Genomic DNA, 144179 nt, shown 5'->3' on the forward strand with positions numbered 1-144179 from the left:
TTCTATCCGTGCCGGGTTGAGCGTCGAGCTAGTCACTCGGCCTCGTAAAAAACGAGGGTCAAGTCAGGAATGTTCATATCGTGACCCGGTTAATCTGAAAGGAGACCAATCCTGACACTATGCGCCAGACAAGAATGGCTGACTGTCTGGTGCGACACGCTAGGAAGGAAACAGCGGTACCTTATAGTATATAGTTGAGATTTCTGTTTATAGATTTTGGGCAGGTAGGGCTCGTCAGCCTTGGATGGCAGTCACCTAAGAGAAGGGAAACTCTGATTTTAAACCTCCGCTGCCTTGTGGCCATACCCATCCATGGGAAAGGCTACGGCAGTAAACCCCAAGGAAGAAATCCGGAGCCGGGGTCCCTAAGGCAGTTTGACATTGTTTACAACTTCACTCCGGCAACCTCTGCGACAACATTGGTGCCAAGCTGTATTGGCAATTGCCCTTCCCTTGGACTACATCGGTGACGTGGAGAGGGGAACCCGCTGTGAATTTTTCTTCAAATCTTCCCACCCAGGCTTACTCCCTGGAGAGGACACAGTCCACCAGAGTTGCAAACCCATGATCCCCTGGGATCGACGATTGCCCACTACTACTAGTTGAGATGCACCCTCTGTTGAGTTGGAGTTACAGCTAAGCAGGTTGTGTATTTAATATTTCAATAATATTTGAGTAATCTTGCATATATGTATTGCTTGATTTAACGTTCTTGTTCATTTAAATATTCCATTACAGTTTATGTGTATAAACTCGTGAATTGCATATGTCATCATGCTACCTTGTGATACATGCGCACCTCTCTTAAAGTACACAGGATGTTAGACCGGCGTTTCAGATGCTGTGTCTTCCTTTGAATTAGTTTAATGTTTTGAAGTTGCAAAACATAACTCTAACCACTCTGGCTTTCCTCTGCTAGTTCAAATACCACAAAACTCCAGTGACATGGGTTCATTCGTGACCTCCAATGTTCTCTGCTTGGAATTCTTGTCAGGGAGGGGAGCTAAAGACAAGAGAGGCATACTGTAGGTTTAAGGTCAGAGGTGAGATATTTAAAAAGGATATATGAACAAATTCTTCACGCAAAGTTTGGAATGAACTTTGAGAAATAGTCAATGAAACAGACACATTAGCAACGTCCAAGCGCTGTCTAGATAAGTACATGGATACGAGATGTTTAGAGGGCTATGGGTCAAACATGGGCAAATGGGACTAGCTCACTGGGCAACATAGTCATTTAGGCCGACAGGCCCATTTCCATACTGTATGCCAAAAAGACCATGAGATTATAGGACATAGGAACAGAATTAGTCCATTCTGCCCATTGAGTCTAACCTAGCCCTCCATCATGGCTGATTTATTATCCTTCTCCCCGTAGCCTTTGATGCCCTGATTAATCAAGAACCTATCAACCTCCACATTATGTATATGCAAAGACTTGGACTGCACAGCCTTCTGTGGCAAAAAAAAATCCATAGATTCACCACCCTCTGGCTAAAGAAATGTTTCCACATTCTGTTCTAAGTGGACATCCCTCAATTCTGAGGCTGTGGCCTTTGGTTCTAGGCTGTTCCACTACAGGAAACATCCTTGCCACATCCACACTCTCCAGAACCTTGAATATCTGATAGATTTCGATTAGATCCGCCCTCATTCTTCTAAGCTGCAGCAAGTACAGGTCTAGAGCCATCAAATGTTTCTCAAATATTAACCCTTTCATTCCTGGGATAATTGTCATGAATCTCCACTGGACTCTCTCCAATGTCGTCACATCCTTTCTTAAATATAGGGTCCAAAGCTGCTTATAATACTCCAAGTGGGGCCTCACCAATATCTTATAACAGTGGTCCCTAACCACCGGGCCGTGGACCGGTATCAGGCCGCAAAGCATGTGCTACTGGGCCGCAAGAAAACAATATGATTTGGCGATATGAAACGATATGAGTCAGCTGTACCTTTCCTCATTCCCTGTCACGCACTGTTGAACTTGAACATAGGGTTGCCAGCTGTCCCGTATCAGCTGGGACATCCCGTATATTGGGCTAAATTGGTTTGTCCCATGCGGGACTGCCATTGTCCTGTATTTCCCCCGCTAATGTAGAGCGTTCCTATGAAACCTTTCGTGCCGAAATGGCGTAAAGCGAAGAAGCAATTACCATTAATTTATATGCGAAAATTTTTTGAGCGTTCCCAGACCAACAAAAACCTTCCAAATCATACCAAATAACATATAAAACCTAAAATAACACTAACATATAGTAAAAGCAGGAATGATATGATAAATACATAGCCTATATAAAGTAGAAATAATGTATGTACAGTGTAGTTTCACTTAACAGAATCGGGAAGCTTAAGTCAAAACCGATTCTTAGAAAAAAATCAGCACGTACACGCAAGTGTACATCACGTATGTACACGTCACGCATGCGCACACAGGTGCCCGCGCAAGGCTTCATGGTCATGGTAGTCTTTCTCGGGGTAAACACCAGTGTCCCATATTTGACTGCTACTTTTGTCCCTTATTTGGGAGTGAGAAAGTTGGCAACCCTACTTGAACTCCCCCACCCCCACCCCGTCGGCCGGTCCGCAAGAATATTGTCAATATTAAACCGGTCCACAGTGCGAAAAAGGTTGGGGACCCCTGAATTACAAAGCCTCAACATTACCCCTTGCTTTTGTATTCTAGTCCTCTCAAAATGAATGCTAACGTTGCATTTGAATTCCTCACCATCTACTCAACCTGAAATGTAACCTTTAGGGAATCCTGCAAGAGGCCTCCGAAGTCCCTTTGTATCTCTGATTTTTGAATTTCCTCCCCATTTACAAAATAGTGCACACCTTTATTCCTTCTGCCAAAGTGCATGACCATACACGTCCCTACATTATGTTCCATCAACCATTCTTTGCCTATTCCCCCAATCTGTCTAAATTCTTCTGCAGACATTCTGCCACATAACCTGCCCTTCCACTGATCTTCATATTGTCCGCAAATTTGGTCAAACAGCCATCAATTCCTTCATCCATATCATTGACATGCAATGAGAAAAAAAACAGTCCCAACACTGACTTCTGCCACACACCACCAGTCACCAGCAACCAGTCAGAAAAGGTTCCATTTATTCCCAATCTTTGCATCCTGCCAATCACCTGATGCTCTATCGATACTAGTTACTCTCCTGTAATACCATAGGCTCTTGTTTAGCAGCCTCATGTGCAGCACCTTGTCAAAAACCTTCTGAAAATCCAAATAAGTAATATCCATTGACTCTGCTTTGTCCATCCTGTTTGTTATTTCCTCAAAGAATTCTAACAGATTTGTCAGGCAAGATCTTCCCCTCATGGAAACCATGTTGCCTATTTTATCATGTGCCTCCAAATATGCCAAAACCTCATGCTTAATAATAGATTCTAACATCTTTCCAACAACTGAAGTCAGGCTAGCTGGCCTATAATTTCCTTTTTTCTGTCTTGTTCCCTTCTTGAAGAGTGGAGTGACATTTGCAATTTTCCAGTCCTCAGGCACCATTCCAGAATCTAGTGATTCTTGAAAGATCATTACTAATGCCTCTACAATATCTGCAGCCACTTCTTTCAGAACCCTGGGGTGTAGTCCATCTGGTCCAAGTGACTTTTTAGCTTCCCAAGCACTGTCTCCATAGTAGTAGCAACTGCACTCACTTCTTACCCCTGACATTCTTGCATTTCTGGCATTCTGCTAATGCCTTCCACAATGAAGACTGATGCAAAATACTTAATAAGCTCCTCCACCATTTCTTTGTCCCCTATTACTACCTCTCCAACAGTCCTATATCCACTCTCATCTCTCATTTACAAAAACTTACTGTGTCCTTTTTTATATTATTGGCTAACTTGAAGTCATATTTATCTTGACTCTCTTTATGTCTTTTGTAGTTGCCTTCTGTTGGTTTTTAAAAACTTCCTAATCCTCTGCCTTCCCACTATTCCCATTAATCCTTTTGCTTTAATGCTGTCTTTGACTTCCCTTATCAGCTATGATATTATTCTCCCTTATTCTCCCTCTAGAATACTTCTTCATCTTTTGCATGTATCTTTCTTGTGCCTTTCCAATTTCCCCTAAGAACGCCAACCATTGTCGTTCTGCCATCATCCCTGCTAGTGTTCCCTTCCAATTAACTTTGGCCTGCTCCTCTCTTATGTCTCTGTAATTCCCTTTACTCCACTGTGATAGAGATACATCCAGTTTTAGCTTCTTCTCAAACTGCAGGGTGAACTCTATCATATCATGATCACTACCTCCCAAGGGTTCTTTATTTTAAGCTTCCTAATCAAACCTGGGTCATTGCATAACAACCGATCCAGACTTCTCATTCTCCTAGAGGGCTCAACTACAAGCTGCTCTAAAAGAACTGTTTCTTAGGAATTCTACAAATTCCCTATCTTAGGAACCAGCACCAACTGGATTTTCCCAATCTACCTGCATGTTGAAATCTCCCATGATTATCACAACATTATCCTTTTTACATGCCTTTTCTATCTCCATTTGTAATTTGCAGCCCATATTCTGGCTACTGTTCGGAGGCATGTATATAACACCCATATGGGTCTTTTTACCCTTGCCGTTTCTTAACTCTACCCACAAGGATTCTATATCTTATGATCCTCTTACCTACATCTTACATCTTCTTTCTAAGGATTGGATTTCATTTTTTACCAGTAGAGCCATCCTACTCCCTCTGCCTCCCTGCTGTTCTTTCAATACAATATGTATCCTTAGATCCTTAAGTTCCCAACTATGATCTTCTTTCAGACGTGAATCAGAGATGCCCACAACATGATACCTACCATTCTCTAACTGTGCTACCAGATCATCTACCTTATTGTGTATTATGCGTGTATTCAAATATAATGCTTTCAGTCCTGTATTCATCACCCTTTTTGATTTTGGCCCTGTTACACTTTAACTCATCCCACTGACTACAACTTTGCCCTAACATCTGCCTGTCTTCCCTTGCAATCTCTCTACACACTGCATCTACTTGTATACCGACTGCCCTATCCTTGGCTCTATTACTCCAGTTTGCATTCCCCGCTGAATTAGTTTAAACCCTTCCCAAAAGCTCTAACAATCTTTCCTGCAAGGACACTTGTCCCCCTCGGGTTCATATGTAACCCATTCCTTTTGTACTGGTCATTCCTTCTCCAGAAGCGATCCCAATAATCCAGGAATCTGAAACCCTGCCTCTGCACCAATTTTTCAGCCACACATTCATTTGCCAAATCATTCTGTTTTTACCCTCAGTGGCACATGGCATAGGCAGCAATCCAGAGATTACTACCCTGGAGGTCCTGAACTTCAGCTATTGCCTAACTCCCTATATTCTCTCTCAAGGACCTGCTAATATATACTATGACTTCTGCTGTTCACCCTCCCCCTTTAGAATGCCGTGGACCTGATCCAGGACTTCTCTGACCAAGGCTCCTGGGAGGCAAAATATCATCCAGGTATCTTTTTTATGTCCACAGTATCTGCTTTCTGCTCCTTTAATTATGGAATCCCCTATCACTACAGCAGTCCTCCTCTCCCCTCTTCCCTTCTGAGCTACAGAGCTAGAGACTAGGTTGCTGTGGCTGGTAGATTGCCCCCTACAATAGTATCCAAAGTGGTATAATTATTATTGAGGGGAATGACCACAAGGGTACTCTGCATAGGCTGTCTGTCCCCTTTCCTCTCTTGACAGTCAATCAAGTACTTGCCTTTTAGAGCTTAGGCTGACTACCTCCCTGTAGCTCTTACCTATCACCTTCTCATTTTCCTGTATGAGCTGAAGGTCATCAAGCTGCCACTCCAGTTCCTTAGCCCAGTCTCTAAGGAGCTGCAGCTCAATTCACTTTGTACAAAAGTAGTTATCAGGGAGACTAGGGATCTCCCATATTTCCCGTCTATCACACAAGGAATATATCACTACCTCTGGAATCATTCTTAGTGCACTAGCTATGTGTTAACAGAGAAAAAAACCTTGCTAGAAACTTCCTTACTTACTTAGAACCTCTTCCTGTGCCTGGGGCCAAGCCTGTTCTTGCCTTAGCCTGTTGAGCCAAAGCTGGACTGCTCTAACTATGCCCCACTCCAACAATGTCCATTCCAACAATAACTGCTCCACCTACACTTTACTTTTTATTGGCACCGTGCTGATTGCCACCTGTTGAGAAAAAAAGCCGAAAGCACCCGAACTGCATCTTTTAAAATCTCGCGCTGCATGACCAACTAACAACCTAGAAACATAGAAACATAGAAAATAGGTGCAGGAGTAGGCCATTCAGCCCTTCGAGCCTGCACCGCCATTCAGTATGATCATGGCTGATCATCCAACTCAGAACCCTGTACCAGCCTTCCCTCCATACCCCCTGATCCCTTTAGCCACAAGGGCCATATCTAACTCCCTCTTAAATATAGCCAATGAACTGGCCTCAACTGTTTCCTGTGGCAGAGAATTCCACAGATTCACCACTCTCTGTGTGAAGAAGTTTTTCCTAATCTCGGTCCTAAAAGGCTTCCCCTCTATCCTCAAATTGTGACCCCTCGTTTTGGACTTCCCTAACATCAGTAACAATCTTCCTGCATCTAGCCTGTCCAATCCCTTTAGGATTTTATACGTTTCAATAAGATCCCCCCTCAATCTTCTAAATTCCAACGAGTATAAGCCTAGTCGATCCCGTCTTTCCTCCTATGAAAGTCCTGCCATCCCAGGAATCAACCTAGTGAACCTTCTTTGTACTCCCTCTATGGCAAAAATGTCTTTCCTCAGATTAGGGGACCAAAACTGCACACAATACTCCAGGTGTGGTCTCACCAAAGCCTTGTACAACTGCAGTAGTACCTTCCTGCTCCTGTACTCGAATCCTCTTGCTATAAATGCCAGCATACCATTCGCCTTTTTCACCGCCTGCTGTACCTGCATGCCCACTTTCAATGACTGGTGTATAATGACACCCTGGTCTCGTTGCACCTCCCCTTTTCCTAATCAGCCACCATTCAGATAATAATCTGTTTTCCTGTTTTTGCCACCAAAGTGGATAACTTCACATTTATCCACATTAAACTGCATCTGCCATGAATATGCCCACTCACCTAACCTATCCAAGTCAGCCTGCATCCTCTTAGCATCCTCCTCACAGCTAACACTGCCACCCAGATTCGTGTCATCCGCAAACTTGGAGATGCATCCTCCTTGCACCGACTGCCGCTCACCGAGAATAAAATATGGGTTGGCAAGTGAAATGGCTGCTGCAAATTATTCCAAGGATAATTGGCCAGTGAGAAAATTGAGAGAGAGAGATGGTTATTAATGTGTGATAATAAACTACAGGGAAAATTATTGGGGGAGTGAGATTGGTTGAATTGCTCAATGGACCAAATGGCTACCTCCTATGTCATGAGAAAATATGCCATTACATTACACGTTTGTGAATTTGGTCACCATATGGTCATACAGTAGAGAAACAGGCCCTTTGGTCCAACAGGTTTATGCTGACCAAGATACCCCAACCAAGCTGGTCCCATTTACTAACTTCTGGCCCATAACCTTCTCAAACTTTCCAATCCGTACTTGTCCAACTCTCTTTTAAAGGTTGTTATTCTATCTGCCTATACCACTTCCTCTGATAGTTTATTCCACATGCATGCCAGCTTTGTGCAAAAATTAAGTTACTCCTTGATCTACCTATTAAATCCTTCCCATCACCTACAGTAAATACCCTCGTTCCTCATTTTTCAACCCTGCTAAAAAAGACTGAATACATTCATACTATGCCCCTCCTGATTTTATACATCTTTATAAGATCACCTCTCGGTCTCCTAGACAAATTCTAGTTTGTCCAACCTCTCCTTCTAATTCAGTCCCTCAAGTCAGGGCAAGTTCTTGTAAATCTTTTCTGCATACTTTCCAGCTTATCTTTCCTATGGTGGATCTAGCAAAACTGAGCAGTGTCCTGTACAATCTCACCAAGACCTTCCAACTATTGCACTCAGTGCCCTGGCCAATGAAGGCCAGCATGTCAAAGGCCACCTTTAATAGGTTCAATAGGTTCAATTTAATGTCAGAGAAATGTATACAATATACATCCTGAAATTCTTTTTCTTCACAAACATCTACGAAAACAGAGGAGTGCCCCAAAGAATGAATGACAATTAAATGTTAGAATCCCGAAGCCCCCCCAGTACACCCTCCCATGCATAAACAGCAGCAAAGCGACGACCCCCTTCCCCCACGAGCAAAAAAGCATCTGCACCCCCCACCGAGCACTCAAGCATGCAGCAAATCATCAATAAAGTCACAGACTTGCAGCACCACAAAGACTACTCATTCAGCTGGTAATTCGACATACCACAGGCTCTCCCTCTCTCCATAATAAGGGAAAAAGAGGTGTCCCGTTTCACAGTGAGAGGGGAAATATAACAAAACAACTCGCCGATTTATGATGTTAGAAGTCTGTTGTGTTGCTTTTTCCGAGCTCTGTGCCCTGGTCCCTGGTCCCTGGGCACACAGCCAGCAGCCAGCTTGCTGCTTACGATCTTCCATGTACTCCCACGACACACCAGTTTTCTGCGGTGGCACTGACCTCGAATCAGCCCGCCTCCAGAGCCATGAAAATCCGGCACCCTGAGGACGTGCTTGTCTTCCAGGCTGCAGCCTTGGCGTATTGAAAAACTGCTGGTCGTGAGGTCCTGAGAGCGGGTCCCATTCCCACAAAGAACCGAAGTCAGCGTGTAACTCCAAGTCAGGGTCTTTAAAAGAACCCTGAAAAGGGAAAAATAAAGATATTAAAGATAGAAATAGAGCTGTTTCCCAAGATGCAAGCAAAGGATCGCCATTCGGCACCATCATCCTAAGCTCTGCCCTATTCACCACTCTGTCTACTGTGCTTCTACTTCATGGAACTAAGTATGTGAATTTTAAGGTCCATCTTTTCTACAACATTCCCCAGAGCTCCACCATTCACTGTGCAAGACCTACCTTGATTTCACATTCCAAAATGCAACACCTTGCCCTTATCTGAATTAAACTCCATTTTCCATTCCTCACACACTCACTCAGCTGATCATGACCCCCCCCCCCGGGAATTTTTTGATAACCTTCTTCACTGTCTATTATGCCACCTATTTTTATGTCATCTGTAAATTTAATAATTCTGCCCTGCATATTCTTTACAAAGTGTTGATATAGATGACAAAAAAAGCATCAAATTCAGAAATTGGCACTGAAAGAGAAGAGACAAGATGCCTTTGTGTGGAGTTGCTAAATTGTGATGGAATTTTTGAAGCAGAGGGTGCTTAACAGGAGAAAATGGGCGCTGCTTTATAAGTGGCCCTTCTGTTCTGGTGTGAATATGTCGACCTACCACAGCTTTGCATATTGTGGAATTACGTTTTGAAGTTTCCAAACTGTCATTACTTTGAAGCAAGTTTAATTCCTCAAACAAAAGTGGTCATTTTTCCCATCAGTGGAGCACACTGAGCCTCTTATGAAATGAATTGCTTGTATTCGCACCAGATCGTGTGGATAGCATTACTGTGTTTAATAATGAGCCAAGTGCACATACGTAATGTGATATAATTGCAAACATTTACTATTTTAACTACAAACGTTTGTATTAATTTATGCTTCTGCACACTACAGCAAGAAGATCAATTATTTTCTCCAATTTTTGAGCAGAATGTAAATCAGCCATTTGTTCACCATTCCTTCTCTTCATTGCCTCTGCCAATTGATTAACAGGCGTCAGCATTTATAACAGAATGTTTCACTGGGTCTTGTTCTACTATGTACAATGGCCGACAATGAAACGAAGCGTTAGTGATTTGTGAAGGAAAATCCCTAGAAGGCATCAGTGGTATTACCATGCTTCATAGTTCTGTGACAGAAGGAGCTTTTGTTCTTGGTGTTAGCATCGTGTAGCTTGCTGAAGTTGCCCATAAACAGTGACACTCTGAAAATAAAGGACAGAGTAGCTTGAAGAGCCATAAACTTGTACAGAAATGAGACAGCTGGTGGATGGGAACTGGGGGAACACAATGGACTTCAAGTCCAAAGAATTCATGGTTTAAAAGCTTAGAGGCACTCTGCAAGGTAAGAGGATCTATTTCCAACTGGTCCATGAAAATCAAGGTGCCTCTAATCCTGTTTCACTTACCTGATTTCAGTTCATATCCCATGAAACCCTTCTTTTTCATTTACACGTCCAATTTCCTTTTAAATGTGGTTAATGTACACTGTACCTACTTCAACCACTTCCTCTGGCAGTTCCTTCCATATATTAATCACCATTTGAGTGGAAAAAGTTTCCAGTCACATTTCTACTAAACAACTTCACCCTCTAGTCCTCTAGTTCTTGATTTCCCAAACCTGAGATAAAAACTGAGCACATTCATCCTATCTATGCCCCTCACGATTTTAAACAGCTCTATAAGATCACCCTTTGTCCTCTTATGCCCCACTGACTCAAGTACAAGCCAGTTCAAACTTTCTCTATAACTCAGTCCCTCAAGTCTATTCCAATGTTGAATCGGTATTAGAGGGCAAAACTTTAGCTTCCAAGTTTCACAGGTGCTGGGGATTTCATTGTCAATCCATTGGCTTAAAGAGTGGGGACTTGTATACACTGCAATTTAAAAAGATGAGAGGGGATATGATTGAAACATATAAGATTATTAAGGGATTGGACACGCTAGAGGCAGGAAACATGCTCCCGATGTTGGGGGAGTCCAGAACCAGAGGCCACATAAGGGGTAGGCCATCTAGAATGGAGTTGAGGAAAAACTTCTTCACCCAGAGAGTTGTGGATCTGTGGAATGCTCTGCCCCAGAAGGCAGTGGTGGCCAATTCTCTGGATGCTTTCAAGAAAGAGTTAGATACAGCTCTTAATGATAGCGGAGTCAAGGGATATGGGGAGAAGGCAGGAACGGGGTACTGATTGTGGATGATCAGCCATGATCACAGTGAATGGCGGTGCTGGCTCGAAGGGCTGAATGGCCTACTCCTGCACCTATTGTCCATTGTCTATTGTCTATTGAATAAAAAGAGCACTTCTAGCAATTCTGCCAGATATGCAGATGATGCCCAGCAGGCTGGAAATGGGAAATGCAGTAGTACAAGCTGCACTTCTTGCTAAACTGGTTGAGGCCCACAGCTTTGATTATACTGAAAGTGAATGGTCAGAGAACACAGATGGTGTAGGTCAGTGGTCCCCAACCTCCGGGCCGTGGACCCATACATTTGATCTGGGCCAACATTTATGTGCCGGACGGCACCTAATTAATTAGCTTGTCTATTTCGGCTTTTTTTCTTAAAGGTGTGCTGGGTGCGTCCCGACTACCGCTGCACCACTGCATCCTTCGAGGCAGTGTATCAGTCCGCGGCCCGGAGGTGGGGACCACTAGTGTAGGTTACGTAGGATCGAGACAGGGAGAAATTCCTTCTCTTTCTTTTTAAACCTTTTTATTAAATTAGTACACAAAAAGTAGACCATGTAGACACTAATACACTATTGCAATATAAATTTGCAAGAGATATTAATACACAAAAAAAAAGTTAGTACAAACAGTGCAGTTTAGATATAAAATAACAAGGTAATATAATAGTATGCAAACAACAGGAATTCTGCAGATGCTGGAAAGTCAAGCAACATACATCAAAGTTGCTGGTGAACGCAGCAGGCCAAGCAGCATCTATAAAGAGAAGAAAAAACCCAAAAAAAAAACCCCAAAAAAACCCACCGTACAACTAATCTAAAAAGCAAAGCAAAGCAATGGGCTAACTAGGTATCAAGGAGACTTAAACAACTTAAAACAATCACGCCCTCAAACCCGACCTCCATTAGAAACAGTTAAAAAAGCAAGAAGGGAATGTAAATATGGGCAAAGAGAAAAAAAAATTACATTAAATGAAAATGTTGGATAAATGGTCTCCAGGTCTGTTCAAATTTAACTGAAGTATCATAAAGATTACTTCTAATTTTCTCCAAATTTAAACATAGTATCGTCTGAGAAAAGCAAAAGAACATTGTTGGGGCATTAATCTCCTTCCAATGTCGTAAAATACATCTTTTAGCCATTAAAGTAAGAAATACAATCATTCTACAGGCAGAAGGGGAAAGATTACTGGAAATTTTAGGTAATCCAAAGATAGCGGAAATAGGATGGGGCGAAATATCTATATTCAATATCTTTGAAATAATATTAAAAATGTCTTTCCAAAAAGTTTCCAAAGTAGGACAGGACCAAAACATATGAGTTAAGGAGGATATCTCCCCATGACATCTGTCACAAAGAGGGTTAATATGAGAATAAAAATGAGCTAATTTATCTTTAGACAAATGTGCTCTATGAACAACTTTAAATAGAATTAGGGAATGTTTGGAACAGATAGAGGAAGTATTGACTAGTTGTAAAAATATGCGCCCAGTCATCCGCCGGAATAATAAAGCCCAATTCCTTTTCCCAATCTGACCTAATCTTATCGAGTGGAGCTTTCCTAAGTTTCATGGTAGTATTATAAATAATAGCCGTTACACCTTTCTGACACGGGTTAAAGTTAATTATAGTATCTAAAATATATGTAAGAGGTAACGTCGGAAAGGAAGAGAGTATAGTAGTTAGGAAATTAAGAAATTCCTTCTCTCAGTGGTTGGAGAACCTTTGGCATACTTTTTGCTAGATAGCCATGTAAACTCCGGAGGTGCTCATTCAGTAAAGGGATTGATATGTTCCTGAGGATTAAATGAATCAAGGGGAAGTGGGGATGGTGCAGCAAAATGGTGCTGATGAGGAAGATCAGCCGTGATTGTGATGAACGGCCAAGCAGGTTCATTAGTAAGATACACTAATTCTTATGGTGATATGATGTGAATTGGCAATTGTGTGTAAGTGAAATTTAAAGCCAGGTGGGTGGGATTTAAGTTGGTGTCACAGAGTTTTGGAAGAGCTTTTTTAGTGATTGAGAGGATAAAGAGCCTAGAACCTGGTGACTAACAATGAAAAAAGAAGCAAGGAAGAGCATAATGTCAATGATTGGGTTGCTCAGCTGTTGATCACTGAAGTGGTGTTGCCCAACCTTGTGTCTAGTATAACTGTGGTTGCGTTAATACCATTCTCACTTCCCCACCCCCAACCACAGCTTGTGAGCTCAGGTCATGCTGTATGGACATGTGAAATCTAGGCCAGAACTGTGGTACTGTGGGAGTGCAATCCTATCTAAGTTTAATCTAACCCTGTAGGTGAATACTACAGATTTGTACCACAACAAGAACAGAGGAGTCATCCCTGATATCTTGAACAATATAAAGCACCTATTTAGTAGTGCTGAAATTATTTTTTGTTTTCTTTATCAGACCTTGTTGTGCACTGAACTGGCATCACAAATATTCTACATCTAAAGGCATATATAGATGTTAAAATATAGATGTTAAATAATTCAAGGTTTATGGAATGTCTGGGATTTGTGGTACACTCCTTGTAAGCAGAACAATGCTGGGATTGGAGTTTTTGGTCCTGCGCATTGAGTCAGGTTTGAGTATCATACACTGATACTACAATTCATGTTGAACTGAGCATTTCCACTTTGTTAAATTTATTTCTTACCACATGAGTGCTTTCACCCCCAAAATTACCACTATTTCCAAGTACTCGTTTTAATTATAAGAACAAATTTCGAGCGTGATGTTTAGTGCGAAAATAATTACTTTGAATTAATACAGAACCTAGTTTTCTGCTTCTTGTGCCAAAAAAACTCAGTGACCATGAGAATATTGTGCAATAAAAGGTTAAAATTACTATATATCTGTCAGATCAAGCGGTGTTTCCAGTATGGCTCTTGAATAATCATAAAACAGATTATAATAGTTCTCAGTGGTTAATTATGCTATTTGTGAAGTTTCTAATTGTTCCTCGACAATCTTGTTTCCTCCCACATCCCAGAGGCGTTTCAATTGGTCATCACAAAATATTAGAGCGTTTGGGTGAGCAGAACTGATATATGAGTGTGAAAATATGTTAACAGGAAGTAAATGGAGGAATGAGACCTAACTACGAGCTACCATAGAGTCAAGGAGCCAAATCGTCTCCATAGAGAAAAGATTGAAGGTGGTGTTTCCAATCAGTGTAAAAGTGTCTATCCAAATTGGCAAGGCTAGAAGCAGCCAATGGAGCACTGCATTTCATGTTTAAACACAGTTTTGCTGAAACTGTAACTAATTAGAACTCTGAGCTACTTCACCTCTGACCTATTGTACACTCTCAGCTTTCTTTACCCAGCTGTTGGTGGCTATGTAATTGAAATTGTGCCAGAGAGAGAAATAGTGCAGGAGCAAGCCATTCAGTCTACCAAGACTATGCTAATCACTCCACACAAACCATTTCATTCTCCCTCTCCTTTCCCATCAACTTTCCTCTCATCTCTATGCCATAAGCAATTTATAGTGGCCAAGTAACCTACCAATCCACATGTTTTCTTGGTTGTAGGAGAGTGAGGCACCCAGATGAAATCCACAAGGTGCAGCGAGAACATGCCTAATCCACACAGAGAGCACTGGAGATGAAGATTGAACCCCGGTTTCTGGAACTGTGAGGCACCACATCTACCAGCCAAGTTTGGAATCTTCCTTCTCAACCTTCTCTTGTTATCTCTATTGCTTCTCATTTTAAAACACTAACTAAAACTTACCCTTTGATCAAACATCAGACCTTTATTTTAATATAACACTTATAGTCTGTTTTTACTTGATTAAGCTACTCTGGGACATTTCATGCAGTAAATACACTAGAAATGCGTATTATTGATCATTGAACTGTGTATGATATGGGTAAGAATGATGCTAATTTATTTCTTCTGTGCTCTGATATTATCATCAGTTTGCTTTCAAAGTAGTTGTAAAGCTGTATATTATTACCATTATCCCCCAAAAGATATATTCTACATTGTATTAAGGACTTTACACAGCTTATGGTGCTTATATATGCACATAAAATACACACACTAGTTCATCATTAGGCAGATGGAGGATTCAATTTAGATAAACCAACAAAAGTCACAATATTGAGAGAGTTTATTGCTTGTAATGCATTTACATAACTACTGTCACATGTTCAGGAAATCCCAGAATGCCACTCTCAATCTCTGCTTCCCACTTGAACCGCCATGTGGAATTTCTTGTGCAGGTGCCAAGGGCTTCCACCAACTCAGAAGTCTATTGCAACATGGCAGGTTTCAGACATTACAACTTGTAATTTGGTGAGTGTGCTCTCACGATTTTAACTGTCATATATTTTGTCCAGTCCACAAAGTCAGGCCATCTTCATCTTGCCCTTTCAGCATAAAAGACATTCCTTTTTCGCTTTGTGTGCATTTCTAACCTCACCTTAATTATACTGATGATATAATTATACTGCTGATATGTTGCCCAATTACAACAGTTTTCACATTTTTATCACTCCCAGGGAAAAGTAGCTTCAACTGAGTTCACTGTACATGTTATTAGTATCTATCTTATCATTTGTATTGTGAATTTAGTCTAATCCAGAAGTAGAAACTCCTTCTCCATTTTAAACATATCAAACTTCTCATTATCTTAAAGACCCATTGATTCACTCCTCCCTGAGCTGCTAGATATTTTATATTGCTTGATGCTGGTCTCATTGTGAATTGTTTTTGAACTTCCTCATTGTGAAATCTGTATCTGTGAACAGTACTTTATGTGAGATCTAACCAATGCACAGTCAACATCTCTCACTTTGAATTCTATTCCTGGTAGTTCTCCAGTTCTTGGGTTGCATCTGTATGTCCTCATTAACCCTGTGCCCATTAGTGAGCTTTGTATCAGTTCCTCCAGATCCTTTTTGCACCATTACCCCATTTGGAATCTTACTTTCCATGAAGTCAGCAATTAAGCCGTGCAGCATCAGTGAGGATTGCACTTTATCCAATTACAGAAAACTACTGTAATCACTCATCATCCCATGCTTACTGACCTATTTTGGGTTCTGCTACAGCAAGGATTGGGCTATAAATGTCCTTTCTCCCTACTCAGCTTTTCCTCTCTTTTTGCACTTTTCTCTATGAAGACCATTTGGCTCCTTGGCTCTATGGTAGCTCGCAGTTTAGTCTCGTTCCCCCATTTACTTCCTGTTAACCTATTCTCACACTCACACATCAGTTCTGCTCACACAAACACACTCTAATATTTTGTGAAGACCAGTGGAAACGCCTCTGGGATGTGGGAGGATGCAAGATTGTCAAGGAAGAATTAGAAACTTCACAGATAGCAGTATATGATGGGACTGATTCTGGGTAACTGGAATTGTGAGGAACCTTCCCCTATCAGTGTTGACCAGAATCTCCCTCCATCAACAAGACTGGCAATTTCAATGTTCCCCCAAAATGACACTGGTTACCTATTTTCTGCATTTGTTAGGCTGTCCATGAGCAACATACTTCTAGTTTGAATATATCTATTTCATATTGGTAATAGAGTATTAGCAGTAGAGGATTATAATGGCCTCTTTGTCAATAATCATAAATCCTTTTCAGTATTTGCAGCCAATCGTTAGCCTGTGTTGTTTCCAAAACAATTTATCTGTTTCTTTCTCTCTCTTTCTCTTTCTCCTTCTCTCTCTCTCATTCACTTTCTCCCCCACTTGTTCTGAATGTCACTCTCTCCCTCTCTATTTAGTACACACACGCACACACACACACATACAAATTAGGCAATATTTCAATGGAAAACTACAGGAAAATAATGTCAGTTCTGAAATAAAAACAGGCAATTTTCAATATACTGTAGATAGAGCAGGGAGGAAGATAAATCACCTTTTGCACATTTGATACTTGTAAATTGAGGTCTTAAATTGGGGCTTTGCTAGTCAGAAAAGCTACGTAAACAATTGAGATTGCTGTTTTATTGTCTCATTAACCTTAAACTTTAAGCCCCACTGAAAGCTCCTAGGAAACGTCATTCTTAGACGATAAAACAGTCACATTTATCTGGTCTATAAATACAGAGTAATGATGGTGTTTTTGTAAAATATGTACATAGTGTTAATGTATAAATGATAGGGAAGCCAAGCAAATCAAGATGAACAGGGGGTTATTTATACACCTGCTATACCAAAAGTCTTTGTGAAGGTACATTATAAAGTGCTTGCAGAGTACGGAAATTTCCATTTCTTCCCCAAATAATGGGGTTGGATTATTGTGAATTACTTCTGGTGGCACAGTGAATCTGCTGATTTTCAGTTTTAACAGTTCACTATTGCGAACTGACGCCTGGTTGCCACCTTCTTCCCAATAGTCGTGGAAATTTCCATCGCTTTTGTTACAATCGGCTGGGTGCTAATCAAGGGCAAGATACTGAGGCTGAAAAATGAGAGGTCTAATTACTTTTGAATTTATTAATTTAGTGATTTTTTTTGCCTTTATCTTTGAAAAGGTATTCATTGAAATTTTGTGTTTTCCCAATGGACCCTTATTGGGAAATCAAATGGTCAAGGAAAACCAGTAAGCCTGTGTCCATCTCACAGTAGAGAATTGTGATAACTATCATTTCATGGAATGCTCCTCTCTTGCTCAGACCATCACCAACACCTGCCCCACCCTATCAAACACAGCCATGCCTCCTCCAGGGGAGAAGGTAAAATTATCTTCATAGACTAATTTTGCAGAAACACACCACTGAAATTCTCCCCCGCTATTCATAGGTGAGATAATGAAAGTAATCATTTAGTACCTCACCTAACTTTTTGTTATGCTGTGATACATTCACAATCTCTACAATACCTTGCAGTTATACAGTACAAAATCAGCTCTTTGCCCACAGCTGAGATCCATGCTGATTATCTTTTATACCAATCGCATTTTTAAAAATTCCAGCACATTCCCATATTTTACGGTTGTTTCCAAGAGTACTTGATACTCATTCATACAGCTCACACTTGCTCTGGTCTCTTAAACGCAGTAAGCAGCTTGATTTCGTATCTGAACCCACGTTTGTATAATTGGGTGTGTCCATCTGCTTCCTCTGACCATTTTACATAATTAGTCTACCATCTGATTTTTTTCCCTATTATTATAAAAGGTTAAGTCGATTCTCAGCCAGTCCATTTCCAGGACTACAAATCGCTCTGTTCTAAGTCTAGCTTGTAACTCTATGAAAGTTTGGACCAGGAGTTCCCAACCTTTTTTATGCCACGGACCAATAATATTAAGCAAGGGGTCCGTGCACCCCAGGTTGGGAATCTCTGATTTAGACCATGCATCAATATATTCCGCAGGGATTGATCCTTCCATGATTCCCTTGTCCACTCATCCTTCCCCATTAGCCTCCCTCCCAGCACTTATCCCTGCAAGCAGCCAAAATGCTACACTCGCCCCTTCACATCCTCACTCCCCTCCATTTCGGATCCCGAACAGTCCTTCCATGTGAGGTGACACTTCACCAGTGAATCTGCTGGGGTCAGCTACTGTGCCCAGTGCTCCCGATGCAGCCCCCTCTACATTGGTGAGACCCGTCGTAAATTGGGGGACTGCATTGTCAAGCACCGCTGCTCCATCTGCCAAACTTCTCAATGGCCAAACATTTTAATTCTGATTCCCATTCCCGTTCTGACTTATCAGTCCATGGCCTCCTCCTGTGCCATGATGAGGCCACCCTCAAGGTGGAGAAGCAACACCTTATATTCCTCTTATATAGCCTCTAACCTGACGGCATGAATATCAATTTCTCCTTCTGGTTAAAAAAAATTATTCTCCTCCCCTTTTCTTCTATTCCCCTCTCACCTGTCTATCACATCCCCCTGGTGACATTGTGCTCCTTCCCTTTCTCCTTTGGTCCACTCTCCTCCCCTATCATATTCCTTTCTTTCTAGCCCTTCATGTCCCCCACCCAACTAGCTTCACCTGTCACCTTCTGACTATCCTCCTTTCCCTCCACCCACCTTTTTATTCTGGTGTTTTCCCCCTTCCTTTCCAGTCCTGAAGGAGGGTCTTGGCCTGAAACGTCAACTATTTATTCATTTCCATAGATGCTGCCTGACCTGCTAAGTTCCTCCAGCATTTTGTGAGTATGTGGCTATCAATAGGCAATGTTTCTCAGCATCGTCTCAAACGTATCAACGTACTTCATTCTGCATGCAAAATGGATACAGTACTTCAGATGAGATCAAACCAGCATCTTCTAGAGGAATGATGTTCTTGTAAAAGATGAACATTTGACCTCACAATCAGCCTTGTCATGGTTTTGCACCATATTGCCTGTCTGCACTGCACATTCTCTGTAACAATAGCACAATATTTTGCATTCTGATTTAGTTCTCCCTTGAACTACCTTAAAGTACTTGCGTTTTGAAATTATCTGTATGGGTGGCTTGCAAAACTAAGCTTTTCCCTGTATCTTGGTACATGTGACAATAATAATAATAATAAACTAATTTCTTTGTGTTGAATTAACCCTGGTGCTCCAGCAGTAAAATGGCATCATTGGCTGCAGATGTTTCAGGCACTCATCTGCTGAATTATTTTTGCATGTTTTCCCAGTCAGCACAGTGGTGCTGCTAATGGAGCTGCTGCCTTCTGGCACTAGAGACCTGGGTTCAATTGTGCCTTCAAGTCAGGAATCCGGCAGCAACTTTCGTACTGCCCCAGTGAAACGCACTGGTGTGAAAGCAGAGGTCACAGCTCAGTGGCCGGTCACTTTTGAAACACTGGCAAAACATTTCAGGCTTTACTTTAATGTATTATTTTTCTGATCTTGTACATTGCAAGAAATCCCACACACTGTCCAACAAAAATAAAGAAGTCTTCATGTTCCAAATGCAGATCAGAGAAAATTAAGTTGCATGTTCAGCAAGCAGGCAACCTTGATAGACTGGGACTCTGCCAGATATACCTTCCAACAGATGGGGATTGACTTTATTTGTTATACAGTTTGTCAGATGTTCAAATACACTCAGTGGCCGCTTTACTAGGTACGCCTGCTGATTAATACAAATGTCTAACCAGCCAATTACGTGATGGGAAATCAATGCATAAAAAATACAGAGATTGTCAAGAGGCTCAGTTGTTGTTCAGACCAAACATCACAATGGGGAAGATATGTGATCTAATTGACTTTCATCGTGGAATGATAGTTGGTGCCAGATGGGGTGGTTTGAGTATCTCGGAATCTACTGATTTCCTGGGATTTTCAAGCACAGCAGTTATAGGGTTTATAGAGAATGGTTCAAAAAACACATCCAATGAGCAGCGGTTCTGCGGGTAAAAACACTTTGCTAATCAGAGTGATCAGAGGAGAATGGCCACACTGGTTTGAGCTGACAGAAAGTAACTCAAATAACCACACAGTGGCGTGCAGAAGAGAATCTCTGAAAACACAACATGTTGAACCTTGAAGTGGATGGGCTACAGCAGCAGAAGATCACACCAGATTCCACTCCTGAACCTAACAAATTGGCTGATGAGTGTACATCAGCTATCTGGAAGTGCCTGGTTTCTACATAAACATGTTTACATTCTCTGATAAGAACTTAAGAAACAGAAACAGGACTAAGCCATATAGCATGTTATTCTTTATGACTTAGTCCTTTTATTCTATGCTATTCAATAAGATTTTGGTTCTAATCTGGCACGTTTTGCTAAGAAGGTAGGACAAGCCACATACACATGGGAGAGTAGAGATCTTGAAGCAAGAAATTCAATCATTTTGTCAATTTTGTTTTCAGTCACATAATTAAAAATTGACTTTATATGACATGAAATGCACTGATACTCATCACTGGGTAATTTGACATCATTCTAGAAATTTGATGTACATTTCCTGCAGTGAATCGAAGCTGAGGTGATTTCCATATCAGTTGTGTGCTCTCTGATAACATCTTAGTTGCAACTCTGCTTTTGTATCATTCTTGGGAGATTAGACCAAGTTTGTTCCTTGAAGAACCCATTCTCGATTACTGGTTAAAAAAGAAGAAAAAGAAGCTGGGGTGGGTTATTCTCTCCCTTGTGCCTGTTCCAGCTGTTCCACCTGTTCCGCCATTCCATCAGATCATGCTTGATCTTTCATCCACCTCCTCACAGTAACGCAATGTCACACAGTTCACTTAATATCTAAAAATATATTGTTCACTGTTGAGTGCACACAGGGTTGGAGCCTCCACACCCTTCAGTAGAATTAGAAAGATTCATTTCCCTGTGGATGAAATGTCTTCTCGTCCAGAATATTTGGGCCCTTATTTTGAGGCTGTGACCTCTCGTTCTAGATATCCAGGGATCATATCATTTCAAGCGTCATACAAATTTACTATTTCAATCGGTATTCAACCCTTCCAGGGTATACAGTGGCATGCAAAAGTTTGGGCACCCCAGTCAAAATTTCTGTTACTGTGAATAGCTAAGCAAGTAAAAGATGAACTGATTTCCAAAAGGCATAATGTTAAAGATGACACATTTCTTTAATATTTTAAGCAAGAAAACTTTTTTATTTCCATCTTTTACAGTTTCAAAATAACAAAAAAAGGAAAAGGACCTGAAGCAAAAGTTTGGGCACCCTGCATGGTAGTACTTAGTAACACCCACTTTGGCAAGTATCACAGCTTGTAAAAACTTTTTGTAGCCAGTTAAGATTCTTTCAATTCTTCTTTGGGGGATTTTCGTCCATTCTTCCTTGCAAAGGGCTTCTAGTTAGAACCATAGAACCATAGAACAATAGAACATTACAGCACAGAAACAGGCCTTTTGGCCCTTCTTGGCTGTGCCAAACCATTTTTCTGCCTAGTCCCACTGACCTGCACCTGGACCATATCCCTCCATACACCTCCCATCCATGTTTTTCTTAAATGTTAAAAGTGAGCCCGCATTTACCACTTCATCTGGCAGCTCATTCCACACTCCCACCACTCTTTGTGTGAAGAAGCCCCCCCGCCACCTAATGCTCCCTTTAGACTTTTTCCCCTTCACCTTCAACCCATGTCCTCTGTTTATTTTTCTCTCCTAGCCTCAGTGGAAAAGCCTGCTTGCATTCACTATACCCATCATAATTTTATATACCTCTATCAAATCTCCCCTCATTCTTCTACGCTCCAGGGAATAAAGTCCTAACCTAGTCAACCTTTCTCTGTAACTCAGTTTCTCAAGTCCTGGCAACATCCTTATAAACCTTCTCTGCACTCTTTCAACTTTATTAATATCCTTCTTGTAATTTGGTGACCAAAACTGTACACAATACTCCAAATTCTGCACCCTTTTTTCTCCAAACATACCTTAGTTCATTGCGGCGAAAAAGTTCTATTTTAACTTCATCAGTCCATAGGACTTGTTTCCAAAATGCATCAGGCTTGTTTAGATGTTCCTTTGAACCTTTTGAATAAAACTTTTTGGCTTCAATGAACAAAGGTATGTTTGGAGAAAAAGGGGTGCAAAATTTCATGAAAAGAACCCCTCTCCAACTGTTAAGCACGAGGGTGGATCGATCATGCTTTGGGCTTGTGTTGCAGCCAGTGGCACAGGGAACAATTACTGGTAGAGAGAAGAATGAATTCAATTAAATACCAGCAAATTCTGGAAGCAAACATCACACCGTCTGTAAAAAAGCCGAAGGTGAAAAGAGGATGGCTTTTACAACAGGATAATGATCCTAAACACACCTCAAACTCCACAATGGACTACCTCAAGAGGCGCAAGCTGAAGGCTTTGCCATGGCCCTCACAGTCCCCTGACCTAAACATCATCGAGAATCTGTGGCTAGACCTCAAAAGAGTAGTGTATGCCTGACAGCCCAAGAATCTCACAGAACTAGAAGCCTTTTGCAAGGAAGAATGGGCGAAAATCCCCCAAACAAGAATTGAAAGACTCTTAGCTGGCTACAGAAAGCGTTTACAAGCTGTGATACTTGCCAAAGGGGATGTTACTAAGTACTGACCATGCAGGGTGCCCAAACTTTTGCTTCGGGCCCTTTTCCTTTTCTGTTATCTTGAACTGTAAAAGATGGAAATAAAGAAGTTTTCTTGTTTAAAATATTAAAGAAATGTGTCAACTTTAACTTTATGCCCTTTGGAAATCAGTTCATCTTTTACTCACTTAGCTATTCACAGTAACAGAAATTTTGACTGCGGTGCCCAAACTTTTGCATGCCACTGTATAGTTCAGTCTTCATATCCTCTCTTATGACATGCTTGCCATCCCTAGAATCAATCTTCAGCCCATTTCCTCAATTGCAAGCATATACTTTCTGAATACGGTATTCAGAGTAAAGTTTTACCAGAAATTCATGTTTACTTCAGATTCACCAACCAGATGTCTCTTTTGTACCCAATTCCTCTTGCAATACAGGACAACATATTGTCTTTCACTTTAATTAACTACGGGGTCATTTAGTCATTAGGTACAAGGATGATGAAAACAACACCACTCTTGATATTCACATAATTTAAGAATGAATTCATCTTTCCATTTCTTGAGCTGATGTAGATGATATTGTATTTATCCACATTTAGTCTTCCATGCCTTTTCCCATTCACCTACTTTGTTTATATTTCCTTGGAGCCCTGTTGCAGCCTTTTCATTACCCATACTGCCAGCCAACTTTATATCATGGGCAAACTTGGAGAGATCACACTTGATCCCCTATCCAGGTCATTGATGCAGATTATGAACAGTTGGGGTCACGGTATTGTCACGAACCCCGTGACAGGTTGAAAAGGACTAGTAGAAATGGAACACACCTGGAGTCTGGTTTACTATAAATTAAGACTATATTTATTACTACTACGAATTAATATCATTAAACCGAATAATACAATGCAGGTTATAAACTATTATATATATACTGTCCGTGTACAAACATCTATCTATTGATGCTTCTGGACACATCTTCAGTGACGTTCCTGGAATCATCGGGTGTTTCGGGTCTTTCAACATCATACAACCTCCTCCAGGTGATCCAGCCGGGGCTGATCAGACCCCAGCTTGTGTCCGGATGGCTAGCTACTTATCACTCCATGGCTCCCCTCTTTTGAGCCACAGCCATCTTGAGGCCCTCTCTGCCGCATCGGTGGTACTGCGGATGGCTCTCCTCTTCCTCTCTCCCTCGATGCCCAAAATGCTGAAGGCCCTAACTAAAGAATGGGCTATGAATCCCCTACAACCAACTTCCACTGGGAGACACCTCACTCTCCATCCAGCCTGCTGACAGTTGCTGACCAGTCCTGCGTATTGGAGAGCTTCCTTTCAAAGGCCTCCTCCAAGCTATCTTCCCATGGGACTGTCAGCTCCAGCAGCACCACTTGCTTAGTAGATTCAGACACTAGGACAATGTCTGGTCGCAGGGTGGTGGCTGCAATATATATATATATCCGTAAATGTGTGTGTGGATACAAAAAATAATAGTCCAGGAGGTAGATATCAGTCTTACGGTGTCAGGTAAGTTTAAGCAGTTCAGTTCACTTTGTGTTGCGTCGAGTTGAATTGATGGAGAGAGAGAGGGTTAATTGAGTTGATGTTCAAGTTGGCAGCTTTAGTTATTCTTGCTTCCGAAGTCTTCAGTCACTTGGTGTGAGCCCCACACAGACACAGATGGGCAGAGCCCCTTCTAGGGAACGGTCTACTAACCCACAGCACGGGTTCGCCACCAGCAGACCCCCACAGGCAAGCTCTTACCCGCACTGGTAATCATGGGTCAAAATTAATTGGTCCGTGGCCTCCACCTTCGTGGTAGTCTTAAACTCCACCAGTGGTTTCTCAGGTAGCTTCCGCAGTTCTCTCGTGTCGTGTCTCCTCTGCCGTTGTCAGACCGAAGGATCAACTTTTTATAATCCATCCAAAATTCCAGTGTCCGTTAGCTGAATCACTCTGAGCTGTTACCATGGTGACTTCCCAGCTTGTGTCTCAGCTCGCGCCATATTCTCCCTCTCTTTTAATTGCCTCCTTGTTCATTAGACTGCTGAACTTTCTAGCAGTTTCTCATGTGCGTGACAGTATCAGTTCCTGCAGTGCCCCATGGGGCTGAGTCCTCTAACTCAAAAGTTACTTTTATTTCTGTTTTGAAGACAAAAGAGATTGCTGCAAACTGGAGCACAAAACAACCCTGGAAGAACTTAGTAGACCAAGCAGTGTCTATGAAAACAGACTATTCCTATAGGTTTTTTTGGCACATCATGACTCCTCTTGGATCCCAATCTGTTAGAGATTTTTTTTCGGAATTATGGAGTTAGATAGATAACAGGTGTTAAACCATTCTCCAGAAAATAAAACTTGTTCATAATTCAATCTCTGCTGATGCTTTAAGGTCATCAAAAGTAATCACTGGGTGTGGGATATTCAGAATCAAAATCAGGTTTTTTATTGCTGTTGATCCAAGTTTATTTCAAAACCCTTTAAAAAATACTGAAGACAGACCAAGGACATTCAGTGGTCAGGTTGACCAGCCTGTGGATTATCCACTTAGTCACAGTCAGCAACCCGTCGTTCTCAGGAACTATACAATACAAACTTCCAACAGACCCATCCTTTAGTAATAGGCCGTCTGATCACCCATTGATGTTAAAACATTCACATTACTTGTTTCTTCCCACCCACCCACTCTCCCCTGAAGCTAAGTCCTGAACACAACCATATTGATTGAGAATGTAATTATCAGGTGTCACCGGAATTGAAGTATCTCGGGTCCCGGGGGTTGTTGAGGAGGTTTGTAGGCAATCTTTATTACCTCTGACATATGTCATGAATTTTGTTGCTTTATACCAGCAGTACAGTGCAAAACATAAAACCAAATCTCTATGAGTTATAGTTATAACAAATAAATAGTGCAAAAGAGGAATAACGAGGTTGTGTTCATGGATTCAGACTGTCTGGAGATCTGGTCAGAATCTAGTGTATCTACAGACACAAGACAATGTCAAGCAGAGTTCAGAACATGTCCGTTTGGTCACTTATTATGCTGTGTCCCACAATACTAACAAAAGAAGTATATTTTGAGTTTCTGGGGTTTGTACACAGAATTTTCAGACAAGCTACCAGCATATGAATAGTCAAAGGGGATACAGGAATGCACTACCACTGTAAATATGTAAGTCTGTAGAAAGTTACCTGTCTCCGTTCAAAATGTTAAAGTGGGTAATTGTAGCTATTGAAGTTGCAGTTAATTCTTTATTGTTGCCTTTGTGTTTAAAAATTATATAGCATTCTCTGGAAAGAAGAGAAATATCTTCTCCTCAGATCTGCTGTGTTGAATAAAGACCTTTTATTTCTCCCAGCTACAGCTTCCATGTGGCTCAGTTCAGTTGTCACAACAGGCAGAGGGAGTGGGAGAAAGAGTATAATTACAGGTCTCCGAGGAGGCGAGAAGAGGGAGAATGAATTTGACGCAGTTTCTCTTTTGTGGGCTGCCGTGGACGTGATGGGTTGAATAGCCAGCATCTGTGTCATACATAACAGTTGTATGGCTCTCCATGCCCTGCAGAAGATGTTATTGCTTACATCGTTCACAGTGAGTGATGACCGTTTTGTGTGATTGCAACAAACTGCACATCGATCTAGAGCAGGCGTTGGCAACCTTTTTGCCTCTCGCGTATTAATGAGTGGACAGTGGGCCAGATAAATGCCATAAAAACTTGAAATATGGGAATTATCCATTTAAATGCATCTAGTTATGTTTTGCCTCAAATTAATGAATAACACATGCTAGAAAATCATTTGTGCTTAAGGTTGCCTACCCCTGATCTAGAGTATGTTAATGCCAAAACTCGGTGTTGTGCAGGAGGGGTGGTTTTGTGGCTGTGCAATGGGCTATTGGACCTGGCTGCACCACTTGTTCTTTACACAAGTTTCTGTGGAGAAGTGCCTTTGAACCACGGTCACTGGTCAGTGTAGGAGGCTGTGGGAGATGACTTGTTGGATCCTGTGGACTAGTTTCTCCAGCAGATTGTCAATATCATTTGGCAGATGACTTCACCACCAGCATTTGCAAACAAGCAGCTAGGCCTTACTTGGCTGGCAGTAAGGCCCACCCGTCGGACCTCCTTTCAGATTTTCGTCCATAATCCCACTGTACTGAGGAGATGAGGAGATGGTCCACTGCCTTGTGGATGTTGAGTGTGACAGTAGCACACCAATGGCTCTACTTTATTTGCAATGCAAAGGAGATTTTGTGTATCTTACAAGTTTCACAGATATGCAGTGGATGCCATTCCGATTGGTAGCATCACATCTTGGTATTGAAACTCCAATACACAGGGCCGCAAGAGCCTGCAAAGGGTTATGGGCCCAGCAAATTCCATCACGCATACAACCCTCCCCACTTTTGAGGACATCTTCAAGAAGCAGTGCCTTAAGAATGCAACATCTACGACCATCCAGGTTGTACCCTCTTCTCTTTACTACAGATGGGCAGCGGGTACAGGAGCCTGAAGTCCCACACTCATTTATTCAGTAGCAGCTTCTTCCCCTCCACCATCTTTTTTCTGAACGGTCCACGAACTCACGAACACTACCTCATTATTCTTTTTTTCTCTACTTATTTATTTCTGTTCTTTATTGTAAATTTATGTCTTTGTACCGTACTGTGTCACAAAACAACAAATTTCATGTCGTATAACCCAGTGATAATAAACCTGATTCTGACTTAGATGCCAAGAAGGGCTGGAAAAGGGTGCAGAGGATCTTTTCAAGGTCTATCCCCAGCTTGCGGTCATTGGGATCACTGAGTCCTCTGTTGTGGTGCTTTGCGGATCACAGAATCCTCTTTTGCGATCTTTTGCCCCCGAGCAAGTACGTAATAGAGGATGCCGTGATCTGGGAGGCAAACTGAGACAAACATCAGCTGCTACTGGAAGATTCTTAACTCAGTGAAGGTGCTCGTTGGTCCACCGGAAACTTGTTGGTCTTCCATTGTAAGACAACGTCCACAGCCAGCGGTGCTAGATGGCACAAGGATGTGTGATACATCACAGAGACTCTGTGGAGAAGAGCCACAATCTAGGGTCCTTCCGTTACCAGATACTGAAAGTCTGGGCCCTGTGTCCTGTGTCTGGGTCCTGTTCTCTCAAACACTTCACAGATGCATTGTTTAAGAAGATAATGTGAGTTGCAGTGATTTATTGTAAGAAAATGTATTGAGTTACTCTTAAAATGAGCATAGAGAAAGCCATGTCCTATTTACATGAAGTGTATGTAATAGCAATAAAATAAAACTGGCAAAATCCCTTTGTGCACATATTAATTGGGCAATCATCTATACAGAAAATTGTTAAGGCCCTCCAGGAAAAGGAGATAATGGTTGCTGTTGGCAAATTCACTGAGCAGACTGGCACAACACCGGATCAGCAGAACTTTCAGAGAAGCACCAGCCCTTGCTTGAGGGGTGGTAGGTGTCCTCCACATCAGAGCCTTCGTGAACAGCGGATGTCTCTGTGCCACTGAAGCTCTGCCCTCAAAGCTGTAGTGTTGATAAGGCGTCATTCATCTGCATCTGTGTCTGCTTAGAAGTTCTGAAAAGAGATGCAGTGGGCTTTGTCAAGCCTCATTCTGAACAGTTAGATAGTGCAAATAAGCTCTGCCCTACAGGTTGATCCATTTATGATTATAAATTGTCTGTGAATGTACTGGAGCCCCTACTGTGTAGCATCTTCAGTACATTAGAAGGATGTTGGTGCATTAGTAGGAGCAAAATCCTATAGTCTAGAATCTGTTCAGCACCATCAAACTGGATTATTAGAGTTTTATTATGATCTGCCTGCTTCATACAAAGTAGTTAGTGCATACATAATTGATAACTAAAAGGATAATATGAGTGTTTTTTGACCTTAGTACTTTGCAGGAGCAGTTGTTTATTAATAAGTTTAAGTTGCAGGTATTGGTGCGGAGGGACAATATTTTCTTCCTGTCATGCTGGTCAAGCATGAATGAGTGCAACTTTCATCAAATGCAAAACCAAGAAACATCTCCACTAAACAGCAGCATTAGTAAACAAAGCGTCATCCGATGACTGGCAGTGCTCTCGTTTACACTGTGTTCCAGCTTCCAGCGCACAGCATGGAATTGGCTTGAGAGAGGAATAAAAAGGATACTGAGGAAAGCCATTGTCTGGAAGATATTGGGCATTATTGTTTGCCTTTATTTTTGTGACACTGAACAGGTGGAACCTGAGATATCAAACTGTAGTGAAATGTTTATTTCCCAGTTGGGTGGTGTTATTGAAAGAGGGACCGTCCTGTGAAAGCAATACGGACTAGGGCTTCTTGCAATAGTCAGGAAGAAAAATAGAATCCTGTGGGAGTAACTCACAGACATCCGGTCTCCAGTTCCAGCCCTTGGCCTGCTCCAGCTATCCAGCAAGGTGGTGCCCCTGACCAGTGGCGACAGCTTGCAGACAGCTTACAAAACTGCTGGATATTCTTCTTTTTCTAAATACCGTAAATTCCAGTGTATAAGCCGAGAAATTGGCCCTAAATTTTGGTCCAAAAATTAGGGGGTCGTCTTGTACAGATGGTGCCAACTTTGGAAAAACGAATACACGGAAGACAGGTCATATTTATTGGCTGTTTTTGAGTCAAATTCGTTTCACTGTCGACGCATGAATTCTTTGAATGTTTGTTTAAACTCATATCTAGTGGCTGAAGCACGGACGTCAAACCACCGGGGAAGACTGCAATGTCCGTATTTTCAGCTTTCAATGCTGCTTTTGTCTCACCTGACAAGTGCGCTTTGAACATGTCCCAGACAAGTAGCGACTTTTCCTTCGCGAAACCTTCGAGACGTCAACGCCACATCTTTTTTAACCCACTTCAAGCAACCCGCTTCGTCCGTCCAGCAGTGTTTTTGGATGTAAACAACAACACCACACGGGAATTTTCTGAGCAATCTTTGTTTTTTGCCTCAATACAAGAGCACGTCTATTCATAAATCGGATGCACCAACTTCGTGTAGCTTTGAAATTTTCACTGACCTCACAGTGTTTTTCGTCCCATTTCAACGCTTGATCTCGAATCATTTCTCTGGTAATAATGTATCCAGGCGATCACTGGTGATTCACCCACTATAAAATTTTTCTTCAGTTCTGGCCACTGGCATGTTTTCCCGCGGTTTGCACATTTTTTCTTTGGCATTTCCCTCAGCATGTCCTCTACCTTTCTCCACTCTCTCACTTGTTTCTTATTTACACTAAAGTTCTTAGCAGCTGCAGAATTATTCGTTCCTTTAGCAAAATCAACAACCTTCAGCTTGAAGCCAGCATCATATAGCATTTGTTTTAATCCTTTGTACATGGTGGTCGCAAACTCAATACTGAGTACACGTACTGATCCCGCCACCCCGTGTTATGTTTTAACGAGATTACGATGGGCGCTAAATGGTTTCATGGGGGTTACATTCCAGAGGATTCTTTACCATTGGAGACCCAATCCAAAATTTCACTCCCTGATTTATTTATTAAGAATTCACTTATAACGCTCTACAATCTGTAGACCTGTTTTCTTAGCAGGTACTGGTTCACAAAATTTCCAGGTTCCGGATCCGGCAAAGCTGAGTACCAGCATGTGAGATCTTGTGATCTTTTCTGGTTAAATCAAAAACCTCTACAAAAGGGGTCGGCTTATACAAAGGTGACGTGAAAAAGTCACTTTTTTAACCTTGAAAATGGAGGGGTTGGCTTATACTCTGGGTTGGTTTATACCCCGGAATATACAGTATATTTCTTCTTCGGAATTGTGATCGATTGCAGCCTGTAATTTCCCTTTTAAGAATGTATTTTTGTGCCGACTGAACAATCTGGCACATCTGTGATCTCTGGGGGGTTTGGGGTGGATGAGGTATCATGTTGATTGCTCATGGTGGAACACGAACCTGTGGTCGGCTCCATTACTGTGCGTTAATTAAAGCATCGAGCAAGATTAAAATCGCTGAGGATGAGAGAGGGGAAAAAACAGGTGAGCAGCACTGTCTGCTTGCATTTGTCCAGTCTCTCTTGCTGTTGGCAATGGGCAGAAGATGCAACAGGCTTGGGTCCCATGCTGCTGGGTTAGACAACAGCTGCTGCCTGCAACCATTCGTCTTCTGGATTGGCTCACTTCAGCGCAGAACGTGCTCTGCAGTTGTGGACTCGCATCAGGGACTCTGCATTTCCTGTTCTTTATGGGTTTTTTCTGTTAACTTCTTTTTTTACTCTTTACGTGATTTAATCAGGGCCTGTCAGCGGTGAACTGTCTCTGCAGCAGTGGCCAGCTCCAAACTGACAAAGAGCTGAGGACTCACTTTAGGGGGCTCTGCAATTAAAGTTATTTGTTTACTTTTTATTGTTAGCACGATTTGTTTTTTCACACACTGGGTGTTTGATGGTCTTGTTGACTGGGAGTTTTCTTTAAATGCATTCTATTGTGTTACTTTGTTTTTTCTCTTTCTCCTTTCTGTCCTCTCTCCTCTCTCATTCTCTCTCCCCTTCCTCTCTCTCTCTCTCTCTCTCTCTCTCTCTCTCTCTCTCTCTCTCTCTCTCTCTCTCTCTCTCTCTCTCTCTGTCTCTCTCTACAACACTCTCATTAAAATCAGTAAACTGTCCTCTGGTTTCAGAGTCTCCCTCTCTCAGTAGTTGGGCCATATCCGAACACGCTGACAGAAGGTCTTAATCCAAAGTGTCGACTGTCCAGTACCCTCCACAATACAGTTTTACACTATTAAAATCAACTAATGATACAATATTAGAGCTGCTACCTCCCAGCTCCAGCGACCCAGGTTCAATCCCAGTCTCGGGTGCTGTCTATGTGGAATTTTCACATTCTCCCTGTGACTGTCTGAGATTCCTCTGAGCGCAGTGGTTCCCTCCCACATCCGGGTCAGTAGGTGAATTGACCATTGTAAGTTGTCCCTGAGCGCACTGGTTCCCTCCCACATGTGGGTCGATAGGTGAACTGACCATTGTAAATTGTCCCTCAGTGCACTGGTTCCCTCCCACGTCTGGGTCAGTAGGTTAATTGACCATTGTAAATCGCCCCTGACATGAGGGTGAGTGTTAGAATCTCGGAGGAGTTGATGGGAAAATGAGAATGAATATATTTTCACCATTTACACTTTGGACTTCAACTACTGCACAGAGTCTTGTCATCTTCAGAAGTTTTCTGATGACTCTGCCGTAGTTGGATGCATCAGCAAGGGAGATGAGGCTAAGTACAGGGCTACGGTAGGAAACTTTGTCACATGGTGTGAGCAGAATTATCTGCAGCTTAATGTGAAAAAGACTAAGGAGCTAGTGGTAGACCTGAGGAGAGCTAAGGTACCGGTGATGCCTATTTCCATCCAGGGGGTCAGTATGGACATGGTGGAGGATTACAAATACCTGGGGATGCGAATTGACAATAAACTGGACTGGTCAAAGAACACTGAGGCTGTCTACAAGAAGGGTCAGAGCCGTCTCTATTTCCTGAGGAGACTGAGGTCCTTTAACATCTGCCAGACGATGCTGAGGATGTTCTACGAGTCTGTGGTGGCCAGTGCTATCATGTTTGCTGTTGTGTGCTGGGGCAGCAGGCTGAGGGTAGCAGACACCAACAGAATCAACAAACTCATTCGTAAGGCCAGTGATGTTGTGGGGATGGAACTGGACTCTCTGAGATGGTGGTGGTGTCTGAAAAGAGGATGCTGTCCAAGTTGCATACCGTCTTGGACAATGTCTCCCATCCACCACATAATGTACTGGTTGGGCACAGGAGTACATTCAGCCGGAGACTAATTCCACTGAGATGCAACACAGAGCGTCATAGGAAGTCATTCCTGCCTGTGGCCGTCAAACTTTACAACTCCTCCCTTGGAGGGTCAGACACCCTGAGCCAATAGGCTGGTCCTGGACTTATTTCCTGGCATAATTTACATATTACTATTTAATTATTTATGGTTTTATGACTATTTAATTATATATGGTGCAACTGTAATGAAAACCAATTTCCCCGGGATCAATAAAGTATGACTATGACTATGACTTACAGAGAAAAGTAGTGGTAAATAACATTGCTCTGTTGCTAACAATTTGATAGACTGAAATGGCCTCTTATGAGGAAATATGGAAGACAGGCACTCAGATAATGAGTGTTTGATAGCCTGAGGATATCAAATGCATTAAAGTATGTTCAAAGCAGTTTGAATAATTGACATTAGCATCAGTAAGAACTGAGAACATCAAAAAATGCAGCATAGGAACAGGCACTTCAGCCTATGATATTGTGCCTAATTAAATAAACTAGTAATTAGAAACATAGAAATGTAGAAAGCCTACAGCACAATATAGGCCCTTCGGCCCACTAAGCTGTGTCAAACATGTCCTTACTTGAGAAATTACCTAGGGTTACCCATAGCCCTCTATTTTTCTGAGCTTCATGTACCTGTCCAGGAGTCTCTTAAAAGACCCTATCGTATCCGCCTCCACCACTGTTGCCAGCAACCCATTCCATGCACTCACCACTCTCTGTGTAAAAAAACTTACCCCTGACATCTCCTCTGTACCTACTTCCAAGCACCTTAAAACTGTGCCCTCTTGTGCTAGCCATTTCAGCCCTGGGAAAAAGCCTCTGACTATCCACACAATCAATGCCTCTCATCATCTTATACACCTCAATCAGGTCATCTCTCATCCTCCATCGCTCCAAGGAAAAAAGGCCGAGTTCACTCAACCTGTTCTCATAAGGCATGCTCCCCAATGCAGGCAACATCCTTGTAAATCTCCTCTGCACCCTTTCTATGGCTTCCACATCCTTTCTATAGTGAGGTGACCAGAACTCAGCACAGTACTCCAAGTGGAGTCTGATCAGGGTCCTATATAGCTGCAACACTACCTCTCGGCTCCTAAACTCAACCCAGTGATTGATGAAGGCCAATGCACCCTATGCCTTCTTAACCACAGAGTCACCTATGCAGCAGCCTTGAGTGTCCTAGGGACTTGGACCCCAAGATCCCTCTGATCCTCCACACTGCCAAGAGTCTTACCATTAATACTATATTCTATCATCATATTTGACCTACCAAAATTAATTAAATGCCTAATTTAACAAATTATTTTGCCTACACAAATACCCATTCCCCTTCATTATCTGCATAATCATGTGTCAATTTAAGAGCCCCTGAACATCTCCATTGTTTTTGCTTCCACCAACAGCCCTGATAGCACGTACCAGCCTAGCCAGAGTTTTATAAACCTGCAATATAACTTCCTAATGAACTCAATATTTCAACTAATTAAAGCAAGCATTCCATGTGCCATCTTTGCCACTCTATTAACCTGCACAGGCACTGTCAGGAGGTCATGGACTTGGACCCCAGGATCCTTCTGTACATTCACATTGTTAAGAGTCTTGCTATTAACTGTACACTCATCCTTTGCATTTCATTTCCCAAAGTGCAACACCTCCCACTTGGCCAGATTAAACTAAATCTGCAATTATATCTCTATATCTGCAATAGATATGCACCCCACTATATCCTTTGCCAGTTTTTTCTACTATCCTCAGCACCACCAATATTTGTGTCATCTGTGAACTTACAAACTCACCCATCCATGGTTTCATCCAGGTCATTTATATATGTCACAGACAGCAGAGGTCCCAGTACAGATTTCTGTGGAGCATTACTGGTCATCCATCTCCAGCCAGAGTAAGTCCCATTGACTACTACCTTCTGAAATCTCTGGACAAGCCAATTCTTAATCCAAGTGGCTGTGGTTCTAGCACCAACCCAACATTAGGCCAAGTCACTGTGAGTCCCATGCATCTAAAACTTCTTGCGGAGTATCCTATTAGAGGCTTTGTCAAACGCCTTACTAAAATCCATGTAGACACCATCCATGGCTCTACCTTCATTAACCACCTTCATCACCCACTCAAAAACCTGTCACGTTAGTAAGACATAACTTGCTTCACACTGGATTAGATCCCAAATTAGATCATGGTTTTCAAAACGCTCATAAACGCTGTCCCTAAGAATCCTTTCCACTAACTTCCCTGCCACTGATGTAAGGCTTACCGGTCTATGGATTCCAAGATTGCCCTTATTCCACTTCTCGAAGAATGGAGCAACATTAGCTACTCACCAGTACTCTGGGACCTCACCTGTGGCTAGAAAGGGCATGAAGATCTTTGTCAAAACCCCCAGCAATCTTATCTCTAGCCTCTCTCCTTAACCTGGGGTGTAACAAAGGACCTTGCAATTGGAATATTTTCCTATACAAAAGGTATATAGTCGGGCAAAGGATGCACAAGTCTTGGAAATAAAGATCTCCATTATTTTTCACAAACACATTTTATTAATGATCTCATTTAATAAATATACTCAGAATAAATGGGCTGGGCTGATAAATATATATATATGGAAATGCACAGAATAAAAATGAGTATTTTCACTTATAGAGTGATCAACCAACAAATGGACATTGTATCATAAATACTAATGCATTGATTTAAATCTACTGCGTTCATTTTGAACATTTAAACATATGTGCACTAAAACCCTGTATATTTGATCTTCTATCGCCATTACAGCTCAGAGATTTTAAGGATAGGCAAAGCTTGTTTCAGCATGCTTTTTGATGGTTAAGAAACAGTTCTAAACAACTTGATGTCAAAGGTAAGCTGGAGACAGGAGCCTGGCACAGCGAGGAAGCCCATTGGGAAAGGATTGCTGTCACACAAAATTGCATTCCATGTAATGGCTGGAAATCAGGAGCAAAGGGAGCACCATAAGGAAGTTTCCCAATCTTCACCTCAACAATAATTTACAACAGGAGAGTGAAACTCGTGACCCATAGATGCAGGCGGTGGAGCAAAATTGAACTTAGTGCACAGACTTGGTCCTGTGCTATGTTCCTCAGCTGAACCTCCTTTGTGTTTGACCATTACTGTGGGTCTGGTTTAACACGTCTAAGTAGACCTTTGATCTCAGGAACCTGGGGTACGAGTCCCTTTCCATTAGGCTGTAGACTCTCTTTTGGGCATCGTTAAAGCAGGCGTGGTCTGGCTCCAGCAGGTTCTTCCTGGTGAGCTCACGTGTTTGAAAGTCGATGTTCACCTGAGAAAGAGAACGAGCTTATGGTTACCCTGCTGCTTGCAGAGGTGCACTGACACTGGGGGAAGAAGCTACTTTGTCCAGAGATTGGGTTAGTCCTTGCTACTCTAGTTTAGAAGGGAGTCATTGCCTATAAATTCTAGTGATGCCTAGTAGGTCTGCTTTATAGTCACTGCAGTCTTAGTCAGAGGATGGGGTTTACACATCTCTCCGTGGGTGCCTCCAGTAGTGGTGGAAAGAGAGAGAGATCTGCCACTTGAGGGACTGATCCTGTTACAATCACAGAGTCTGCTGTGGGGTCTACGCACCCTTGCACATGGGCTGTGGAGTGGATTTGGCAAACGTGCTCGTGAGTATGCATGTTCCAGCTAATTACTGTTTCATTGTGGTGATGTTTAACTTCTCTCCCCTCATTCCAGTCTTGTCGAGACTTGACCAAAAGTAGAGAATGTCTACGCTCCCTGTTTACTGTTGTCCTAGTTCCAGGAAAGAAGGCTACCGATTGTTGCTGTTAAGAAGCTGTATAATGGGGAATGACTGGGTAGGTTGGGCTTATTTTCTCTAAAGCAAAGGTCACTTGAGAGGTGGCTTGACAGAAGTACGTAAGATTATGAGGAACATTGATAGAGTAGAGTAGCCTTTCTCAACCTTTTTGCCCTGGAGGAGCCCTTCAAATAATTTTTAGATCTCAAGGAACTCCTATGTAAAAATTATTATATTTTATAGCTCATGGTATGTTAATGTGATCAATAAGTTGTAGATATAATAATCCAAAAATAATTACCAATGCCCTTTTGAGTAGAGTTTGAATTTTTAGCCAACCTTTCTTGGAAAAAAAAACAGGTAGTTAAGTTTAGCTTACCTTTCTTGAAGTTAATCTCTTTCTTTCCCTTTCATAAATTTTTAAAATTCTTAAAGGAAATACTGTAAATTTCTGTTAAATAACTGGCAAGTCAAAACGAGATTTAATTTTTCTAACGGTAAGCTCAGTAGATGTAACTTAAATAAAGGTTGTAAATTAATTTTAATTAATGCTATTTACAATTTGAAAAATTATTGACAATTTTGAATAGTAAAGTTACTAAAAACCAGGAGCCTTTTCAATGTCTTGTACTGCGCCTTGTCCTAGCATCTTACACGCTTGCATTATTAGGTTCTCACCAACTGTGTGACTTTTCTTCTTCTGGGTAATAGGTTCTGCTACTAAATAACTTGCTTCCTGAATCTTTTTACTTACTGTGACTTTATTAATAAAAGCTTTATTATTTTATTTTGAGATTCCAATGGCCATTTCTGAACTTTATGTGTTATATGGCTATGATTAGTAGTTAAGTGTCGTTTCAATTTTGCTGGACCCATTGCTAAATTGCCACAGACTAGGCACAATGAAATAGGACAACTTGGACCACCAGGCCATGGAAAACCCATTGATAAGTAGTTTTCAATGTGAAAATGAACTTATTTTATGTCTCTGTTTTTGCACTAGTGCCGTGAAATGAAAAAAGAATGGCATAATAAAGAACTAAACGAGAGAACCGCAAAAAAACTTCACAATACAATTCACTTCTAACCTACACAGTCCATCTTTTGCAAGGTTTACAACAACAGCAAAGCAACAGACCAGCTGCTGAGTCACAGCATGTAAAAATTCCTTCTTTAGAATGAAAATTTCCCCCCAATTTTCTACTGGACCGTTAGAGTTTGTTCGCTCCTATAAGTTAGTCAGCAGCATGTAACAGGAAGTTGGGGAGGTAATTCGGGAGGGAGAGGCTGACGTCACAGCCCAAGTTAGGTGAATCCATGCAATGCTTGGAAAACGCACTTCACGCTCCTCTTCAGCCTACTGTCTGTGCAATAGAGTGCTCACAAATTATCAGCGGCCTCCCCTATCTCACGTCAAAAACCAAATAAACACAATCCTACTGTGCACTGCCATACTGGGCTGAGAGACCTCTAATGAGATTGCTAATGGGCCCGCTCGATCACTGCCCACCACTGCGAGCACTAGCATTGCGTGTTGCGTGAAGTTGAAAAAGTGACGTTTATTTTTTAAAATCCTGATCTTTCGCAGAACCTCGGTTTTGAAACCCTGGAGTAGAGCGTCAAAGTCTCTTTTCCTTAAAAGGAGTATGAAAAACAAGAAAGATGTATGTGTCAGAGTGAGAAAGGGTTTGAAGGGGGTGTGAGAGTGTTGATATCTAGAGCACACTCCTAGACGAAGTAGTTGAATCAGATACAATTATCACGTTTAAGAGGCATTCATACAGCCAAAGGATGGCAGGGCTATAGTCTGAATGAGGTGAATGAGATTGGTGTAGATAGGCAAAGTAGTTGGCTGAAGGAGCTTCTTCTGTTCTATGTGTTAAGGGGTTATGGGATAGATGAATGGCGAACCCAAAACATAAATGCTAAGTCCTTAATTTGTCTCAGTGCTCTGCCAATTTGCTGCTGTGCTTGGAAGGCTGAGTTTTTCCAGCAATACTCACTCTTAGGAAACATGGTTTAATCTTCTTGGCAGTGCCCACAAAACATTGGGAGTGATGGGGAAAACCATTAAAATAGTTACTTTCATGTTTCACTCAGCACAGTCCATTTTCAAGCAAGTCCCAATGGCAGCACACAACCTAATTTCTAGGCTATTTGGCTGTAAACTACTTTGAGACACCTTGAGTTGGTAAAAGCATTGCAGAAAAGCAATTCTTTCTGAGTTTTTTTGCCATGAATTTCCAAGTGATGACATTTTCTCATTTGAAATTCTAAATCAAAACCAGCTAGCAAACCGGTTCTTTTTTTTAAAGAGGATTCCTTTCCTGTGCAAGCAAGCAAATATTATTTTTAAGCTCTTGAACAGCAAGTTAATAGCTTCAATATAACAGCTTCGGGGTTATGCATTCTTTGGGCATTCAACACAACTCTTCAAAGTGATTGCATTTTAAATTGAATGAGACAGTGTCAATCACTATAAGTGATTTTTAAAATCATTAAGCTCTTGCCTCTCTTGGAGCTTGAACGTCTATGAATTCTGAGTAGATCTTCTTTGCCTTTGAAGTCAATTTTGCAGGTGATTTGGTTTTCTTGTAGTCTTCACAGGCCAGCCAGAACTCAATGTTCTCCTCACTGTATTCAGAGCGAAGGAAAGCTCTAAAGGCAGCCAAACCATCTGACAGGGGGCAAAGATGCCAAGTCATTACCACAGCTTAAACATTGTTTTATTCTGTAGTTTCTGTTGTAAAGAGTCAGTGAGTATCTAAATGGTTCAACATTAGAAGAAGAAAATCACCTGAAATATAACTTTTGTGTACAGTACCACTTTAGAGAGGACAGTTCTGTTCAAAATTTCTGGCTCGCTTGCCTAACTCCTGCAGGAGCATGTGGAAATAGATGCCAGCCAGAGACTGTCATACTTTGGCAACACAGGTAGGCATATGATCTGTTTCTATAGCTGTGCATAGCTTTGCCAAAATCATAATTGGTTGACAGAGGAAGTGTCAGGAATTTTGGGCCCAATTTAGACTTGTGATCAACTTGCCACTTTACAAATAGGCCTGAGCTTGTTGACAAATGCCATTTGCTTTTCTCAATGGTGAAACATTTTTGTTGCCATTTCTCTAGACAGATCAGTACTCCCCATTGGATGGCAGTGAAAGCAATTTCTTCAGCCAAATAGTTTCCACTCTTATCATGGTCATTCCCTTTGTGCTCTCCACTGCTTCCCATCCCTGCAACTTTAATCACGATTGGTGAAGAGCCATTTTCTGGAAATTTTAACTCTTACTCTCTGAAAAGTTACTGCCAGACCAGCTGAGTATCACAGACTGGTGGGTTAATAGTCTACTGTATATTGCGTCTAGTTTGTAGATGAGGGATAGAATCTGGGAGAGTTGTTAGGAATGTGGGGAGAATATGTTACAGAGGTTAGTGAAGGATTGTGATTACACTGTGGGCCAGTGTAGACTCAATAGGTAGAATGGTCATCTATACCCTTTGGTAAATAGATACAGAGTGGTAAAGACAGAAATATTCCCAACATTTTTCCTTTTGTTGTGTTATTATTTATGATGCTGTTAGCTGTGTCAATAAATGGGATATTTTCCTCTCATCCCTCAATTCAAAACATGGCCAATCTTCCCCTTCCTTCCAAAGGAAATTAATGATTTTATTATTTATTATTTATCTATCTGCCTATAGTTCTATTTGTCTGCTTGTTTCTTTGTTTGTTTGTTTGTTTATTTATTTATTTAGCGATGCAGCGTGATAACAGGCAGTTCCAGCCCAATACAATGAAATGTCCTGATGAAGGGTCTCGGCTCGAAACGTTGACTGTACCTCTTTCTATAGATGCTGCCTGACCTGCTGCGTTCACGAGCATTTTTTTATGTGTGTTCAATGAAAATTATCCCTCAATTGTTGTCTTTAAGTTAAGGTTGATCTATATTATAGCCAGGGCAATAATATAGCATCTATGAATTGGAATTTTTGCACCTAGAATTGTTTCATTTATATTTGAATACTTCAAATACTTTTTTTAAAAAGTTCATTGAAATAGGTAAATGGAGAAGACTGTGTGAGGGCAGATAGGATAATCTTTGGAAACAACACTCTTGTGCCTGAGGAGTGAAGTTGGAGGAGCCCTGCACAACACACCAGCAATTAGGGCAGAAGGGAGATTCTGGGAAGGAGGTAGATAGGCATTTACTTTGGAAAGTAACCGTGAGGGGATAGAATCAATGAAGGAGTGCTATTTAGTAGTGGACCTGTTCTTTGAATGAGCACATCATCAAGTTTTGTCATATCTGTTCTTTCTTGAGATAACTGAGAAAATATTGATTGTCTAAGAAGACTTAAACGCATACCCTCTACCACAAAATCATCTTTTTTTCAAGCCTCAGCGCATACAAAGCTTTCCATTTTTTTTTCCAAATTAAACCTCATCCCATTATGAGCCTGTTTTCCCTGGCTGCTCTCTTGGAACCATTAGATCCTGACTGACCCTAGGTGCTGTTGAATTTCTAAAACCATAGATTTGCACCACTGCCTTTTACTTGTAATGACATCGGGCTTCACTGTATATGCACAATAATGTCTGCTTTGAAGCCTAATATTTCTTGTGGCTGCGCCTGTGTAAATATCAATTCTTGAGTAGCCAAATTATCATCATGTGACAATGTTTTATGATGCCCGAGAAGATGTGTTCATGAGAAACGTAACTGGGGCACATGATTTGAGGTCTTTTCTCATGCCCCTGATGATATAATCACAGTTTAACCCTGTTTCTCAGCCTCTCAGGAATTCCAGAGTGGTGGAACAGGCCACAATGACTTAATGTTGTTCTCAAAAATGCATTAACTCCACTTTTGTTTACAAAATCCAGCTGGATTTGAGATGTTTGGAAGTGAACAGAAGCATTTTTGTGCCTATGCCCATGTCTACCAGTGTAATTTTTGGCCAGTAAGATTTTGGACAGCAAGCATTAGTTATCTTTGATCTTATTTGGATCATTCTTTTGATTCTAACTGTGACAAAATTCTACATGCTACTTTAAACTCCAATAACTTTCTGAGGCTTTGGTTTTGAAGTTAAAATATCTCTTTTTCATGAAGAAATGTCAATCTTGTTAATGACATATTTCTTCCATGAAAAATTTCTTATTCAGGAATGTAAAATGGGGCTCATATAATTCTTTACCCTTTATGTCACCTTATTTCAAGATGCCATGACTTAATGCACACTTTGTGTCACTACAGGTTCACATTAGAAAAAATTGCTATCCACAATTTGAAAGGGTTAAAGTGAAAGAAAGGTATATTCTTCAAAGTATTACAATTCCCTCTCTTCTTAATGTGTGCTGCTATATTTAGAAAAGGAAGAACAGTTTCATCTGACTTGGTAAAAAAAAGATAACCCAGTGTGAAATAAATCTTCAAATATCCGGGAGAACAGTCAGGAGGAAAGTTTGCAATGCAGCTTTCAATAGGGCAGTGGATAACTTGTAAAATATCGCAAAGCTATGGGGGAGGAATGGGACGGCTACAATTGGAATTGGTTTTGTTATTGTCACATGTACCAGAGTACAGTGAAAATTTGATCTTACATACAGATCAAAACATAACACAGTGCATTGAAGTGGAACAGTTAAGACAATAACAGAATGCAGAGGAAAGTGTAACAGCTACAGAGAAAGTGCCGTGTGATGACCAGAATAGAAATAAAGAACTGAATGCTCTCCTTTGCAGGTTGGGGGTATTTTTTTCTGTGCTGATAAACTTTGACTTTCTTATCTTGTTATTTATACATGAGTCAAATTCATCAGTAATTGACAGGCATGTCAATCACAGTGGCCTCGCAACTAAGCCTGGAGGTTGGGGATGACCATTTTGCTCTTTCGCACTGCGGGTTAACGGCTATTTCTTGAACTGGATAAGTGTGAAGGTTTATGTTTTTCAAAGCATAGCTGGGGGTGGGGGATGAGTGAGGAGAGAGAAAGAAAACATATTGATACATTTGAAGAAGACACAGCAGTGGGAATACTTCATTAGCAGTCTGGGGAGTTTCAGTATATTACCAAAGACACTACGAAATTTCTACAGATGTACAGCAACCTGATTGGTTGCATCACTACCTGGTATGGAGATTCCAACATGCAGGATCAAAAGAGGCTGCAGAGAGATGTAGGTTAAGTCAACTCCCTCAAGGCCTCAAACAACTATTGAGGACATCTTCAAAAGGCAGTAGCTCAGGAAGGTGACATCGATCATTAAGGACCCTTATCATCTGGGACATGACCTGTTTTTGTTATTACTGTTACAGAGGAAGTACAGGAACCTAAAGACACACACTTAATGTTTTAGGAACAGCTTCTTCGCCTCCACCATCAGTTTTCTAAACTGTCCATCAACCTATGAACACTACCTCACTATTGCACTATCATTTATTTTATTTTTTTAATTGCACCTTATAGTAATTTTTTACATCTAACGTTTCTTGCTGCTGCCATAAAAAAAAGCACATTTCGCATCATATGTCAGTGATGATAAACTTCATTCTGATTCTGAATCCCTAATTGTTTTCCTTCCTTGAAAAAGTTTTATTTGTTTTGTCGCATCTTTCTAAGAACTTACTGCTCTCCTGTCACTCAGAAGGTTAACATTCCACCAGCCACACTTAACATCCAAAAGGGACTGAATAGATAACAGTTTAATAAAACAAAGAAAAAAATCTAAAACCTTTTAATGTTAGTTTTACAAGACAAAAACAGTTCAATGAAGTATGATACTATATATCAAACATTATACTATTTTTATATTGTTAGTTTTGGGTGGTTAAATCACTAATCTCAGTTGTCATTTTATTCACTGTCTCAGTAGAAAACCAAAAAGTTTAAGTGTACTTACACTTATGATCCAGAAGCAAATGGAATGATTCGGTCCATTGCACAGCTTCCTCTGTGGACAATCTTTTGAAGGACCAGCAAAGAATATCAGTTACTATCATCTCAACTCATCTCAGTCCAACATTATATAGAATTTTCAAGCATGGCTGAGAACTGATTTGATTTTATATTTACAGTTTATTTTTCAATATGTCCTGCCATCTTCTGCTTATATCCAGAGGTATCATCACATCAACCTGTAGGTTCCACAAAAATAAGCCAATGGTCCATATGAACCTCTTCCAATTATGTCTTGTCTCATCATCTCTTATTTTCATTCCTCTCTCCCTCAGGTATTTCCCTAGCTTGTCATTGATTGCTGTCTCCTTTCTGAATACATGAATGTGTGGAATATATACAGTATGAGTGAATTAAATTCATTTGCCACTACTAGTGATATTTTTTGGCAATGGTCTCCTGGTATTAATTACTGAAGGATTGTGGGAAAGTTCTGGGACTCCTAAGTACGAGATCAGCCAAGCTTCTATTGAAAGGTGGATCTGGTTAAAAGGGCTGATTTGACCAACTCCTTCTTTTGCTATAACCCGTATAATTGTGTATAACTTGTATATAATTAAATTTTATGTTTTTCTTGTGAATGCTACCTATAAGCTGCTTTGTGCCTGTGATGCCAAAGTATGTCTTTATTGCATCTGTGCATACATGTACTTCTGCATATGACAAAAAACTCTACTTTGACTTTGAATTTGACCTGTCCACTCTTTACCAAGAGCTTGGAGCTTTCTAACTGTGGATGAGCTTGTGCCTATCAAAGCTAAGGACATTCTATCTCATCAGAGCATATGTCCAGCTCCTTCTCACCATTTCTATTCCACTCATTACTTCTACACTGGACTGTTAGTGCAGCTCTGAACGTACGGATAAGATGCAGGAGTAGACCTTTTAGCTTCTTGAGCATGCTTCACCATTCACAAACAGCATCGGGCCACATTGCCACCCACCCGTAGTAAGCTTTCAGTCCTTTTACTTTTCAAAATATTCCTTCCATATTCCTTCAAAATATTCAATGGTCTTTGAGGAAAATAAATTCCAGAGACTCACAGCCCTCTGAGAGAGAACAGAACAGCTAATTCTGTTGTAAATTGTCAATACTTTATTGTTAAATAGTGGTCCCTAGTTCTAGATTCTCCCATAAGAGGAAGTATTCTCTCAACATCCATCTTTCAAGATCCCTCAGGATCTGAAATATATTTTAATCTTTAACAAAGATTTAATTTTGCAGAAAATATCACAGAAGATTTATACTGTAGAATTTACACAAACACAATCTAAGAGACCTTTAAGCTTTTGCACACAGTGCAACATTTTGGCTAGATCTGAGCATATAAATAGCAATCATTTTCCAATCAAAAAATTATTGCAATGATTTCCAGATCAGATGGAACCACTCCAGAAATTTGACCGAGCTCTTACATTTGCACCAGTGCCATAATTTCTACATCAGACGTAAGTGAAGTTGTTGCCCAGTAAGTTAGGTCATCTTGTTCTGAGCTGCATTTGTTGATATTTTGGATGATTGCCCACTGAGCCAGGAATTCCATGCAGATTCTGTTCCTTAACTTGTCATATTTAGGCACACAGCACCGGACCACCTCGACTCATGGATCTCCTTCCCTCCCTTTAAAGCCGAATTACACCTTCCAATCCTCAACCGCCTTGACTCTGGTTCTGACTGCACGACCCCAGTACTGAGCCTCCTCAATCCCAGACCCAACTCATTGTCTGACCTTCTGGCAGCCTTTATCCCCCTTGGCACCCAGACCATGGCACAGGTCCTGGGCTACTTGAGATATTCCTTGCTACAGTACATGGACGGATAGGTTTATGGGCTGCTGTTGATGCAAAATACCTTGACCTCAGACTTGGAGAAATTTATCGCAGCAAGTCTTCATCCAAAATATCCATTAGGCGCATGACATTGGCAACTGTTTAACACATTTCCCCCACGACACCAAATACCTAGCTTGATAGGTTTACATTCAAAAGGTTCCTAATTGTTTATTTTCTGTAAAGGAGGTTCAGAGAGGTGCTTCCTCCATAAATTTACTGTATAGTCTACTGAGTAGGCCCTGCGGTTGTTATGGCAAGCATTATTCAGCAAACCCTAGTCATGGAAAGGGCTTTCCATTGGGAAGACCAGGTTACACACAAACCTTGGGGCTTCCTTCAGATGTAAATGATGCTTTCCTCTGAGTGTGTGTGTGCATGCATATGTGTGTGTGTGTGTGTGTGTGTGTGTGTGTGTGTGTGTGAGAGAGAGAGAGAGAGAGAGAGATAGATCATTTATGTTTTTCTGCAAAGTGGACATTCTAATAGGAAAGGATGACAATATCGCCCTTCACAGCCTTGCTTTGGACCTGAGCGCATTCAAAGGATCACTCAGGGAGGAATTTCACTGGGTGTCACAGGGGTGACATATGCTGATACCCCATACTGTTTCCTCCAATGATATCATCCCATCCAATGTTGCGACCGCTCTCCCGCAAAGCCTGCATTGGTGGAGGCTGGAGGCATGAGGAGTTGTCCTTGCCTGGCTGTTGCTACTGTTCTTGTGCACTCTCCCACTAAAGCCAAGAATCAGCATTCGTCCAAGTCCCAAAATAAGTTATGTGTGTGGTCCGCCAGATGGACCTGTGCTTCATTGTCTGGAAGGGCTAATGACTGTGAATTGCTTGGTATTATTGCTGCCTACTGAAAGAAAATAAAATGAAACCAAATTTGCTCATCTTTGAATCATACTGCCTTTCAGCATAAAAATAATAGATGAAAGAGTAAAGATCCAAACTGGAAAGTCACATTTTAGCCTTTTCCACAGTGTTTGCCTGGATTTTGATTCATTTTATTGACAGTTCCTGCCCTCTGTACCACTGACCCTATCCCTAAAATAAAAAAAGTTGGCTTTTCAAAAGTAAGATCTGCTTTGTACTTCAATTACGAGTTAGCAGTGTATTTTTTTTTTCACCCCCCCAACCTCGCTGAATCTGTATTACCATTTTGCCAGTTCACAACTGACCTGGACCTCAAGTCCACTGAAATATCTTTTAAACTCATCATCTGGTACCTAATGCAGCAGAACCCAGCACTGTCCACAGGCAAATGAGTTTAATACATGCTGCTACTTAAAGCTAATGCCTCTCAAAGTCCAACCCTCCGTTCCCGTTGTAAGAGGAGAAAACAGGTAAGGCTGGCCAACAGAGCTCTGGTGACGCAGGAAAGGCTAATCTCCTGTACAGTAGATGCAATCGGGTGCAGACGGAGATTTTTTTCTTTGATGCTTTAAAAAGATAGAACTAATTAATTATTTTCATTCCTCCCCTCCCCCCGCCAACATTCCAGTAACAATTACTTACTTTAAGCATCTGATTGGCTTCTCGTGTCTACTGGGGAGAAACGAGCTGAAGTCGCTGTAGGAGTCGGACTTCTGTGATAAGCAGCCCAGCCGTGTCTTCATCGCTCTGGACCTGTGAGGACACACAACAGTCCCAGTCTTTGAAAGGAATCCCTGCTTTCTGGTGCTGTACAATGAAACTTAAAGAAGGAAGTGCGCACTGCAAAGATCACATACAGTAGGATTCCTTCAAACATAGCACTGATCCTGAAGTAAGACGAAGTTACAGATAGGCAGGGGCAGACTGAGATGAGATCATGAGTACTCTCGCCATTTAACAGATTTAACTCCTGATTGTTTCTTTTCACTGACTGCAGCTTGGAATAAAAGTTGGGCGGGGGGGGGGAATGCAAAAGAAATGGATGCTTACTTGTGATTACACTTTCATGTAAACAGGGATTTAGGGACAGGCACGAATGTGAAAATGTGCATTGCAGGGGGACCAGCCCTTGAGCTGTCAATATTGATTTCGACAGTTTTGGAGGAGTATTTAGACTGGGTGGGGCGTCCACTGTCATTCCATGTAGGATTTTGGCAGTTCCCAGAAATTCCCATTGCAACAACAATTCTGCGATTAGGTTTTAGCTTTCTGAGCCTCTGACTACAGCACAGAGGCAGCTGTATCAGTTGGGTGACTGCCAAATATCGCCTGGGAGTTATTCAACTCAAGACTGGCTTGAAGTTGATCCCTGAAGGACAGATGCCCATGTTAGGGAGCCACATAGGACTTCCCGTGTCTAAGCTGGCATCACTCTGAGCAGCGAACTTTTGCTTAATAGGGCAGTGTTGGCAATACCAGTAGAATAAGCGTTCCACGTGGAACATCAACCATGCTTCTCGCAGCAAAACGTAACTGTGAGGATTTTGGTGGGGACCAGTGGAATGAAGAGAAAATGAAATTTGTGGCAGAAGTTGGGGCACTTTCAGAGAGATGAAGGCAAAGGGAGGATTTGGGGAATTCAATCAGAAAAGCAATCTGGGAGATCAGGAACAGAACTGTGGGGTTGAGGAGGAATGAGGACATTGAAGGTACGGAGGAGCAAAAATGTTGCAGGTGATGGAAATAATAAAAAGAAACTGGAAATTGTCAGCTGATTTGGTAGCATCTTCGGAAGCGGGCAGAGCTAACATTTCAGATTGATAACCTTTCATCGTGACCTTTTGTTTCTCATACAATTCTAATGAAATATCATCAAACTGAAATACTAACCCTGTTTCTCTCTCTGCAGCTATTGCCTGATCTGAGTATTTTCTGTTTGTAGTTTGAATTTCCATCAGTATTTTTTTTTTTGTTACTTAGTTCACTCCACGGAATGCATCTCTCTTGGAACTACTGTACCTTCACTGACCGGGGGGCAGGATATCAGTAAGAGCTGCAAGCTAAATCAATGTAATAATAATTCAGCAGTCTGCTCCTTGTGGGTGAAGCTCACCAGTAACCAGTACCATGTCAATGTGCACTGTTTGCAAATATCTTTAACTGAATTCTGCTGAACATTTGCAATCTGACATTCTGTTCCTCAGTTCAATGATGAATGTTCATTTTCCTATTTAAAATTCTTTTGATAGCAAGGCAGGGGAATTTTACTGGAGTCACAGAAACTGCATGTTACAGTATAAGGAGGAGCATAGTTAATTTCAAAATCAGACCTTTGGATGTTGGGAATGCAAAGCAATCTTTAAAATAAACGCACAGATGTGCAATGCACCAGGAAGATAGGAAGAGCATTGCTCTCCGTTATGATAGGAAGAGCATTGCTCTCCGTTAAGATAGGAGGGACATGCACAGAAAGAATGGCTCAGACTGTGGACATTCACTGTTTCATTTGAAGATCCCAAAGAATTAACATATCTACTGTAGAATCCCATTTACAGTCTGCCCAACAGTCGATTGCAGTCTCTGGCCGGACTGGAGCAACCTCGATGCAAATGAGGTTCCGAATGGTGGAGACCTCAGACCGAGTCTCACACTCTAGCGAAGCCAGTATATAACACTGACCGCAGCAGCTTGCTCAGCTCACTGAATCTATTCGGTCTACCTGCATGACACATCTTTCCTGAAGTGATTGTAATCGCAGCAGATAGCCAGGAGGGAAATGATGAAAATCACTTAGTCAGATGGGTGAATGCATATTGAAAATATTGTTTCTTTATGCCTGAGTCAATGTAGATTTGAGAATACTTTTTAATTTTGTTCTGAGCACTTTTGCGCAATACAATAAAGGGAAACAAGGGTGCACTTAAGAACTAAGGAGATCTGGAGAATGCTGGAAATCCAAAGCAGCGCTCACAAGATGCTCGGGGACTCAGCAGGTCGGGCAGCGTCAATGGAGAGGAATAAACATTAAAGATGAATAAAAGACATTTTGGGCTGAGACTCTTTTGCAGGACTGGAAGGGAATTGGGAAGAAGCCAAAATAAGAAGGTGATGGGAGAGGAAGAAGTACAATCTGGCATGTGATTGATGAAGCCAGGAGAGGGGGAGGTGGTTGGGTGGTGGCGGGCGGGGGGATGACCTGCTGAGTTCCTCCAGCATTTTGGGGGCATTTAATAATATCTTAGATAGACACATGGATGACAAAAAGATAAAAGTTCAAAGTTCAAAGTAAATTTATTATCAAAGCACATATATGTCACCATATACAACCCTGACAGTTGTTTTCTTACGGACATATACAGAAAATCCTAGAAACACAATGGATTCAATAAAAGACCGCACCCAACTGGATGGACAAACAACCAATGTGCAAAAAGTAATAAGCTGTACAAATACAAAAAGAAAGAGGAAAAAAAAATAATAATAATATATAAGCAATAAATACCTAGAACATGAGATGAGGAGTCCTTGAAAATAAATTCATAGGTTACAGTAACAGTTCAGAAATGGGGCAAGTGAACTTGAGTGGAGTTATCCTCTCTGGTTCAAGAGCCTGATGGTTGAGGGTTAATATTGGTCCTGGTCCTGGTGGTGTGAGTCTTGAGGCTCCTGTACTGAGTGGTGAGAAGAGAGCATGGCCTGATGGTTGGTCCATGATGATGGATGTTACTTTCTTGTGACAGCACTCTGTGTCGACGTGTTCAATGGTGGGGTGGCTTTTCCCATGATGAACTGAGTCGTATCCACTAATTTTTGTCAGACTTCTCATTCAAGAGCACTGGTGTTTCCATATCAGGCCGAAAATGGAGGTCAATGTAGGAGGGAAGGGTTTGATTAATCTTCGAGTAGGTTAAATGTCCAGTGGGCCGAAGGGTCTATACTGTGCTGTAATGTTCTATGCTCCTGGAGAAACTTCTGAAATGCCTGCTTTGCTGCCGCTGCTACTGTGCGATTGAGAATCTCCGGAGGGGAAGGCCCCAAATCCTTGGCTTTGCCTATTGCCTGTTGCCGGGGCTGGGGTCGAAGCGCTCGGCAGAGATGGTGCTCAGTGCTCGTGTCGGAGAGCTGGTCAGAGGGTCGGAGTTTTCGGACGGACTCGGAGTCGGACTGCGGTCGGATGCTTCCGGGATGCTGCATCAGCAAGTTGGTGGCGCTGTAGGTTTACCGTCTGCCTGAGATGATGGGACTTCTGAGAGACTTTGAGACTTTTTACCGTGCCGTGGTCTGTTCTTATCAAATTACGGTATTGCTTTGCACTGTTGTAACTATATGTTATAATTATGTGGTTTTGTTAGTTTTTAAGTCGGTTTTTATGTGTTTCTGTGATATCATTCTGGATAAACATTGTATCATTTCTTAACGCATGCATTACTTAACGACAATAAAAGAAGACTGCATGTCCTAATAATCTAATATTCTACAAAGAAGCTTTAACATTCTGACTTGACGAAGGTGCATGTTAATCGTGTATGAGGGAAATTGAAGCCGCACAGTAGTCCAGCTGGTAAGGCCGCTGCCTTGCAGCTACATCGAGCCAGGTTCAATCCTGACCCCTGGTGCTGTCTGTGTGGAGTTTGCACATTCTTCCTGTGACTGTGTGGGGTTCCTCCCACAAGCCAAAGTGGTATCGGCTGGTAGGTAAGTTGGCCACTGTATGTTACTCATGGTGTGTAGGCGACTGAGACGATCTGGAGGGGTTACTGTGTCATAGAGAGATACGACACAGAAACAGACCACTGGCTCCACCTACTATCTATTGATGGAAGTGGGTGCAATATAGATTACATAGTGTAAACGTAGTGGGGGTGGGGGGAATCAGATTGCAATAAAGGTATCCACTAGTCTTGCGAGACCATGGATCTGCGCCTGGAAAGTCTTCACTCTCCAGGGCACAGGCCAGGGCAAGGTTGTACGGGAGATCAGCAGTTGCCCATGCTGCAAGTCTCCCCTCTCCACGACACTGATGTTGTCCAAGGGAAGGGCATTAGGACCCATACAGCTTGGCACCAGTGTCGTCGCAGAGCAATGTGTGATTAAGTGCCTTGCTCAAGGACACAACACGTTCCCTTGGCTGCGGCTCGAACTCAGGACCTTCAGGTAGCTAGTCCAATGCCTTAACCACTTGGCCACGTGCCCACATGTAATATATGTCAGTTTAGACCTGACAGGCTGCAATGGGTTCCTTCAATATTGTAAGGGAAATGGAAAGTTAAAAGAACAATTTAATTTAGTTGTATGTTGAAGTGCTAATGAAGCAACAACATGGAAAGGAGATGTACTTCCATCATGTTCGTGCCCTTGTCAGAATCTGATAGAAATGCAAAATGAAAGGACCAAGAACATAGGATTCATATCCCTGTTTAGACTAGTTTAAGACTGATACAAAATGGCCCACCATGAACTCTGTATATCATCTGCAGTTCTGCCCCAGGTCGAGTGTTCAAATCAAAACTAAAGGAAATCAGTGAGCTTGTTGAAATGACAGAACAACAAACCTTCTCAGAGTTATCGAAGGCAGCTGAACAATGAAACTCCGCGTTCATGCTGCAGGCTGAATTCAGCTTGCATTCCTGTTCTAGGATTACTTGACATTTGTTGGCCCAAGTCCTCTTTCATTATCGTATTTCATGTTGTGTACATCCTGTCACTCATTATGTAACCTATCATTTCCTCCCCATGGTTCAGAAACACTGCCTTAATACACCATGCTGACCCCAGTAGAGAAATAGATGCTGATGGCACTAATCACGCTCAGCTTTCTCTTTTTTAACCTCTTCCCCCTTCCTTCCCCTTTCATCATTCCCAATCACAGGTTCCAATTAATAAGCTACAACTGTTCTACTAATCTTATTATTTCACACAGCCCTGGACATTCCAGCAGTCCCTCAGGACTGAGGATGGCTTGGAAGTTGCCTTTCTGTGATTTCTTTTAATGTGAAGTGGCTTAGAATGTAAATACACGGGTGCACGCAGATGAACACACATGGTCTCTGCAAGTGCACACTTCCTTCATCTCCATCACACGCTCTGTATCAGCGTGTATGTTTTCTTTCTGTGTCTACACACGTGTACACATTTTTGCCCATAACCTGTGCTGTTGCCTCTCCTTCAACACCTCCCCCACAAATCCATCCAATTACCTCTCAGGGTTGGAGTTTTAACTTATCTTATAACAGCATTTTATCTGATCTTATTTTAGATTAAGCCTTTCTGTCCTGGAATCATTGTTGTGAACCTGCACTGAACCCTCTCCAGTCCCACCACATCCTTTCTTAGAAAAGGGGCTAAAAACTGCTCACGATACTGAAAGTGAAGCTTGACCAGTGCCTAATAAAGCCTCAACATCACATCCTCGCTTTTATATTCTGGTCCTTCCAAAATGAATGCTAACGTTGCATTTGCCTTCCTCACCACCAACTCAACCTACAAATTAACTTTTAGGAAATCCTGAATGAGGACTCCCAAATCCCTTTGCACCTCAGATTTTTGAATTTTTTCTCCATTTATAAAATAGTCTTTGCTTTTATTTCTTTTAACAAAATGCATGACCATACACTTCCTGACACTATTTTCCACCTGCCACTTCTTTGCCTATTCTCCTAATCTGTTCAAATCCTTCTGTAGCCTCTCTACTTCCTCAGCACAGCCTTCCCCTCCACCCATCTTCATATTGTCTGCGAACTTTGCAACAAAGCCATCAATTCCGTCATCCAAATCATTGACCCAGAATGAAAGAAGCTCGTTATTTAAATGATAGGCTGCAGAGTTCTGAGACACAGAGGGATTATGGTGTCCTAGAGCACACTCCACATAAGGCTTATTTGCAAGTACAACTCGTTAATCAGGAAAGCCAACAGAATGTTATTGTTTGTTTGTTTAGTATTTGCTAGCTCCAGTTTAGCTCTTGTGCAAGTCATCTGATGGGAAACATCCCTGAACCAACACACTACGTTGTTATTCCTTCTTTTGTACTATTTATTTATTTTGCATTTTATGGTCATTTTATGTCTTTGCCTTGTACTGCTGCCACAAAGTAACAAATTTCATGCATTCCAGATTGACTTGGAGATTGTTCCTTGTGGACTTTATGCACCAGATTTAGAGAGCTAGTGGGGCCAGTTGGGACTTGTCTGTGGAGCGGGAGATCGCAGAATGACTTGGCAACGGTTCCTTATGCACTGTGCATGCCAGTTTTAAAGAGCGAGTAGGCCCTGTCGGGACTTTTCTGGAGGAGTTAATGAGATATGTGAGAAGAATAAAGAATGGGAATAATGTAAGACTGGAGTAAACGAATGGCAAATAGATAGTGGGTAAGGGGCCTGTTCCCAGGCTGCATCTCTCTGTGACTTCAAGGTGTCCAGGATCTCGGAGTCACTCAGAATAAATGTTTCTCAGAAATATGGCACTGATGATGAGGAAACCCTTCTTAATATCCATATCAAAGGGCACACTGAGGGAGTGGAATCATTCTCTTTTGAGGAAGACACTGGATACTTTGTGGGAGCTCTGATGGGGCACTTAGAAACCCAGCAATGTAGATGCAGACTTAATGGGCCAAATGGCCTAATTTTCCTCTGATATAGTCTTATGGTCTTATGGTCTTACAGTCTCCCAACTCAAAGGGCCTGGACAATTCTTCATTGAATTGAAGCAAGATTTCTCGGTGTAATTATTCCAGAATACCCAGGAAGAGATCAGACTCAGAGTCAGACCACGTGCTTAAGAAGTCCAAGTGGATGAAATCATTCCTTTGTGAATACAGTGATTCCCCTGATACTATATTGAAGCAAGACTTGGCAGAGGTTTGTTGTGACCACTTGGAAAGATATTGTGGGAAGGTAAATGGCAGTCCACATGAATTTGACCTCCACAGAGACATCCGTCCAGGCACCAGACCGTGACAAAAGTCTTCTGGTAGCATCTTGCATATCTTGGTGATGACATCCATGGAGAAGCTGAATCCATGAATGTGTTATCAAACAGAGTGATCTAAGTAGGTTGTGGTGGCTCTCAAAACTCTGTGGGAGTGGACTCTTCTTTGCTGGGATGTCTTTGCTTCTTCTCTTGAGGTTTGAATGGCCATACCAACACCTCCAGTAATGTAGAATTACTAGTGGTGTCACCACTGAGGTGCCCATTGAATAAGCATCTTAGCAGCTAAAGGCTAGAGATAGCCAGCTCAGTAGATGTGAGTACAATATGTGCAATTTGAACAATATCTGAGCAGCTTACAGGAAGTTTTAAAATTACCCAGTCAAACTTCCTGATGTCAACAGATTTTTCTTTTAAATGGCAAGAAAAGCAATAAAAAATTGGGCTTTTTTGTTCCTGATTCCAGCCTCTACAGACTGTCTTCAAACATACATGATGTTCCCAGTTCAACCGAGATTGCACAAAGATGATTGTATTTGGAGATCTGAAAACCAGTTGGAGCTGGAGATCTCATTTATGTTGATGTGGGTGAAAGTGGAATCACTCTTTGATGATATCCAAATTGGCATGGATCACAAGCACCGTTCTCTCTGAGCTGTGTGTGAGTGTGGCCTCGCAGTAACTAAAATGCTCCTGCGCACATAGCCTTTCTTGTCATGCAGCTGAAACTAGCTTTCATATAATGTGTCATGCTGTTTTCAGGACACATAAAAATTTCCTGCTCAGAGAAATAATTGGACTGCGCAGCTGTACAAAAAGATTAGAGGGACTGTTGATCACAAGTCGCAATACCCATCCCAATTTTGTACCTTCACCTGGAAGTGTTTGCAGCAGTATCTATCCATGGTATTATTACATCTTGGAGGATTGACAGTAAAATCAATTCCCAGGCTTATGTGGGATCTCATTCCAACATGAGTATCAATTATTATCTAATATCCCTCTTATTTGTCATTCCTCATTATTCACTCATACTGGAGAGCACACTGAGGTTCCTGTCTGGCTTATTTGAGTATGGTTAGGCGCAGGATCTCTCTCTCTTGCCCTCCCAATATGCTAAACTAACAGTCCCCAGTAATCTCAAACTGGGGCCCCCTTAGCTGAAGAATTGAATTCACCTAGGCAGCCATATAGACTGTTCTTTGCCTTGAATAAAGCACTGAGTGACCATGGGTTAGTGAACTGTGTACTTCAGTCAACAAAGCATCTACCTAATGATATCAACACACACAAAATGCTGGTGAATGCAGCAGGCCAGGCAGCATCTACAGGAAGAAGTACAGTTGATGTTTCGGACCGAGACCCTTCGTCAGGACTAACTGAAAGAAGAGATAGTAAGAGATTTGAAAGTGAGAGGGGGAGGGAGAGATCCGAAATGATAGGAGAAGACAGGAGGGGGAGGGATGAAGCTGAGAGCTGGGAAGTTGATTGACAAAAGGGATACAAGGCTGGAGGAGGGAGAGGATCATGGAACGGGAGGCCTAGGGAGAAAGAAAGGGGGAGGGGAGCACCAGAGGAAAATGGAGAGCAGGCAAGGAGTTATTGTGAAAGGGATAGAGAGAGAAAAAAGAGAGAGGGAGAAAAGGGGGGTGGGGGGAGAGGAGAGAATAATAAATAAATAAATAAATAAATGAATGAATGAATGAATGAATGAATGAATGAATGAATAAGGGATGGGGTAAGAAGGGGAGGAGGGTCCTTAACGAAAGTTAGAGAAGTCAGTGTTCATGTCATTAGGTTGGAGGCTACCCAGACGGAATAGAACCATAGAAACTACAGCACAGAAACAGGACTTTTGGCCCTTCTTGGCTATGCCGAACCATTTTCTGCCTAGTCCCACTGACCTGCACATGGACCATATCCCTCCATACACCTCCCATCCATGTATCTGTCCAATTTATTCTTAAATGTTAAAAAAGAACCCGCATTTACCACCTCGTCTGGCAGCTCATTCCATACTCCCACCACTCTCTGTGTGAAGAAGCCCCCCCTAATGTTCCCTTTAAACTTTTCCCCCCTCATCCTTAACCCATGTCCTCTGGTTTTTTTCTCCCCTTGCCTCAGTGGAAAAAGCCTGCTTGCATTCACTCTATCTATACCCATCATAACTTTATATACCTCTATCAAATCTCCCCTCATTCTTCTATGCTCCAGGGAATAAAGTCCTAACCTATTCAACCTTTCTCTGTAACTGAGTTTCTCAAGTCCCGGCAACAACCTTGTAAACCTTCTCTGCACTCTTTCAACCTTATTTATATCCTTCCTGTAATTTGGTGACCAAAACTGAACACAATACTCCAGATTCGGCCTCACCAATGCCTTATACAACCTCATCATAACATTCCAGCTCTTATACTCAATACTTCGATTAATAAAGGCCAATGTACCAAAAGCTCTCTTTACGACCCTATCTACCTGTGACGACACTTTTGGGGAATTCTCTATCTGTATTCCCAGATCCCTCTGTTCCACTGTACTCCTCAGTGCCTAACCATTAACCCTGTATGTTCTACCTTGGTTTATCCTTCCAACGTGCAATACCTCACACTTGTCTGCATTAAACTCCATCTGCCATTTTTCAGCCCATTTTTCCAGCTGGTCCAAGTCCCTCTGCAGGCTCTAAAAACCTTCCTCACTGTCTACTACACCTCCAATCTTTGTATCATCAGCAAATTTGCTGATCCAATTTACCACATTATCATCCAGATGATTGATATAGATGACAAATAACAATGGACCCAGCACTGATCCCTGTGGCACACCACTAGTCACAGGCCTCCACTCGGAGAAGCAATTCTCTACTACCACTCTTTGGCTTCTTTCATTGAGCCAATGTCTGATCCAATTTACCACCTCTCCATGTATACCTAGCGACTGAATTTTCCTAACTAACCTCCCATGCGGGACCTTGTCAAAGGCCTTACTGAAGTCCATGTAGACAATATCCACTGCTTTCCCTTCATCCACTTTCCTGGGAACCTCGTCGAAAAACTCCAATAGATTGGTCAAACATGACCTACCATCCACAAAGCCATGTTGACTCTCCCTAATAAGTCCCCGTCTATCCAAATGCTTGTAGATTCTGTCCCTTAATACTCCCTCCAATAACTTACCTACTACTGACATTAAACTTACCGGCCTATAATTTCCCGGATTACTTTTCGATCCCTTTTTAAACAACGGAACAACATGAGCCACTCTCCAATCCTCCGGCACCTCACCTGTAGACAGCGACATTTTGAATATTTCTGCCAGGGCCCCTGCAATTTCAACACCAGTCTCCTCCAAGGTCCGAGGGAACACCCTGTCAGGTCAGGGGGATTTATCCACTTTAATTTTCCTCAAGACAGCAAGGACCTCCTCCTTTTCGATCTGTACAGTTTCCATGATCTCACTAATTGTTTCCCCTAATTCCATAGACTTCATGCCAGTTTCCTTAGTAAATACAGACGCAAAAAACCTATTTAAGATCTCCCCCATTTCCTTTGGTTCCGCACATAGGCGACCACTCTGATCTTCAAGAGGACTAATTTTATCCCTTACAATCCTTTTGCTCTTAATATACCTGTAAAAGCTCTTTGGATTATCCTTCACTTTGACTGCCAAGGCAACCTCATGTCTTCTTTTAGCACTCCTGATTTCTTTCTTAAGTATTTTCTTGCACTTCTTATACTCTTCAAGCACGTTATTTACTCCCTGTTTCCTATACATGTCATACAACTCCCTCTTCTTCTTTATCAGAGTTGCAATATCCCTTGAGAACCAAGGTTCCTTATTTCTATTCACTTTGCCTTTAATCCTGACAGGAACATACAAATTCTGCACTCTCAAAATTTCTCCTTTGAAGGCTTCCCACCTACCGATCACATCCTTGCCAGAGAACAACCTGTCCCAATCCACGCTTTAGATCCTTTCTCATTTCTTCAAATTTGGTCTTCTTCCAGTTAAGAACCTCAACCCTAGGACCAGATCTATCCTTGTCCATGATCAAGTTGAAACTAATGGTGTTATGATCACTGGAACCAAAGTGCTCCCCTACACAGACTTCCGTCACTTGTCCTAACTCGTTTCCTAACAGGAGATCCAATATTGCATCCCCTCTAGTTGGTCCCTCTATATATTGATTTAGAAAACTTTCCTGAACACATTTTACAAACTCTAAACCATCTAGACCCCTAACAGTATGGGAGTCCCATCAATATATGGAAAATTAAAATCCCCTACCACCAGAACTTTATGTTTCCTGCAGTTGTCTGCAATCTCTCTGCAGAATCGCTCTTCCAATTCTCGTTGACTATTGGGTGGTCTGTAATACAATCCTACTAATGTGGCCATACCTTTCCTGTTTCTCAGCTCCAACAATAAGGACTCAGAAGACAAGCCCTCTAATCTGTCCTGCCTGAGCACTGCTGTAATATTTTCCCTAACAAGCAATGCTACTCCCCCACCTTTCATTCCTCTGCCTCGATCACATCTGAAACATTGGAACCCTGGAATATTAAGCTGCCAGTCCTGCCCCTCCTGTAGCCAAGTTTCACTAATTGCTATAACGTCATAATTCCACGTGTCAATCCACGCCCTCAACTCACCCGCCTTCCCCGCAATACTCCTAGCATTGAAATATATACATCTCAGAAGAATTTTACCACCATTCACAACCTTTCTATTAGCGGATTTGCTTGAACTTTTAACAATATTTATTTTCACCCCAGCCACACTGTCAGCTCTGGCACTCTGGTTCCCATCCCCCTGCAAATCCAGTTTAAAACCTCCCCAATAGCACTAACAAACCTCCCTGAAAGGATATTGGTCCCCCTGTAGTTCAAGTGTAACCCGTCTCTCTTGTGCAGGTCCCACCTGCCCCAGAAGAGGTCCCAATGATCCTGAAATCTGAAACCCTGCCTCCTACACCAGTTCCTCAGCCACTTGTTCATCCACCAGGGCATCCTATTCCTACCCTCACTGGCACGTAGCACAGGTAGCAATCCTGAGATTACCACCCTCGAGGTCCTGCTTTTCAACTTCCTACCAAGCTCTCTATACTCACTGTCCAGGACCTCCCTTGTTATGTCATTGGTATCGATGTGCACCACGACATCTGGCTAGTCAACCTCCCACTTCAAAATGTCATGCAAGTGATCTGAGACATCCTTGACCCTGGCACCTGGGAGGCAACAAACCATCCTGGATTCTCTGTCACGACCACAGAACCTCCTATCTGCACCTCTAACTATCGAGTCCCCTATCACTACCGCTCTCCTCTTTCCTCTCCCCACCTTCTGCACTGCAGAGCCAGACTCAGTGCCAGAGATCTGGCTACTGCAGCTTGTCCCAGGTAAGTCATCCCCCCCAATAGTATCCAATGCGGTATACTTGTTGTTGAGGTGAATGGCCACAGGGGAACCCTGCTCTGCCTGCCCTTTCCCCTTCCCTTGCCTGACAGTGACCCAATTTCCTGTGCTCTGCTCCTTTGGCGTAACTACCTCCCTATAGCTACTATCTATAATCTCCTCATTCTCCCGAATGATCCGCAGGTCATCCAGCTCCTGCACCAGTTCCCTAACGCGGTTTGTCAGGAGCTGCAGCTGGATACACTTCTTGCAGGTGTCATTGTCAGGGACACCGGAGGGCTCCCTGACTTCCCACATCCTGCAAGAGGAGCATTCCAACATCCTGTCTGGCATTCTCTCTACTCTAAACTATCTGAACAAAAAAAAACTTACCAGAACCTACCCTGGCCTCTGCCTGTTTGAGCCGAAGCCTGTTTGAGCCAAAGCCGTCCCACTCTGACTCAGTCCACTCCGACGATGGCCGCTGCAACAATGGCCGCTGCATATGGAGGTCTGCTTTTAAACCTTGGTGCGCTACGTCACGCGCCTGCGCAGTGCAGACCCTTCTCCCCCAGCAGTGTTAAAAAAAACGACTTTTTCTACCCGATTTCTTCCACTCGCTTCTTCAGCTGCTTGCTTCAACTGAAACAAGAACCGTTGAAATTTTCTCTTTTTAAACCTTGGCGCGCTACGTCATGCGCCTGCGCAGTGCTTTTCCTTATATTCCCTCTGTGTAGCCTCCAGCCTGATGGCATGAACATTGACCTCTCTAACTTCCGTTAATGCCCCTCCTCCCCTTCTTACCCCATCCCTTATTTATTTATTATTCTCCCCCCCCTCTCTTTTTTCTCTCTCTATCCCTCTCACAATAACTCCTTGCCTGCTCTCCATCTTCCTCTGGTGCTCTCCTCCCCCTTTCTTTCTCCCTAGGCCTCCCGTTCCATGATCCTCTCCCTTCTCCAGCCTTGTATCCCTTTTGTCAATCAACTTCCAGCTCTTAGCTTCACCCCTCCCCCTCCTGTCTTCTCCTATCATTTCGGATCTCCCCCTCCCCTCCCACTTTCAAATCTCTTACTATCTCTTCCTTCAGTTAGTCCTGACGAAGGGTCTTGGCCCGAAACATCGACTGCACCTCTTCCTATAGATGCTGCCTGGCCTGCTGCGTTCCACCAGCATTTTGTGTGTGTTGCTTGAATTTCCAGCATCTGCAGATTTCCTCATGTTTACCTAATGATATATTTGATTCCAGAGAATTTTTGACAATGGATCAATGCTGGCACAATGACCAAGCAACAACCCCATTGAATTTGGAATCACTTTTCACAAATCTAACCCAAGCCAGCTCCCTGTAATGTTTCCGTTGCAGGCGTGATAGATTGCATTGAAATAGGAAGCCAATCCAGATGAACAATGCTCCAGCTGGAGCGTCACACTGTGAAAAGCCAATAAGAAAATAAGACAAACTCACTGTGTTGTGCTGGTCTTTTTCTTGGTGGGTTTTCCTTTGTGAATTCCGTAGTCAGGTAAGCTCTCTGTCGGAAGCTGTGACAAGCTGAGCTATGGAAACAGAAGAAGCAGACCTTTCTTTATATAAAAGTGCAGATCAATACAGTTTCTTAAGAATATTTAAAGTGCTATTTCCTGATTGAGATTAGAAAGTGATATAAGGAAGGTACTCCTTTGCCTACAGCTCAAAAATATTTGTCATCCATCATTAACTAATCTTGTAAATTGTGTGCATTTTACTGACTCATTAGCGGCTAGGACATATTAGTCTCTTATTTATTGTGTGTCTCCCATCTTCTCAAAAATGATTGATGGCAGTTTGAACAAAGATAACCTGTTTTGATTTTTGCATGAAATCTGACTTTACCTTTCAGTAAAAGTATTCCCTCCCCCCACCTTTTATTTTATTCCCCACTCTGGCCTCTTCCCTCTTCTCACCTGCCTATCACCCCCTGGTGCACTTCCTCCTTCCCCTTCTCCTATGGTCCACTCCCTTCTCATATCAGATTCCTTCCTCTCCAGCCCTTTACTTTCCCACCCACCTGGCTTCACCTATCACCTGCTAGCTATCCTTCTTCCCTTCCCCCCACCTTTTTATTATGGCATCTTCCTCCTCCCTTTCCAGACCCGAAGAAGGGTCTTGGCCCAAGACGTCAACTGTTCATTTCCATGGATGCCTGAGTTGCTGAGTTCCTCCAGCATTTAGTGTACGTTGCTTTGAATTTCCAGCATCTGCAGAATTTCTTATGTTTTTGATCATTGTGCTCAGAATGAATTCAACTATGTGTGAATGACATAATTTGTTTTGTCTCTGGATTATGTGCAGTTCACTGAATTTTTAGGATTCATGGTAAGAGCACTCCTACTTCAAAAACATGCTATAGCATTTTCTGTTTGTGCTTTTAGTTTCTTTTTCTATTGGATAGAGATGACTATATTTGCCTCAGAAACAGAGGAATTCTTAATGAAGAACAACCCAACCTTCATTTATCATTTCCTGACGGCCGAAGCTGTTGGATAAAAACACCAGATCACAGACTAAGCACATTTTTAGAGAGAGAAGAAATAATAACACATGCAAAATGCGATGGAAAATGGATTGCTGGGAACACTCGGGGGCACCAGTCACGGTCCAAAATAGCTTGCAATTTGCAATGCTGATAGCCTCTTTGGGAATTTACAGAACCAAACTATGCTAGGCAGCTGTTGAGTTTATTGCCACTGAACAATGAAGAGCTGTATCACATGCTGAGGGAAGCGCTACTCTTAATAAGAGGGCTGCTTCAAATTAATTTCACACAATGATGAAGCCGTCTGAGGCTGGCTACCTATTTGTGATGTACGAGATTGCTTGCACAATTTGTAGGACTGACCTGCCGACAGTACTCAGAAAGTGGAGAGTAGTACCAGAGGAATGAACAAAAGCTCTGAAAAACCTGGAATCAGGGTGTAGGCGCCCGAGACTCTGAATCACTATTCAAGTGGATGCACGTTCTGGCCTCTCATGCATTCCTAATTTTTTATTGTCGACCATCCCTGTGCTGGTGGGGTCAGGAATTCCCACTAAACTACCCCGCACATCCTCCTTTCTCAAGACCTTCCTAAAGTCTCCTTGGGCTAAGCTGTTGCCTTATTTTCTGAAATCTTTGCGTGTAGTCTGGTGTCAAATAATGTGATAATCCAGAAATAAAAAGCTTTAGGACAATTGCCCACATTGTTAGCAGTGGACTTTAAGTTCCACAGCACCTCAAAATGACATTAAGGTGTTGCTGTGTTGGATGCCTTGGTCTGCTGTGTTCTAAAAGTGTTCCAATGCACGTGTCTTAGGGCATCATAGAATATAGGACATATAACAGTATAACACAGCACAGGCCTTTTGTCCAATGACGTTGTGCAATCTATACAAATAAACCTACAAGATCAATCTAACCCTTCCCTGCTATGCAGTCTAAACCCTCCATTTTTCATTGTCCATGTGTCTATTCATGAATTTCTTAAATATTCCTTTTGGATCTCCCTCTACCACCACCGCCAGCAGTGCATTCCAGACACATCACTGTGTGTGTAAAAAACCTACCTCTAACATCTTCCCTAGACTTTCCTTCATTCAGGTGTCTTGTGGTATTGGCCACTGCCGCCCTGGCTGTCTGCTCTATTTATGCCTCTCATAATCCTAACACACCACAACCAAGCCACCTCTCAATGCCCTTTGCTCCAAAGAGAAAAGCCCTAACTCGCTCAGTCTCTCTTCATAAAATATATCTCTAACCCAGGGATAAGCCTAATAAATCCCCTCTGCTTCCATGTCTTTCCTATGATGAGACAATCAGAAAATTTAGTGTGACTCTGTTTCAGTGCCAGCGACCCAGGTTCAGTTCCGCAGCTGTGTGTAAGGAGTTTGTACATTTTCCCCATGACCATGAGGGTTTCCTCTGGGTGCTCTGTCATCCTCCCACATTCCAAAGACGTACGGTTTAGTAGATTAATTGTTCACATGGGTGTAATTGGGTGGTGTGGGCTCATTGGTCTGGAAGAGCCTGTTGCTGTATCTCTAAATTAAATAAAATACTCAAAGTGTGATCTAACCAGAGTTTTATAGAGCTTCAAAGCTGTTGAACTCATTTTCCTGACGACTGAAGGCTAGCCCACCACACGTCTACTTAACCACCCTATAAACTTACATGACAACTTTAGAGGACCTATGGACTTGGACACCAAGATCCTTCTGTTTCTCCACACTGCCAGTAATCCTGCCATTAACCTTGTTCTCTGACTTTAAGTTCCATCTTCCAAAGTGCATCATTACATACTTTCCTGGATTGAGTTCCATCTGCCACCTCTCCATCCAAATCAGCATCCTGTCTACATCCCACTGCAACCTACAGCAACCTTCTATAGTCAGTCTCTGATAGGATTATACACTTGGGGATGTCAGTTGTCGGTAGGATAAGGAGGCAGGGCTCATGCAGGAGGGCTGGCAATCACAGGCTATATTGGGAAACTGAAAGGTCCACCAAATTGGTAATTTCCTGAAGGCTTTGTATGTGGGTTTGTGGAATTTTGGAAGATTACTGCTTAAACCAGGATCACTCCAGAAAAAGAAGGAAGCCTGTGACTCCATGATGATCAGGAGTCTTGATCCCTTTGAACTAATGCCAATGCTGGCCTTAACTTTCTCTGTTGGGAAGAAATGCAATTACATCTTTCTTTCTGTTTAGTGCCTGTTTTATTGAATCATTCATTGATAAGATTTAGAACCACCTTAGTATTGAGCTGGCATATCTTGGCAGCACAAAGCAATTGTTCTTTGTGGCACATACTGTCTAATTGTACATAAATGTCTGTCTGTTTGCTAGGGACATTCCAAGTTTGGGATGGAGGGGGTTATGTGTAAATCATGTAACTTTTTATTGTTTTGGGTGGGTTTATCTAAAGCCAGAATGAACATAATCTTTACCATACTACCACTTCAAAGTGGGATCAGAAGATGTAGGATCCTTGTAAGTAGAGGTTAAAAAAATTCAAAGGTAAGAAGACCCTGATGGGAGTTATATTCAGGACTCTGAACAGTAGCCAGAATGTGGGCTACAAATTACAAGGGTGATAGAAAATCTATGTAAAAAATGCAATGTTACAATGGTCATGAGAGACTTCAATACTCAAGACGCAGGCTTCCCTAAAGGTTAACTTGCAGGGATCAGTTTGAACTTTTGGGATTCCTACAGCCTTCAACTCTGTCAGTCAAGGGCTACCATGGAATGCTATCCTCAGATTGAATGCTCACAGATGTATGAAGAAAGAAGAAAAAGGCCCTTAACTTCGAGTGGAGTCATCGGGACGCCATCATTGACAGCGTTTTTTTAGCAGGCTTTCTTATTTTTACGGGGCCGAGCTGCTAGCTCAATGCTCAACCCAGCACGAATGGAAAGCGTGCAAGGGAGCCGGCTGGACTCGAACTCGGGAGCCTTTGCTCCGAAGTCCGGCGCTGGTGCCACTATGTCACCAGCCGGCCATCACAGGTGTATAGCACACCCAATCTCTGTGCACCCTAATGTCAAGCAGACATTCAGGAGAGTGAGTCCAAGAGAACTTCACTCTTCTGATACAATGTTTACACTTTTTAAACACAAACTTTAAGTGTTTAATTACCGTTCCAATGGCTATAATCACCCGCTTAACTTTAACATCTTGAATATAGTCAGTTAACTTTACAGAACTGCATATTTACAATCGTTGCACATCCCAATCTGCAGAAACCTTTTGAATATTCAATACTAGAATTTATCCTGAAAGTTTCCGAGCACAAACTCCAGACACCCAGAATATAAATCTTCTGTTATTGTGTTGATTACACAACAAGCCAGAATGTTAAGTGACAAAATAGACCTGCCCTGTACAGTACATTAAGTGCCAGTGATACACCTTTAACAATGTGGTAATACAGGAGATAGACACTTAATTATCTTCCTGATCTCATTCTGAAGTTTTCAATGATCAATGATTAACATGAACTATTGTCTTCCCCTGTTGTGTTTCATTGACTGGTTTTACTAGTCACAAATATCAGTTGGAAGTCATATTATGCACATGTTTTATTTCCTGAAGAATGGTTGTCATTTTAATTATTTCATTATATGCTGTCCTTAATTTCATAACTCCAGAACATCCGGGCAGGTTTGTTAGAGCTGTCGGGGAGGGTTTAAACTAGTATGATGGATGGGAAATAGTGTGATAGGGCAGAAGATGAGGCAGTTGGTGTACAAGTAGATGAAGTGTGTAGTGAATCTGTGAAGGATAGGTAGATGATAGGGCAAAATTACAGTCAGTAGGATGGGTTGAAATGCATCTTTAATCTAAATAGTAGGTTCAACAGTACGACAGTTTGGAAAAGTGAGGATACAGTAACAGGGAAGGAGAGTGCAGCAGAGGTTACATAAATCTCCAGGATAAATAAAAGTTCAGAGAGGGATAAGTATTTAAATTCTGGTAACATGGTAGCAAAATTGAAAAGGTGATGAATACGGGACTGAAGGTGTTATATCTGAACGCACACACTATATAGAATAAAGTGGATGATCATGTTGCACGGTTACGAAATGGTGGGTATGATGCTGTGGCCATCACTGAGTCATGGTTGAAAGAAGATTATAATTGGGAACTTGACGTTCAAGGATGCAGATTGTATCAAAAGGACAGGCAGGTAGGCAGAGGGAATGGAGTGGCCCTGTTGGTAAAAAGTGAAATTAATTCCTTGGAAAGAGATGATATGGGATCAGAAGATGTAGAATCCTTGTAAGTAGAGGTTAAAATAATTAAAGGATAAAAAGACTCTGATTGGGAATTATATACAGGACTCTGAATAGTAGCCAGGATGTGGCTACAAACTACAAGGGGTGATAGAAAAAAGGCAATGTTACAATGGTCATGAGAGACTTCAATATTCAACATGCAGGCTTCCCTAAAGGTTAACTTGCGGGCTGAGTTGCTAGTAAGGAAGGCAAATGCATTGGTATCATTCATTTCAAGTGGACTAGAATATAAAGGCAAAGACGTAATGCTGAGGCTTTAAAAGGCATTGGTCAGACTGCACGTGGAGTATTGTCAGCAGCTTTGGGCCAATTATCTAAGAAAGGATGTGCTGGCGTTGAAGAGAGTCCAGTGGATGTTCAAGGGGAATGATCCTGGGAGTGAAAGGATTAACATATGTGGTGTGTTTGAGGAAAACCGATAGGCCAAGGCCTATTCTGTTCCCATGTCTAATGGTCTTAAGGTAATCCCTAACACCATATCAAAGTGACAATAGATATTGTGCACTATTTCCTAATCTTCAGGAGGCACTTCTCAATGAAGGCAGAGGTCGCTGATGAAACTCACCATTGCCTTCAGTACACAGCTACAGCCGGTGGCCACTTGCGAGAGAAAGTGTTTGAATATCAATACCTCAAACCTGGCACAGAACTTATTGTCTACTACCCTACCCTACCTTCTGTGTGCTTCTAGCACTCGGACCATCTATGACATGGACCTCAAACACCAGAAAGAACCCAGCACTCTTATCTCCACAAAATCCTCCAAATCCACAGGTAGGATAAGTGAAAAGAATGTCACTCCCCTCTTCAAGGACAACATCCCCAGTGTTGGGGTTCTTATTACATCCAATTGGCTCATTTGAGCAAGTCTTGTTATCCACATCTGACACCAGACTCCAAAATAGACACTATTTCCAGCTCTAACATGGAAAGTGCTGCTGGAGAAGACAGTTCTACACTGTTCTCAAAGCCTCCATGAAGCAATGCAACTTTTGGAAATCCAGTTCGTGACCACTTAAGATGGAGAAGACACGTTGGGTATAGAAACATAGAAAACCTACAGCACAATACAGGCCCTTCGGCCCACAATGCTGTGCCGAACATGTACTTACTTTCGAAATTACCTAGGGTTACTCATAGCCCTCTATTTTCCTAAGCTCCATGTACCTATCCAGGAGTCTCTTAAAAGACCCTGTGGTATCCGCCTCCACCACGGTCGCCAGCAACCCATTCCATGCACTCACCACACTCTGTGTAAAAAAACTTACCCCTGACATCTCCTCTGTACCTCCTTCCAAGCACCTTAAACCTGTGCCCTCTCGTGCTAGCCATTTCAGCCCTGGGAAAAAGCCTCTGATTATCCACACGATCAATGCCTCTCATCATCTTATACACCTCAATCAGGTCATCTCTCGTCCTCCATCACTCCAAGGAAAAAAGGCCGAGTTCACTCAACCTGTTCTCATAAGGCATGCTCCCCAATGCAGGCAACATCCTTGTAAATCTCCTCTGCACCCTTTCTATGGCTTCCACATCCTTTCTATAGTGAGGTGACCAGAACTCAGCACAGTACTCCAAGTGGAGTCTGATCAGGGTCCTATATAGCTGCAACACTACCTCTCGGCTCCTAAACTCAACCCCGTGATTGATGAAGGCCAATGCACCGTATGCCTTCTTAACCACAGAGTCACCTATGCAGCAGCCTTGAGTGTCCTAGGGACTTGGACCCCAAGATCCCTCTGATCCTCCACACTGCCAAGAGTCTTACCATTAATACTATATTCTGTCATCATATTTGACCTACCAAAATTAATTAAATGCCTAATTTAACAGATTATTTTGCCTACACAAATACCCATTCCCCTTCATTATCTGCATAATCATGTGCCAATTTAAGAGCCTCTGAACATCTCCATTGTTTTTGCTTCCACCAACACCCCTGATAGCACGTACCAGCCTAGCCAGAGTTTTATAAACCTGCAATATAACTTCCTAATGAACTCAATATTTCAACTAATTAAAGCAAGCATTCCATGTGCCATCTTTGCCACTCTATTAACCTGCACAGGCACTGTCAGGAGGTCATGGACTTGGACCCCAGAATCCTTCTGTACATTCACATTGTTAAGAGTCTTGCTATTAACTGTACACTCATCCTTTGCATTTCATTTCCCAAAGTGCAACACCTCCCACTTGGCCAGATTAAACTAATTCTGCAATTATATCTCTATATCTGCAATAGATATGCACCCCACTATATCCTTTGCCAGTTTTTTCTACTATCCTCAGCACCACCAATATTTGTGTCATCTGTGAACTTACAAACTCACCCATCCATGGTTTCATCCAGGTCATTTATATATGTCACAGACAGCAGAGGTCCCAGTACAGATTTCTGTGGAGCATTACTGGTCATCCATCTCCAGCCAGAGTAAGTCCCATTGACTACTACCTTCTGAAATCTATGGACAAGCCAATTCTTAATCCAAATGGCTGTGGTTCTAGCACCAACCCAACATTAGCCCAAGTCACTGTGAGTCCCATGCATCTAAAACTTCTTGCTGAGTATCCTATTAGAGGCTTTGTCAAACGCCTTACTAAAATCCATGTAGACACCATCCATGGCTCTACCTTCATTAACCACCTTCATCACCCACTCAAAAAACTGTCACGTTAGTAAGACATAACTTGCTTCACACTGGATTAAATCCCAACTTTTGGAAATCCAGTTTATGACCACTTAAGACGGAGAAGACGCATTGGGGGTGGAAACATAGAAAACCTACAGCACAATACAGGTCCTTTGGCCCACAATGCTGTGCCGAACATGTACTTATTTTCGAAATTACCTCGGGTTACTCATAGCCCTCTATTTTTCTAAGCTCCGTGTACCCATCCAGGAGACCCTTAAAAGATCTTATCGTATCCACCACCACCACTTTTGCCAGCAGCCCATTCCAGGCACTCACCACTCTCTGCATAAAAAAACTTACCCTTGACATCTCCTCTGTACCTACTTCCAAGCACCTTAAAACCGTGCCCTCTTGTGTTAGCCATTTTAGCCCTTGGAAAAAGCCTCTGACTATCCACACGATCAATGCCTCTCATCTTATACACCTCTATCAAGTCACCTCTCATCCTCCACTGCTCCAAGGAGAAAAGACCGATCTACAGTTTCTGAGTAACAGAGCATAGAAACATGTGAGGAGGACTGTAATAGACTTAATGAGATTTAGATTGGCTAGTGAAATGGTCAGGTAGTTGGGAAACTCGAGTCTCTTCATTGGGAGCACGCAGAGGCCCAGCATAAATGCAGCCCAAACTACCCTCCCACTTGCTCCACTAGTCACCCTCTGCACCACCTGTGGCAGAGTCTGAGAGACCCATCTTGGTCTCATCAACTACCTTGGAACCCACAAAGCCAGAGAGAGGGATCAGGTCATCCTTGACTCCAAAGGGATAAACTCAGGTGAAGGCTGATACCTGTCAAGAGAGGGACACATCCCTGATGACTAACTCAGCTCATATTGGAAAAATGACCAATTGAGTGAGAAACACATGGACTACATATACCCATGGAACTATGATGATAGAATCGTTTAAATAAAGCATTTAATTTGGATTAAAATAGCAATTCTGCATGAAATTGGTTGAAACATTTAGATATTTTTAGAATTGCTTATGATGAAATCCATGACCACTGGACATGATTGAAAGCTCAATGAATATGCATGATTTCCCTTATGATTCCAATCACAGAGTTTGTCTTCACAAACCACCATGCCCAGTGTTGAAGAAGGGGAGGCATGTTGCCTTATTGGTGCCTTATCACACCATTGTGCTTCAGAGAAAAGAGTTAAAAGGAAAAACTCTCTAAGTAGGTGTCAGGAGATGTAAAGGAGGCAAAAGCAGAGCAACGGAGACAATTCAGCGATAAAATGATAGTTTAGTTTTAGTCTGCAAAAATAACAAGCCTTGAGGAGCCACAGAACAAGCGAGAACAGATACTAAATGCCACAGGCAACAAGGTAACTGCAGGCTATGAGCAACTGGTTGAGGCTGGCTGGCTCGATGAGTGAGCAAGGACTGTGGAGGAGAGTTGGGTTTAAATAGGCTTCAGGTGATCAAATGGAAATGAGCAACAGTTGTATCCTGTCAGCTGGATGGAAACTGGGAGGTGCCTGCTTGTGCAGGCCTGACAGGACCACTCCTTCCCCTTAATGGAGACAAAAATGGCCCAGGGCGATCTGGATGGAATTCCACAATGAGCAATGGATCCAAGATAAAACTGAGACCTCTCCTCTGGGACGTTCCCTTCCCAGTTGACCACGTAGTGTACATCATATCGATGACAATGTGAATCCATCAATTAGTGAACCATATACACTGGACCATCTTCCAGCATACAAAGTTACAGAGGTGCAAGCTCAATTGAGATGAGTGACCCATAGACACAGGCTTGAGACAGGACATGTGGAAGGTGGGTGTCATCCTGAGGGTAGGTGGCAACTGGAGATGGTAAGTAACTGGATTGATGTGATGGGTAATCTTGAAGAGAAAAATGAACCAGGGCAAGAGCTTGCCGGAGTCAATGCACAGGGGCAGATCTTGGGTAGACAACCAGACAAAGTCCCTTGGATGGAATAGTCTTGCTGAGCACTGCCAGTGGTTGGTGTGACAGCTGTAGGTGTGGTTGCAGCTAGGATGGCCCTCCATGCCTTCTTCCAAGCACCCTGCCAGTGGCGAACCAGGGCCCTGGTGACACAGGACCTCCACCACTGGTTTCTCCACAGGAAACAAAGGGGTTAGTAGCCATGAAGCTCTTCAAAAGGTGATAAACCCGTGGCAGAGAAGTTGTGTAGACTGTGGGACAACTCAGCCCAGGGCTGATCCTTCTTTGAGGAAGGATTAGAGATGGTGAATCATTGGAGAACCTTCTCAATTTGCTCATTGGCTGTATCTGACAGCTGGTCTCTGAGGGGCAGAGGAGGGAGCAGAAGGCTCACCAGAAATGAGTGACGAATTGTGTGGCCCCGGCAAACAGTGGAGGTGAACTATAGAAAGTGCACATTGCTGAGGTGAACTATAGGAAGTGTTGGAGAACCAGGTCTTCTGTCTCAGTGGCTGGTGGAAGTTTGGGAAGGGTAATGAAATGAGGAGTCTTGGAGAACCAGTCCGGCACTGCCATGATCACTATGGCCCTTTGGAAAGTGGCAAACCCTGTGAAATCCGTGGTGATGTGGGACCACAGGTGTCGAGGGACCAATAGGATACCAGAGGGCCGCTGGCTGGAGGATGGGCCTGGGCACATTGACCAGTAGGCAATGGCGACCTGCATCATGGTAGGCCACCAGAACCGGTGTCACAGAAAACCCAGAGTCCATTGTGTGTCTGGATGGCCAGAGAGGGGTGAGGAGTGGGTTCCCTGGAGTGCCACAGAGTGCACGGTCGTCAAGTGTGTTGGCCAGAGCAGGCTTGTGCTGTAGGGCCCGGCCGATCAGGTTCTTAAGAACCAGAGAAAGTATGATCCGCAGCAGCAGACCAGGAGTTATCTGTGAGGTAGGAGATTTGGTAAGGGAGATGAGAGGAGCAGTAATTTAGCTGAAGCTGTTGATGATTGGCAGTAGAAGTTGAACAGGCCCAAAAAGCTCTGCAGCTGTTGGAGGGAGCACAGTTGGGGCCATTCAACGACGCCGCGCAATTTCTCTGAGTCAGTGGCTATGCCTTGGGGTGAAAGGACATAACCCAGGAAGGAAATGACTGGGGTGTGTGAACTGGCATTCTTCTAACTTGCAGTACAGTTGGTTTTCGAGGAGATTGTAAAGGACTAAATGGGCATGAAAGATGTGGCCTTGGGGGTCGTTGAGAAAGATGAAGATGCCTTCGAGGTAGACTAACACATACCTGTGTAGCATGCTACGGAGTATCTTGTTAATGAAAGCTTGGAAAATTGCTGGACTGTGTAACGTCTGAAAGGCATCACCAAATATTCAGTAGTGTCCGGTGGGTGTTATGAATGCCATCTTACGATCGTCCCCCTGGCAGATAGGAATCAGGTTGTACACACCCCGTAGATGCAGTTTGGTGAAGATCTGGGCTCTGTGGAGTGTTTCAAATGCACTATCCATCAAGGAGAGAGGATAACGGTTCCTAATACTGATTTTGTTCAATCCAGGGTCGTTGATGCAGGGATGGAGGCCCCCATCTTTCTTTTTGACAAAGAAGAATCCTGCACCGGCTGAGTAGTGAGATGATAAAGTAACGCCATGCTGTATCTCTTCAGTGATATAGTCATTCACGGCTTCTATCTCAGGAAGGGAGATGGAAAACAGATGACCTCAGAAGGCGTGGTGTCCAGGAGGAGATCAATCGCACAGTCATGTAGTCTGTGAGGTGGCAAGGAGCTGGTTTCCCTTCTACTGGTGTTCCTGTGGGAGATTGGTCAGGTCGAGGGTTTCCTCCATTTCCTCAGATTTACAGCGTGAAGTCAACCGAGGGTGCAGGCAGGTGAGTCCCAAATTAAGCAGTGAACTGGAGGACCAGGGAAAGTGAGGGCTGTGAGTGGAGAGCCAGGGGTAGTCCAAGATGGGGGAAGTGTTGGGTGAGGTGATAAAGAGGGAGTAGGTGGACTTGTGGTTCTCTCCAGTGTCCACGTGCACAGCTGTGTGCATGCTCTGACCTTCCCAGACTCCAAGGGATGTCCGTCAATGGCCTTGATGTGGAAGGGGGGAGTGATTGGTTCAGTAGTGAGTCCAAGCTGCACACACACAGTTCAGTCAGAAAGTTGCCTGCTGTGCCAGAATCCACCGGAGCCTCCTGTGTACACAGAACTATCAGGGATGTGGGGGAGGAAGGCGACAGTGAGTCGGGCTATGGTGTTGGAACAAGGGGCCGGGGGATCTTACCAGATAGAAGGCCCCTCCTCTCTACCTGGTGGTGCTGTTTCCTGGATGCAGTGGGCATCTGTTGCATGGGTGATGGGCTGTTCTGCAGTAAGCACATCAGTTGTTTCTCCACCAACGCTCACACTCTTGGGGTTAAGGGAACTCTCCCTAACTGCATGGGTTCTGTGTTCATTGCTGATGAGGGTCCTGCAGCTTGAATTGGTTCTGGGAATGGAACTGGGGTTCTGGCTGGTGATCTGGAGGGTCGTTCCATAAGACACTATTCAATATGGAGGGCCAGAGTGATGAGGCTTTCGAGGTTGCTGGGCATCTCCCAGGTAGACAGCTCATCTTTCAAGCACTCCGAGAAGCTGTGACGGTAATGTGCCAGCAGACCTTCCGCATTCCAGCTGCACTCTGCTGCAGGGGTCTGGAATTTCTCAGTGTAATCCAGCACCAAACGTGAGGCTTAACGCAGGCACAGTATCCAAACCACTGCCTCCCTTCCACTTCCCAGCTGGTTGAAAACATGGTACAAATCAGTGGTGAATTCCTCAGATTTATTGCAACCGGTAGTTTTATTGTCCCAGTTAATAGTAGCCCAGGTGAGAGCTCGCCCAGTCATGAAAGAGATGACGAAGGCAATCTTGGCTCAGTCCATAGAGTACAGAGGTGGCTGGAGCTCAAACTGGGACAGGAAATTGCGGCATCGGGCTGGGGATCCATTGAAGCATTCGGGCACCAGCATCTGGTGTTCTGGCGGAGGAAGTTGACTGGCATGGGGTTGCTGTACTGAGATGGAAGGTTGGTTGAGAGTGGCGAGCAGATGGTCAATGGTTTGCAGCTGCTTCTGGAACGTGCCCTCGTGTTGGTGGATGACACCCTCTCGCTGAGCAAACTCCGCTGGGTCAACCATCGGCTTACCCATCCTCTCAGGGAATGTCGAGGAGGCTTGACCCAAAAGCAGAGCAGTGGAGATGATTCAGCAACGAACAACAACTTTATTAATAGACTGTGAAAATAACAAGCTATCGGGAGCCAAAAAATGAGAGAGAACAAATGCTAAACACCACAGGCAACAAGGTAACTGAAGGCTACGAGCAACCAGTTGGGGCTGGCTGATTCGATGGGAAAACCAGGACTGTGGATGAGAGCTGGGTTTAAATAGGCTGCAGGTGATGAACTGGAATCAAGTGGTAAAATAACTCCTGTTAACTGGGTGAAAACTGTGAGGTGCCTGCTTGTGCAGGCCTGGCAGTAGGGGCATATACAGGGCGGCTGCTGTGTATGTTGTATCAAACAATTCTGACAAAACAAACAACCTTTTATCCATTGAATAATTCAGTAACATGGTGGAGTGCACACAAAACGCTGGAGGGACGCAAACAGTCAGGGAGCATTCGTGGAAATAAACAAACAGTTGACATTTTGGACCAAAACCCTCCTTCAGGACTGAAAAGGAAGGAGGAACATGTCAGAATGAAAAGGTGGGGGGAGGGGAAGGAGGACTAGCCAGAAGGTGGTAGGTGAATCTGAGTGTGTGAGAAAGGTAAAGGGCTGGAGAAGAAGGATCTACCATGAAAGGAAAGTTGACCATAGAAGAAAGGGAAGGAGAAGAGGACCCGGGGGAAGTGACAGTCAGGTGAGAAAAGTTAGGAGGCGAGAGTGGGAATAGAAGTGGGGAGGGGGAGGGAAATTTTTTTAACTGGAAGGAGAAATCGATATTCATGCCATCAGGTTGGAGGCTACACAGACAAAATATAAGGTGTCACTCCTTCACCCTGGCACAAGAGGAGGCCGTAGACTGACATATTGGAATGGGAATGTGAGGAGACAGATGTGGAAGCCAGATCTGGAACAAGATGGTGACAAAGGCAAGCTCCCAGGAAGGATATACGGCTGTGAAGGGCAGCAGAGATCACAGCAAGGGAGCAGTGAGAGAGGTCTTCACTGAACTCCTGTGGAAGAGAAGATTTAAACTTCTTCAGGGTAGGCATCCCTTGAAGAGTCTTCTCAGAGGAGCAGCAGATCAAAAACAATGCTTGAAAAAAGATGTTGGAAATCCAAAGCAAAGCACACACAAACTGCTAGAGGAACTCAGCAGGTCAGGCAGCATCCATGGAATGCCTGATTAAAAAGACATTGGCCAAATATGTTTCAGACCATAGACGTTCATTTATTTGCACTCTTTGATTCATTTGTTTGGGCACTTAAAAGCTAAATAATGAGGATTTTGTTTCTTATTGTTTCTATATAAATGGAAGGAAAGAAATTTACTACCCACCCTTGCTCTGTGTTTGAAAGGAGAAGCAAACATGCTCTCTTCATGAGGAAATGCCAACATTTCAGTTCTTGCTGCATTACTGTAGCCATGTGCATTTATTCAATACAATGTTATTACTGTATATATGCTGTTGTTTTGTAAGTCTCATCCACACATGCTGTGGAACTGTGGGTTAGAGGATCTCAGGCTGCAAGCCCAAATGTGGCAGCCATACGGAGATTAATTTATATGAGCTTTAAGTAATGTAGCTGAACCTTATATGATCTGTGGCTTGCTGATTTTGTTGGTTCTTCTGGTGATAAGTTCTTTTGGATTTGCTCTGTGAACAGATGGGCAGATGGGTATGAGCAGCCCTGGAGCCTCAGCAGCTATTCATGACCCCGCATGGCTGTCTCTTCCTGTTACCTCTTAATGCCTTTGGTTAACAAGAGTGCCTCCATCCCAGATGTAAAATGAATAACAGACCCCTTTTCAGAGGGCACATCAGGATTCCCATGATGCATCAGTATTCAAAGACCCAGCAGTAAGTTTGAGGCTGCAATCCACTGTCTGTCCTGATGTTCTTCACACTTTATTCCTATGCTCTTGTACCCTGCTGCATCTGCTGGTCCTGCTTCCTCTGATGTTGCCAATGCTTCTGCTGTGATAAAGCAGGACTTGCAGGAAACCCGAAGACTAAATCATATTTAGCTCCAGTCACTTCATTACACAGAGCTAATTCCACTTCCATTTTTTTTAAAAGAGTAACTGTCTTTACGCTTTTGCCGTTGACACTCGACCTGTGTGATCAGGAATACTATGGTCATTGGGCTAATGGTGATAGAGTACAAGAGTTTGAATTAGGAACGAAGGGAGACCATTTAACCCATTGAGCCTGCTCCACTATTCAGTAACGTCAGGGCTGATCTGACTGCAAGCTCAATTTCATATGACTGCCCTACATAATAGCCTTCCAACCCTTGCTCGTCTTAAACATATTCAAAGACCACTATACTTTAAGGAAGAGAATTCCACAGACTCACAGAGAGAAAAAAAATTGACCTCACCTTTGTCTCTGTGGGCCACTCCGAGTTCTTGATTCTCCCACAAAAAGAAACGTGCTCTCCACCCCACCTATTCCTGATTTGCAGCATGGCTTCACTCAAAGCTTGCAGCTGAACACGAGGACATTTTCAAACGCGGCTAATTGAATTTCCCCACGAGGGAAGAAGTGCACGGTGCAGATGTGCCACTCTAACAAGCCAACTGTGAATTTACACAGCATAGTGTTGCCTAGATGATGTAATTGTTGTTAATGTTTGTTGGAACGACAGTGAGATCTTAGTTGATACACGAACACAAAAGAAACCACAGTGAACCCATTACTTTTTTTGCACTACTCATTTAATTTGCTATATATATATATATATATATAAGTATAGCTAACGTCATTCACAGTTTTTACATTATTATGTATTACATTATACTGCTGCTGCATAAACAACAAATTTCATGACATGGGCTGGTGATATTAAACCTGATTCTGATTCTGCAATATAACATTTCTGAGGATCAAACATTTTATTAATAAGAGGTCATATTTATTGACCGGTGTCATTCATTTCTAAGTATGGAAAGAAATGCACAGTCTTTATGCTCCACTTGAAAATTAGTAGAGGATAATGATCTCGGCAATTAAGCCTGACTTTTGAATGATGCACAAGTATCCTGTCCTGGCACCTTTTAGTTCTCATCTTTTCATTGTGTTCTGAGCACTGGAAGACTGGTTTCCTTTGGAGATGTTTTGTTGTGGTCTACCCTAGTCCTTTGTGCTCCCATGTTGAGAAACAGTGCAATACCAATGTGATTGCTCACTAGTGTGGCCCCAAAAGGAATTGCATGTGCTGAACAGTGACAAATGACTTTCCCCTCAGTATAAATCTTTCCTTTTCTCCGAGGCCAAATTAAGCAGCAAGTTGTGGAAGGAGCCACTCAATCATGGCTGAGTGTTTTTAGAAGGATGCCAGCCATTCACATCATTAGTCATCTAACAATTTCCTAATTATTTCACTCAGGAACTCCATGGCCTAAACCTTCTGTATTGGAAAGAGGTGAAATACCTTGCAAGTTGCTTTTTAATGCCGCTTTTATTTAAATTGCTGAGCATTTTCTTCATGCATAACTGCAAGCTGTTGATTAGTAAGATTAGCACAACTGTTGTGTTCTCAGATATTTGAAACAGAGACCTATTGCCCAGAAGGAGAATGGTGTATAACTGTAGTCTTCATATAATAAGAAGGATGCCGTGACATGGCGTAGGAGGCAGGCGAAGGAAGATAAATCACAAGAACATATCAAAGCTAGGAGAAAATAATTAATGGGAAATGCTGAAAGGGGTTGAGGCTCCTTTCTTTCAAAAAGAAATGCTTAGAACTACAACGAAAGTCAATATGGAATGAAGGGATTAACATATGAGGAGCTTTTGGCAGCTTTGGGCCTATACTCACTGGAATTTTGAAGAATGAGGGGGGGAAACTCAATGAAACCTACCAAATGTTGAAAGGACTAGATAGGATGGACATGGAGAAGTTGTCTCCTATGGTGGGGGTATCGAGAACTGGAGGCACAGCCTCAAAACTGAGGGGTGACCTTTTAGAACAGGGGTAAGGAGGAATTTTTTTTTTTAGCTACAGAGTAGTGAATCTGTGGAATGCTCTGCCACAGACCGAGGTGGAGGCCAAGTCCATGGGTATACTTAAGGCGGAAGCTGAAAGTTTCCTGATCGGACAGGGCATCAAAGGATATGGCGAGAAGGCAGGTGTATGGGGGTTGAGTGGGATCTAGGATCAGCCATGATGGAATGGCGGAGAAGACTCGATGGACTGAATGGCCTAATTCTGCTCCTATGCCTTATCGTCTTATAGTCTTAAGTGCGACATAGGAGTAGGTCACATTGTTGTCTGTTCTGTAATTCATTTCTCTGGAGGAATAATACAAGTAGAGAACAATTACTGATGCTCCTGTACGGCAACGTTTGGGGCTATCGACTGCGGGTGTATTTCCAGTAGTAAAGGTAATGAAAGTCTTCTTAGGATAGAAATACAGAAGTAGTTTTCATGTTTGCAGAGTCCAAACTTAAATGGCACATTGATGGTCACTGGTAAATCGAATGGAGAACTTGAGGGATCCTTTACTCAAAGTGTGGCAAGAATGTGCGAAGTGCAACCACTTGATGACATTGAAGCGGAGGGGAGAGGTGCAGGTGGAGGAGGGAAACACAATGTGGAGAAATGAATGGAAGCATCTACTGATAGGAAGGGGTGGAAATGGAGGAATAGGAGGAGGCTTGAGAGGAAGAATAAGCTTTCGCTGGACCAGATGACATGTTTCTCTGCTGCCAACTTGTAACTTGAGGGAATCCTCAGGCAGAACATATACTAGGAAATTATTTGATGATTCAGGAAGTGGCACGATTGGAATATATTACACCCTAAGTTGATTGACAGCTTTCACGTGGACAGAATATTTCCGCTTGCGGGAGAACCTAGAATGAATTAGTCATAGAATCACAAATTGATACAGCAGGAAAACAGGCCCTTCAGCCCATCTCCTGTGTGGACCCATTTACAATAATCCTGCGTTAATCCTTTTTTTTCACTCTCCGCACAAACTCATCAACTCATGTCAGGAAGGATGAAGTGTTGAGAGATATTGGTAAACATTAAGGTGGAAGGTGTGTAAATCCCCAGGGTCTGATGTGACCTATCAAAGGACACTAGGTTAAGCAGTTGAGGAGATTGCTGGGTCTCTCACAGAGCTTTGTTCAACACATGTGAGGAAAGCTCATATTGTTCCCCTATTCAAAAAAGGGATAAACCAGGACATTACAAGGAGTGAGCTTTGCATCAATACTAAGAAAATTATTGGAAGCAAATTCTAAGAAAAAGGTTTTTGTTTATGAAAATGCAGAAACTGATTAGGAGTCAATGGGGTTTTGTGCAAGGCAAAGCCTGTCTCACAAATCTGATAGAGTTTTTGAAAATTGATGATAATACAGTAAATGTGGTTTATGTGGACTTTAGAAAGGCTTTTGGCAGAGTCCCACGTACAGGTCTGCAAAGTCTCAATCCAGAAGATTAGGACGCAAAATGTGTCAGAACACTGGATTCAAAACTGGCTCAGTAATAAGAGGCAGAGCATAGTGATCAAGGGATATTTTTCTTACTGGAGATCAGTAACTAGATGGTGTACCACAGGGTTAATGCTGGGACCAGATACTTGGATACGAATGCAGGTGAACTGATCAGTATGTTTGTTGACGAAACAAAAATTTTTGGAGGAGTAAATAGAAAGAAGAGTTTGAAAGGATACAAAGCGATACCAATCAGTTGGAAAATTGGGTGGAATGGTGGCAGATGAAATTTAATCCAGACAATTTTGAGTTAAAGCATTCTGAATATCAAATATTAACATGATATATAGAGTAAATGCTAGGGTCTTCAGGTTAGTTGATGTACAGATGGACTTGGTACATAGCTCCCTGAGCGAGGCAACATAACTAAGTGGATGGTGAAGAAGGCTTTGGCGAGTTTCCCTTCAGAGGCTGAAGTTTGAGTATAAGAGATGGGATGTTGTGTTGCAGATGTACAAAATACCAGGTAGGATGCACTTAGTGTATCGTGAGGAGTTCTGGGCGCCAAATAACAGGAAAGATCTGGTAGCATTAGAAAGGTTTCTGAAGAGATTTGCTCCCAGGCTGTTGTGTGGTAAGAAGAGCTGTACTTACAAAGAGGAATTGGATAGGCTGAGTTTATTCTCACTGGAATATCACTTATATAGAAGTCTGAGTGAGTGGCTAAGACAACAACAGCAAAGCAAGCCATTTTCAAAGCACTTTATACAGTGCTTCACGGGAACATTAGAGTAAAGACCATCACAACCATATTAGGTCAGAGGAGTGAAAATATGCTCAGGAAGGCATATTTTAAAGTCTGACTTTAAGGAGGAACTAGAATAGAGAGGTAAGCATTTTGTGTAGTGGCAATGTTGTTAGCAAAGCTATCATTAGATGACATCCACTAGCTCATAGAAGTGATGTTGCACTTGGTCCACTTACCAGTCTTGATGACCCTCAGCATTTCAGTCCAAAGGTGAGAGTTAGTTTTCTCTCAACCAATGATGGTGTCTCAGCAGGTTCTGGAACATTCAAATTAGTTGCTAACGTTGAGGACGACAGATTGATTGCACTGTGAATTGTGATATCCACCACTTTTGATATGCATATTATCAGAAAGAAACAATAGTCATTGTGGATCTTTGATGTCGCTTTGATGCACAGATCTATATATTGGCGAGACAAAACAACGACTTCACAAACGGATGGCCCAACATAGGAGGGCTAACACTTCAGGTCAAGACTTGGCTGTATATCTACACCTAAAGAACAAGGAACCTTCCTTTGATGTGCACATTTTGGACAGGGAGGACAGGTGGTTTGAAAGAGGGGTCTAAAAAACCATCTTTGTCAAACTGGAAACCCCATCCCTGAACAGAGGGGGTGGGGTATGACATCACCTATCAGCTACTTACAAAGCAGTCTGAACATCTCTATCCCCATTCATACAAAGATAAGAGTAAAGACGCTCTCATTACCTCATAAGATTCCTATACCTTTCAACAACTCACAGAGTTCACAAGCTGGAAAACCACCCACCATGGATCAGAACTGAAGAAGCCTCTCTGATGAGTGGTGAAACATCTTCTGGACAACACAGCAAGTACTGTTTCCTTGATTTACTAATGCTTGATATACAATGACCTGGTTGACTGAGAGCCTTCATAGACAAACAGTCATTGTGATATTAATAATTAAGAAATTCCTCCACTTATCATTTGCATTTGTGTGATAACCCTACTCAATGATTTTCATGAAAAATCATACGCCTCCAAGTTTGCAGAACTTTCCGACTTGTGGTGACACACATTGAAAGTTTAGATAGCCAGTAAAACCCTCAGGTTTAAGAAGTCTTCAGTCACTATTTGTGTAGTCATAAAACCAAAGACACAAGAGATCCTTCAGATGACGGAAATCTGGGGCGACACTCACAAAATGGTGGGGGAGCTCAGCAACTCAGGCAACATCTATGCCTATCAAAGAAGCTGTCTAACAGGCTGAGTTCCTCCTTTATTTTATGTGTGTTGCCGAAAGGATAATGATAATGACTGTCTAACTTGCTGAATTAGACAGTCATAATGACAGATGTTGTCTAACTTGCTGATTTCCTCCATTATATTTTGGGTGTTGCATTCAGGATAATGAAAGCTTCTCTATTTTGTTTTGCTTCAAGTGAGCATATTGGGAAGGCAGTAGACCAACTGCACTGATAGCAATTAGAGTTGGGTCGAAAAGGTTCTGTAAATGCTGCAGGATAAATGCTGTGCGGCTGTCTGAGCAGTAATATAGACCATCATTCAGCTATTTGTTTTCCTTCTGAGCAGGCTGGGCCTAAGAAGGATAAAGTGCCTAGGGCTGCATCAAGGAGATTTATTCCAGTCCAGACAGTCTGCTAAAGGACTGTCTGTAAGTGCAAATTACCTTTGGACAGTAATGATACTTCAACCATGAAGTAGCTTTGAATTGTTAAATCTTCTTTATTTGGGAGGCGGATGGATTGGAAGTAAATGGAGCAGAATTTACAGCCCACTTCCCATCTCCCCGGTTTGTAGTCGTTATTCACAATCCTTCTAAGACAGTACACACTTGGACCCAGAGCAGGGTGACCGTGACCCAGCTACCCGGACCTCAGAATCCCCTGGCTCCACAGAGTAACCAGTGTGGCGACAGAGGCTCCCACGGAACAGAGGAAGCCCTGCTCCGTAATGCTGCTGATGGCTTTCACAGCTGGCAAAGCCTTGCCACTAGCTTTGCCGACTGTGAGAGACTGGAGGGACTTCCAATGATTTTTAATTGCTTTGGCCAATTAAGACTGAAGTAAATTAAAGGCAATGCAAGGATATGAATCATGTGCAGTTTAAATTGGTATGGTCAGCACAGGCATCGTGGGCCAAATGGTCTGTTCCTCAGAAGTACATTTATTCTATCAATGGTTAAATTTGTACATTTTCATTTCTTGAAACATATAAATAAAGCTTGTAAAAACAGTCCTCAAACCAAAAACAGTAAACTGAAGTTAGCTAATTTGCCTCCTTAAATAAGGCCATACAGTTGCTTGGCACCAGATTAGGGAGGCAGTTTCCCAAAAGGAGTGCAGGACTGGACCCCATAACCGGTGTCCACCTGGCATCCAGCAGCAGAACAAGACCCTTACTGAGTCTGTAGCAAGGCTGAGACGTCCAAGCTCGACAGGGTTGTGGGCCTGGGGTCACAAGCCCAGCTTTACTGGTTCTAATTAAAAAATAAGCTCCTAGAAGAACCAAGTGGTTAAAAGAATATCGGTGGAGGCAAAGGGATGGTCAACATCTCAGATTGAGACTCTGCATCAGGACTCTTGATGTGTCTCCAGATTCACTGCTGTTTGAAAGGATGAATATTTTTACATATTTCCACCTTCGGGGTATCAGTCTTGACCCAAGGCATACTCCCCCATGAGTGATATTAAACCAAGCTACCAGATGATCCAGTAGATCCAATGATATCTTGAGTCAGAGAGAAAAGCTGTGTGAAGCCAGGCCATTCAGCCCAACTCACCCATGATGCCCCTCTACACTTGTCCCATTTATCTGTGTTTGGCTCATAGCCCTCTAAAGCTCTGTATCATTTAAAAAAGAACAGGAGTTCCTCCCGTGAGTTAGCCTACATTTGCACAATAAATAAACCAACAGAATAAACTGGCCATCTTACTTCATTGCAGTTCTGGGAATTTGCTCTCTGCAAGTTAACTTCACAGTCTCCACTTCTCCACAGAAACTGTGTGTCGAAAGGACTTAATAAAAACACACTTCAGGGCTTGTTAACATCTCACATTCTAGGAACTATGTATTTTATAGACACCACATATGTGGAAAAGCACAGTTACAAATAGCTGTGTGTAACATGCCTGGTTAAAATTGAGCGAAGGGGACGCTTGCTGCTAGGGTCATTCAGTCAAGGAGCCAGACAGCACAGAAACACAACCTTTGGCCCACCACTGACTGTCTAGCATCGATTTACACTAATCCAGTTTTACATTCCCATCATCGCAGACCTCTCCACCTCTCTACCGCTTACCTGCAATGCAGCGGCAACTTAGTGGCAAATTAACCAACCAACCTGCGCACCCAAGGGCATCAGCGGGAAACCTACATGATTCCAGGGAGAACCTGCAGACTCCGCACGGCCAGCACTGGAAGTCAGGATTGAACTGGGGCTGATGGACTGGCTCGACCGACTGTGCCACCGTGTCACCTGCACTTCAGTGGTCATGGACGTGGTCAATTCTGGGCACTGCGTACTAAGCCCTGGCACACAGTGAGCTACGTTTGCTCTTGGCTCACCAGTGAGGACATTTTATATGAATTGTCCGGCTGTTTACTGACAAGTGCTGCCTTTCTAGAGGCTTATGTTTGGTGATCTGATGCTGTGTTTCTCACTGTAGAGTGAATTCTTGCTGTTACAGAAGCCCAGTAGGAAGCTTAAATAACTCTGGGGTATTTTTTTTTGCCATTCAGTGCTGGCATAATCCTTGCACCTTCTGAAACTTGGTGAAGCAGCTTGTATTCCAGCAGCCATTAGTTACATTGCTATTTGGTTTTAAAGATTTGATAGAAAACCATACAAGGCTTGAACAATTTTTTTCTCTCTCTCAGGAATTGTGTAAAAAAATGTAAGCATTCAGTTATTAACCGAATATTTGGATTTTTAAAGCTATTTTTATGCTCGGCATACCCAGAAAAGTCCATTTAATTTGCTAAATGTTAATATTTATCCAGTACGGCCTGCACATAAATCGACAGGCTAGGAGAAGAGTAAAATCAGCATTCCAGCATTCATCCATGTTAGATGTAAAAAAACAAATAAAAATTGCACTCGGAGATCAAGGTGAAGCAGGAGCAATCAAAAATTACAATGTTTTGTTGCCTTATTTGTACTGTTTAAAAAATATTTTTGATGTAAACCTAGTATTTCAGTTCAAGCTTACACACCACAAGACAATTAACAATGCAGACGCCTTACCTTTCTGGCACTTGTAAACAACGTAAATGAGGCTCTGAAATGGCTTTTCTTGCAGTTGGTAGCCTGCAATGGAGCAGGAATGCTTTGAATGAAGCTTTCAGGCACCTCTTGGTACATCAGCTTGTGTGGAGCCAGATTTGTCGCTCTGTCTCTGCTGAAGTCTCACTGGGGGAAATGGTCTGAATACCAGTCCTGCATCCTAACAAGCTAGAGCTATTGTTGGCTTCTGGTAATCTCTGAGGGCACAGCCTATACCAAGCTCCTTCTGTATCCTTACTCGAGACAGTAATGCTTTCAGAGCCTGAATGTACATACAAAATTTATCTGGTGTGGGAGGAGGGGGAGAGGAAGGAAGAAGGGAGGAAGAAGGGAGGATTTTTTTTGCATATACTAAGGTAGTTTGACATGCAGCTGAGAGATAAAGGAAACCAGAATTGAAATGGTTATGCAAAAAGCATTTCTTTTAAGCTTTTGGAATTTGTAGATAAAAGCCCTGACTCCTGCTGAGAAATGCAGTGAAAGGTTCTTTTGTTGGAAGTATGCACATTCTTTACATGCTGGCAGGCAGTTGCAGCTTTCTGAGGAATTGTCTTGTATAGAAATAGACACTTTTGCATAATTGCCCAGAATGTGTTATAAATCTATGAAATGTATAGTAAACGAACACTAAATAAAAACGAAGGGGATTTTCATTCTTATTTCTGCTGTTATTATTAGACGTTTGCACTATTATTTCCTGAACAAAGAATTATTTCAGGGAGTTGAACGTTCTGCTTTAATACAAAAATAACATTTATGTTTTCTAAGAAATATATAGTCAAATCCCAGTATTACAGTATATACGAAATACCTTGGAGACTGGAAGTCTGAGAATTTAAAACCGGGAATGCTGTCAAAGTTCAGCAGACCAGGCAGAGGGACATAAACAGTAGCAGAACGACAAGAAAATCAGAGACAAATGTGCTTGATGAAATATGGCGACAGGGTAAAGGGGAGGGGAGTAAGAACAATGAAGAAGTCCTGTCAGCCCTTGGGAGGTAAAGGGCAGGTGATTAAGGTTTCTTGAAAGATACGACAAGACCAGCAGACCAGGGAATTTCCATGGCTGTGACTTACGTGGAGCTCTGAATAAGAGACTGTTAAATCTCATTCAAATTTTATATCGCAGTCACGCAGCAACAGAACGCCGAATCTGTGTTATCTATCAAACACCCTCCGACATTATCCTGTGCTTTCAACCTCCCATTAACCTCCTTAAATTCTGCCACTGACCAGTACAATTAATTAACCTATTAACCCAGGCATCTTTGAGATTTAGAAAGAAACCGGAGTACCCAGAGGACACCCATACCGTCACAGGAAAAACATACAAGCTCCATTCAGAAGATCACGATTGGTCATGGGTCATCTGGAGAGTTGAGGCAGCAGAACAGTGCTACCTTCAATTGTGGAACTGAAAGCAAACTTTTGCTAAGAAACTGGCGGGGCAACAGAAGACAGTAGGTTAGCAGACAGGTAGTCTAACTGGATGGGTTTAGTGGTACTCCACACTTATATCTTGAGGCTGTTGTGATTTATATTATTTATAAGTGACTTGGACAAGGGATAGAAAGACACATATACAAGTTTGCTGATGGCACAAGGATGAGATATCATGAAGTGTATGATGGAATTACTGGGCTACAAAGATGGTAGAAATGAGAAAAACTTTGGGAAATATACAAACGTACTTTACTGTATCTAGTCAGGACATTGGTTAGAAATAATGGTGTCCAAAGTATCTTGGAATCCATGAATAAAGCTAATTAAAATATCAGAGTTGGTGTAGAAAATGACCCAAAATGGTGACAAATCACCAGCCTTTGTGCCTCAAGGCCAGAATGTATCAGGGATTTATATCACAAACACCCCAAATTCTTGTTTGACCACGCTAGTAAGCAGTCGATGATCCACAATGCAGTGAGATAAGCACGCGTGCTTAAGGGACACCAGTGTTTGTTGTTGGCAAGGAGAAGATGTTACTTCCAATTCGCACACACTGTGGTCCCCTGGTGAGAAAGTCAAGGATCCTTTTGCAGAGGGAGGCATAGAGGCCCAGGTTTTGGAGCTTGTTGATTAGAAGGTATGGGTATGAGGGTATGATTGTGTTGAACGCTAAACCATAGTCAATAAACAGCAGTCTGATGTAGGTATTGTAATCTCAGGATCAAAGGAAGAAATGCAACCAAGCAAAAAATGCAACCAAAGGCAACATCCTTCAGACAGTTGGCAAAACTACTTCTTTCACTTCTCGTACATCTTTTTCTTCCAAATGTGGTTCTACTATGGTTGGAGCCTGTGGCCTATGTTTTGGTGGTGTGTTGTCGGGCCTATTGAGTGATCTGGCGTTTTACTGTCTCCAGAGGAGTTTGATTAGGTTTCGGGTGAAGGGTGCCAAAGAGTCTAGAAATGGGGCACAAACCCATGATCGACTCCATTTCTTGCTGATCTTGCTGATCAAAATGCCGAGGAAGAGTGAAACCATCGAAGCAAGTGGGTGTTTAGCACCATCTAGCAGCCTCTCACTCGTTGTTGCCAGAAGAAGGTGTCTGCATGTGACGGTCTCTCTCTCTCTCATTTGCTATTCCCAAAGGAAGGTCTCTGTATTTGTATGGTCTCTCTCTCTCTCGCTCGAGGCTCTCGGAGGATAATGCTGGACTTTTGGGTCTCAGGCAAGGTTTAATCAATGCAATTTGTGGATTGGACTTTGTAGTTCACGTAATGATGTGCCTCTGCATTCTGATCTCTCCTTTCTCTGTAACACACACAAAATGCTGGAGGAACTCAGTAGGCTAATCAGCAGCTATGGAAAAGAGTACAATCAACGTTTCAGGACGAGACACTTTGGCAATCCTGCGGAAGGGTTTTGGCCCGAAACATCGACTGTACCTTTTTCTATAGATGCTGCCTGCCCTGCTGAGTTCCTCCAGCATTTTGTGTGTGTGTTGCTCGGATTTCCAGCACCCGCAGATTTTCTCTTGCTTCTCCTTTCTCTGTTGTTATTTCGGACGACTTTAAATCAGGCGGCGGTCTGCAGATTACAAACTCTGAGCTGAACTGAGCTGCCTGGATTCTTTCAATTTTGTGTTTTAGATTTTGTGTTTTTTGCTCATTTGTTGCTATTTGTTTATTTTTTACACGGGGTGGGGGCGTTGATGTTTTTGTTTGAATGGGTTCCATGGTTTTCTTTGTTTTGTGGCTGTCTGTGGGTAGACGAATCTTAGGGTCGTATACTGCATACATATTTGATAATAAATGTACTTTGAATTTTTGAATCTTAGAGTTTTATAATTTTGATTTACAAAAATTGCAACATGGGGATTTTAGTCACGCATCAACCGTGATCTCATTAAATAGCAAAATAGTCTTGCTGAGCTAAATAACCTTTCCTGTTCACGTTTTTTTATATATTCTCATGTGTTGACTCCTCCTTTCCCTTCCCTTCCGTGCCCTGCACTTGCAGTGAAGTTACTGCCTACAGTACCATTTACGGACTTGACCAAAGGTCATGAGCCCAAAGTATTAACTGCACTGCTGGTGCCCAAACACCTGAGAACATCCTGCATTTTCAGTCTTACTCTCATTATTATGATCTCACTTGAGGAACATCTCTGCAGGTGCTTTTTTCACCTATGTTTGAATTAACCATTGGCTTATTTAGGAAGCTCAAGGACTAACAGAGTTGTTGTAGGAGTAGGGATAATTATGGAGGTCAAAGCCCTTCATCTGCTTTACTAGTCAGTCTAGATCACAGATTCCCAATCTTTTTCATGCCATGGACCCCTACCATTAACCGAGTGGGTCCACGGACCCCAGTTTGGAAACCCCTGGTCTAGATGAAAGTTCTTGTCCATTTCCCTTCATTGATGCTGCCTGACCTGTTGAGTTCCTTCATTGCTCTCACTTATGTGGTGTTTTCCACAGCTTTGAGACACATTGAAATGAAATTCCGATAATCTGGATCAGTAGAGAATTCAATAGTACTAGATAGCAGATTTTCAGGATTATTAGATGCAAATTTTATTTTATTGACACAGGTTTTTTTATTCCACATTTTCACAATAATGTAATAACTCTTCTGGGAAATGTAGTACATTTAAAGGGAGCATGAGAAACTGGGCCCTGGTGAGTTGAAAGGGGGTTGAAGTAGATTTCTGAATATCAGACTACCTGAGTTCCTAAAACAAAGCCTCTGCCCTAATGTCAGAAACCCAGCAGCTAAATTGCAAGCCTGACAAAAAGCAAAAATAAAATAATGATCAGAAAAATACCTCCGATGTAAGGGCCGAAAAATAAGTCAGGAGACTCTAAGAACACTGTTGACTCATCTATTAAAATCATGGGATCTTTTACATCCCCCTAGCATAAGGTTGCCAGCAGCTGTATCTGGTGCAGGTTTTCCTATTGTTAAGAGTGGCTCCATTTCCAATTTGCCTTTGATGTGAACTGCCTACTGGGCAGGCAGGAGAGAAGCTTTGGAAGGATGGGCTTGCAAATGACATAGAAGAGGTGGTGGGGATACTGGGCCAACACAGAGAATAGAAATTATTGAGACAGGCAGAATCATGAAAGATGAGGAAGGGACTAATCGCGCTGGGATTCTGGTCTAGTTTTGATTTAGGAAGATGAATGTTGCTGTTGAGATAACTTAGTCTAAGTTCCCCTAAAAGGAGCCTTGTCTGGAGAACCTGTGCACTGTGAGACAGTGACCCTGTCAGGGACAGTAGGCTGATTCATACAACTGCTTCCACAACACACGTCAGTGATAGTGAATCTGCTTCTGATTCTGAACTAACATTAGCATGCTCTTCCAGACCATCGCCCCCAGCACTTGAGGTCGGTCGTCTTCGATAGATTGACCATGTTACTCACATACCTGGCACCAGACTCCCAAAAGCAGGAATCCTATTTCTAGTTCTGCCATGGTTACAGAATACCTGATAGTAAAGGGAAGCACATCCAAGGATGCTCCAAGGTCCCTTTGAAAACTGTTACACAATTTTCCAGTCTTCATTATGTAATCAATTGTCTGGGCTCACTTGCTTTTATCAAAGACTGGATAATTCATGGGCCCTGACAAAGATTCCAAGACTAATGATAAATGCCATTTGATTTGATCTCCAGGTTCATGACCTTGTAATCCATTGCAGAAAGAAAACCAGACCAGAAGTTCAAAGTGAGCATGTTTTCCCACAGCTGTTGCTGAGAAAAAAAAGGTAGGCCGAACTACAACAGGATGCAAAGGTCAAAACCAGTTAATATAATGAATGTTCCATGTTTAACTGATTCCCATTAAACAATAATAATTCAATAATAAGGACAAATATGATCATTACAACTCTGCTGAATTCATTAGCGAGGATTCCACTCTGCTTTATTCATTAGAGAGTGTTCTGCTCTGAGTAAAACTCCAGGTCTGAAAAAAACAAACTGACATTATGCACTCGATGTCTCAGATAAGACCAGTCTCAATGTTCAACAGCTGAGCTAGTGAATTGAAACAAAAACATTTGATATGCCCAAAAATAACTGCTAGCATGCCTGTACTTTCTCACTCAAATTGCCTTTAAGCTGCAGTTTTTATGTTTTATGATCTTACTGCTTAAGTTAGTTATTGGACAATTACAAATGAATTATAAGCAGGAGAGCTTGGTCTGGATATAGTCATGGAATGCCTCACGTTATTTAAATAGTTTCAGATATCTCTCTGAGCTCATCCCTCCACATTGAGGGTAGTTAGTTTATTTTGCAATTCTGTGTGGTCGGAACTGTTTGGTGGGCTCATTGTGGAGCAGTAGATTTCTGACACAGTGAGCAGATGAATAGTTTGTAAGGTGGACTTCTCCTGTTGCCAACTGCACTGGACTTCCCTATGCTTTCAATGAAAGACTCAAGGTTGTCAATGTCAATCTGAAAGTGCTTGCCCAGTTTGTGAAGTCGTGAGCCATGGTTCCCACAAGTCAGTGAAGATGTAACAGTTTTCAAAGGGACTTTCAAGAATCCTTGAATGTGCTTTCCTTTTACATCAGATGAATTATGAAAAGAAGCTGGCGACTAATATCAAAGAAGATATTAAAGGCTTTTTTTTAGTATATAAAGGGTAAAAGAGAGTTGAGTGAAGATATAGGACCAATAGAAAATGACGCTGCAGAAATTGTAATGAAAGTCGCAGAGATGGCAGAGGAACTGAGTGCGTATTTTGCATCAGTCTTCACAGTTGAAGGCAACTGCAGTATACAGGACACTCAAGGGTGTCAGGGAAGTGAAGTATGTGCAGTGAAAATTACGACTGAGAAGGTGCTCAGGAAGTTTAATGGTCTGTGGGTGGATAAATCTCCTGGACCTGATGGAATGCACCCTCGGGTTCTGAAGGAAGTAGCTGGAGAGATTGTGGAGGCATTAACAATCATCTTTCAAGAATCGGTAGATTCCAGTATTGTACCGGATGATTGAAAAATTGCAAACGTTACTCTACTATTTAAGAAGGGTGGGAGGCAGCAGAAAGGAAACTATTGACCTGTTAGCCTGACTTCAGTGGTTGGGAAGTTGCTGGAATCGATTGTTAGGAATGAGATTATGGAGTACCTGGAGGCTAGGTTTGCCAACTTTATCACTGGCAAATAAGGGACAAAAGTAGCAGTCAAATACGGGACACTTGTGTTCACCCTGAGAAAGGCTACCATGACCATGAAGCCTTGCGCGGGCACCTGTGTGCGCATGTGTGACGTGCACATACATGATGTGCGCATGTGTGTACGTGCCGATTTTTTTTCTACAAATCGGTTTTGGCGATTCTGTTCAGTGAAACTACACTGTACATTATTTCTACTTTATATAGGCTGTGTATTTACCATATCATTCCTGCTTTTACTATATGTTAGTGTTATTTTAGGTTTTATGTGTTATTTGGTATGATTTGATAGGTTATTTTTTGGGTCTGGGAACGCTCAGAAATTTTTCCCATATAAATTAATGGTAATTGCTTCTTTGCTTTATGCCATTTCGGCATGAAAGGTTTCATAGGAATGCTCTACCTTAGCGAGGGAAATATGGGACAAGGGCAGTCTCGTATGGGACAAACCAATTTAGCCCAATATATGGGATGTCCCGGCTAATGTGGGACAGTTGGCAACCCTACTGGAGGCACATGACAAGATAGGCTGAAGCCAGCATGGTTTCCTGAAAGGAAAATCCTGCCTGACAAACGTACTGCAATTTTTTTGAGGAAATTACAAGCAGGGTAGACAAAAGAGATACAGTAGATGTGGTGTACCTGGATTTTCAGAAGGTCTTTGAAAGGTGCTGCACAGGAGGCTGCTTGGCAAGATAAGATCCCATGGAATTACAGGGGAGTTACTAGCGTGGGTGGAGCATTGGCTGATTGGCAGAAAACAGAGAGTGGGAATAAAGGGATCCTATTCTGGCTGAGTTCCATAGGGGTCGGTGTTGGGACCACTGCTTTTTACGATGTATGTCAATGATTTGGACTATGAGAGTAATGGATTTGTGGCTAAATTTGCCGATGATACAAAGATAGTTGGAGGAGTGGGTAGTGTTGAGGAAACAGAGAGCCTGCAGAGAGACTTAGACAGTTTAGGGGAATGGGCAAAGAAGTGGCAAATGAAATACAATGTTGAAAAGTGTATGGTCACGCACTTTGGTGGAAGAAATAAATGGGCAGGCTGTTATTTAGATGGGGAGAGTATTCAGAATACAGAGTTGCAAAGGGACTTGGGAGTCCTTGTGCAAGATACCCAAAAGGATAACCTCCAGGTTGAGTCGGTGGGGAAGAAGGCAAATGCAATGCTGGCATTCATTTCTAGAGGTATAGAATATAAGAGTAGGGATGTGATGTTGAGGCTCTATAAGGCACTCATGAAATCACATATGGAATATTGTGTGCAGTTTTGAGCTCCTTATTTTAGAAAGGATATACTGAAACTGGAGAGAGTTCAGGTAAGATTCACAAGAATGATTCCAGGAATGAAAGGGTTACCGTATATGGAACATCTGGCAGCTCTTGGGTTGTATTCCCTGGAGTTCAGAAGAATGAGGGGAGATCTTATAGAAATGTTCTGAATGTTAAAAGGCCTGAACAGAATAGATATGGCAATGTTATTTCCCATGGTAGAGGAGTCCAGAACAAGAGGGCACGACTTCAGGATTGAAGGACATCCATTTAGCACAGAGATGCAGAGAAATTACTTTAGTCAGAGGGTGGTAAATCTGTGGAATTTGTTGCCCTGAGTGGCTGTGGAGGCCAAGTCATTGGGTGTATTTTAAGGCAGAGATAGATAGGATATTGATTAACCAGGGCATCAAAGGGTATGGGGAGAAGGCAGGGGAGTGGGGGTGACCAGAAGAATTGGATCAGCCCACGATTGAATGGAGGAGCAGACTTGATGGGCCGAATGGCCTATTTATGCTCGTATATCTTATGATCTCATGATCTGGCAATCAGTTATCCTGGCAGAGCTTGGAATAGGATGGCTGGTTTGGGAGTTTGATGTCAGATGTGTGAGCACTGTGGTCACCCCATCGAAATTGGCTGAGTGTTATTAGGGCCTCATTGTTGGGGGTGATGGCTTGGGAGAGGATTATAATATTAGTTCAAATCAGGATCACTGTTTTTTAAAATCACTGACATATATCATGAAATTCGTTGTTTTGTGGTGACAGTACAGTCCAAGACATAAAAATTACTGTTAAATTACAACAAAACCACCAGAAACAGGAGCAAAATTAGGCCATTCAGCCCATCAAGTCTGCTCCACCATTCCATCATAACTGGTTTATTATCCCTCTCAACTCTATTCTCCTGCCTTCTCCCTGTAACTTTGCCCTCGTATTTAATCAAGAACCTATCAATCACAGCTTTAAATTCTTGATTTTGGATTCTAGATTTCTTGACAGAGAGACCACAGTCAGTCCGTATTGGCAGGAACATCTCTGACTCCATCACACTGAGCACTGGATCCCCACAAGGCTGTGTGCTTAGCCCATTGCTGTTTACACTGCTAACACATGACAAGGAGAACCTGATCATTAAATTTGCAGATGATACCACAGTGGTGGGGCTCATCAGCAAAAATGATGAAACAATGTACAGGGAGGAGGTCAAACACCTAGAGAGCTGGTGCAGGGATAACAACTTGATGCTTAATGTCACCAAAATCAAGGAGATAATCGTCGATCTCAGCCTGAGCACACACCCCTCAGCATCAGTGGAGAGAGTGGAAAACATCAAGTTCCTTGGGGTGCAGATCTCGGACAATCTCACCTGTTCCAGGAACACCACTGGGATTGTGAAGTGGGCCCAGCAGAGATTGCACTTTCTGAGGAAGCTTAAACAAGCATCACTCCCCACTAACATCTTAACTACATTCTACAGAGGCGTGGTTGAGAGTGTGCTGACCTTTTGCATCACAACATGGTACTCCAGCTGCAGTGCTGTCGACAAAAAAGCCTTGCAGAGGGTAGTTAGGGGAGCAGAGAAGGTTATTGGGGTCTCTCTACCTTCTGTCCAAGACTTCCTTCAGAGTCGATGCCTCCAGAAGACAAGGTACATCATTAAAGACCCCTCACACCCTCTCCATGAACTGTTTGTTCTTCTGCCATCAGGCAAACGTTACAGGAGCATCAAAACTAAAACCACAAGGCTTCTAAACAGCTTCCTCCCACAGGCAGTCAGACTGCTAAATAGCTGCTCCACCTGACTCTGCTTTGGACACTTTTAACTTGCACTGGACACTTATAACTTGATTTTAACTGACATGTGGCTGTTGTGTTTTACTATTTATTGTTATGTTTATTAATTAGTGTTGCATTTGTTGTGTTGTGATTGCACTGCTCCTGAGAAATACTGTCTCATTCTGCCCTGCAGAGCTGATGTATGGTTAGAATGACAATAAAGTATTTTGAATTTTGAATCTTGAATGTTGAAATATACCCAGTGATTTGGCCTCCATTCCTCTTGCGAGACCATGGGTCTGTGGCTGAAAAGTCTTCACTTGCCTGGGCAAGGTTGTATGGAAGACTAGCAGTTGCCCATGCTGCAAGTCTCCCCTCTCCATGACACCGATGTTGTCCAAGGGAAGGGCATTAGGACCCATACAGCTTGGCACCAGTGTCGTTGCAGAGCAATGTGTGGTTAAGTGCCTTGCTCAAGGACACAACACATTCCCTCGGCTGGTGCTTGAACTCACGACCTTCAGGTCGCTAGTCCACTGCCTTAACCACTTGGCCACATGCCCACACATTCTATAGCAATGAATTCCACAGACTCACCACCCTCTGGCTAAAGACATTCCTCCTCATCTCTGTTCTAAAAGGTCATCTTTCTATTCTGAGGCTGTACACTCTGGTCCTAGAATCCCCCACTATAGGAGCGTCCTCTTTATATCCAATCTGTCTAGGCCTTTCAATACTTGATAGATTTCAGTGAGGTCCCTCCACGTTCTTCTAAACTCCAGTGAGTACCGGCCTAGAGCCATCAAATGCTTCTTGTATGTTAACCCATTCATTCTTCTGAACCTCCTCTGGACACTCTCCAATGCTAGCACATACTTTCTCAGATAAAGGAAGCTAAAACTGCTCACAATACTCCAAGTGCGGTCTGATCAATGCCTTATAAAGTCTCATTCTTGCTTTTATATTCTAATCTTCTTGAAATAAATGCTAACATTGCATTTGCTTTCCTTACCACTGACTTACTTGCAAGTTAATCTTTAGGAAACCTTGGCCAAGGAGTCCCAAGTCCCTTTGCACTTCTGATTCTGAATTTTCTCCCTGTTTAGAAAATAGTCTATGCCTTTATTCTTTCTACCAAAGTGCATGATCATAAATCTTGCTTTAATATATTCCAGCTGCTACTTCTTTGCCCATTCTCCAATACGTACAGCACTTTCTGCAGACTCCCTATTTTCTGCACACTGCCTGCCACTCCACTTATATTTGGATTGACTGCAAACATGGCAACAAAGACATCAATTCTGTCATCCATATCACTAACATACAGTATAACAGGTAGAATCAGAATCAGAATCAGGTTTATTATCACCGGCACGTGACGTGAAATTTGTTAACTTAGCAGCAGCAGTTCAATGCAATACGTAATCTAGCAGAGAGAGAAAAACATTAATAATAATAAATAAAATAAAACATAATAAATAAACAAGTAAATCAATTATGTATATTGAATAGATTTTTTAGAAATGTGCAAAAACAGAAATACTGTATATTAAAAAAAAGTGAGGTAGTGGACCCAACAATAACCCCTGAGCACCACCACTAGTCACCGACAGCCAAATAGAGAATGATCATTTTATTCCCACTCTCTACTTCCTGCTAGTTAGCCAATCTTCTACCCATGCTAATATATTTCCTGTAATATCACGGGTTCTTATGCCTCATGTTTGGCATCTTGTCAAAGGCCTTCTGAAAATCCAAGTAAACAACATTCACTGACATTTGTTTGTCTATCCTGCCAGTTATTTCCTCAAAGAATGGATTTGCCAGGCAAGTTTTCCCCTTAAGAAAACCATGCTGACTGACTTATTTTATCATGTGGTTCCAAGTACTCTGAAACCTCATCCTTTATAATGGACTCCAACATTTTGCCAACCACGGAGCAATGGGGTGTAGTCCATCTGCTCCAGGAGACATATTTACCTTCAGGCCTTTCAGCTTCCTAAGCACTTTCTCCTTAAAAATAGTGACTACACTCATTTCTGCCCCCCTGGCACTCTCCAATTTCTGGCTTACTGCTGGTGTCTTCCACATGAAGACTCATGCAAAATATTTATAAAACCCGTCCATCATTTCTTTGTCCCCAATTCCTAGTCCTACAGTGTCATTTTCTAGCAGTCCAATATCCACTATTGCATCGCTTTTACTCCTTATATGTCTGAAAATACTTTTGGCTTACTCTTTTATATTGTTGGTCATCTTACCTTCATACTTCATCGGTTCTCTCCCTGTTGCTTTTTAAGTTTCCTTCTGATGGTTTTTAAAAGCTTTCCAATTCTCTAACTTCCCACTAATTTTTGCTAAATGATATGCCCTCCCTTTTGCTCTGATGCTGTATTTGACTTCCCTTGTTAGCCACGGTCCTTTATCCTCCCTTTAGAATATTCCTTCTTTGGGATGAGTCTATCCTACACCTTCTGAATTGCTCCCAGAAACTCCAGTCATTACTGCTCTGCCACCATCCTTGCTTGTGTCCCTTTCCAATCAACATCGGTCAGCTCCTTTCTCATGCATTTCAACATGCAGGTAGACTGGAGGAATCAGGTTGGTACTGGACCCCAAGAAAGGGAGTTTGTGGAGTGCCTCCGAGATGGATCCTTAGAACAGCTTGTACTGGAGCCTAGCAGAGAGAAGGCAATTCTAGATTTAGTGTTTTGCAATGAACCGGATTTGATCAGGGACCTCGAGGTAAAGGAGCCATTAGGAGGTAGTGACCACAATATGATAAGTTTTAATCCACAAATTGAGAGGGAGAAGGGAAAATCGGAAGTGTCAGTATTACAGTTGAACGAAGGGAACTATGGAGCTATGAGGGAGGAGCTGGCCAAAGTTCAATGGAACAATACCCTAGCAGGGATGACAGTGGAACAACACTGGCCGGTATTTCTGGGAATAATGCAGAAGGTGCAGGATCAGTTCATTCCAAAGAGGAAGAAAGATCCTAAGTAAAGGGAGGCCGTGGCTGACAAGGGAAGTAAAGAACAGTATAAAGATAAAAGAGAAGAAGTATAACATAGCAAAGATGAGTGGGAAGCCGGAAGATTGGAAAACTCTTAAAGAGCAACAGAAGATAACTAAAAAGGTAATACGTGGAGAAAAAATGAGGTATGAAGGTAAACTAGCCAATAATATAAAGGCGGATAGTAAAAGCTTCTTTAGGTATGTGAAAAGGAAAAAAATAGTTAAGACCAAAATTGGGCCCTTGAAGACAGAAGCGGGTGAATTCATTATGGGGAACAAGGAAATGGCAGACGAGTTGAACAGGTACTTTCGATCTGCCTTCACTAGGGAAGGCACAAACAGTCTCCCGGATATAATAGTGCCCAAAGTACCTAGGGTAATGGATGAACTGAAGGAAATTTATATTAGGCAGGAAATGGTGTTGGATAGACCGTTGGGTCTGAAGGCTGATCAGTCCCCAAGACCTGATGGTCTGCATCCCGGGGTACTTAAGGAGGTGGCTTTAGAAACTGTGGACGCATTGGGAATCATTTTCCAATGTTCTATAGATTCAGGATCAGTTCCTGTGGATTGGAGGGTGGCTAATGTTGTCCCACTTTTCAAGAAAAGAGGGAGAGCGAAAACAAGGAATTATAGACCGGTTAGCCTGACGTCAGTGGTGGGAAAGATGCTGGAGTCAATTATAAAAGATGAAATTACAACACATTTGGATGGCAGTAACAGGATAGGTCTGAGTCAGCATGGATTTATGAAGGGGAAATCATGCTTGACTAATCTTCTGGAATTTTTTGAGGATGTAACTATGAAAATGGACAAGGGAAAGCCAGTAGATGTAGTGTACCTGGACTTTCAGAAAGCCTTTGATAAAGTCCCACATAGGAGATTAGTGGGCAAAATTAGGGCACATGGTATTGGGGGCAGAGTACTGACATGGATTGAAAATTGGCTGGCTGACAGGAAACAAAGAGTAGCGATTAAAGGGTCCCGTTCAGAATGGCAGGCGGTGACCAGTGGGGTACCGCAGGGTTCAGTGCTGGGACCGCAGCTGTTTACAATATACATTAATGATTTAGATGAAGGGATTAAAAGTAACATTAGCAAATTTGCAAATGACACAAAGCTGGGTGGCAGTGTGAAATGTGAGGAGGATGTTATGAGAATGCAGGGTGACTTGGACAGGCTGGGTGAGTGGGCGGATGCTTGGCATATGCAGTCTAAGTGGATAAGTGTGAGGTTATCCACTTTGGTGGTAAGAACAGGAAGGCAGATTATTATCTAAGTGGAGTCAAGTTAGGAAAAGGGGAAGTACGACGAGATCTAGGTGTTCTTGTACATCAGTCACTGAAAGCAAGCATGCAGGTACAGCAGGCAGTGAAGAAAGGTAATAGCATGCTGGCCTTCATAACAAGGGGAATTGAGTATAAGAGCAAAGAGTTCCTTCTGCAGCTGTACAGGGCCCTGGTGAGACCCTGGAGTATTGTGTACAGTTTTGGTCTCCAAATTTGAGGAAGGACATTGTTGCTATTGAGGGAGTGCAGCGTAGGTTCACAAGGTTAATTCCCGGGGTGGTGGAACTGTCATATGTCGAAAGATTGGAGCGACTGGGCTTGTATACACTGGAACTTAGAAGGATTAGAAGGCATCTGATTGAAATATATAAGATTATTAAAGGATTGGACAAGCTGGAGGCAGGAAGCATGTTCCCGCTGATGGGTGAGTCCAGAACCAGAGGCCACAGTATAAAAATAAGCGGTAGGCCATTTAGAATGGAGTTAAGGAAAAACTTTTTCACCCAGAGATTGGTGGATATGTGGAATGCTCTGCCCCAGAATGCATTGGAGGCTAAGTCTCTGGATGTTTTCAAGAAAGAGATGGATAGAGCTCTTAAAAATAGCGGAATCAAAGGTTATGGGGAGAAGGCAGGAACTGGATGCTGATTGTGGATGATCGGCCATGATCACAGTGAATGGCGGTGCTGGCTCGAAGGGCTAAATGGCCTACTCCTGCATCTATTGTCTATTGTCTATTGCCCCTGTAATTCACCTTTACTCCACTGTAATACTGATACTTCTGATTTTAGCTACTCCCTCTCAAACTACAAGGCAAATTCTATCATATTGTGATCACTTCCTTGCAGGGGTTCCTTCACCGTCAGCTCCTGAATTGAATCTGGTTCATTACACAACACCTGCTACCATGGCCGAGTTTGGAATAGGATATGTGCTTTAGGAGTCTGGTGCCAGGCACGTGGATAATGTGGGCAATCCAGCAAAGCTGACTGAGTGTAATTCCGAACATGAGGAAATCTGTAGATGCTGGGAATCCAAAGCAACAAACACAAAATGCTGGAGGGACAGCCTGCTCATTACACTCAAAGCAACACACACAAAATGCTGGAGAAACTCAGCAGCTCAGGCAGCATCCATGAAAAGAGCAAACATTTGACTGGCCCAGAATGCTGACTGTTTACTCTTTTCCACAGATGCTGCCTGACCTGCTGAGTTTTTCCTGCAGTTTGTGTGAGTTGCTTTGAGGGTAATTAGGGCCTCGGTGCTGGGGGTGATGGCCTTGGAGAGCACGATGACATTAGTTCCAGACCCAGAATCAATTTCAGGTTTATTATCACTGACATGTGTCATGAAGGTTGTTGTTTTGTGGCAGCAGTACAGTGCAAGACACAAGAAATGACTAGAGGTACAATAAAAGGTGTAAAAAATGTGCGGAGGAGGAGTAGAGAGGTAATGTTCACGAGTTTACTGACAGTTCAGAAATCTGATGACGGGGGAAGGAACTGTTTCTAAAACATGAAGTGTGGGTATTCAGGATCTTGAACCTCCTACCTGATGTTAGTAATGATAAGAGGACATGTCCTGGATGGTGAGGTCCCTTAATGATGACTGTCACATTCTTAAAGCACTGCCTTTGAAGATGTCCTCAGTGGTGGGGAGGATTATATCTGTGATCGAGCAGTCTGAGTCCACCACCTGAAGTCTCTTTTGACCCTGGGTTTTGGAGTCTCCATACCAGGTGGTGTTGCAACCAGTCAGAATGCTCTCTATGCCACGGCTGTAGAAATTTGCAAGAGTCTTTGATGACAAACCAATCTCCTCAAACTCCTAATAAAGTATAGTCACTGGCATGTTCTTCATCATTACATCAATGTGTTGGGCCCTGGATTGAACGTCTAAGATGTTCGCACCCTGACACTTGAAACTGCTAACACTTTCCACCACTGAACACTCAATGAAGACTGGTGTGTCTTCTCCCGACTTCCCCTTCCTGAAATTCACAATTAATTACCAATAGATTTAAAGAATCCTGTCGGTAGTATCTCTGTGGTGCATTGATGTTCCTGCTGTAGTTTTCCCATGTCTTGGAGGTGTACAATAGGGCAGTGATCACTTTTGTCCAATGGTCTCTGACTTTTGAGATGGGTTTGAGTCTTTCCCTTAAATGAACAAAAATTATTTTGGTATATTGAAGGTGAAAGTAACCACCATTCATGTCTTCCTTTGTTGAGAAGTGGCAAAGACAGAGCCAGGCTTGAAGAGTTCTTGTATTACTCCTTCCATTTGGTACTAATGTCTTTCAGATCTCGATAAATTCATCTCCTTGTCTCATCACTGTGGGATGAGTTCCCTGAAGTTGGACTTGCCAAACTACATATGTCTTGTTTTTTTATGTGAATTACTGATCTCCTATCCTTTTCCTGCTTACAATCTGTTCTTTAGATCAGAGTTTTTCTTCAGACTTCCACCATCTGTAACACCACGATGCCCTAAAAGGAGTATAATGTGTCTTGAAGGCCTATACACAGTATTCATCACCACAGCTGGACTGAGATGACCAATAAAGGCATTTTTAAAATGAATAAGTTGAAAAGAATAGTACATTGATAACTTATCTGCTGTAAGTGTTGCTCTTGCCTTGAATCCTCAGTGATCCACACATAAAAGGCAGAAAGCGTTCAAACTTCTGTGCCTGGGAATACTGATACCAAGCCAATATACAAAGTAGATCATGTTTATCTTCCCAAGCTAAAATAGGATTCCCACACCTCCCATCCCCCTCCCTGTAGCATTCTGTTTTCTGTTTGATTTCATTCCTGGACGCCTCTTAAGCTATTTTTTTTTCATTTGAAACTTGAAGTTTCCAGGACAAATTTCCCTTATGTCTGTGTTAATTATCTCCTGGTGTTTGTAACAGCACATGGCGAGTTGGTTAGAGCTGCTGATTCGCATCTTCAGCAACCCAGGTTCAAACCTGACTCGGTGTTATCTGTAGGTAGTTTCTGTACTCTGTCACCAAGTGAGCTTTCTGAGGTACTCAAGCTTCAGTAACTTGTATAAGTTACTGCAATATAGAAACAGGCCCTTCAGCCCACTGTCTTGACGCTAGCCATCAACCACCCATGTTTACTAATACTGCACTCATCCCATTTTTAAATTTGCATCACATGAACTCCCAATCAGATTCTACCATTCACCAACTTACAAAGGGCAATTTACAGTGGTCAGCTAACCAACCACCCTGCACACCTTTGGGATGTAGGAGGAATCTCGAGCATGGAAACTCCATACAGTCAGAGTTGAACCTGGTTTCTGTCTCTGTACTGTCCATCTTCCTCCCTCCTCCAAAAAAAACCAGGAGAGTTGATGGGAATGCAGCAGGGGAAAGGGGGGAATAAAGTGGGATAAATAGATTAGGTTATGAAGACACACTGTCCTCTTTCATTGTCATTTAGTAATGCATGCATTAAGAAATGATACAATGTTCCTCCAGAATGATATCACAGACACACAAGACAAACCAAGACTAAAAAAACTGACAAAAACCACATAATTATAACAAATAGTTACAACAGTGCAAAGCAATACCGTAATTTGATAAAGAACAGGTCATGGGCACGGTAAAAAAAGTTTCAAAGTCTCTCGAAAGTCCCATCATCTCACACAGACGGAAGAAGGAAGAGAAACTCACTTCCTGTCATGAACCTCCAGCGCCGCAAACTTGCCGATGCAGCACCCTGGAAGCACCCGACCACAGTCGACTCTCGAGTCTGTCCGAAAACCTCAAGCCTCTGACCAGCCCTCCGACACCAAGCACCGAGCACCATCTCTGCCAAGCGCTTCGATCCCGGCCCCGGCAGCAGGCAATAGACAAAACCAAGGATTTGGGGCCTTCCCCTCCGGAGATTCTCGATCGCACAGTAGCAATGGCAGTGAAGCAGGCTTTTCAGAAGTTTCTCCAGATGTTCCTCTGTGCTTCTCACATCTGTCTCCATCAAATCAGGATTGTGCATGGTTCCTACTTAACAAATATGATATCATTTTGGAGTGGCCACGTGCGCTGCGTTGCGCCGCCATCTTCTCCTCCCCAGTATAAATGGGTGTTTGGTGGTTGAAATGAACCCAGTGGGCCAAAGGCCCCATTTCCATGCTGCATGTCTCTATAAATTGTCTCTTCCCAACTGCTGGTTATAGTGGACTTCAGAGTAGTCGAATTACTGTGGACATTGTGGCTTTCATCAGTCAAAAGTTGTCAGGTTTTCTGTGAGGTCGCCCTAGAAGATCAAGTGACCAGCCTCAATGACTATCCCTGGTGGCACATCTACTGTAATGAAGTCACTTGAGAGGTTAGTCATGGCTAGACTTAGCCCCTGCCTGAGCAAGGACCTGAATCCACCGCAACAGGTCTACAGCAGAAAGAGTCTCACTGGCTCTCCACTTGTCAGACATATGTCAGGCTACTATTTATCACTTACAGCTCGGTACTCAATCATCATTACATTAAGCTTCAAAACTGGGCCTCTGCACCTTCCTCTGCAACTGGAACCTTGACTTGCTTATCAGGCAACCACAGATCAGTGATGACATCTGACATTGAACACTGGCACACTACGAGGATGTGTTTTTAGCCCACTGCTCTACTCTCTCTGCACTTGTAACTATATAGCTAGGCTGAGCTAAAACACCGTCTACATATTCCTTCATGACAACACTGTCATTGGCAGAATATGAGATGTCAATGAGGAGGATTTTGGGAGTAAAAAGATTGGCTGGTTGAGTGGTGTTGCTACAACAAACTTGGACTCAACATCAGCGAGACCAAGGACGCCACCCATCTTCAATGCTTCAAGCGTCTTCAATGCTTCACCCATCCAGGCTGTTCTCTCCACATGCTTCAAATCAGCCCCCATCATCCCTTTACCAAACAACTCTTCACCTTTAGATCTAAACAGCTACTGCCCAATGTCACCAATGAAATGTTTATAACAGCTAGTAATGACGCAGATCAAAAACCCCATTCCTGTCACAGTGAACACTCACCAATATGCTGAGCGACCGAATCACTCTACAACAGATGCCGTAGCATCTGTCACACACGTGGCTGTGACGCACCTAGAAAAGGTGGTACGGCACAGTCACGTAGTGGTTAGCACAACGCTTTACAGTACCAGTGTCCCAGGTTCAATTCCTGCCACTGCCTGTAAGGAGTTTGTACGTTCTCCCGTGACCATGTGGGTTTCCTCCGGGCGCTTTGGTTTCCTCCCACAATCCAAAGATGTACCGGTTGCTAAGTTAATTGGTCATTATAAATTGTTCTGTGATTAGGCTAGGATTAAATTGGGGGATTGCTGGGTGGTGCAGCTCAAAGGGCTGGAAGGGCCTATTCTGCTCTGTACCTCAATAAATAAAGTAAATAAACAAATAAAATGAGGTCACGTCAGAATGCTGTCTCTGGATTTCAGTTTGGCGTTCAACACTCAGTCTCACAGACCTTGGTGAACAAACTCTTACTCCTCAGTCTAAATACACCAGCGTGCAATGAGAGTTGGACTTTCTAATGAACAGACCTCAGAGAGTCAGGATGCACAATTGCTCCTCCCTCCCCCTCGTACTCACCATGGGTGCCACTCCCCATGGTGGGCTGAGCCCATCGCTGTACACTAAGCTGCTACACATGACTGCTCGGCCAAACACCCGAGTAATTACAAAGAGGAGGATGAAGTGCTCAGAGCCTGGTGCCAGGCAAATAACCTCTTCCTCAGTGTCAACAAGACAAAGGAGGTGGTTATCGACTTCAGGAGAACTTACACCATTCACAGCAATGGCACAGCAACAGAAACTACAAGCAGTTTCAAACTCCTGGGAGAGCACATCTTGCATAAACTCTCATGGTCCTAGAACACAATTTACATAATCAAGAAAGCTCACCAAGACGCCTACTTTCTGAGGAAGCTGAAGCGAGCTGGATGATGCACATCAATACTTATGACCTTCTACAGATGCGCAGTAAAGAGCATCCTAACAAGCTGCATCAATGTGTGGGATGGAAACTACACTGCAGCAGACAGGAAATCTATACAACAGATGGCCAAAACTGCCCAATGCATCATTGGTATGAGCCTACCCACCATCAAGGACATATATACAGAAAGGTGCCAGGAAAATGCCAGCAATATCATGAAGGATCCCACCCACCCTTGCTCATGTCTGGTTGTCCCACTCCCATCAGGGAGGAGGCCACATAGCATCCATGCCAGGATCACCAGACTCATAAACAGTTACTTTCCCCAAGTGGTAAGGCTGATTAACATCTCCACCGAATAGCCCACACCACCATGCCCCCTCCACCACAAGTTAATTATTATTTCCTGTCAGAGTCACCTAATGTACAAACGCTCCTGTACCTAGTGTCACTTTATGTACATACAATCAATGTATATAAACTATCCTATGTATTTATAGTTAGTGTGTTTTTTAGTATTACATTTTCATCTTATTGTATGTTTTGTGTTGCATCAGATCCAGAGTAGTGATTATTTTGTTCTCCAGGTGTACTTGTGTACTGGAAATTACATCATCAATCTTCAAATTGATTGTGGATTTATGGAAGGGGAAGTTGGAAGAACACATGCCAGGCCTCACTGAAGAGTCAGAGGTGGAAAGGGGGAGCAGCTTCAAGTTCCTGGGCATCAGCATCTTGGGAGATCTATCCTGGGCCCAACACATTAATGCGATCAAGAAGATGGCATGCTAGCAACTCTACTTCATATGGAGTTTGTGAAGATTTGGCATTTCATCAAATGCTCTTGTATATTTCAATGGATGCACAGAGGAGAACACTACGGCTGGCCGCATCACCATCTACCCTGGAGGCTGCAATGCGAAGGATCTCAAGAGGATGTAAACTCAGCCAATTCTGTCAGGACATAACCCTCCCACTATTACGGAGATCTTTAAGCAGTGATGCCTCAAGAGTGTGGCATCCATCATTAAGGACACTTACCATTTGGGACAAACCCTCTTCATGTTGCTACCATTGGGGAGCAGGTACAGGAACTCAAAGACCAATACTCAACATTTTAACAGTAGGTTCTTCCACTCCACCGTCAGATTTCTGAATGGCCCATGAACCAATGAACGCTACTGCCTTATTTTCCTTTTGCACTATTTATTTAGTCCGTAAGTTTTAGCAATTTTAGTTTTGCTGCAACATCACTCATCCAGCTGATCTGTTTTGCTCCTGTAAGCCTCCTCCTCATCATCTGATATTCTATCAAAAACAGTGGCGTCATCAGTGAATTTATAGATACCATTTGAATTGTGCTTAGCCACACAGCCATGCATGTAGAGAGGGCAGAGAAGAGAGCTAAATGTTTATTCTTGAGATCAATCTGTGTTGAAACTCAGCGAGAAGGAGATGTTATTACCTATCTTCACTGACTGTAGTTTTTCCAAATAGGAAGTCAAGGGTCCAGCTGCAGAGGGAGATACAGAAGCCTACGTTTTGAAGTCTGTTTATTAGTAGTGGTTTTGAGCACCGAGCCCTAATCAATAAACAGTAGCCTGACAATGTCTTGCAGTTGTTAGGTCTAGTTGTACCCACCGCCTTGTTCTTTACACTGGTGATTTCTTGCCGTTGTATCTCACACGTGATAGCATTGTTAGTGTCAGTAAGTATCTTCGCACTTCACTGAAGTGACCAGCATAATAAACAGTTTGAACAGAATGTCTAATGCTGAAGTTGAGAAATATAACCCACGGATGCCTTATCATCTGTGGCAAGTATTGCTCTTGCAGTTAATCTTTTCTATTGCACGCATAAAAGGCATAAAGCATTTAGCCCTCTGTGACTGGGAATACTGATCACCAGTCCTATATACAAAACAGAACTTATTTATCTTCCAAAGATAAAACAATCATCATTGCTCCTCTCTTTACTAAACAAGTCTTTCTTTGGTCTGCCTCTAACGACCCATGAAAATCAATCCCAATTTGAGAATGACATCAGCCTTTTTGGATTGTATGCAAAAGCACTCTATTCTGGCTACCTTTGCTGCATCTTTTATAGGATTCATTCAGATTAAAGATTCATTTTATGGGGTCTGAAAGCAAAATACTGTAGATGCTGGAAATCTGAAATAAAATGCTGGAAGCACTCAGAAGATCAGCCAGCTTTTGTAAAGATAGGAATAGAGTTAACATTTCAGGTTAATACAATGTCAACTTTATCTATCTATGCAAAATGCTGCCTGACTTGCTGATATATTCCCATCATTTTGTTTTTGCTCTATTTCAGTTTATTTGGACATTAGGTGGCTTGGAGACAATCCTGAAGTATATAATTGTGATGCACTTATTCGGTAACTCTGTATGGTCTTCTTTTGAGAGAAGAGCTAAATCTCAAAGGAAATGTTTCACAAGACTGAAAATAAAAATTGCATCTCTAAAAATAATGTTTTGTCTTTTTGTTCTATCCAGTTATATACAGTACTACCGAAGAACTTGAGGATAAGAATCTACCGTGGCTTGTTCTCAAGTATTTATAGCAGTCCCAAAGATTTTATTTTGAAAGAGTATGAATAAATAAACCTTAAAAACTCCCAAGTTACCTTTGACATCCAAGATTGGCATATTTTTTCCCCAAAGTCAAGTTAAGCTACTAAAACTTTGAGTGGGAGGGAATTGACCACTCAGAATTGGTGTTAAATGAGTAAACAGCTTTCAGAAGTACAAGTGCTATTTTCCAGAGAAGATCCATGGAACAGTGAAACTCTGCCTACGTTGCTTCCTTTGCTTCAGGGGGAAGGGGCAGTTGCTTAGGGCACTGGCATCAAAACTAATAACATAATTGCTGGAGGACTAGATCCAGCTAAGCAAAACTAAAGTTTCAATTCACTCTGCCTTTCTTCTGATTTGCAGTCAGCTTATTTGATAATTGAGTACATGATGCTCTTGTGTCTTGAACAGGGGTAGAAAACCTATCATTACATGTACCCAAGATGGCATGCACAACAACTTTGTTGGGCATGTGGCATGCAGTGTCACCGGTTGATTATTTAAATCTCAGTCAGGTCTATACAGCATGGCAGCAGAGCCAATGAATTTGCCATTAGTTAGATGTGGGCCTATATATATATGTAGACATACATTTTTCAATCCTTGGACACGAAGTCTTTAGTTTAACAAGAAAGAGGCTTAGCCTCTCATGAATTGGGCAAGCAATTGCGTGTCTCATTGATCGATCAGAACGAAGAGTTACATTAGCCCTTGGAAGTAATGCAGAGGTACATTTTGGAGGGGGTGAGGTCCCACTTATATCAGGCACAAACAGAGAAGGATGAGTGGATTACACAGGAAAGAAAAATGAACAGAAAGGAAAAGCAAAGTTCAGAAAATAAATTGGCCATTTTGAAATCTAAAACATTGAGCAAAACCTGAAGGATTGGGAGTTGCCGCTTTTCATTGCTGATGTTGCATGTCATAAAGATTGCCTTTCTGTGGTTAGCATTTTTTAAATGTTTTGAAAAGGATCCGGGTATCACTAATAAGATCAGCAGTTATGGTCTCTTCCAAGTTGTCACTGAGAAGCTGGAGGCGAGGCACATTCTTGAATTGCTGCAATCATTCTGGTGAAAACCTGCTTCAAATTATACCCACAGATGAAGAAGGACCGAAAATACACTCTGAAAGTGGTTGGGAAGAGAACCTGCAGCAAGTGGCATCCAATATCCTTTTAGCTGGTAAGAGGCAAAGGTTTTGTAAAATCTCTCGGCCTTCCACTCTTATCACATATCTTTCTGTTTCCTATGTCCACTCTGTTCTCTTTTCCATCAGTTTAAGACTTGTCTTATCTATATAGTCCGTGAGACAGGACCCCAAATTTGGGCCACCGGTACCATCTGGGGGGCATAATTCTTACAGTGATTTTTGGCAAAGAATACACCCCTCATGCTAGAAAATATGTGATAGCATTGCAGTGGTAGTAGCTTGCATGGTAACCTCCATGCTGTAAGAACCATGACCCCATGGTGCTTTGCCTATGATAAGATGAATTATGCCAAGCACTTGTCCCCTTACTTTGCTCAGATCATCAACCTCCCAGAGAAGAATCCTTCTGTGTATGAGGCCTTCGAGACAAGCCAATTCTCAGTGCAGCTGTCAAGTAACAACCCCTTTGGGCAGATCCCTGTGAACCAGGCTATTGAAGCCACACAGACTCCTGGAGGCACACCACGGTTCAGCCTGAATGCTGGAGCTATCAAGCGTTACTACATAAAAGCTGAGACAGTTCTGAGACAGTTAAGGGAGATGGTGCAAGGCAACAAATCAGAGCTTCGTCATGCGGAGCTACAGCGGCCAAGAATCCAGAAAGATGAGGAAGCAGTTTCAGCAGTGGTTAGCCTCATACATGAATGGGTCAACCCATTTGCAGAGAAGCGGGACCTCATCAGCACCTCTACGGCAAAGGCAGCCCCAAGGACATTGCCTCCGACCTGATGAAGGCATATGAGGTTGGTGAGCAATGCTATGCAACCTTCAAGGATGAAAGACGAGAGGAAGACCCACTAGCTTTTCCCTATTCAGTTGAAACTTTGACCGTTTCAACAAAAACTGTTCATTGAAATAGCCCATAAGATCTTTTTTTTAATCAAGCATTAAAATTTTCAATAACTCCTGAACAGCTGCAGTAAAACACACATTAGTAGCTCGCTTGAAATCACAATGAAATTGCACATAGAAGAAAATGAACACCATTAGCCACTGGGGTAGCAAAATCTGGACAAGGCTTTGGTCTAGCTAAGCAAAGGGAGTTTTGCACCCAGCACCAATGCATTCAAGGTAGAATAGATATTGTTCATGTTGTTGAGTCTTAGAGTTGTTTGTTCCTGACACCCAGTACAGAAGATGGAGAAGTGTTTAATTTTCATTTTAGTTACCCATGCTCTTAAAATGCACAGTGTATGCCCAAGCAAGCAAGAAAGCAAATAAAAATTGCTGATTTGAATGTGGAGCATGAGATTAAGGAACATTTCATTCCCTCAGAGGTCTTGGGAAAGTCATGCCATGAGGAGTCATTGGCATGTCGTTAAGGGAATGTCAGATGAAAGTCTGAGATGGAATAATGTGCAAAGCTCTAGGAGAGAATGGCGATCAACAAATTAGTTTTGGAGCACTCCAGTGAAGAGCTGATGCTGATGCAGTATGACTTACTCTGTGACCAGCCAGCATTACAGCCACTGGGAGAGCAGGGTTTGGAGAGGCAAGCGCTAACAAATACAGTTGTAACTAATAGTAGTTGTACTGCATGAACACTGACCCAGAAAGACTGGTGTCCAGAAGATAATATAGAGATACAGTCACTTCTACATTCAACCTGCATCTAGTGTCTAATCCCAAAAGTGCGATGTTTTAAAATGATACTTTTCCAATTGGCATTATCCTGAAGGGTCTTGACAGAGTGGCAGATGTGGAGAGAATGTCAATGGAGAACCTAGAACAAGGGGTCATTGTTAAGAAACAAGAGATCAACGATTTATGTAAGTAATGGGCGAAATTATTTCCCTCAGAGGACTGTAAGCTTTTGATGGTGGTAATAGAGTCTTTGTATAATTTGAAGATAGAGTTGGATAGGTCTTTGAAGAAAAAAAGTAGGTAAAAATAAGTAGGACTAGGCAGGAATGCAGAATCAAAGTTATAATAACATCAGCCATGATCTTATTGAATGGCTGAGCAGGTTCAAGGATGGAGTGATCTGGTTCTGTAAGGGTCACTAGTGAACTCAAGTACAGGAATCACAGAGTCTTCGGCAATTCATCAAAGCTAAATCTTCACTGTATTACAAAAATTAACTAGAAAAACCAACAAGAACTCAAGCAAACCATACAGAATCTTGAAGAACTGAAATTATTTATGATACCCAGAAGAACTCGGTCTGAGTTTCACTGATGAGGAACCACAATGACCGAGCAAAGAGGGGTGGGCATATCCCCCTGAAATACACCCCTAGAGAACATAGGAATTCAGGCCCAATCAGAAAACATAGGTGTCCAGACAAAGCAAAAATCCCCAAAGCCAACAACTACAGTACAAGATCCTGAAAATACCATACTAATTATCTTATCCCAAATTAAATAGAGGTGATAAATGCAAAGAGAGTTTAACAATCCCCATGATCCAAAGGAGACACCTGCAAAACAAAGTGAAAAATCAGAGCTAGGCCGAAGATCAACAATTAGACATATAAAGTAAACAATTCAAGGAATAACACAGTCCCACAAGGTGAACCTGAGCACATACTAACTGGAAAAATAATCTCTCTTTTCAAAAAATGACTCCTGGTTGTGACGGGTTCTGATCCTAATTAACATGCTTTATATCTCAGTACTGCTCTCCTTTGGAGTATGGATCTTTGTTCATTCATCTATAACATTGTAGCATAATGCAGTATAAAACTCATCACATTAAACACGTCTCTAAATTATCATTCAACTTTGAATAAACCCCCATTTTGAATAATTAACTGCTGGCATGAACATATTCTGCCAGCTCTGAAATCTGAAAAAGGCTTGCCAGCCTGAAACATTAACTGTTTCTCTTTCCACAGATGCTTCCTGTCTTGCTGAACTTTTCCAGCATTTTCTGATTTTTAAACCACCTTCTGCCACTTGTCCTGTGTACTGTAGTAGGAAACGTGTGGGACAATATATTAATTACACTGGCTTTGTAATGTGGAATATGTACATTTTGAAAGCTGTTTCTCTGAAGTACTTAGAGGATGATCAAGGGTATTCTCAATGGAACTGACATGAGACCCTCGAGACAAAATTTAAATTGATTGTGTGTGAAGGAGCATGAATTGCAGGAGATGGATTTTTCCCCATCTTTGCTTTGCTGCATTCTGTGGAGGTTGAAGTCTTCATCTACTGTCAGAAAAGAAATGCAGAAGTATCATGGGTCACTGTGCAATTTCTCCTACCACCATAATGGATTGCTTGCTATTGAAGCCTATGCTCCTGAGTGCATTTCCACCCATGGAATTACTCAAAGATTGACTTAAGGGGAGACATTCAAACAGTAACGTTTACTGTTAATGCATCAAGAAAAAAACAATCTACCAGCCTGCACTGATCATTCAGAAATGATTTTATTTTTCCATGTGTACATTTATAATTTATTATTTACTTGTATATGTACAAAGTACAAGTAGGGAATAAAATACTCCACGTTTATTTGTTGTTTATTCTTTATAATTGTTGAATGTTGTTTTGTGTTGCATCTTGTGTCATCACACCACAGCAAATTCCTATCACAGGTAAATGTATATGGTGGATCTTCCGGTTAAATGGTGGTGCGTTCGGATGCAGCGGCCTCTCCGGGGTCAACCAAAGATGTTTTCTTTTATTTGTGAAATACGTTTTTTTAAGACCGCAAGACTATACTGGACTCCAAGAACTTCGGATACAGCGGATATTCCACATCAGTGGGCTGCTCGTTGATGGGAGTAGCCAGCCGGGGTGTCAAAGGAGCTGACTGGCATGTCGGAGGAGTAGCTGGATCGGGTTCGGATGAGCTGTCTGCTACTCAAAGGCATCAGAGTTGGCGCACGAAGGTTGTGTGCAGTGTAACCGTGGGTGATTGTCTCGGATGGTCCCCTTGCGACCGCAAGACCCTGTTAGACCTTGATAATGTAAGATGCTCCAGGCCTGGTTCCCTTGTTCGGTGGTGAGACAGGTGGTGTGGGAGCTGCGTAGCTTCAGTTATAGTGAGGAGGAGGCCTCAAGCCATGGGCTTGCCTACTGCTGCAGTCCAGGTGAGGCGATGCCAGAGGTGGTGCAGCATGGCATCTGTGCTCAGTTGGGTGCTGACCTGTCCTATCAGTGCTGCCCGCCAGTGTTTGATAGGTGGAATGACAGGCTGAATTGCATGTGTCTGTGGACTGACTGGAGACTGTACCATCAATTTACGGGACATGTCATTTAGGGTCTTGGACCATACATGTGTTTATTTTTTGCCTAACTATGTTTTTTTCTCTGCTTGCCATTTTGAAGTTGCTGCATATGTTTTGCACCTTGGCCCCTGACGAACATTGTTTCAACATCCATGTATGGTTGAATGATAATTAAACTTGATTTGATTTGATTTGAATGAAGTTGATCCTTGATGTAGACTGAAAATTTTTAGTGGCCTTACTTCAATTTAAAAAAATCCCAGAGATTTGTTTAATTGCTGCAAAGATAAAGCAGGCAGTGCACTTTGCACTACAAAGAAATAGTATTTTTTTGTTCTAATTGTGTTTTGTCTTGTAAAAACTGTGTATAATGTATGTTTTCTTGTGAATGCTACTTATATGATGCTGTGATGCTGCTGCGAGTCGATTTTCCATTGCACCTGTGCATCTGTACTTTGCCTTTGACTTTATTCCCTTTACAGTCGGAAATCTACCCTTCTTTCTTGATCCGGAAACCCTTCATTAACATAATTTAACCTAATTCTCCTCTCAAGCCTCAGGAATGAGAAATAAGTGCTAACTTTAGCACTATTGCAAGAATGAGTTAATTGCTTTGAATGTCCTGAAACGCCATTGCTACCAGCATACAGGGGTGCGATTAGTTGAGAAGCACTCACAGTAATCATTGTGCATGTATCTCTGTAAATGAGGCTTTTATGAAATACAATTGAGAAGCACATTTTAAGCTGCAAGATCTAATATAGGAGGACATCTTATATGCAATGGTTTATAATGCTTCTACGGTTGGTCCTTTTCCTTTGTGATTTGAGTGGAAAATTTTGCTGTAATTCTGGCTAACAGATGTGTCAAGATCTGAAAATAGTGTTGCTCACTTTGCATGGGTCACTGCTAGTCATATTGAAACTCCACCAGTGTAGTTCCAATCCAACAACATTTACATTTCTGCACTGCTGTTACGCAGCACCTTTACCGAATGAACAAAGGGAGATATCCCCATACTTAAATAAAATATAATGAAGGGGCACATGGCTTTATAAGAAATGAATTCCTGTAGAAAAAATATATCCCCACGGAATGATGAGAGAGGAGTTTAGCCTGTGTTACAATAGTCGTATTAATATGATTTTATACATTTGGACTCCCCCTCCAGCATGACCAACACGCTCCAAATGCTTCTTTCAGTTTGCTACGTCATATTAGGCCCAGGCCATGGGCAGATTGATTGGTTGAATTGAGCAGTTCTGTTCTTCTCGAATCTGTACTGTGGTTGCAGCGACCTCTCATTGACAACAGGGAACTGTGGTTAGACTGGAATCGGCCCAACTTGGATTCCTACATGACTCAGGAAATGGGCCGAACGTGACACGAGACTGCATTTGATAGGGCTTCACTACTCCCACCATTCCTTCTGGGAGTTTTGTCAATCCTGTTGGAAGAGACTGATTCAAGAAGTTAACGTCAAATCTGTCATAAGCAATCTTGGAAATTCAAGCCCAGCTAAATATTAGTGCATCTCTCAAATGTTCGGATTTTTGCATAACTTCGGTCAATCCCATTGTGACAGTGCTGAAATCAGAGTGAGCTGTCTGGAAATTGCAAAGTTTGAAATTATTGCCTGAGCTCTTACGTTTTAATCCTCGTTGTCCCATTGTTCTGTAAGATCTAACGTACACAAGAAAATAGGACATCTGTTGTTTTGAAGTAGCAGCATTACTTTAATTACAAAATAAATAAGTAACGGAAAAGATGAACATAGAACATAAATAATACAGCACAGTACAGGCCCTTCGGCCCACAATGTTGTGCCAATCCTTAAACCCTGCCTCCCATAGAACCCCCCACCTTAAATTCCTCCATATACCTGTCTACTAGTCTCTTAAATTTCACTAGTGTATCAGTCTCCACTACTGACTCAGACAGTGCATTCCACTCACCAACCACTCTCTGAGGGAAAAACCTTCCTCTAATACCCCCCTTGAACTTTCCACCACTTACCTTAAAGCCATGTCCTCATGTATTGAGCAGTGGTGCCCTGAGGAAGAGGCGCTGGCTGTCCACTCTATCTATTCTTCTTAATATCTTGTATACCTCTATCATGTCTCCTCTCATCCTTCTTCTCTCCAAAGAGTAAAGCCCTAGCTCCCTTAATCTCTGGCCATAATGTGTACTCTCTAAACCAGGCAGCATCCTGGTAAATCTCCTCTGTACCCTTTCCAATGCTTCCACATCCTTTCTATAGTGAGGCAACCAGAACTGGACACAATACACCAAGTGTGGCCTACCCAGATTTTTATAGAGCTACATCATTACCTTGCGAATCTTAATCTCTATCCCTTGACTTATGAAAGCTAACACCCCATAAGCTTTCTTAATTACCCTATCTACCTGTGAGGCGACTTTCAGGGATCTGTGGACATGTATCCCCAGATCCCTCTGCTCCTCCACACTACCAATTATCCTGTCATTTACTTTGTACTCTGCCTTGGAGTTTGTCCTTCCAAAGTGTAACACCTCACACTTCTCCGGGTTGAACTCCATCTGCCACTTCTCAGCCCACTTCTGCAACCTATCAATGTCTCTCTGCAAGCTTCGATAATCCTCTACACTATCCACAACACCACTAACCTTTGTGTCGTCTGCAAACTTGCCAACCCACTCTTCTACACCCGCATCCAGGTCGTTAATAAAAATCACGAAAAGTAGAGTTCCCAGAACCGATCCTTGTGGGACACCACTGGTCACAATCCTCCAATCCGAATGTGCTTCCTCCACCACGACCCTCTGCTTTCTGCAGGCAAGCCAATTCTGAATCCACCTGGCCAAACTTCCCTGGATCCCATGCCTTCTGACTTTCTGAATAAGCCTACCATGTGGAACCTTGTCAAATGCCTTACTAAACTCCATGTAGATCACATCCACTGCACTACCCTCATCTATATGCCTGGTCACTTCCTCAAAGAACTCTATCAAGCTTGTTGGACATGATCTGCCCTTCACAAAGCCATGCTGACTGTCCCTGATCAGACCATGATTCTCTAAATGCCCATAGATCCTATCTCTAAGAATCTTTTCCAACAGCTTTCTCACCACAGACGTAAGGCTCACTGGTCTATAATTACCTGGACTATCCCTACTACCTTTTCTGAACAAGGGGACAACATTCGCCTCCCTCCAATCCTCTGGTACCATTCCCGTGGACAACGAGGACATAAAGATCCTAGCCAGAGGCTCAGCAATCTCTTCCCTCGCCTCGTGGAGCAGCCTGAGGAATATTCCGTCAGGCCCCGGGGACTTACCCGTTCTAATGTATTTTAACAACTCCCACACCTCCTCTCCCTTAATATCAACATGTTCCAGTACATCAGCCTCACTCATATGGTCCTCACTGTCATCAAGTTCCCTCTCATTGGTGAATACCGAAGAGAAGTATTCATTGAGGACCTCGCTCACTTCCACAGCCTCCAGGCACATCTTCCCACCTTTATCTCTAATCGGTCCTACCTTCACTCCTGTCATCCTTCTGTTTTTCACATAATTGAAGAATGCCTTGTGGTTTTCCTTTACCCTACTCGCCAAGGCCTTCTCATGCCCCCTTCTTGCTTTTCTCAGCCCCTTCTTAAGCTCCTTTCTTGCTACCCTATGTTCCTCAATAGACCCATCTGATCCTTGCTTCCTAAACCTCATATATGCTGCCTTCTTCCACCTGACTGGATTTTCCACCTCACTGGTCACCCATGGTTCCTTCACCCTATCATTCTTTATCTTCCTCACTGGGACAAATTTATCCCTAACATCCTGCAAAAGATCCCTAAACATTGACCACATGTCCATAGTACATTTCCCTGCAAAAACATCATCCCATTTCACACCCGCAAGTTCTAGCCTTATAGCCGCATAATTTGCCCTTCCCCAATTAAAAATTTTCCTGTCCTCTCTGATTCTATCCTTTTCCATGAATACTGGCAGAACATTGCAGTAATGCCTATAGGCAGACTGTGCCTACATCAACAGAGCACGAAGCAGGAATTGGCTGAAAGGTTCTTTCCTCTTTCCCTATTTAGGCAAACCAAACCTCAGCAGTTTCAGGACTAAGGTTGTGGGTGGTTAGAAACAGAATGTGACCCTCAGCTATGTGGAGTACTTTGCCATGTATTCAACCTGAGCCTGAGGCTCCGGAGGGTTCCTGTACTATGGAAGACATCCTGCCTCGTCCCTGTGCCGAAGACGCCGCACCCCAGTGGCCTCAATGACTACAGACCGGTGGCATTGACCTCTCACATCATGAAGACCTTGGAGAGACTTGTTCTGAAGCTGCTCGGGCCTATGGTCAGGCCACACTTAGATCCCCTCCATTTCGCCTACCAGCCCCAACTAGGAGTTGAGGATGCCATCGTCTACCTCCTGAACCGATTCTATGCCCACCTGGACAAACCAGCGAGCACTGTGAGGGTCATGTTTTTTGACTTCTCCAGTGCATTCAACACCATCCACCTTGCTCTGCTGGGGGAGAAGCTGACAGCGATGCAGGTGGATGCTTCCCTGGTGTCATGGATTCTTGATTACCTGACTGGCAGACCACAGCACATGTGCTTGCAACACTGTGTGTCCAACAGAGTGATCAGCAGCACTGGAGCTCCACAGGGGACTGTCTTGTCTCCCTTTCTCTTCACATTTACACCTCGGACTTCAACTACTGCACAGAGTCTTGTCATCTTCAGAAGTTTTCTGATGACTCTGCCATAGTTGGATGCATCAGCAAGGGAGATGAGCCTGAGTACAGGGCGACGGTAGGAAACGTTGTCACATGGTGTGAGCAGAATTATCTGCAGCTTAATGTAAAAAAGACTAAGGAGCTAGTGGTAGACCTGAGGAGAGCTAAGGTACCGGTGACCCCTGTTTCCATCCAGGGGGTCAGTGTGGACATGGTGGAGGATTACAAATACCTGGGGATACGAATTGACAATGAACTGGACTGGTCAAAGAACACTGAGGCTGTCTACAAGAAGGGTCAGAGCCGTCTCTATTTCCTGAGGAGACTGAGGTCCTTTAACATCTGCCGGACGATGCTGAGGATGTTCAATGAGTCTGTGGTGGCCAGTGCTATCATGTTTGCTGTTGTGTGCTGGGGCAGCAGGCTGAGGGTAGCAGACATCAACAGAATCAACAAACTCATTCGTAAGGCCAGTGATGTTGTGGGGATGGAACTGGACTCTCTCACGGTGGTGTCTGAAAAGAGGATGCTGTCCAAGTTGCATGCCATCTTGGTCAATGTCTCCCATCCACTACATAATGTACTGGGTGGGCACAGAAATACATTCAGCCAGAGACTCATTCCACCGAGATGCAGCACAGAGCGTCATAGGAAGTCATTCCTGCCTGTGGCCATCAAACTTTACAACTCCTTTGGACATATGTGCTCTATGAACCACTTTAAATTGAATTAGGGAATGTTTAGCACAAATAGAGGAAGTATTAACTAATTGTAAAATCTGCCCCCAATCATCCACAGAAATGGTAAGCCCCAATTCCTGTTCCCAATCTACCCTAATCTTATCAAATGGAGCTTTCCTAAGTTTCATAATAATATTATAAATCATAGCCGATGCACCTTTCTGACATGGATTAAGGTTAATTATCGAATCTAAAATATATATAGGAGGAAGCATTGGAAAGGAAGAAAGTATAGTACTTAGGAAATTTCTAACTTGTAAATATCTAAAAAAATGTATTCTTGATAAGTTATATTTATTAGATAATTGTTCAAAAGACATAAGGGAACCATCTAAAAATAAATCCAAAAACCGTAAAATACCCTTAGTCTTCCAAGTTTGAAAAGCGCGATCCGTAAAAGAGGGAGGAAAAAATATGTTGCCTAAAATAGGAATCGCTAACCCGAATTGATTAAGATCAAAAAATTTTCTGAATTGAAACCAAAGATAAGTTAGCGCGTTTTTACTCGCATATTAATCCTTTCTGTGATAGATGTTCGGGGCAGATAGCCTCTTTAACTCATATGTTTTGGTCTTGCCCTACTTTGGAAACTTTTTGGAGAGATATTTTCAATATTATTTCTAAGGTATTAAATATAGATATCTCTCCTCACCCTATTACTGCTATCTTTGGACTACCTAAAATTTCTAGTAATCTTTCCCCTTCAGCCCGTAGAATGATTGCATTTCTTACTTTAATGGCGAAAAGATGTATTTTACAACATTGGAAAGAGCTTAATGCTCCAACTACCTTTTTTTGGTTTTCTCAGACGATTTTATGTTTGAATCTGGAGAAAATTAGAAGTAACCTTTATGATTCTTCATTTAAATTTGAACAGATTTGGGGACCTTTTATTCGATATTTTCATTTAATGTAATATTTACCCTTCTTGTTTTTTTTTCACTGTTTTAATGGAGGTCGGGATTGAGGACGTGATTTTAAGTTTAACTCTGTTTGGTTTCAAGTTAGCCCATTGCTTTGCTTTGCTTTTAGGTAGTTGCACGGTGGGTTTTTTTTTGGGGGGTTTTTTTTTCTTTTTTTTTTCCATTGATATATATAAAATCTAGTATACTATTATGTTATCTTGGTTTCTTATGCTTAAATTACGTTGTTTGTAGTATTTTCTTTTTGGTATTGTTATCTTTTGGAATTTTATTGTACTTTAACATTGTATTAATGTTTATATGGCTTACCTTTTTTGTATACTTACTCAATAAAAAGATTTAAAAAGAAAGAAACTTTACAACTCCTCCCTTGGAGGGTCAGACACCCAGAGCCAATAGGCTGGTCCTGGACTTATTTCCTGGCATAATTTACATATTATTATTTAATTATTTGTGGTTTTATTACTATTTATTATTTATGGTGCAACTATAACGAAAACCAATTTCCCCCGGGATCAATAAAGTATAACTATGACTACGACTATGACTACACTGGCCACTTCTTGTGCTTATCCATCGAAAGAGCATAACTTCCAAAGTTGTTGTAAAATAGAGCCCCTGAGGATGACGGGTTGGCTCTCAGAAGCTTTAAGAATATTGACATCAAGTGCCTTATTACAACAGATGTGTCTGAACTTTCAAGACTGATGTATGACATAAAATGTGCTCCCTTTGTAAATGTATATCCTGAAGGAACCACAATGGAGATACAAGAGACTGCAGGTGCTGGAATCAGGAGCAACACACAGAATGCAGGACAAGCTCTGTGGGCCAGGCAGCATCTATTGAGGAAACGGACAGTCCAGATGAAGAGCATCAGTATGAACTGTCAACTGTCCAATTCCCTCCGTAGATGCTGCCCGACCCATTGAGTTAGTCCAATCCTTTGTCTGTTGCTATCTTTAAGGAACCATTCCTTTTCATTCAAAGTATTGGAGTGAACTACTCTGCTGCAATGATATAAATTATATTTGATCACTTGACATGAAAATTTAGAAATGTGATGCTACAACTTCATAATGTCTTCATATCGTATGGGTGACAGAGTAACTCAGCTGGTAGATCTGCTGCCTCTTAGCTCCAGATGCCCAGGTTCAACCATAACTTCCTGTGTGGAGTCCGCACACTCTTCTAGTGACTGAATGGGTACTTTCCAGGTGTTGCACTTTCCTCCCACATCAGAAAATGAGCAGGTTGATTGCTTTTCGAGGACATGAGAGGTAAAATCTGGGGAATGGTGGAAATGGGTGAGGTTGATTGGTGGGCAGAGACTAAAATGTATAGATTAGGGTATGATTAATATGAAAGGGGACTTTATGGCTAGTGTGGATTTGATAAGCCAAAGGGCTTGATTCCATGCTGTACTGATGATCCTATAACATGGAATTGTAATAACACATGGGAACATTGGAGGAGATTTAAGGTAATTGAAGGAAAGTATTAGAGGGATGTCAGAGGTAAGTTTTTAACAGAGTGGTGGGTGTATTGAACACCCTGCCAGGGGTGGTGATAGAAGATACATTAGGGACATGTAAGAAATTCTTAGATACGTACATGGATGATAGAAAAATGCAGGGCTACCTATATAGGAGGGAATGGTTAGATTGATCTTAGATAAGGTTAAAAGGTTGGCACAACGTCACTGGCCAAAGGTCCTGTACTGTTCTATGTTCTATGTTTTATAAAGGAAACAGGAAGTATTGTTAGAGAGGAGGGATTATGAAAACAGTCTTACATCAAAGGAAGAGCTCCTGTTTCTATTCTACTATGCAATGGGATTTTATCAGTCAGTTAGTCACTGCAAACTGCTCAGATCACTCCCCAAGAGAAGTTGGCTTTGGACCACGATGACAGGAACTGTGTTGAGGGGGCCATGCTGAGACAGCAGCTGTAATCAGGGAAGTCAACTGCCAAGACGGGAAGTTGTTTCTCAGAGTATCACTGGGGCAGACTGATCACTAGAACTGTTGTGAGTGTAACATCCAAGGGTGTTAACAAGGTCAGAAAGGAGAACCTTAATGTCAACTGTTATAATCCAACCAGCTGAGGTAAAGGCATGTCACCCCAGAGTAGTGAACTTTGGCTTATTATCATTTTGTAAAAGTTTCAAATCCGGACTCCTAACCAGCTGGCAGTATTGTAATTACACGTTGCAAGCATTGAAGACAGGGGATGTTCCTGAGCTATTCCAAGCAAAATATATATATACTGTACTACAGTAATTACTCCTTCACCCTTAACTCCCATCTCCAGTAGCTGTGGTCCAGAATGATTGCAGTCTGTAAGTAACCCCTTCCTCTGTGCTGCAGTTAATTCAGTCATTTCTGATTCCCACACTCTTAGCTTGGCAACTCCTTGAAGTGCTGCTGAATTTATGGATTCATCTTGCCAAGAGATGCCTCAGGGCTCTAAATGGACACAACCCAGAATGATTTCCCAAGGGTAACTAAGAAGTAAGTAAAATTGCAACCCATCCAACCTCTTGTGGAACTCTACTCACTGCTCAATTCCTAAAAGGGCTGAAGCAATATTTCAAAAAGAGTTGCTACAAAACAGTGACTGAAAGGAAGGTTTTTTTTAAATTTGTTAGATAGTACAGCAAAGTATACACGGGTTATTTAGCAGAGAAGGAATTGGGGTTTATAATTGTGAACATATACCAGCAGAGGTCCTGATAATAGGTCAGACAATACTGCTTCCAGATAATATTTGAAAACTGGACTGGTCAATTTGCATTAGCTTTATATGTTGGCTTGGTGAGTGTGGAGCTCAATTAAGGTGGGTGGGTGACTATTTTTTGAAAACATTAATCTTTGCGAGAATAGAGTGAACAGTAATATGGAAACAGATAGGTCTGGATTAATTGCATGCATGCAAGGAGGTGCTAACAGAGCAATGGAGAGACGATGCAAGTGCAGGGTAAAGGGTCAAAAGTTCATTTTATTATCAAAATGTGTATGCAGAATACAACCCAGAAATTCATCTTCCCCAGCTATCTGTAGAATACAGAAAACCATACAAGTAGTTGAAAGAACGTTAAACTCACAAACCCCAAAAACCCCAACCCCTCCCTCGCACAAAAAAACTAACAATCACCCAAACCCCCAGCCAGCAAACCACAACAAGAAGGAATGGGTGAGAACACGAAAAAAATACATAGAACTGAAAGAGGTAAATATGAACTACAATCAGTTGGAACTACAGCTAATGCATAAACCTCAGAATTTCGGTAACGTTGCCGAGGGCAGTGAATTGACCAGTGGCCCCTCTGAGAGCAGGAACTCGAACTCTGATGGCAGCGACACAAACCAGCGGCCTCTCTGAGAACCACTCACTCTCCTCCACGTTTGCCTCGATATTTCAATCTTCCTCGATGATTTAACTGTCAGGAAATGTAGTCAAATATGGCCCCTCGTTTTGTCTGAGCTTCTCCTCATGGTAGCTCCTGCTGGCATTTCTCTCCTGGTGTTTTCTCGGGATAGCAGAATGCTAGCTCACTCATTCAAACTACGGACTAAGCTATAGGCTCCAATAGTTTCAAAAATAAAATTAAGATAAAAAGAACGAGTAGAAGGTGTAGAAAAGCTGAAATGATTGAAAAGATGTTGCCTTTGGAATTGTTGTTTGCTGACACTATCTTGACCAGATTGAAAATGTGGGTAAGAGAGTGAAATCAAAGTCATAGAGGAGGCCGAAATGAGAAAGACACCTATGGCCATTGGTATTCAAATACCCACAACACCCCAACTGTTTCAACATAATAGAGGGGTAAGTGAAAACCCCCATTCCCTCTCAGTTGTTTTATCTATTAGGGTTAGTTCAGCGAAAATCCTTTCTGGCTGAAAAAGGCAATCCAAAAATTGTCATGACATGTCAGTAAACATCTCAAACAACCCACATCATCTGATGCAGACACTTCTCCCTCATGAATCTGTCAAGTCCTTGTCAGATGACTCAAGCACAGTCACTGATAATTTGTTGCTAAGGATTAAAATATCTTCCCTCCCACACCACCACATCACTGCACCTCTGAGTAAAGGAACTTTTTTCTCCAACTTTTACTTCTTGTACTCCTTCCCACCTTCTTAATTTGGCTTCTATCTCCTTCCTTCCCAGTCCTGATGAAGGTTCTCAGCCCAAAACGTTGACTGTTTATTTCCCTCCATAGATGCTGAGACTAGCTGAGTTCCTCTGTTATTTTGTGTGGGTTGCTCCAGATTTCCAGCACCTGCAGAATCTCTTGTGTTTATGCTTTTTCTGGAATCTGACTTGCATAACCCTCTCTTCCAACAAATATTTGGGTTTGGGATTGCAAGTGCATGCATTTAAAACAGCAAGGTACCAGAATTAAGAGTAAAGGTTTAAGCTGACAGTCTCCAAACCTGCACTGTGGGAGTGCTAGAGATGCAATATTTTGTTAGACGAGATTTGTAATGCCAGGACAATATATTAAATAGCAATGGTAGAGTTATCCTGTTCAATTGACTGCCTATCAATATCACTAAAACAGATGGCCTGGTCATCACCACACTGCTCTTTGTGGGAGCCTGCCCTTTACAAATTGACTGCTTACAATGCACACATGAAGAATACTTCCTGAATTGACAAGTACTAGCTGATGTCCTGATGTCATACAGGTGCAAGTCTTTCATTCTCACTTTCTGGCAACGTTGAGTTTTGAGGTACCAGGAGTCCAAGGACCAGAAGGTGAGTAAAACTTTGTCACGATGGGCAAATAGGACGAAGTGGAGGAGCAGAGTTTCAAAGCTAAACAGGTCCTTGGTTTGACAGTTAGTGCTGTCTTCTCACGGCAGAGACAGAAGTACAAATCTCCACTCTGCTCCCTCTGAGACGGAGAGGAAAGCCTTGCAAAAGTTTACTGCTGCAAGCTCATTGGAGTGAGCATTCTCATCCCTGCGATGAAATCATTTCATGGCCTGATCTAAACCCCTCCCTGCTGTAAGTGGGTTGAATGCCAATAGTGGTCGGATCATACTTAATTGAAATTTCTATGCCCCTAAAAGGTAGAAAGGCCTGCCAAGAATTGCAGTCAGAGCTATTTTAGGTGAGATGAAAGCGGGTGACTAATGCTTTTGGAACTGCTCACAGCAAAGGAATGAAACATTTTTAGTTTAGTAGGAACTGCAGGAAAATTTGGTGGGAAAAGATAATTTCCTGTGTGTATACATTTAACACAAACTGAACGTGGTTCGAAATGCAAAGTACAGATTTGCAACTCAACTCAATTATGCTGATCTCCTTTCACATACTGATTTGCATATGTGCATTGCTCCTGGTAATGCAGAATCTGACACTCCACCATTTTAATATTATTATATGCAGCAGTAACTGGATTGGCTCAAACTGATCATCACCGGGGGTGGGGGGATTGATGTGACAAGCAGACTCCTCTACTTTTACACTATCACTGAGAAAGTTAAGGCTATTCTTTCAAACCTCAAAATCTTCTGTACATAACTTTTGGAATTTATTTAGCATTAGAAAGAGATTGCAATCAGTGTGGGATCAGCAGTTTCAAGCAAACTGACTCTCCCACAAAGCCTAGAATTTAATCTCTACATCCAAGCATATCAGATTTAAAATAATTAAATTTGTACTTTATGAGTTAAAGTATATATATATTACAAAACAGCCTTGATTACATTCATTTGTCATCAAATCATTCTCCTAAAAACACCAATATTATTTTTGATACTTCCTTAACAATGCATCATGAAATGTTTTGAGAGCTTGTTCCATGGGCCCAATACCTCAGTGTTCAGTGACAGCCGGATGCCAGACTCAGTGCTTCTTCCCCACAAATGCCTAAAGATGGTTGCATTGGGATCCAGTGCACCCTTTAGAACGTACTTGTGCACCTTGGAATGCGCAAGGGCCAGCATTCATAAGTTGGCGTCATCTTTGCACTGGAAGACCAATAAGTTTTGGGCAGACCAAAGTAAACCCTTTCACCAAGTTGGTGTCCTTACAATAGCAGTCAATGTTAAAATCAGTAAGCATGTGCTTTTGTGTGGAAGAGTCTAAGCAGGTGGTAAGACACAGGGCAAGCCAATGTGTCTGTATCATCCGTATCAGAATTTTGCACTTTGCGCTCCTCTGGACCAGGGAAGAGAACAGCAAAGAGGAGTAAGACAGAACGGTTTGCATCTTTATAATACTTCTCTCAATCCTGAGACATTTTGAAATGAAGTTTTCATTGTAAAATAAGAACTAAACTTCACCCCCCAAAAATAGAAATATTAATTCATCAATAATTATTTTTTAAGTGAGTTAAACAAATCAAAAGTATTGACCAGAGGACAAAGAAACTTGTTTGTTTTTTTTGAAATAGTGCTTTGGGATCTTGATGCAATCTAACGTAACATAATGTTACATTGGGCAGATCATCACCCCTTCAGTACTGCACTGAAGTATCAGTCCCCAGTCGAGTGCTTCATTCTCTGAGGTGAGGCAAGGATACACAAGGTAATGAAACAGTAGTCACAGGTGGCTGATGGGAGATTAGAGAGGAGGCATTATAGAACATAGAACTGGACAGTACTGGACAGGCCATTCAGCCCACAATGCTGTGCTGACCTCGATGACAATATATATTAAATATCCTCCTGTGTATTATCTATATCCCTCCAGTCCCTTCATATTAACGTATCTATCTAAAAGCCTCTTAAACTGTCAGCTGGGTAGCCAGTCCAGGAACCTACTGTTAGGGTGTATTCTGGAGTGAGTGTATATAGCAAATGTTAATTTCACCAGCAACCAATTTTCAGACATGAATGCAGATTGTAGATTGGATTTAAAATGTGTCCTGAACAATAGTTTTCCTGCAGCTGTAGACTGGAGCTGACTGCAAACCAGAATATGCTGATTAACATTCATTTTGGGTGTTTGGAGTATGGGGCAAAGAAGGAGGTGTGTGAAAACTATATGTAATTCAAAAGAAGCATTGTAGATACATTGTAAATATAGAATTGTCCTTTGATCTTTAGCATATAGAAATGTTATGTAGTATTGGATCAAGAGGCCGTTTCCTCCAAGAGTGTCTCAATATGATGCCTGATGCTCGTTTATGTTGAATAAAACACTTCTATATCCACTAGCTTCAGTGTCTCTCCAGTGAGTTTGTTCAGGTTACAAAACCTACCACTCTCTGTATAAAAAACTTTGCCACTCACGTTGAATTTAAATTTTCCCCTTTCAAACCTTAAAGGCATATCCTCTGGTGTTTGATGTATCTATTCTGGGGAACCGATTCTGATTGATAACCCTATTTATGTCCCTCATAATTTTGAAAATTTCTTTCAGGTCCCCTAATGCTCCAGAGAGAACAGCCTTTACTTCTAGCTCATATCTCATAACCTCTAATCCAGGCAGTATCCTGGTAAACCTACACATTTCCACAGTTTTCACATCCTTCCCATAAAGAGGCAACCAGAATTACACGTAATTCTCGTTTGTACTCAGACTGAAGTTTTATGTGGAGTACCATGAAAAGTCCTAGGCACATGTATGTAGCTAGGTTGCCGAAGGCTTTTTCACAGCACTGTAGTAATTTTATGTATTGCACTGTACTGCTGCAAAAAAAAAACTGAATTTCATGACATATGTGACTGATGATAAACCTGATTCTGATGTGGGTCTCTATTGTGGACTGAGAGGGGGAAGGGGGCAGGGAGAGGTGAATCAGAGATGACCCCGACACTCCTTTCTTTGATCCTGTCAGATTAACAAACTCGCTCTGCGCTCCACATTGACAAATACTGTGCAAAAGTCTTAGGCGCCCTGGTGCTATATATATACATCTGTGCCGAAGACTTTGGCACAGTACTGTAGCTGTAGCATGACTTTCTTACTTTTATACTCAATACCCCTACTAATGAAGGCAAGCATGCCATAAGCCTTCTTTATCACCATATCCATTTGCATAGCCACTTCCAGTGAACTATGGATTTAGACCTCTGTACCTCAATGCAATTAATGGGTTTACCATTGACTGTATGCTTTCTCCTTTCATTTGACCTGCCAAAATGTAACATCTCATACTTGTCCAGATTAAACTCCACCTGCCGCTTCTCTGCTCATTTACGCAACTGATCCATGTCCCACCGAATTCTTTGATAGTTCTTTACACTGTCCACAACTCCACCATTCTTGATGTCATTCACCTGCTAATGCATCCATTTACATGTTCATTCCAGTAACTGATATGTATCACCTAAAACAGAGCTCCCAGCACTGATCCTTGTGGAACACCACTGGTCGCTGACCTCCAGCCAGAATAACAGTCTTCCATGCCTACTCTGTCCTCTATGAGTAATCCAAATATATAATTCATTCTGGCTGCATCTTTATCTCCTGAATCAACCTACCATGAGTGATCTTATGAAATGCTTTAGTGAAGTCCATGTAGATAACATCACTGCCTTAACCTCATCATGCTCCTTTGTCATCTCCTCAAAAATCTGTAGTTTGTAAGGCATGAACTGCCTCACACGAAGCCATGCTGACTGCCCCTGAGCAGGGCATGCCTTTCCAAATGTGCATAAATCCTACCCCTCAGCTTCCCTACCACTGTCCTGAGGCTCAGTGGTCTATAATTACCTGGATTTTTCGTCATTTATCCTCTTGAACAAAGGCAAGTGGTGTTGAGCACGTGAGAAAGAATAGATTATGGGGACGTGAGTGGAGGGAGAGAATTGTGGCACAGATTTTATCAACTGTAGAGCCTCTTTCTGTGATTAATGAAAGTGAAAGATGAAATACAGCAGAGAAGACATAACGAGGGCCTAAGGCTGCAAAAGGAGAATGGTTAAGCCAGAGGAAGCAGTCCAGGAGGCAAGAAAAGTAAGATCATAGAACAAGGAACAGCACAACACATTACAGGCCCATCTGGTCCACAATGATATGCTGATCCTTTGACATACTCCACAATAATTCTAACCCTTCCCTCCTACATAGCCCTCTACTTCTCTTTCATTCATGTGCCTATCTAGAGTCTCTTAAAAGTCCCCAATGAATCTGATTCAATCACTTCCCCTGCCAGTGCATTCAACCGTTCAAAGATTTTTAGTGCATGTTTGTTTTTAGGTTCTGGAGTTCAATAAAACCTGTTACAGGTTTCATTAAACATAAAACACCCGACTTTGTTTTATTTACGAAAACCTACATTGGCGACCCCGATGCTCTTGGACAATTCCAGAGTTATTGAACATGTTGGCCAACACAGTCGCCTTGAAACTGCCAGAGTTTGGGGAGCAAAATGCCATCATGTGGTTTGTACAAGCCAAGGCCCAGTTCACTCTGCGAGCAATCACCGTCGATGACACCAAATTCTACTACGTGGTAGCATCGCTTGGAAACTTCGTGGCTGTGAGAATGGTGAGTCTGTTTGAACAGCCGCCTGAACATGATAAATACCGATCACTGAAAGCTCACCTTTTACAGACTTATCGACTATCAGAATCTGAGCACACCACGCATTTTCTCTCCTTACCTGGTCTTGGCAATGCTAAACCTTCAGAGCTAAAGGACCACTTTCTGTCTCTCCTAGGAAATCACCATTCTTATTTGATTTTTAAAGAACTCTTCATGCAGCAAATGGCTGATTAAGTTGGCATAACCCTCACTAATGCACCCCTGAAGCACTATAAGGTGCTTGCTAAAATTACTGATTGTCTACTCTCAGCTAGGCAACGGTGCATTATTCTTCCTCCTTTCTCGACCTCAATAAGCATAGTCAGCAAGATCCCTGACATACTGATTTCCACACCTGTGAAACGGATAATGCTGGGCCTGTGTTTTACCATAATTGCTTTGGTATGAACATGAGGAAGTGCCGACCACTTTGCAGCTTCAACAGTGCCAGCATGCCAGCGTATTGGGGCGTCAAAGGTCTGTGAACACTGTGGATTCCAGCTGCTGGGTCGTCTACTGTTCATTACGAATAACCTTTCAGGACGACGCTTTCTGTGTACCACAGTTGTGCAAGTGAACATTCTGCTCATCATTCCCTTGCCAAAGAATGCAACAGTATCCTGCCTGAATTAGTCTTTGGTTTGTCTTGTTTTTGTTTTTGTGATATCGCTCTGGAGGAACATTGTATCATTTCTTAATGCATGCCTGCATTTCTAAATGACAATAAAAGAGGACTGAGTGTCCTTATAATCTAAAAAAAATTACTATCATCCAGTACCATTAACATCAACTATTATGAAATGATTTGAACAGCTGGTCATGGAGCACATTAAAGCCTTTCTCCTGGCTACAATGGACCTTTTCTAGTTCACTAATCACTCAAAAAGATCCACTGATGACACAGCAGCCTCTGCCCTCTACTCTGTCCTGTTCCACCCGGAAAATGGGGTCTCATATGCCAGACTGCTGTTATTAGACTTCAGTTCGGCATTCAGTTACAAAGGGCCTTATCAACATATTAGGCTTATTGTATTTCTGGAGTTGCATCTACACCTGCACTCTGGCAGAAAGCTATAGACTAGGTGCTGCAAGGCTGCCCATGCACTTGGTGGTTACCTGGATGTTATCATTGTTACTGGTAATGATGACAAGAAACACCTCCAAAACCTCTGTACAGTGTTAAAAAGATTAGAAGTTTCTGGGCTCAGACGTAACAGATGTGTATTCTTCAAACCACGTTTCAGTTACTGTGGTCACACAATTCACGCACAAGCATTACACAAATGTGCTGAGAAATTTCAGGTTGACGTGGATGCCCCAGGGCCAAGGGACATATCATAGCTGTGATCCTCTTTAAGGATTTGTCAGTTACTATAACAGGTTCCTGCTCAACCTGGCTACTGTGCTCCACTCCTTGAACACATTGCTAAAGTTTGGGAAGAAATGGCAATGGGCAAAGCAGTGTGAGGTGGCTTTCCAAGAGACAAAGAAATGGTGACGTCAGACACTGTATTCCAACAGTATGATCCAGATTGTCCAGAGAAGCTTGCCTACGATGCCTCGCCTTATGGTGTAGGTGACGTCATGTCACATGTTATGAGTGATGGAAGTGAACACCCCAAAGCCTTTGCATCACATTCCCTTACCACTGCAGAGAAAAATTACGCACAAAAAAGATAAGAGAGGGCTTGAGTCTGGTTTGAGGTATAAAACATTTCAACCAGTACTTGAGAGTTTACCCTCATTGCTGATCATCAACCACTAGTGTCCATTTTCATTCCACAGAAGGATGTTCCACTAACAATAGCAGCACAAATACAGAGATGAGCTCTGTTTCTTGGAGGACACAATTACAAGATTGAATTCAAAAGCATGACTATGTTACGACACACACCCAACCACGCCAGCTTCTGGGATTTAGATGTTCTAACTCTCCGGAGTATGGGTAGGTGGCACGGCACTTTAAAGATTCCGGCTGCCCTGCTAACTGGCAGCCATGTTTTGGCACCAGGATTTAATATTTAAAGACCACCTGAACTGAGGTTCACTGCTCAGTTGTCAGCTCAGTTTTGGATTCTTGTCTAGCGTCTAGTTTAGAACTCTGTCTTCATTTCGGTCCTGTATCATGCTAATCTCGGTACACCAGCATGTGGGGCCTAACCATCCTTGTCTACGCCTGTCATCACAGTATGATTGAGCCAACATGGACGCCGCAGGGCATTGGAGTCATTTGTCAGCTGTGGCCAGCCACAGTAAAAAAATTTCAAGTTAGAGCCTGGAGATTCACTACATCAAGGCTGCCATTGGCCAACTATTGCAAGGAGGAAGTCAGCGTTGCTCGGGTGAAGACGTTGGTTGCTCTGCAGAGCCTGTCCATCTTCTGACCCCGCAGAGATTCGGCAGTGACCTGGGCTCTTGCCGTGGCTTCCTTATTCATTATTGATTGGTGTTTGGACTCCAGCCAGCCCGGAGTGCAAAGAGGTGGCCTTCACGATCTCTCTCCCGACTGGGAAAGCGCTGGCTTGGGCCGCCGCACATTGGGAGCGAAGGTCAGAGATTTGCTCAGATTCGGAGGAATTCATGGCCGCCATAAAGAGGATGTTCCATCATCCCATCAGAGCAAACAGAGCACCGGACTGTCTGATGAAGGCGTGTCAGTCGGGGCACTCGGTCAGCAGCCAACTGCGCGACTGAATTTTGGACTTTGGCCCAAGAGAGTGGCTGGAACGGAAAGGCCTTGGTCACTCTGTACCACAGATTCTGCGGTGAATTAAAAGATGCCTTTGCCTCGGGGGAGCCAGTAGAGAACTTAGATGCTCAGGTTGATCAGTCCATCCACCTTAACAATCACCTGGCGGAGCGAGAGTGGGACTACCTCAAGAGGTGGAAGAGGGCTAGCCTGAGCCCGGCCTCAATGCATCATAGTTCCATGCCCTGACCTTGGACAATAACCAGCCCGTCTCCTGCTCAGGATCCTGTCTAACCCATGCAAAATGGCTGCATAAGGATCTCCGCTGATGAGAGTTTCTGGCATCGGAGTCGAGGTTGCTGCTATTACTGTGGGGAAGCAGGTCACTTGCTGGCCGGTTGTCTGAAGCTGCAGCCGTCGGGAGAAATATTCGGACCGTTCGATGTTGGGAGGATTGTGACGGTAGCAGCCATTACACCCAACCTCATGGATTTAGGTGTCACACTGAGGGCGGACATCTCCTGTAGTAAGAACCAATAAGAAGTGAATGCTTTTTGTACTCTGGGGCAGCTTGAAATTTGCCTGACTTGGGGACAGCCTGTCGACTCAGCATACCGCTGCAGAAGGTGAACCAGTCCATGTCCGCAATTGTCTTGGATGGCTGTCCGCTTCTTCGGGCAGATCCGGCAGCAGACATTGGTCTTGTGGATGAGGATGGAGGATCATGTGGAGAACATTGGTTTCTAGATCATTGAGTCTCCTCACATACCCCAGATCCTTGGGCACCCTTGGGTGTCCCAGTGTAACCCCTCCGTGAACTGGAAGGAAGGGAGGATCATTGAATGGTCCAGTTGTTGCAAGAAGGCATGCTTTCAGTTTGGTGTTCCGGCCCCAGACTCTCCCAAGACCATTTGCTCTCTGTTTGGGGTAACTTGAAGCCTTCAGGAAACCAGTCCTACCTTCAAGGGGAGACATACCGGCTCCAGCCAACAGGCTTGTGCAAGTCCCGACCCTATCCAGTCAGGGGTGCACTGGAACTAGAGAGAGAGAGAGAGGATCTCCAGTTCAGGAGCAAGCCAAGGAGATGCCCAAGCAGTCTGGAGCTCTAGCAGCTAAGCCAAAGGGCTCCAGTTACCAGGTCTCATCTAAGGGGAAGGCTCCAAAATGGAGACCCTTGGAGCCTAGTCCCAGGAGCACAAGAACCATTTGTCATGCCTTGCTGCCAATGTCTGAGGATACGGACGAGGATTTGGACTTCGATTTGGCCTCCGTTTTCACTAAAAACTCTTGTGAACCTACGAAGGAGACTCCAAGATCTGCGGAATCACCACCACTACCTAAGGGGCTTCAGGAGTCGTCCTTGGAGGAGGGTTCAGGGGTAATTGTAGCTTCCAAGCCAGTAGGAATCCCTTCTGTCAACAATGATTTGGAAGAGGTCTTCAGCAAGTGACAGGCCCCGACTGTTCCACCCCACCAACCTTACGACTGTGTAATAGATCTGTTGCCTGATACTCGTCTTCTGTTGGGTCGATTATAAATGTTCGCAGGTCCAGAGGGAAGCTGCATGGAGGCGTATATAAAGGAGGCTCTTGCCTCATTCGGCTCTCCACCTCTCCAGCCGGTATTTGCTTCTTCTTTGTACAGGAAAAGGACTGTGGCGTGCATTGTTTATAGAGGGCTGAACTGCATAACGGTCAAGAATCATTATCCTCTTCCACTCATGAACACTGCCTTCGAGATTCTCCAAGAGGCACGGGTATTCTTGAAGCTAGACTTGCAGACCGTGTACAACCTGCTTCGCATAAATGAGGGTGATGAGTAGAAGATGGCATTCAAAACATTGACAGAGCACTATGAATACCTGGTCATGCCCTTCAACCTTGTGACCACGCCAGCAGTTTTACAAGCCTGTATAAACAGTGTGCTCCGGGATGCTCTCCATAAGTATGCCTTCATCTACTTGAACAACGTCTTAATTTTCTCGAAGTCCATGAAGGAGCACACTGCTCACGTTAGAGATATCCTAAAGAAGATTCTTGATCATGGACTTTATGTCAAATTGGAGAAGTCCAAATTTCACCTAACTGCCACTTCATTTTTGGGTTTCATCATCTCTAATGGCAACGTCAAGATGGATCTTAGTAAGGCTCAGGCAGTCAGAGATTGGCCATGATCATCCAATGTGAAACAAGTCCAACAATTCCTGGGATTTGCCAACTTTTACTGCAAGTTCATCAGAAAGCAGCTCAGTGGCGGAATCTGCTGACAGCACTAACCAAGAGATCTACGGGCCCTTTTGTTTGGACTACTGAAGCAGAGGCTGCCTTTACAGAGCTCAAGCAGCAGTTCACGACAGCTCCCATTTCGGTTGCACCTAACCTGGACCTTCCCTTCATTGTGGAAGTGGGTGTCTCGGACATCGGAGTGGGTGCAGTGTTGTTCATGAATCGCAAAAAGTTGGCTTGCAAGTACAGCAGGTTATTAAGAAGGCAAAAGGAATGTTGGCCTTTTTTGCTAGAAGGATTGAATTCAAGATCAGGGAGGTCATGGTGCAAACATACAGGGTACTGGTGAGGCCGCACCTGGAGTACTGTTTGCAGTTCTGGTCTCCATACTTGAGGAATGATATTCCTCTTGGCTTTGGAGGCAGTGCAGAGCTGGTTCACCAGGTTGATTCCAGGGATGAAGGGGTTAACCTATGAAGAGAGATTGAATTGCTTGGGACTATACTCTCTGGAATTCAGAAGAATGAGAGGGGATCTTATAGAAACATACAAAATTTTGAAAGGGATAGATAAGATAGAAGTAGGAAAGTTGTTTCCATTGGTAGGTGAGACTAGAACTAGGGGACATTGCCTCAAGATTCAGGGAAGAAGAGGAGAAACTTTTTCCCAGAGAGTGGTGAATCTGTGGAATTCTCTGCCCAGGGAAACAGTTGAGACTTCCTCACTAACTATATTTAAGAAACAGTTAGATAGGTTTTTACATAGTAAGGGAATTAAGGGTTATGGGGAAAAGTCAGGTAGATGGAGCTGAGGTTACGGCCAGATCAGCCATGATGTTATTGAATGGTGGGGTAGGCTTGATGGGCCAGATGGCCTACTCATGCTCTTATTTCTTATGGTCTTATGTTCTTATGTGTCAACGGACATCTTCAGACAATAAACTGCACCATGTGTGTTCTTCTCCAGGTGGCTATCCCCGGCAGAGGTGAACTACGACATCAGAAATAAAGAGCTACTCGCGATCAAGTTGGCTCTGGAGGAATGGCGTCACTAGTTTGAGGGGCCAAGAACCCTTTTACCTTATGGACATTCCACAAGAACCTGGCTTTTATTCAGGAGGCCAAGAGATTGAACAGGACAACTTAATATTTGCTACAGTAGAAGCAAAAAGCAGGGATGAATGTTGTATATTTAATATTTCAGTAATATTTGAATAATGTAGTATTGTAAATTGAGGGGCGGAGCAAAGTGATGATGGCACTAAACGGTGACTCCTTTGTTTGCATCTTCAGAAACAGCTCTACTTCCATCTTTAATATCTCTATTTTTCCCGTTCAGGGTTCTTTTGAAGACCTGACATGGAGTTACACACAGGCTTTGGTTCTTTGCGGGAATGGGGCCCGCTCTCGGGGTTTCATAACTGGCCATTGTTTGGCACACCAAGGGCTCGGCCTAAGATTTCAGCTCACCTTTGGAGGCCTAGGATCTCAGGGCTCTGGAATCGGGCAGCTCGAAGGTCCGGTGTCCCGGACTGGTGTGTTGTGAGAGCTGGAAGATCTTTGGCTGTGTGCCTAGAGACCCGAGATCTTCGGGCTCAGAGCTCGGAAAAAGCGATGCAATGGACTTTTAACATAGTAAACCGGCGAGTTGTTTGTTATATTCCCCCTCTCGCTGTGAAAACAGAGACACCTCTTTCGAATACTGGGTGAACAAGTAGTCTTTGGGGTAACTGCGAGTCTGTGTCTTTGCTGTTGCTTTGTTCCCGCTTAAGTGCTGGGTGGCAGGTGCTGATGCTTTTTTTTGCCAGTGGGGGAAGGTGGGATTGTTGCTTGCTGCCGCTTACATGCGGGAGGGAGGGGAGTTGTGGGGGGGGGGACTTTGGGGTTCTAACATTTAACTGTCATTCATTCTTTGGGGCATTCCTCTGTTTTCGTGGATGGTTGTGAAGAAAAAGCATTTCAGGATGTATTTTGTATACATTTCTCTGACATTAACTTTACCTTTGAATCCTTTGAAATATATTGTTTGATTAAGCATTCTCTGCTTGTTTAACTAATCCATTATGGATTATATGTAAGAGTCATTATGCCACCACATCATAAGGGCGCACCTTGCTAAAGTGAAAACAGAGATATTCCCAGCTCTGGGTTTTTATTTCAATTAATTTTATCTTTCGTAGTTACAAAACCAAACAGTCAACATCAGATGCCATTTCATTGGCTCTTCACTTAACCCTGGAACATCTGGACAGTGAAGATGCATACATCAGGATGCTCTTCATTAAATACTGCTCAGTATTTAATACCATCATCCTCTCAAAACTAATCAATAAGCTTTAATACCTCCTTGTGCAACTGGATGCTTGACTTCCTCACTTGCAGACCCCAGTCAGTTTGGATTGACAACAACATCTCCTCTACAATCTGCATTAGCACAGGTGCACCGCAAGGCTGTGTGCTTAGCTCCCTGCTCTACTTGCTTTACACTTATGACTGTGAGGCTCAGCACAGCTCCACTGCCATATTTAACTTTGCAGATGACACAATTGTCATTGGCTGAATCAAAGCTGGTGATGAATCAGCACCTTGAGTTCAAGAGCCGTGAGGTAATGTTACGGCTATACAAGACCTTACTTGGAGGACAGTGTTCAGTTCTGGTCACCTTATTACAAGAAGGATGTGGATACTATAGAGAGAGTGCAGAGGAGATTTACAAGGATGTTACCTGGATTGGAGAGCATGCCTTATGAGTATACATTGAGTGAACTTGGCCTTTTCTCCTTGGAGCAACAGAGGATGTGAGGTGACCTGATAGAGGTATAAAAGATAATGAGAGGCATTGATTGTGTGGATAGTCAGAGGCTTTTCCCCAGGGCTGAAATGGCTAACACAAGGGGGCATAGTTTTAAGGTGCTTGGAAGTAGGTACAAGGGGGATGTCAGAGGTAAGTTTTTCACACAGAGAGTGGTGGGTGCGTGGAATACACTGCTAGCAAAGGTGGTGGAGGCAGATCCAATAGGGTACATGGAACTTAGAAAAATAGAGGGCTATGCGATAGGGAAATGCTAGGCAGCTTCTAGAGTAGGTTATGTGGTCCGCACAACATTGTGGGCTGAAGGGCCTGTAATGTGCTGTAGATTTCTATGTTTCTATATAACGTAGGAAGGAGATTGAAAACCTGGCTGAGTGGAGCAACAACAAGAACCTCTCATTCAATGTCAGCAAGACAAAGGAGCTGATTATTGACTTCAAGAGGAAGAAAGTAGAGGTCCATGAGCCAGTCCTCATTGGGGAATCAGAGGTGGAGAGGTTCTGCAATTTTAAATTCCTCTGTGTTATCATTTCACAGTCCATTCTGATCTTCCTATCCTCCATGCCCTTCTCCTTGGTAAATACTAATGCAAAGTACTCTTTATGACCATAACCATATCCCACACCTCAAGCAGCATATTCCCTCCTTTATCCTTGAGTAGTCCTATCCACTCCTTGGTTATCCTTATGCTCCTGATGTATATATAGAATGCGTACCGATTCTCTTTATTCTTAGTTGCTATAGACTTTTTATGGCCCCTTCTGGCTCTCCTAATCCTCTTTTTGGGTTCTTTTCTGGCTTCTTTATAATCCTCAAGGGCTCTGTTTAGCTTCCTAAACCTTACATATGCTTCCTTTCTCTGCTTGACCAAATTCACCACCTCTCTCACCATCCAAAGTTCCCTGAACTTGTCCTTCCTTCTGTCTAGAACACATTGTACGTGTCCTGTACTCTGTATACTTGGTCATTAATCTCCCTGCTCTTGTCAAATGTTGACTTGCCCAAAAACAACTGTTCCCAAACAACTCTCCAAAGTTCTTGCCTAATACACCTGTAATTTGTTATGCTTCAATTTAATATTCTCCTGCAAGGTCCATCCTCACCCTTCTCTATAGCTATTTTAAAACTTAAAGTTCTGAACACTACTGTCTGTTCTGCTACTGAAAGGTCAGACACCTCTCCAAGCTCATTAACCATTATCAGGTCCAGTATGGCCCCTTCTCTTGTTGGACTACCTGCATATTGATTTAAGAAACCCTCCCGGATGCAGTTAAACAAATCCTGCCACATCTAAGCCTCTTGCACTAAGGAAGTCCCAGTCTGTATTAGGGAAGTTGAAGTAAACTTTTCCTATCTGTGCACCTGTCCGAGTGTCATTTAAATCTTGTCAATGTACAACCATCAACCACTTCACCTGGCAGCTCATTTCTTATACTGACCACTCTCTGGGTGAAAAAGTTGCCCCTTGATTTTTTACTAAATCTCTCTCCCGTCACCTTAAACCTATGCCCCCTAGTTCTTCATTCCCCAACACTGGGAAAAAGACTGCATGCTTTTGCATTCCCCCAACCACCCACCCTATTTTATACATGTTAGTTTTCTAGTCATATCATAAATGTTTAGAATTCCATTCACCCAGTACTATTTAACTAATCCCCATGACTGCTAACAGAAATACACTGTAAGTCTTGGATAATCTCTATTTTATAACTGAGAAGGAGTTAATATCATTGCAGATGAGGAGAAGAGGGAAAAAGTGAGAGATAAAAAAATAAACATTCTAAATGACAAATTAAAAGTATTTCTAGTCAGCCTCCATTGATTATGTCACTAGCATAGATATTTTTTACTATCACGTAACAAATCAACACTGAAAATTGGAAAGTGTTCATTATTTTGACATGTTGAATAGATCTGGCAGAGGCACAGCAGACCATCTCTTTTCTCCATTCATTTTATGGTGAGGGGCCATCAGAGGCAGGACCAGCAATTGACTTCTCCAGTTGCCCCTGAGAAGGAAGCTGTGAGCCACCTTATTGAATCCCAGCAAATCCTGAGGTGTAATCTCCCACGCTGCTATTCGGATCACCTGGCAGCCCCCAGTCCCAGTGAGAGTTCCAGCTCAGCTTGGTCACCTCCTGGAGGTGACCACCCTTTGGGTGATATAACCAATTACACAGTGACACATTCCACCCCCCCCCGCCCAAGCGATAGAGAGTGAGTGTTGAAGAAGTCTGGCTGCATTCCTGTAGTGTGCTTTTTAGATGGATCACTGTGCCCTCTGACGGAAGATGCCGTTGAATGTGCTATCTATCAATCAGGCTGCAGTGTTCCAGCTAAACAAAGCCTCTCTAGTGTAGTTGGGTCCCCATCCTCTGATTTTAACGCTGCTCAGGGCTTCAGTGGTACACCTATCCATCTGATGGGGAATAGTTCAGGTTCCTCTAATCCTACCAGTCAACCCAGAACGACCATTGCTTGAGGTGAGGAAATGTAATGGAAATCACCTTTCACATCTTACCTTCTCCAAGTTCTGAACAGTTCACCTGGATTCCTTTCCCCAATCCCTAAGCTTTCTCTTTGTCTGTGAGTAACATTCTCTCCCGCAATGGCATTCTTCCACATCTGGTATCTAAATTGGTAAACTGGTGTATTATTGTCACATTTTTTTTTATTATTTAGAGATACAGCACAGTAACAGGATCTTCTGGCTCAAAGAACACTCATCTCCTAATTACACCCATATGACCAATTAACTTCACTACCCTAACCTCCTTGGAATGTGGGAGGAAACTGGAGCACCTGGAGGAAACCCTCCTGGTTTTGGGGAGAACATACAGTACGTAGTTCTTTCAGACAACAGTGGAATTGAGTGTAGGTCATTGAAGCATTAATTGCATTACGCTAAGAGCTATGCTACTGTGCTCCCTCCTAATGAAAATCTTTGCTTCGCATGCCATGCATAAGGATCGTTTCATCACACCGCACTTGGAGTACTGTGCTCAGTTCTGGTTGCCTCACTATAGGAAGGATGTGGAAACCATAAAAAGGGTGCGGGGGAGATTTACAAGGATGTTGCCTGGATTGGGGAGCATGCCTTATGAAAACAGGTTGAGTGAACTCGGTCTTTTCTCCTTGGAGTGACGGAGGATGAGAGGTGATCTGATAGAGGTGTATAAAATGATGACAGGTATTGATCGTGTGGATAGTCAGAGGCTTTTTCCCAAGGCTGAATTGGCTGCCACAAGAGGGCACAGGTTTAAGGTGCTGGGGAGTAGGTACAGAGGAGATGTCAGGGTAAGTTTTTTATGCAGAGAGTGGTGAGTGCGTGGAGTGGGCTGCCAGCAACGGTGGTGGAGGCGGATACAATAGGGTCTTTTAAGAGATTTTTGGATAGGTACATGGAGCTTAGAAAAATAGAGGGCTATGGGTAAGCCTAGTAATTTCTAAGGTAGGGACATGTTCAGCACAACTTTGTGGGCCGAAGGGCCTGTATTGTGCTGTAGGTTTTCTATGTTCCTATGTTTCTATGTTTCTGTTTCTCCATCAGTATGTTGAAGTTGTATAATGGAAAGGCAATAACAGAATGCAGAATAAAGTGTTACAGAGAAAGTGCAGTGCACATAGACAATAATGTGCAAGGCCATGATAGGGTACATCGTGAGATCAGGAGTCTATCTTATCATAGTAGGGGGATCTTTCAATAGACTTATAAAGTGGGATCGAAGCAGTTTGAGCCTATTGGTATACGTTTTCAGGCTTTTGTATCTTCTGCCCAATGGGAGGGGGCAAGAAGAGAGAATGTCTGAGGTGGGTGGGATTTCTCTTTTGACTGTCTGTTTCCCTTGAGTAGAGTTCATGAATTCATCACTTAAGCCCAGCACAATTCCATTTAATACCCATCATGTATTCATCAGTCATCAATGATTAATCTCCTGCAATGCCAGATCAAGTAAAGTCTGGTTTCACCCAAACGGTAATTCCAGCTATCTTCTCCAGAATGCAGAAAGAAATTATTCCACTGAGGCAAAGAGGAAAAAGGATATAAGAATGTTTAACTCTGAGAAGCTGGATGTTGCCTTTAAGAAGTGAATTAACGAGAGTACTAAGAATATTAATCAACCAAAGAAAACAAACATAATTCATCTTAAAAGAATTTATAAATTTTCTTCAACAAATGCAGGTAAACTAAGGAGCTATGTGGCATTATCCATTTTGAAGGGGACATTAACAGGTTGGATCGTACCTGCTCTGACATCTGTTCATGCTCATTCTGCATATTTTTTCACAAACCTTTTGATCTAATAGAGTTCATGCTATTAATAATGATGAACTCAGTGATACTGTTCGAAGTGGTTGTTTCCTTCTCTTCATCAATACTTGCTGTCATTTTGGCAGTGCAGATGATCGCTGCCATTTGTTACCCGTATTAATTCCTTTCAGCATCTTACAGAGTTCAGCATCTTGGGCCATGGGCCTCATATTTCCATAAATGGGAAATTTTGTTTGGCAATCCCTGTGGAGATATTGTAAGGTTTTCTCTCTAGACACACTGTCAGTGGAGAAAAGAACCAGTGTGAAAGGGCGAATCGAATATATCTGGCGACAGATACCAAACTGAGGACATTTCTCTTCTGGAATAAAAAATGAATTGAATCCAGCGGGGAGAGCAGGCTAACAAGACATGTTGAAGCAGGGAGACAAGGTTAGGATTTTGTCAGTTGAGATGAATTGATTATTAAATGGCTTGCTTGCTTTCTCTGAACAGGAATTCATGTTTTTTGAAAATGCAATCAAATGCTTCCTTTGTCATTTTGGTTCTGGTGCGCGATAGAGAAAAATTATAACTAATATCATTCAAAGAATAATGCTAACAATGAAAACTTACTGTATCTTTTAGTATCCCTATACTCACATCAAGGAATTAATATCAACCTGTTACAGCCTCAGCTGGAAGCGAAGGGTGTTTCTTTTTCCACAATGGGTTTGACTTCACCCTGTGGGACTCAGTCTCCAATGATACTCAGCTGCACATTTTAGAAACAGGCCTCTCGTGTGTCTTCCATGATTACTTTAAGTCATTGCTATTAGACTGACAGCATCTGCTTTACACATAATGACTTGGATCCAAATTATTGATGTCTCACAGGCTAGATGCCCTTGAGAAGCCTTTATGCCTATGCTATAAATCTTGTAACTTGTTGACTGGTTTGTTTTGATTCCACAGACCAACCTCTTCTTGGGGTATTTTTGTTTCAAAAAAAAGTTTCTTTCTTTGTTCGGTTAATTCAGCTGAAGGAGATCAAGCACTGAAAGTTAACGTATGGTTAACACTGCATCGGGACAGTAAATCTAAAAACATGGTCAAACTTAAGTCGGTACAGTAACACAGCTACATCAACAGCTACCTTACAGCCTCAATGAACTGACATCTGCAGACTGCATCTGTGCTGCTAGCTGTAATCATGAGGCCATACACAGCAGACAGCACAGTGCTGTTGCTGTCTCACAGCGCCAGTGACCTGGGTTCCATCTCAATCTCCAATGCTGTCTGTGTTGAGTGAGTTTGCACAATCTCCCTGTAGTCACGTGGGTTTCCACCAGGTGCTCCAGTTAAATCCCAAATACCAAAATTGTGACGGTGTTTGGTAAACTCCTGGCGTGTAGGTGAGTGGCAGGATCCGGTGGGGCTGTTGGAGTGGAGTGGGGGAGCGAGATTTGATGAGAGTATGGGGAGAGTAAAAAGAGGATTGGGGTGGGATTAGTACTGGTGAATGATGGATGGTTGGGTATGGTATGAAAAAGCAGACAGCTGCCACAGGGTTGTTTCTGTGTCCTAACTCACTTTGAGCACTCCTTGTACACTTTTCTATCTCACCAGTCTCTTCTGGGCTGTACGACCTGCTGAAATCCCATTGCTCCTCAGATTCACATTGGGTCATCCCTGAAAAAGTGATCACACCATTGTCAGCCTTGCCTTCGGGCCCCTGGCTGTGGAATTTCCTCTCTTGATCACGTTTGCTCTTTGCTCCTTGGAAACTATCTCTTTGATCAGGGTTTTGAGCGTGCTCTAAAATCTCCAGGTTTTTAAATTTTGTCTCATAGTTAAACAATGTCCTTTTCAATTGCAGCCCTTGTTTTCCTAGTCCTGACAAAGGATCTCGGCCTGAAACGTCGACTGTACCTCTTCCTAGAGATGCTGCCTGGCCTGCTGCCTTCACCAACAACTTTTTTGTGTGTTCCTTGGTTTCCAATGCTTTTCCAGCTCAGAAATCTCCTTCATCTCTGTGACTCTCTGACCATCCAGCACCCAGCTCTTACTTTTGTTATTGTTTGCCTTTGTTACTGACAAAAAACGAAATAAAGTGTGCAAGCTTCACTAAGCATGCTTTCCTTTGCCTTGACTTTTCCTCATTAATGGGTAGGTCACAAATAATTGCAAGCAATATCTCTGGAGTACAAAGGACATTAACTTTCATCAAGCCGCACACATGAAGTAAATGATGACATCATGACAATCTTACTTGCGTTGTGCAACTTGCTTGACATTAACTTGACCTTGCCTTTATTATTGAGTACAAATAGACTTTGTTATTCTCTCTGACTCAGATCTCTACTCCTTACAAGGCATTGACATCCTGGTCACAAAATTCTTATTTTATCGGCTACTTTTCGCAGCAAGATCTAAATGGGATGGTGCAATAGCTTCAAATTTTAACCCATGAGAGACCTAGTAAGGTTGGAGTGGAAGATGTGATTCCAAGCTTTTCACTTTAACTTCTGTATCAAGGGGAGGGAAAGGGTTGGTGTGGTAGTTAGCACAACACATTACAGTATGAGCAGTTGGGTTCAATTCCCACTGCTGCCTGGAAGGAGTTTTTATGCTCTCCCTGTGATTGCGTGGGTGCTGCGGTTCCCTCTCACTGTAAATTGTCTTGTAATTAGGCTAGAATTAAATTGGGGGATTGCTGGCTGGCGTGACTTGAAGGGCTGTAAGGGACTATTCCACTCCATAAAGGCATCCGTTAGTCTTGCGAGACCATGGATCTGCGCCTGGAAAGTCTTCACTCTCCAGGACGCAGGCGTGGGCAAGGTTGTATGGAAGACCAGCAGTTGCCCATGCTGCAAGACTCCCCTCTGCACGACACCAATGTTGTCCAAGGGAAGGACATTAGGACCCATACAGCTTGGCACCAGTGTCGTCGCAGAGCAATGTGTGATTAAGTGCCATGCTCAAGGACACAACACATTCCCTCAGCTGGGGCTTGAACTCACGACCTTCAGGTCACTAGTCCAATGCCTTAACCACTTGGCCACGTGCCCACACTCCAGAGTTCAATAAATAAATAAATAAATACTTCAGCTCCGATATTAATCATTGACTCCTTGACGTCTTCCAGCACTTCTCTGCTGGAGGGGAACATAAAGACAGGCCACCATACATTGCCTTTTCCGACCTCAAGACATCACAAAGTTTTTTACAAACAGTTAAAGACTGCTGAAGTGTGCAATCATGTGGTAATGTGGGAAATATTGGCAGAGTAAACTCACAGGTCACGATGCTGATTAGATAACCAGTCTCATCGGAGCTATTTCTTGAACCAATAAAGTCTAGCTTATGAGTGGGACCGCTTCTGGTTAGTCACTCATCATCTCTTCACACCTTCATCCCTCCGACTTCTCTCCACAGACAACCCACACTTCTAATTAATCAACTTGCTGCCTCAGCATTGGTGTTTTGGCAGATCTGCTTCATTCCTGTTGGTTCGCCCACAACATTTCTTTTCAAAATCCCTGCACTCCCCTTTTATGCAAAGTCCTTTACAGAGGGAGATCATTTGCCTTTTCAGTAACAGTCACAGAAGTAGCTGGCGCTATGGTAATTAATTTTACTGGAAGGATTGTTCTCATATCTCTGCTTT

The 144179-nt window shown here is 42.6% G+C and overlaps 1 protein-coding gene across 4 annotated transcripts; it reads right to left on the reverse strand.

The window, feature by feature from the left end:
• Positions 1 to 35275: 35275 nt before the first annotated feature.
• On the reverse strand, positions 35276 to 85099 carry LOC134354699 (regulator of G-protein signaling 8-like). Of its 4 annotated transcripts, XM_063063839.1 has the most exons (8): positions 84662 to 84779; positions 80606 to 80685; positions 76557 to 76782; positions 60996 to 61084; positions 46851 to 46961; positions 43442 to 43503; positions 39044 to 39210; positions 35276 to 36053 (listed from the first exon to the last, which is right to left on the reverse strand). In XM_063063839.1, exons 3-8 carry the CDS (start codon positions 76641 to 76643, stop codon positions 35853 to 35855), a joined length of 717 nt encoding a protein of 238 aa, XP_062919909.1. In that variant the 5' UTR covers positions 76644 to 76782; positions 80606 to 80685; positions 84662 to 84779; the 3' UTR covers positions 35276 to 35852. The 4 variants fall into 4 exon arrangements, with proteins under 4 accessions (XP_062919909.1, XP_062919910.1, XP_062919911.1 ...); XM_063063840.1 differs by lacking the exon at positions 80606 to 80685 and having other exon boundaries at positions 84662 to 84797; XM_063063841.1 differs by lacking the exon at positions 76557 to 76782 and having other exon boundaries at positions 84662 to 84770.
• Positions 85100 to 144179: the final 59080 nt, after the last annotated feature.

Source organism: Mobula hypostoma, chromosome 12, assembly GCF_963921235.1.
Source record: "Mobula hypostoma chromosome 12, sMobHyp1.1, whole genome shotgun sequence".
NCBI lineage: Eukaryota > Metazoa > Chordata > Chondrichthyes > Myliobatiformes > Myliobatidae > Mobula > Mobula hypostoma.

Excerpts from the sequence above, each read along its gene's own strand:
- LOC134354699 (XM_063063838.1), bottom strand. The coding sequence starts at position 84,778 with ATGTACCAAGAGGTGCCTGAAAGCTTCATTCAAAGCATTCCTGCTCCA. Across the intron at positions 39,211-43,441 it reads TTTGCTTCTGGATCATAAGT|ATGGTTTGGCTGCCTTTAGA; the intron begins GTAAGTACACTT and ends GCCCCCTGTCAG. Across the intron at positions 36,054-39,043 it reads ACGTTCAAGCTCCAAGAGAG|GTGAACATCGACTTTCAAAC; the intron begins GCAAGAGCTTAA and ends TCTCTTTCTCAG.